This window comes from Tasmannia lanceolata, unplaced genomic scaffold (genome assembly GCF_043159265.1).
Source record: "Tasmannia lanceolata isolate RefF3 unplaced genomic scaffold, GAP_Taslan_0.1 ptg000020l, whole genome shotgun sequence".
Classification (NCBI taxonomy): Eukaryota; Viridiplantae; Streptophyta; class Magnoliopsida; order Canellales; family Winteraceae; genus Tasmannia; species Tasmannia lanceolata.
In genome coordinates, this window is record NW_027518697.1 from 587,173 (window position 1) to 707,351 (window position 120,179).

At 38.7% G+C, this 120,179-nt stretch overlaps 7 protein-coding genes and 2 pseudogenes across 25 annotated transcripts; 5 read left to right on the forward strand and 4 right to left on the reverse strand.

The window, feature by feature from the left end:
* Nucleotides 1–2,553: 2,553 nt before the first annotated feature.
* Nucleotides 2,554–15,867, reverse strand: LOC143854761 (uncharacterized). The gene is made up of 7 exons (XM_077364866.1): nt 14,667–15,867; nt 11,509–11,691; nt 11,066–11,411; nt 10,902–10,972; nt 6,418–7,831; nt 3,009–3,205; nt 2,554–2,916 (listed from the first exon to the last, which is right to left on the reverse strand). Exons 1-7 carry the CDS (start codon nt 15,765–15,767, stop codon nt 2,569–2,571), a joined length of 3,660 nt encoding a protein of 1,219 aa, XP_077220981.1. The 5' UTR covers nt 15,768–15,867; the 3' UTR covers nt 2,554–2,568.
* A 9,222-nt stretch (nt 15,868–25,089) lies between these two features.
* LOC143854163 (receptor-like serine/threonine-protein kinase SD1-8) lies at nt 25,090–33,132 on the forward strand. 3 transcript variants are annotated; one of them, XM_077363993.1, is made up of 8 exons: nt 25,090–25,303; nt 26,407–28,068; nt 29,733–29,876; nt 29,963–30,150; nt 31,161–31,371; nt 31,672–31,909; nt 32,009–32,156; nt 32,255–33,132. In XM_077363993.1, exons 2-8 carry the CDS (start codon nt 26,775–26,777, stop codon nt 32,564–32,566), a joined length of 2,535 nt encoding a protein of 844 aa, XP_077220108.1. In that variant the 5' UTR covers nt 25,090–25,303; nt 26,407–26,774; the 3' UTR covers nt 32,567–33,132. The 3 variants fall into 3 exon arrangements, with proteins under 3 accessions (XP_077220108.1, XP_077220107.1, XP_077220110.1); XM_077363992.1 differs by lacking the exon at nt 25,090–25,303 and having other exon boundaries at nt 26,219–28,068; XM_077363995.1 differs by lacking the exon at nt 25,090–25,303 and having other exon boundaries at nt 26,221–28,068; nt 29,736–29,876; nt 32,255–33,128.
* Nucleotides 33,133–41,525: 8,393 nt separating this feature from the next.
* LOC143854337 (receptor-like serine/threonine-protein kinase SD1-8) lies at nt 41,526–47,236 on the forward strand. Its single transcript, XM_077364226.1, has 7 exons — nt 41,526–42,982; nt 44,565–44,705; nt 44,789–44,976; nt 45,649–45,859; nt 46,212–46,449; nt 46,548–46,698; nt 46,793–47,236. Exons 1-7 carry the CDS (start codon nt 41,704–41,706, stop codon nt 47,099–47,101), a joined length of 2,517 nt encoding a protein of 838 aa, XP_077220341.1. The 5' UTR covers nt 41,526–41,703; the 3' UTR covers nt 47,102–47,236.
* A 2,753-nt stretch (nt 47,237–49,989) lies between these two features.
* On the reverse strand, nt 49,990–58,383 carry LOC143854763 (uncharacterized; annotated as a pseudogene).
* LOC143853720 (multiple organellar RNA editing factor 9, chloroplastic-like) lies at nt 55,332–82,300 on the forward strand. 14 transcript variants are annotated; one of them, XM_077363454.1, is made up of 11 exons: nt 55,332–55,414; nt 58,682–58,864; nt 58,950–59,053; nt 60,191–60,283; nt 62,237–62,294; nt 64,245–64,283; nt 80,724–80,821; nt 80,916–80,981; nt 81,081–81,248; nt 81,660–81,738; nt 82,010–82,300. In XM_077363454.1, exons 6-9 carry the CDS (start codon nt 64,252–64,254, stop codon nt 81,245–81,247), a joined length of 363 nt encoding a protein of 120 aa, XP_077219569.1. In that variant the 5' UTR covers nt 55,332–55,414; nt 58,682–58,864; nt 58,950–59,053; nt 60,191–60,283; nt 62,237–62,294; nt 64,245–64,251; the 3' UTR covers nt 81,248; nt 81,660–81,738; nt 82,010–82,300. The 14 variants fall into 14 exon arrangements, with proteins under 14 accessions (XP_077219569.1, XP_077219562.1, XP_077219567.1 ...); XM_077363447.1 differs by having other exon boundaries at nt 64,245–64,279; XM_077363452.1 differs by having other exon boundaries at nt 60,191–60,258; nt 64,245–64,279.
* Nucleotides 71,595–73,214, reverse strand: LOC143853719 (G-type lectin S-receptor-like serine/threonine-protein kinase At4g27290 pseudogene; annotated as a pseudogene).
* A 6,558-nt stretch (nt 82,301–88,858) lies between the features above and the next one.
* Nucleotides 88,859–90,302, forward strand: LOC143854504 (uncharacterized). The gene is made up of 2 exons (XM_077364504.1): nt 88,859–89,428; nt 90,029–90,302. Exons 1-2 carry the CDS (start codon nt 88,948–88,950, stop codon nt 90,076–90,078), a joined length of 531 nt encoding a protein of 176 aa, XP_077220619.1. The 5' UTR covers nt 88,859–88,947; the 3' UTR covers nt 90,079–90,302.
* A 2,018-nt stretch (nt 90,303–92,320) lies between these two features.
* LOC143854033 (large ribosomal subunit protein uL2-like) lies at nt 92,321–100,469 on the reverse strand. Its single transcript, XM_077363738.1, has 2 exons — nt 99,947–100,469; nt 92,321–92,862 (listed from the first exon to the last, which is right to left on the reverse strand). Exons 1-2 carry the CDS (start codon nt 100,384–100,386, stop codon nt 92,520–92,522), a joined length of 783 nt encoding a protein of 260 aa, XP_077219853.1. The 5' UTR covers nt 100,387–100,469; the 3' UTR covers nt 92,321–92,519.
* A 2,552-nt stretch (nt 100,470–103,021) lies between these two features.
* On the forward strand, nt 103,022–115,364 carry LOC143854735 (organelle RRM domain-containing protein 2, mitochondrial-like). 4 transcript variants are annotated; one of them, XM_077364843.1, is made up of 5 exons: nt 103,022–103,252; nt 108,616–108,684; nt 111,857–111,963; nt 114,530–114,639; nt 115,005–115,364. In XM_077364843.1, the coding sequence occupies exons 1-4, from the start codon at nt 103,114–103,116 to the stop codon at nt 114,626–114,628; spliced, it is 414 nt and encodes a 137-aa protein (XP_077220958.1). In that variant the 5' UTR covers nt 103,022–103,113; the 3' UTR covers nt 114,629–114,639; nt 115,005–115,364. The 4 variants fall into 4 exon arrangements, with proteins under 4 accessions (XP_077220958.1, XP_077220956.1, XP_077220955.1 ...); XM_077364841.1 differs by having other exon boundaries at nt 115,057–115,364; XM_077364840.1 differs by lacking the exon at nt 115,005–115,364 and adding an exon at nt 114,740–114,983.
* The last annotated feature ends 4,815 nt before the right edge of the window (nt 115,365–120,179 follow it).

A 120,179-nucleotide genomic window follows, 5' to 3' on the forward strand; every position in this document is an offset into this window, starting at 1 on the left:
ACCAAATTGATGTAGGACCGGGAAGTTAAATAGAAGAAACGGGAGAGAAATAGACGAAGGGGGGTAGAATTTGAAGAAGAAGAGAATAGAATGAGAAGAATAGAAGAAGAATAAGAAGAGAAGAGACGATATTAGAGGAGAATTAGAGGAGAAGAGAAGAATATGAGAAGAGGATAAGAAGAAGAAAACAATATGAGAAGAGGATAAGAAGAAGAAAACAGGGATGAAGAAGAAGAAACCTGTAGAGGGGAGAATCAATATTTATTCAATAATCATTCAAAGTTACAAAATAAGCCGTAAAGAGGTCTATATATAGGCAAATAAACAACCTAAAAGATAGAAACCTACTAAAATAAGAATTCTTAAAAATAACATGGAAAATAAAATCCTAGAAACTAATAACATGAAAATAAAAATACTAGAAACTAAATAATGCGGAAATAAATCTTAATATCTGCATCACTTGTCTCTTTGAATGAGTGGGTGGAGAAGAACACAAGTGCTGTTAGGATTTTTCTCGACCTCGTGTAGAGAAAAGGAAATATGAGAAAAAGGGTGAAAGTTTTTCTCTTGTGGTCTGTTTGGTTCCCTTCTTTTTAGAAAAATAGTAGGGAATATAATTCTACTAATTCGTTGAAGGGTGTTTGGTAGGGAATTTAGCAAAATTGGGGAGTTTGACCGCCGGGGATGTCAGGCGCTTGTCTGTGACGTGGAACCCTCAAAATTCGCCGGATGAATTTCTCTGAATCCAAGAAAAAATGAGAGAAATTCTTAGGCAAATTCTTTTTTCCCGTAATTGTCATAACTTTTTAATTTTCATTGTAGTTTTTTCGGTAATTGTCATATGTTATTACATCATATTGGTATTTTTTTTGTAATTTTTCTACTTTGCATCTATTTTTTCGTAATTTTTCATTTAAAACTTGGTGCTCGTGCTATTTTACTATTTTTTTCGTAATGATTACTATTTTTGCTATTTTATGTTTTTGCTAGCAACCTTTGCACCATGTGCCAATCTTTGCACAAAGGATGGGCCACAAGCCGAGAAGTGGCCTCGGAGAAGGTGGCAAGCAAATTCCTATACAAAAAAAAAAGGAAATATTATCAGCACTACTGTTTTTTGATGAGGGCACTCCTCACTTTATTAAAAGTACGGTATGGCCCACACCATAGGATGATCCAAACCTTCCATTAGATGGGCCATAGCCTAAATAGGTTATGCCCCAAAAATTATTTCCATAGGCTGATCCTAACCCTCCAATCTGAATGTTAGAGGGTTGATCCTAACCCTCTATAGATCGGAGGGTTAGAATCAACCTATGGAAATAATTTTGGGGCATAACCTATTTAGGCTATGGCCCATCTAATGGACGGTTTGGATCATCCTATGGTGCGGGCCATACCGTAATTTTAATAAAGTGAGGAGTGCCCTCATCAAAAAACAGTAATGCTGATAACATTTCCCCCAAAAAATCTTAAAAAATACGGCAACAAACCTCCTTCACATCTCCTAACGCAACCAAACAACGTCTGGGAGATTTGCTCTCAATCTCCCCGTTGATTGATTTCCTTTTGATTTGCTTTTAATCTCCCTTTGACTTTTTCTTCTCCAAATCCTCCCAACATCTACCAACATCCAAACAGAGCATTGGTGTTTTTCCACAGGTGTAGGAAGACAAGAAGGTGAGATTGTTTTCTCTCTCTTGTGGTTTCCTTCTTAGTATTGAAAGGGGTTTCCTTTCTTGTATTGAAAAAATGGGTACTTTGAGAGAGAAGGTTGTCCATGGAAGAGCAAAGAGGGTTACGGGCTTAAGGGATTGTGTTAATCCAGTTTGTGTAATCTTGTTATCTTTTCTCTAATAGTAAAACAAGTGATCTTATGCCATTGTGCCGGCCCACGTAAATTCTTGTATGTTTTCTTTGTGGGTTCGTCTCTTGTGATTATTATGGTTGATTCCATTTAGCCTTTGATTGAGTGTTTTTTTTCTTTTGAATGATTTTGATTGTGTTTTGTTGGATCGGATTTGTTGTCCGACAGGAATTTTCCACAACAATATCACCAATTGGGAGAACCAAGAAAATTGCAGTGGGGTGTTAGATTTTAAGTAACAAACGAAAGAAGAAAAATAAGTGCAACCCACAAATGACTATTGAAATATCAACCAACTAATATGAAACCAAAACATTAGTATATGAAACTAGAAAATTTTATACATGATGGAAATAGTAAGAGCGATTGACTACGCATTTGTAAATAATATTAAGAATATGAACATAACAAAAAAAAAAAAAAAAACCAAATCCCACAATTCATAAGCAGCTATGGAGTTACCTCTGTAAGAATATGAATTATGTGCTATTAGACCAACAAAAGAAGAAAATAACAGCCTGATCTCCTGAAAAGTAGATTCAAACCACCAACCAGGTCGCAGTGTTGTCCTTCATCCGCCAAATGACTGTCTGAATGCCATTCCAATCCAAAAGGTCCAACACCTTAAAGTCATTCTATGATTTGACAACTTCAGCCTCAATTGCATTAGCAATACTGGTCGGCCTGAGAACAACTCTTTAAAAGAATGATATTTCAGCATTTGGAGAAGCTCTTGGGAGAAGTAGCAGCTGTTGAGCACACCCCATTCGTGCTTCTAACAATTCCAACTGTTCCCCGTAGTAATCCACCGGTGATAGAGCAGAGTGTAGACGCAAATTCTCATGGATGATTATCATCTCCTTCAAAACCATTGAGTTCTTGAGAAGAAATTTCACCAACTCCATTTCATTCGTTTGAGCCGTAAAGCCTTTTATCTCGACCTTCTTTAGATGATGAGTTATACAATGGAAAGGCAATGACTGAGATTCCCAATAATTTCCTTCAATGAAATTAGACACGTCTGGAATGTCGGGGTGAATGTACAACTGCAAAGACGAGAACGTGAATCTGGAAGTAAACTGAACATCAATGGCATAGAGATGAAGGCAGTTTATATAAGAATCGGTGTTTTGCATACCCAGGTCAAGTATACAGGGTCACCAATATCTATGGAAAGAATCTCTAGGTTGGGGGAGCTCCTCAACAAGCAAGCTATACCCGGAAGCTCATGATTGCCCAACCACGCCCTGAGTTTTAAATGCTTCAGATTGTAGAGCGTGGTTGGCAAATTTTCTACTAGATTGCCATCTGTTGGAAGAACCTTCAGATGTGAAAGAACAAAGACATGATATCAAGCCAAAGAATTTAATCTGTTAAAATAAAACAGAACTTGCCTTTCCATCTTTGGAAGTCCTATTAGTTTTTGCCTTTCTGGTAATTAAGAATTCATCAACTAATTATCAATCAAGCATCAACAGTTAATTGTTAATGGCCCAACAAGTTGATGATAATATTTATTCAGGTAATTTTGTTTGAAAAAATATTGGTAGTTTTAATTCCCTCCTTTGTTGTTTGGTAAGCTAGGACTGAGCCTGAACCCCTTTTTTTTTTTTATAGGTAAGCTGGGAATGAACCCTAGGGACCGAGCCTGAACCTTAATGTTAAGCACAAAGCCTTCTCTGACTGAGTTACAGGCTCAATTCTTTTTTTTTGAAAAGGGCAACATAATATATATATAAAAAAAAAAACAGAACCGAGGTGGTCCTGAAGGAACAAAGATAATACAAAGATAGCAGTACAATAATTCAAGGAGGTAGATAGTCAAAGCACTCAAACGCGGCCCGAAAGACTCCTTTCTTGGCAAGGGTGTCTGCTTCCGCATTGGCTGATCTCCTGACATGGCGAAAAACTATTGAGGAGCCATTAGCTCTGTCCTCTATTTCCTCTAAGAGAGGCAAAAATCGCCAAGGGGGAGAAGCGTTACCCGAAAGCCAGCGAATAACATTTAAGGAATCCCCTTCGACGATAATTTTGTCGCACTCTAGACAAGGCATCGAGAGAAGCCCGCTATGAACGGCTCGGACCTCTGCCTCGTTTGAGTCTGCCACTCCGATAGGCCCCGAGTAGGCCCAGAGGACTTCCCCTTTGTGGTTTCTACATAACCCCCCTACTCCTGCCATTCCTGGATTGCCGATAGACGATCCGTCAAAGTTAAGTTTCAGGGACCCCGGAGGAGGAGGAATCCAGGAGGGGAGGATTTTCACTTTGGTAGCCGATTCCAAGCATATGATTGACCATCCTTCCCAGAGGTCGAAAGCTGAAACAAAACGAAACAGAGGAAGGCTTCGAGCCCAGGATATGACCGCAGCTATCAACTGAATATAAATCCAATAGGGAGATCTAGCCTTCCCTTCAAAGATACGAGCATTCCTCTCTTTCCACAAGAACCACCATGAGGCCAGGAGACACATCTTCCACAGCGTTCTGCCTTTCCTTTTCCAAGGAGTCCAGGCCCAACTCTGAATGAATTCAGCCATAGAGTTGGAGGGGACCCAACTGATTCCAAAACGAGAAAAAATAAGACCCCAAATATGGCGAGCAACCTTACAGTGTATGAAAAGGTGGTCAATGGATTCCCCAGCGGATAAACATAGAGGACAGTGATCTACCAACCACATTCCTCGTTTCCTCAAAAAATCCATAGTTTGAATGCGGCCCCAGCTAACCAACCACCCAAAGAAAGCAACTCTCGGAGGGCAAGATTGTCTCCAAACCGAGGAGGACACATGCTCCACTGAAGAAGGGATCAGATGGTTATAAAAAGATTTGACTGAAAATATCCCTGAAGGATTCCAAATCCAAATCCGACGATCTACGCCCGAAGACTTGATGAAGCAAGAATCCAATAAGGAGAGGAGGGCGCTGTAAGAGGTTTAACTCCCTAACAAAGAAGTCTCTGCGAAACTTAGGAGACCAAGCCACCTTCCCATGTTCCCTTACAAAACATTCTGATACCCAGGCCTCTTTCTGAGATGAAACGATGAATAAGTCAGGAAACATCACTTGAAGAGGATCGTCCGAACACCAAGGATCCTGCCAGAACCGAATCCGATCCCCCCTATATACTCTGAATCGGACGCCAGGAGCAAATAACGACTTCAACTTCAAGATGTCCCTCCAAGCCGTGAGACCTTTGAGTTTAAAATTATCAACAGAGTCCCAATGCCCATGATCTGAACCATACTTACTTCCAATGACCCGGACCCACAAAGAGGATTGTTCTTCGCCAAATCTCCACAGCCACTTGCCCATAAGGGCGCGGTTAAAACTCTGAACCCTCCTGATACCCAAATCTCCATTTTTAGTAGGCAAGCAGACCATACTCCATTTAATCAGGGAGACCCCCTTGGAAGACCCTGATCCGTCCCACAGGAAGCGTCTCTGAATTTGTTCGATGCGTTTAGCAACCGAGGCGGGACATTGAAAAAGAGATAGAAAATATATCGGCATATTGGATAGAACGGCCTTTATAAGCACCAATCTACCTCCTTTGGAAACCAACCGGCGCTTCCAGGTGGCCAAACGTCGCTCAATCCTTTGAATAATAGGAGCCCATAGGTTGTGTTTCGGTCGACCCGCACCAAGAGGAAGACCCAGATAGGTTGCTGGAAAGACATCTAAACCACACCCCATAATTCCGGCGAAAAAGGATGCATCGCTCTCAGAAACGTTGATCGCGAACAACCGAGATTTTGCGAAATTAGATCTTTGACCCGAAACCATCTCATAACAACGAAGCATAGCTTTAAGGTTAAGAATCTGGGATATGACCGGAGAACAGAACAGAAGAGTGTCATCCGCAAACTGAAGAAGCGATACTTCCACCTTACTCTCGCCAATAAGGAACCCTTGATATAGCCCCAACTCACTTCCTTTTTTCAGCAGTCTGCACAGTGATTCGGCCACAATCAGGAAAAGAAAAGGAGAGAGAGGATCGCCCTGCCGCAATCCTCTAGAAGATTTGAAGAATCCTTTTGCTGATCCGTTGATGAGGACAGAAAACCAGGCGGACGATAAGCAGTTCCGGATCCACCCTCTCCACCTACCCCCAAAGCCCATACGACCCATGAGAAAATCTAATGCTGCCCAATCCACTCGGTCATATGCCTTCTCCATGTCAAGCTTGCATAGAATGCCACCTTCCCCCTTCCTCCGATAATAGTCAATGGCTTCATTGGCTGTTAAAGAACAATCAAGAATTTGCCGGTTGCTTATAAAGGCACTTTGACAGACCGATATAATTGAAGGAAGAACCACTTTGATACGATCCGCCAGAACCTTTGCGAGGACTTTGTAAAGGCTGCCCACCAAGCTAATCGGGCGAAAATCCGAGCTTTTTGTTGCTCCTTCAATTTTTGGAATGAGGACGAGAAAAGTTGCACCTGTCCCTTTGTCAAGGATGGCTCCCTCAAAAAATTCTATGAAGAATCGAAGAATGTCCGATTTTACTGTTTCCCAGCAAGTTTGAAAGAAAGCCAAACAAAAACCATCGGGTCCAGGGGCTTTATCTTTTGCCAGAGAAAATAGTGCTGATCGGATTTCCACCTCAGAGAAAGGGATTTCCAATCCGGCTGAAGCTTCCAGGCTTAAGCTAGCAAAACAAATGTCTTGAGGAATTGGGCGTAACATCCCATCAGCTGAGTATAAAGATCTGTAGAATTCAATAATTTCTTCAATAATTCGCTCCTTGTTAGATACAATCTCCCCCTCCACTTCTAAGGATTCAATTCTGTTCCTTCTTCTGCGAGCACTAGCCATGGCATGGAAGAAGGCTGTGTTTTTATCTCCCTCCAACAACCACTTGACTCGAGATCTTTGGCGCCAAGAGATTTCTTTAAGCATCAACAACTCTTTATGCTCTTGAATTAATCTTCCTTGTTGCTCATAATCCTCCGCCGAGGCCAAACCACTCTCTGCCAATGTATTTATCTCCATCAATCTGTCCTCAAGAATCCTCTTCCTGCCTTGGTCCACTTCTTTCTGCTCCTTATCCCACTCTTTTAATTTTCCCTTAATGAAGCGTAATTTTTTGCCTATAACTACGTCCCCTGGACCTTCAAAGACGCTTTCAGACCACCATCGGACTAAGAGAGCCTCCATTTGGGGATTTTCCAGCCAAGCTAATTCAAATCTAAAGGGGGGCGGGCCCCAGAACTCCATTTTAGGAGACAAAAGGAGAGGGCAATGGTCGGAAACTGAATGGGGTAAAGCCTGCCGATAGACTTCGGAAAGAATTGCCAACCAGTCACCCGAGAGAAGAAATCGGTCAAGCCGACTCCGGTTCGAACCTCTGGCCCAGGTGAAAGAGGAGCCACCCAAAGGTAAATCTGCGAGCTCGTTGATTGCGATGAAATCAGCGAAAGATCTCATGCCCGCAGTGACTCGCTGACCCCCAAGTCGATCTCTTGATCCTAGAACTTCATTGAAATCCCCCCCGATACACCAAGGAGCGGAACATAGGCGTCGCGTCTGATTTAATTCTTCCCAAAAAAGACACTTCTCAGAGGATGACAAAGGACCATAGACGCCTGAGAAGAACCAGACTGAATTATCATTGCATTTTCGGAAAGCAACGGAGAGAGAGAAAACTCCACGCCAAACATCCGTGCTGTCCCACAAGACTGAATCCCAAGCCACCAAGATGCCCCCTGAAGCTCCTTTGGATGCTAAGAAAGCAAAATTCCAGTCAGTATTGAACCCCATGCTTCTCATATCTATGTTACGGATTTGCTCCATCTTTGTTTCCTGAAGACAAACAACCTCAGGGAAGGAATTAATTTGAATCGGATTTGCTCCATCTTCCCTTCTTGCTTCGGACGGGTAGCCACTCCTCCTCTTCAGATCGGTGAGGCCAATTTCTCTGCCCAACTGCCGGCTCAGAGCCAAACTTCTTCCAACCTCCTACAGAATCGTCCAAAAGGCCTGCTTCGGGGTTGATCCGCCGGACCCCAAGAGGGATCAAATTCGCCCCACTGGCCCATCTAGGGTGATCTCTCCCAACACCTCTCACCCCGACGGAGGTCATAATTGTCACGGAATCCTCCTCCACTCTGCAAAATGTGCCGACCACCGAGCCGTGAGAATCCACCGGATTCTGGATCGGAAACCCACGCGGAGACCGAGATGGAGGAAGACACCGAATCTGAAGGAGCTGAAGAAGAAGAGGTAGAGGATACAGATGAGAAGAAGATCCCTCTCCCTGCAAAATTATCCTTGTACGAGAATCTTTCTGTAGATGGCGACCAGATTTAATGTCGTGAGGTCCACCTGGCCGGGTGCATAGTTACTTGTATGCTGTGACTATCGCCCAGCATACGAACTATGTCCGTTTTACACACAAGGTGTCCAGGTGTTGAGATACTAATGGTGCGGTGGCACTAGAAGGCGGGTATAGCCCTCACGGCTCCTACTTATAGTATCTCTCCGAGAGTAACTTGTATTGAGTGATTCCTGAATGACCGTCGGCAATCCGTGGTGCAATCGGCTGAGATTGGTGATGATGAATGGGCTATATAAAGACCGAAAATGGAAGAGATTATATGGGTTTACGCTATGCCCCTTCGCAATATGGTTCGCATAGACGTTTCTTCAAACACCTGGTGGGCATCACTGCTGGAATGTCCCTGCAAACAATAGTTGGCAAGTCTCTTTGAGGCATTTCATCAAACATCAAGGAGGCGTAATTGCAAGAGTATTTCTGCAACTTTAAACTGCCTAGAACCGTGCCCTTCACGAATGGTCTCTGCAAATATGATGGGAGCAAGAGGAGTGTTCACTGCACCTTCACGAATGGTCTCTGTATGCTCATTTTCCTATCCAATAACCTGAGTGTGACCATTGGTATCTTGATTCAAAAATCAAACGAAGGCTTCTATCTTCCGGGGCAATCCGGACTAAGCCCACCCGGTGGGGTCTGGCAGGGTGAATCCGACAGCAAATCGGCAAATCCCAACTGGACGCTTATCAGTTTATAAACCTATCCTTCCTTTGCTGTTAAGTCCAAAAAAATTTTTTCCGGTATTCCTCAGCCTTATTTCACTCTAGTAGATGGTTACTGTCTATGGATTTAACATAAGCTGCCATTTCTGCAATCCAATCTTTTCGAGTCGTGTGATGATGCATTTCGAGTCGGACTGCTCAATACGAGTGTCCTAGGTTATTTTGTATAGAGAAGGAATTAGGTTAGAGATGCCAACTCAAATCGAAGCAGTTTCTGATATGGAGAAGACTTTAATAGGGGACCCATTTTTCAAAAGTTTCATCCCGTAAAAAAAGAAACGTACAAAACTTGAGAGAAAAGAAAGAGAGAGATTGTAGAGGCTTTTGTAGTTACAGGCTCAATTCTGGATTTGAGTTTTAATTCCTTCCATTTTCCAGACAACTCATTCAAATTATAGGGTAATTGGACTTGCGTTAAGTATGTGGCCCAATGCGCCTTGAACTTGAGAGACAATATTGGAAGAATACCCTTTCCACCTCCGTCTTACCTTCCATTTTGTCCCAAAATAAGCTCAAGTCGAAGTGAAGAGCACTATCCTCACCATTGATAGGATTCGTTATTCTGACCAGACCAGAGATCACGTAGATAATGGCATCATTACTATCTCTAAACACCCCTCTGATTCTGGCTTTGCTGGGTTGTTAAGGGAGCAACCATCGACGTTGGGCTTGAAGAAAATAGGTGTGAGACGGGTGCCTCCGAATCACTAACCTCTTCTCCATAAGATAAAAACCGTAGAGTAGCCCCAAAAGTATTAAAAATGATGTTCCTCATTCACAAACCGTTCCACCTGTTTCTATTATTGAGTCTATTTGGTTGCACAATTAATGAGATTTACTAGGTGTTTTGGTTGGTTTTAAGGTGTCACATCACCTACTAGTGGTGTTTAGTTGCATGTTTTGATTTAAACTATTGGGAGACTACTTCCTTGTCGCTGCCTTCTCTACTGGCATGGTTTCTATCCCGCACCAAAATATTTGAAAAAAGAAGAATTTTTGTGGATTTAACACTCTTCTTTTTTAACACTTTTAACACTCTATATTAGTAATAACACCCCCCTTTGTCTCCTTTTTAATGATGCTATGCACCAAGAAACAATTTCAGTCGACAATCATACACTACTTACTGCTAAGAGGAGACTAATTCACTGTTATTACAGATGTTGACTAAGTGAGTTATGATTCACCACTACTCTACAAAAAGGGTGCAACCAAACAGTGCTTGAGCGATTCTTTTCTGCCCTTTTAGCCAGGTCTTAAAAACACCAAGAAGAAGTATTGAAGCGCACACCCTAATTACCAAAAAAGAAAAGGAACACACCTGAGGCCCTGTTTGGATAGTACGAAAAACATTTCTGATGAATTTTTTTTATTTCCACAGTTTAGAGGAAAATAGTATGATTACAATTAATTTAGAGGGATATCTTCATAAATTGAAGGTCTCTCTAAGTAAATATTAAATTCAAGTTTTCTTTTTCAAAGTAAATGCAATAGTTGGAAATATTTTTCCTTTCAAAACCTTTCCAAAAAAGGGGGTGTGATTATTAGTTTTGGCATACACATCCCCATACGCCAAAAAAAGTCCCTCTAGTAGGACACATTTTAGGGTAATTTTGGCAAGGAAATGATATTGCCACACCCAGGGTCTTGATACTTTCCACCATTTCTGTAAATTGGGTGGCAAAACCTCTTTTTTGGTAAGTGTTCTTTCAATTTTTTTTAAAAACTAACGAAGAAATGCATGCAACGGTCGGCAACATTTTTCTCTACTTTTTCTTTTTATTATTAATTAACAATTTTTAAAGTCTAATATTAACTGTTCAATCCAATGAATTTTCTCCTTTTTTTAATAGAAAGAAATGTCAAAAATCTGAATTTGACTAAAGAGCATAGAAGTATAGAACAACTGTGCTTTTGCTTGTGGGCATAGAGAGAGAATTGTCTTGGCTCCTGAAAAGTAGATTCAAATCACCAGGTCGCAGTGTTGTCCTTCATCCACCACATGACTGTCTGAATCCCCTTCCAATTCAAAAATTCCAAGACCTAAAGCATCACAAAAGCTTCATGTCATTCTATGATTTTACAAAGTCTGGCACAATTGCATTACCAATACGTTGGGCCCAAGAACTCCTCTTCACAAGAATGATATTTCAGCACTTGGAGAAGCTCTTTGGAAAAGTAGCAGCCTTCGAGCACTCTCCATCTGTGCTTGTAATAATTTCAACTGTTCTTCGTAGTATTCCACCTGTGATAGAGCGAATTTTGGACGCAGTTTCTTATGGATAATAATCATTTCCTTCAAAACCATTGAGTTCTTGAGCAGAAATTTCACCAACTCTATTTCATTTGTTCGACCCGTAAAGCCTTTTATCTCAACCTTCTTCAGATGATGAGTTATACAATGGAAAGGCAATGCCTGAGATTCCCAATAATTTCCTCCAATGAAATTAAACACATTTGGAAATTCGGGGTAAATGTAAACCTGCAAAGACATTAGAGAATCTGAATCCGTATGGAAGCTGTACATCAATGGCATGAAGATAAAGGCAGTTGATATTAGCAGCGCTGTTTTTGCATACCCACTCCAAGATTACAGGATCACCAATATCTATGGAAAAAGTCTCTAGGTTGGGTGAGCTCCTCAACAAGCAAGCTATACCCGGAAGCTCGTGATTTCCCAACCACGCCTTGAGTTTTAAATGCTTCAGACTGTAAAGTGGAATTGGCAAATTTTCCAATAGATTGCCCTCTGTTGGAAGAACCTTCAGACGTGAAAGAACAAAGTCATGATATCAAGCCAAAGAATTTAATCTGTTAAAATAAAACAGAATTTGCCTATCCATCATCCGAAGTCCTATTAGTTTTTTGGTAATTCAGAATTCATCAGCAAATTATCAATCAAGCATCAACAGTTAATGGCCCGGCAAGTTGATGCTAACATTTATTAAGATAATTTTGCATGAAAAAATATTGCAAGTTTTAATTCCAATTCTTTGTTGTTTGGTAAGATGGGACTGAGCCTTCTCTGACTGAGATACAGGCCCAATTCTGGATTTGAGATATCATTACTCCCATTTTCTGAATAACTCACTCAACTTAAGAAAATTTGAATTTTGATGCATTTTATAATATGGTGAAGGTTACAAAATAACAGTATCGCGCACTTCTATGCTGACAGAGAACCAACTTGGCAGAAATGTATTGGGAATGAGTTGGATCAAGGATAACCCAGGCAGTAGCTAGGAAGCAGGAAGAATTATTCAATTCAGAGGAAATAGATGATGATCAAATTCAGTGTAAACCTACTGAGAAATGTACGTATAGCCGTATATATAGACGGAAGAGCATCAGTACTTATGGGTAGGGCTTTCATTGATGAAACAAAGATTGACTTAGCATATCCTACCTCTTCATGCCTTGCCTGACAATCTCGGTAAAGGATTTGAGTGAATCTTCAAATCAGGAAACCGTCTTTAATTGAGATGGTAAATTGTTTTTCCTTGTTCTTTTTTTCTTTGTAGACAATAAGAAAATTGAATAAATTAAAAGATAAAAAAAGGAGACTACAAGATAAAAAGGTTACAAAGAAGCATCCGCTAGCATTGAAAGTGGAAGAAGAAATGGAAAAGGCGAAGTTGCAGACACAGAATTTACAAATCAAAGGAAGAGATAGTGGTTGGAGAAGGGGAGGGTGTAGCTGTAGCGAGAGCAGCTTCATCAACCTTGGCTTACGAAAATTTTGTGTTCGTTGCTGAATCCAAAAGCTCTGGAAGAGGAAGAAAAAGAGGGTTGGAAGATTAAAGAAAGAATAAAAAAGAAGCAGCAGAAGCAACGATCCAAGCAGAGGATTAGACCCGACTGGACTTGTAGCACTTGTTCCCACACGAACTTAAGGTGGAGAAGATTCTGACAGAATTGCTTCCCTCAGGAAAACAAAACAACAATGAAAATAATGAGAAGGATCCAGATTCATCAGCTATACCCGAAGACTTCCATGATTCCATCCACTGCTATCCAAGACTCCTTAACATTGAGGAGAAAAGGCGTTGGTGGATCAAGGGGCGGTCCAATGTATTGCTGTATGAAATACTGTGATTGTGGATGATAAAGCTTCGAAGATGAGGAGCGTCTTCTTGAAACGATGTTTAATAGGGAAACAGAGAGGAAGTCTCTTGGGAGAGCATAGGAGACTCTAAGCATTTGGAGGGCTGTCTATAAAAAGGGTGGAGAATCTCTTTGCCTTGCAGATTCTCTCCTCAGAAGAAGAGGGTGATAAGTTCCAAAAGTTGCAGAGCTCAACCATTTCTCTGTTATTTTGGGGATTTCTGAAATGGTCGCCAAACTCGAAGGAAATTGGGTGAATGTCCTGGAGAGCTCCTTGAGATCAACCCCAACGCAGGTGGAAGTAGAACCTGGAATATGCTATAGGGTGAAAGTCTTGAAATCTACAGGTTACACTATCCCCAAATACATCTGCTTGGTGATGGATAATCAGAGATTTATGGTGGAAGTGGTAATCGAAGACCGATGAACAGATTTAATAGCTTGCAATCTTCGTCATCAGTTGAGAATGACTGAAGGAAGGCAGAGATCATGTACATTAGAGGTTTGAGCTTTCTACAGGAGATAATGGAGACCCGATATTCACCATTGAAGCTGATAAAAGAAGATCCGATGGTAAGGACAAGTAGACGCTGAGAGAGCCTTTGGTTTCCAATGCTACCTTTAGGACTGACGTGGCAAGTGGAAGCGAGGACTGATCAGGATTTCTAGTATACCGGCGGCCTAGAGATAGGCCCCAGCAGCCAGTCATCACCTCCATTTGGTTTCAGATGGATCAGGACTCCAGCGCACAGATCCATTGCAGATCCCACATCATACCGCCACATATAGTGCAGATCCAGCCCATTTCCACCCCGATTGAGGATCCAGGCGGGATCCACTTTTGTCAGCATAGCTCAATGTTTCATTCGTAGACTATTAGGCCAGCATAGACTGTCCAGAGTTTCAGAGATCGTTAAATTTTAGATACTTTTATTTTTATTTACTTCAGTAGTGTCATACCCAACTCCCTTGATATCCCAATTGCAAGCCTCCCAGAACCAAATGAAAAAGTCCATGATAGGTGTGATAAGAATTTCAAGATGGATGAATTTTAAGGATGGAAGGATGTTATGTTGACTGGCTCCTTCCAATAAACTGCATGTGTAATGGTGGATTGGGCAGTGTGGTTAGAGTAGTATCTTGTGGTTGAGTTGTTGTAGGGGTGCATAACCCACATCATGTAAATACTTGTTGTCAGTCGTAGTCTTCAGGAAGTATGGTGCAGTGCTAGAGTTTAGGAGGGAAGTCTCTGGTGAAAAAGAGTCTACAAAATGTGAGTTATGTATTTGTGTACAGAAATGTAATTTGATCTAATCAATGCCTTTGCATTTGGAGATCGGTTTCCCTCGAAGAAACTGTGTTGATTTCCTCTAATCATCTTCTGCTCACTCAGAATTCTTGAAATTCAAGAATTCTGTCAAGATAGCTTTCTTATTTGGCTCGTGATAGCAACCAAAGCCACCTGGATTCTCGCATTCCAATTAGTCGATCTAATTTCCAGGCACATAAGGGAAGGCCTATCCAAATGTGATAATAAACCCTTGATTTTTTTCTCAGATCACGATTATAATTCATCCAAAAACAGAAATCCAGAATAATTAAAATAAGAAAAAAGAAAAGAAAAAAGACATACCTGAAGACACCAACTAGATAGAGTTAGAACATTGGCGTGATTAAGATCATTTAGAAGATTGCTTAGATCGCGGCCCTGATTTTCAACAACATATCCCTGTTCAATATCAAGTTCCGCATCTGTCAAGCATGATAAGTTCTTCAGAGAGATGAAATCCCTCATCTCCCCAATAAACTTAAAGCACAAAAGACTCGGTGCATTTATCTCGGTCGAAGCAATCGATTCGCTTTGATTCAAGCAGCAATCCAATACCAAACACTTGAGTGGTCTATCAGTGGCATTAATGACTAACTTTTCAGGAACAAGACATAATTTCATATGCAAGTTTTCAAGGCGAGGGCAGTTAATGATCAAATCTTGAACAGAATTATGGGGTAATTTGACTTGTGTTAAGTATATAGTCTCGAGGGAGATAAAAATCTTGAAACGGGAAGGTCTGAAGTGGCAGAAATTCAGCTTCAAAAGCTTTAGCGATTTGAGGGTGCATGGAAAAGGAGGTAATTCGTAGGGTTTTTCATCAAACATATATCGATTGTTATCATTTCCGGAGAAATCAATGTCTAATTTTACAATTTTACTGAACATTGCGAAACGAATCCATTGATTGGATCGAGAAACGTACTTGAAATCTTGGTCAAAGCGAAATCCAACCCTAAGTTCTTGAATGTTTTGGGAGGAGTGAAGCAATAAAGATCGGTCTACCAATTCTACGAACTTTTTCATGGATTCTTGTAGAGAAGAGGGGGAGGCAGAGTCATACCATTCTGAATTGAAATCTCTGTGCAAGTGACCGAGAATGGGTTTGGGAGAAAAGACAGGTTGTTGAAAGACTAGAATAGGAACTCTGGTCCAAAGGTATCTCCATCTTGTTGATAAGAAGCTCGTCTTTATCGCATCTTTTGTATCAAGAAAAGAGAGGATATGGCAGAGAATGGGTTCTGGTAAATGGCTGATCCGATCGCACCACTCTTCTTTTCCTCCTGTAACAGGGTTTATTCCTTTTAATCTTGATTTTCTTCCACGCTTTCCTCCTGAAAGAGGGTTTACTTGTTTTAATCTTGATCTGCGCTCCTCTGTAACATTACCCTCCTCCTCTTCCATTTCTCCGAGGACCTTTAGAAAGAGAGAGAGAGAGAGAGAGAGAGGAGGAAAAGGGGCTGTCGCAACGCAATGAACCCAGCTGTATGGTCGTGCAATTGAATGATCCAGACCCTTCATATGGTAATGGTGGTCCCCTCGCCATGATTTTTTTTTTTAATGGGAAATGATATGTTCGCCCCTCCTAGTGTAAAAGAGTAATCAGAACACAGAACATAGTTCCAAAAATCCGCCCCCTCTAGTGTGAAAGAGTAGTCAGAAGACTCGGAACATAATTTCAAAAATCCCCCTCTCCTATGTTCATAGAATAAAGGTTTTTATTCCTCTCCCAAATCAATCGAAACTCATCTCCGAAAAAGTGTTTCAATTCATCCACGATGTATACATATCGGATTCATTCCATGCAAAATCTCCTAGTACAATTTTTGCTATAATTCAAAATTTCAAAAAATAATTTATTTGAGAGCAAAAGGCAAAAAGAAAAAAGAAAAATACAAGAAAAGGAAAATCCTCAACTGTGCTTCACAAAAGAATGCAAAACACTACTGTAAGCCAACCGAAACTCTTGTAACCCAAAAAGCTCTTCAATCTTCTCACCAACAAAACTGCACATTCAAGGCTCCCCTGATATTGGCATTTCCTACGAGATGCTCAAAGTCACTGTATCTTGAAGAGAGTTTTCAGCTTTAACACCAGCTTCCATTCATCTATAGACAAATCTTCCTGTGCATCACAATCAAGCCCAACAAGTTGACAAGTACAGAGCAGTAAACAACAATCGTGCATTTTCAAATTGTGGGAATATTCAAACGATTTTCTGTAAATGGAGAAAATAATTCGCAACTTTCATCATTCATTAAGGCAATTTTGGGTTTCCATTTTAGGCGAGTACCTTCTTTATTTCAAACCATAAAAAGTTGGGTTTCCATTTGTTGGGTTTTCATTTTAGGCAAGTACCTTCTTTATTTCAAACCAGAAAAAGTTGGGTTTCCATTTGTTGGAATGAACCCAACTAGGCTGAGGGAGAAGATGAGTTTGAAGAGAAGAAAATTGTTCTCTTGATGCCAAACACACAAAGAAAGTACTAAGTAGCCCAAGTTGTTATACTACTCAAGACCCTTCAAATTTCACTAAAATTTCTTACATATGAAGAAGATACATGACAAAAAATATAACCTACATTTCAAATCCGAGATCAACAAGACTTAATCAATCTTAGCTTCCCTAAGTACCACTAACACACTAACATAGGAAAAGTAAATGTATTACTTAATTCCAAAATAATGAAACTAAGTCCCTAAGCCATTAACTCCCACAAGGGAGATTTCCAATGTGGTCAAGTCATGTCAGAGTTGCAACTTGCAAGCTTCCAAAATAGTAAAGTTCCAGACCGTAGAAAATCCAAGAGCCAAGTAAATAGGTGGTCAATCTTAGAATTCCAACACCATTTTCGACCATTGAAGAAGACAAGGTCGAAAAAGGTGAAAGAGGTTACTCTCTAAGTAACCAAACAACATAAAATCCAGGCAAATCCTTAATAAACCCAATTCCTATATCCTCTCTGTTGACTATTTATTTCCAATACTCTACCTGCATTCAAACAGACCCTAGGGATGGAAAGATATCCTTTGGACATCTCTCACGATATTATCATTTAATACCCACGCTTAAATTGATTGTGGGGAGAATATTTCCTCTAAATGGGGCAAACCTTTGTATAGAGAGCCCTTTGGTAAGGCCACCTGCAACTTGATCGGTACTAGAAATAAAATGAATATTTAATATACCTTGGAGTTTTTATATGGTGCCTGACCGTCAAGTACCTTGCTAGCGGTACCACGCTTGATATTTGATCAAACTGCAGACCATTTTTCAGATTCTGTTGTTGGATCAAATATCAAGGGTAGTACTTTTGGCCCACAAGCGACTTCACGGTCGGGCACCATATAATTTCTCATATACCTTGATCAGCTCTTTCACTAGCAAAGTGATAGTCAACCTCTATGTGCTTTGTCCCAATGAAAACATATGAAAATTCGTAGATTCAGCTACCATTTTGATTGTTGGGTTTTCGACTCTATAAAAAATTGTGACATATAGATTAGGAGACTATCTACAAATAAAGTCCTTATTACAAAAGAAAAAAGAAAGACTTTAAAGTTAGAGTCCAGAGTGAGTTGTACAAGCAAGAAGATTGTCAATTGTCCAATCTCCTAATTATAGGAGTAGAAGAGATGGATTCAATCCAACTCTCAAGGATGGAAATATATCATTTGGATATCTCCTACTATATTAATACAAACCTATATATATATATATATATATATATATATATATATATATATATACACACACACATAGAGAGAGAGAGAGAGGAATACACTGTACTTTCCAGCTAAGAAAGCAAGGAAAATGAATCGAGTTGGAGGCATTTTTACTTTCCTTCTAGAAAAAAAATCACAATTTTGAGGTCAAACTTTTCTATTAGAAAATAAGATCGAATGACTTTTTTGGGATCTTTTTTACCGGGGACTAGGTAAAACCCCTCATTTCTCTCAACAGGTTCTTTTCTACGAAACCCAACTCCCTCCTCCTCCCCTAACTTTAAGACTTTCTTTTCCTTTGCTTGCATTTTTTCTACTGAGTAAATAAACGGATGTAAAATACCATATATGTTACACATGTAAAAGACATTAGGATATGTTTTTTTCTATGACATAGGGTATCCCCACCCCATTTAGGGAAGGACATTAGGATATGTTACGATCCTAAGTGGGGGCCTACTCAGGTATAACATTAAGTGGGACCATGGGACAGGTTTAAAGAGCCTATATATTATATATGTTACCATCCTAACTGAATCCTAGAAGATATTATACGCAATATGTTATATATATATATATATATATATATATGAGGAAAAGGATTGTACGCTTGAGTGTACCTAACCTTAGGTACGCTCGAGTGCCAAATCACATGGGTCCCACCTTTTTTTTGGTCATCTAAACTATTCATTTGCAAGGCCCCATCCTAGATAGGGTGCATACCAAAAGTCAGCTCCATAGGATCATCCTAACCCATCCATTTGTGTAGGTCAAAATGGACAGACACAGTTTGTCCACAAATCTGCCCATTTTACCCTCCAGTTTTGGAGGGGTTAGGATGATTCAATGGTGCTGATTTTTGGTACACACCCTATCTATGATGGGGCTTTGCAAATGAATGGTTTAGATGACCAAAAAAAATGTGGGACCCATGTGATTTGGCACTCGAGCGTACCTAAGGTTAGGTACACTCGAGCGCACAATCTTTTTTCTATATATATATATAGAGAGAGAGAGAGAGAGAGAGAGAGAGAGAGAGAAAACGGTTCCTACACATGTGTAGATAAGTTATCTACACACTAGCTTAAAATACAGTGGGGGTCACATTATTTGGGTGATCCAAACCATTCATTTTTAAGGCCCTCACATAGATAGGGTGTCCACAAAAAATCAGATCCATAGGATCATCCTAACCATTCGAACTGTGGAGGCAAAAAATGGACTAATTTGTGAAGGTTTAAAGACATCCATTTTACCTCCACAAATCGTAGGGTTGGGATGATCCTATGGATCTGATTTTTTGTAGACATCCTATCTATGTGAGAGCCTTTAAAATGGATGGCTTGGATCACCCAAACAATGTGGGCCCCACTGTATTTTAAGCTAGTGTGTAGAGAACTTCTACACATCTGTGTAGGAACCGTTTTCTCATATATATATATATATATATATATATATATATATATATATATAGAGAGAGAGAGAGAGAGAGAGAGAGAGAGAGAGAGAGAGAAAAGAGAAGGTACTCCTTGGAGTAGATAACGTATTTACTCCCTACCTTAAAATAACAGTTGGGGCCACATTATTTGGGTGATCCAAAGCATTCATTTGATGGGCCCTCACATAGATAGGGTGTACCCAAAAAATCAGCTCGATAGGATCATCCTAACCCTATGAACTATGGAGGTAAAAAATGGACAGATTTGTGCAGGCTTATACACGTCCATTTTTGCCTCTACAGTTCATAGGGTTACGATCCTATCGAGCTGATTTTTTGGGCACACCCTATCTATATGAGGGCTCATCAAATGAATGCTTTGGATCACCCAAACAATATGGCCCCAACTGTTATTTTAAGGTAGGGAGTAGATAAGTTATCTACTCCGGGGAGTACCTTCTCTTTTCTCATATATATATATATATATATATATATATATATATATATATATATAGAGGAAAGTGTTTATACTCGGTCCCCTAGATAAGCTTATCTACTCTTCCCTTTAAAAAAATACAGTGGGCCCACGCTGTTTGGATGATCCAAAGCATTCATTTGATAGGTCTTAACATAGATAGGGTGTGCCCAAAAAATCAGCACCAAAGGGTCATCCTAGCCCTTCGTTTTGTAGTGCCTTGTGGTGCCCAGAATGAACACATATAAACGTCCACGTTTATATGCGTCTATTTTGGACACGGTGTGCCCAACAAAACGAAGGGCTAGGATGACCCTTTGGTGCTGATTTTTTGGGCACACCCTATCTATGTTAAGACCTATCAAATGAATGCTTTGGATCATCCACAGCGTGGGCCCACTGTATTTTTTTAAAGGGAGGAGTAGATAAGCTTATCTAGGGGACCGAGTAGAAACACTTTCCTCATATATATATATAAAAGGCATTAGGATCCTAAAAGATCTTTACACGAAGATTTTCTTTGCCATGCGTGCACTCTGCCCTGTCATTGGAGTGAGTTGAGCTGTAAGATTTGTTACATTTGCTCCATTAGCACGTATTTGTCTATATGATATCAATGTGCTATCTAATTTGATATGGTTTCTCCTATAAAACGAGGACCCTTTCGCTATCTAGATCCCAAACCTTTTTTTGTCTTTGCTTGTCTCCTCTACAGTGACCAATAACCAAGCATGTCTTGTTATCAATGGTTAATCGCCATCAACATCATGGCGAAGGAGAAGCTTTGGAACGCCCCTTTGTTAGAGGCTATGGTGATGATTCAACTCGAGAGAAAGCCCTTAGTAATCGACTTTATGGAATGGGTGATATAGAAAATGAAAAGATGGGGATGTTGATGCTGGATTTCATTGTGGCTAGTGTTCTTAATTGGTAGTGCGTCACTGCAGCTCAATCAAATCAAAGGTAATGACAAATACTCCATCTATTTTTTTATTTTTGTGTGCGGGTGTGGATTATGTGTGGTTGAAATTTTAGGAAAGATTAATAAAGGTTGCAATTGTCATAGAATCTACTTATCTACTTCGGTTTGGATCTACCTGTGTCTAGGTCATGATCCCTTCAGATCCCTATCGGTCAAATCCTTTTTTTCGGAGTGCTTTTTGCATCCTATATTCTGAGTATGATCACTATCTATTTTGAATAGGACCATCCATGGGAGTACTCTAGGCCTTAATTATTTACGTTGTACATGGCTAGAACTTAGGTCAGGCGAGGGAAGAAAGAAGAAACTAAGAGACAAGTTATCATGAAATGAAGAAAGAGAGAATGAAATATTGTTCGTCGTTTTGAGTAGAGTTTTTAAATGCTATGAAAATACGCCTCGTGAATAGACATAAAAGAAAAGGAATATGAAGAGTATTTTCATACATTGGTGCCTTACAATTGGATCCAGGACACTCCATCAGATTTTGTGGCTAGTCTAGGTTACGATATGAAATAATTTTGGACCTTGGGATTTGGATATAATGAAGGGCACGGTTCGAATCCAACATTTTTGTCCAACTATCCACTAACATCTGGATCGTTTGCATCCTATAAAATAACAAAATTTTAAGGGAAATGATAAATGAGCCCCTTTTCTATGACCGCAAAGAGGCAGCTTTACATCACATGGGAAGGATTGAAGGGACCTGATTGCCATCACCAGGTTGTCCCAAGTAATGAAAAGGGGGCGCATTTATCATTTCCCTATTTTAAAGGCCAATATCTTATATATTTTACTTCTCAAAAAGGAAGTAAAAGCCAGTAACAAGGAATTATTTTTGTCCACTGTTTGTTCAATGTTATATTATCTGGGAATTTGTTTCTCCACCTCCTCAATCAAGATAGCCTTGCAACCAAAAATCACACCATCTTCTTGATTCCCTTAACCAATTCCTCAATCTTAAAAACCACCAAAAGACTCCTTGTTAACTAATTTATCCCTCAACGGATAATTTTTGTACCTTTTTTTTCTGGCAACTAATTTCTGTACCTTTGTTTTTTCATTTGAATTTGATAGACAGCAGCACAAAAACAATGGACGGAGCCATGTCCAAGCCCAACAATGACAAAATTGAGGAGAGACTTCATTCGAAAGAAGAAGTGGTAGATCAGTTCAACCGTGTACCAGAATGCCTTCTTTTTCAGATCAACTCCTCCTTGAACTTGAAAGAAGCAGTGCGGACGAGCATTTTTTTTTATGGGCAAGCTGGGGTTAGGTCGGACCCCTACCAGATATTAAGAAATAGAAAAATTACAATCTAGTGAAGATCGACCCCGAGGAGTCTTTTTTTACAGTATCAAAAAGGGGGAGGGGAGGAGAATCTAAAGAGATGTCGTCCCCTTTACATGGGCAGTTAGGCTTTGAGAGAAAGTCCGCAGCGCCATTTGATTCTCTCCAAGTATGGGAGATCTTCCAGGTTTTGAAGGAATGGAGAGCTTTGTGTATGTTTGCAAGAGTGGAGATGCGTTTCCAGGGGCATTAGAATTTTCCAATGACGACATTAACTGCCACCAAGGAGTCTGATTCAATTCAAAGAATTTCATGGTTCTTCTTGCTAGCTAGGATAATGCCGTGAAGTATGGCATCAAGTTCAAGATTATGAATTTCTCCAGTTTTAGACTTGAAAGAGAAAACACCAGTAATATTTCCAGCTGAGTCCCTAAGAATGCCGCCCAACGCTGCTTGGTCATCCATTAGCGAGGCATCTGTTTTAATTTTTATAACTCCTTGATCGGGCTTGATCCATTGGCAGAGTTTGGGTTCAGTTTTCACAGAGAAGAGAGGAAGGGCCAGGCGCTCTGCTGCTATTTCATTTCTTAGATTTGCCTTCTCATTCAATGACAGGTTTCGCACTCTATCTGTAATTGAGATAATGATTGTGTGAAGAACAGCTTGTTTACGCTTAAGAGTTTTCTCATGCAACCTGGCATTGCATTCAGCCCAAATGTGGTAAACGGCGGCTCCGAATGCAATCTTCATCGAGGTTGTGATGAGGCCTTTCCCTTTGAATTGATTGCGAAGCCATTCCTCTTCTTCAAGAAGGGATCTCTTTGGCCTACTTTTTGAGTTAAATCTCCAGACTACGGATTTCCAAACCCAAGCTGAGAATGAGCACCTGAAGAAGAGATGATCAATGCTCTCTCGACCAGAATTGCAAAGAACACAGTTTGTGTCCTGAGAGTTGCCCAGGAATAGAAGTCCGTCTCTAGCGCTTAATCGGTTTTTTAGAGCTTGCCAGGAAGTGAAAGCAAATCTTGGTATGTGTCGGAAAACCAAATGGTGTTGCTCCGTGGAGGACGGTGGTGTTTTGCCCGAATTGAGTTCTAGGCACTACGAGTAGTGAATGAACCATCGGAACAGGGCTTCGAGATGGGAAGGTTCTCTATGCTAGGCTTGTGGATAGCAGAGGATATCGAAGATGTTATCCCATTTTCCATCTGTTAGGAATTAACAACGCAGTAGAATAACGATGCAAAGATAAAACGAAAGATCACACACAGAACACACAGATTTACGTGGTTCACCCAACCAGTTTGGTATGGGCTACGTCCACGGCAGAGCGACAAGCCAACGATTCTACTATTCTGAAGAAAAGATTACAAACCCTCACACCTCTCTAGAGCGTCTCCTGATATCACATCCCTTTTATATGGCGTTCTAAGACGCGTTACAATAAAGAGAAAAAACCCTAATTCATGAAAGTACGAAACTACCCCCAATATAAAAATACCTTAAAAAATTCGGGTTGGGAGCTCCCGCCCCCCTGCAATCCCCCAGCCCGCTCAGTGGCGAGCGGGACCGCCACAGTCGGAGTAGAGTGTACAGTACTTTTCAGATTAGACTGAGATCAGGCTTCACCAATAAATAGTAGCCTTCTTATGGATAACATTCAGTATAGTCCCTTTTCAAGTTTGTTGGTTGACGGGAACATCTGGGTGCCAAGGGTGATTCCAGAAGTCGATTCCTTGGCCTTCTCCAATGGCGTAACAGATGTGCTTCTTCACATGGGAGCAAACTTGGAGGAGACTATGAAATCCCCAGGAGGGATTGCTTGGCATTTTCATTTGCCATATGTTTTTATCCTTGATGTATTTAAGCTTAATCAAGTTGCTCCATGAGGTGGGGCGATCAAGAAGGGTGAGCCAAAACTGCTTCATTTGGAGAGCAAGGTTTAGATCTCTGATGCCAATTCCACCATCGTCTTTTGGTCTACACAGAGTGTCCCACGAAATTAAATGATATGTCCTCTTCAAGCTGCTGCCTGCCCATAGAAAATCTCTGAAAATCAAGGATTGTGAATGGGATACAAAAGGCCGAAGACCAGTAAGGTAAGAGTTCAACACAGACTCGATGAGTTCAATCTTTCGAGAACGGGAGAGTTGTCTGTTAGTCCAATTAGCAATCCTTTGACGAATTTTGGTGACAAGAGGAGAGTAATCCCTCGTTGTTTGCCGGGTAGTTACGACTTACGAGTGGGTGCCCCATATATTTAATAGGGAGGGAGCCCCTTCAACGCCAACAATTTTGTTGATGATGAGCTTCCGGTGGAGGTCTATGCCAGTGTAGAAAAACTTCACAATTCCCGGGGTTGATGTGAGAACGAGCATATTATCAAATCAATGGAGAATTTGTGAACTTTCTCAACTCGCTCAAGTTGCTTTCTCTTACCTAAGTCACTACACGGAGCAAAGCCAAGATAAGGGTCTCGTTTGACAACATGGGAGCCATGGCTAGCTAGGGAGAATGCCAATATACCATTCAAAATTATTATTATTTTTTTAAAAAGGACTACCTAAGGAGATTTTACAGTGTGCGGCGTAAAATCCAGTATTTTTCAAGAAGTACAGTGGAGCCCAATTCATTGGATGACTCAGGCCGTTCATTTTTTGGGCCACAGTGAACGGCCAACTTGTAGCAGATTTTGTCTTATTCATTTAATTGTTGTGGGGTCCAGTACCATGATGTGGGCCCCATACCCACACACATAAATACCTATTCAGAATAGGAAAGTGGGTTTTCTTATTGAAAATGAAACAAAAAGATATAAAAAAGGGAATCCTGTAGCCGGAAAAAGACACAGGGAGAGAAGATGAATGAAAAGAAATGGGGGTTTTCTTTTGTGTTTAGGGTTTGATTTGGGATCAAGTCATCTTTGGGCATTCTTTTTGAAGATTAATCCTTGTGAGGATTTGGTTTCTCCGACTAGAAGATTGGAGTGTCGTATTTGTGCCAGAAAGGATCGTCCGATCACGCAAGGTACATCAAACCCATCTCGTTTATATTTGGATTTTTCTTTGTTTTTCAATCCAAAGAGATCATTCAGTTAATGTTTAAAATAACATTTTAGGTGAAAACTTGAGAAGTGAATTGCTAGCGTCCATCACAGAAGGCATTTTGCAGATGGTCTGTTGCATGTCAACCAGCCACACACTCACCTTTCAGCAGATTTTATCTTCATTTACGAGGTGGCTAGTCTGACTTGCAACCATCCACAAAATGCCTTTTGCATTGTATTACCCATTTTAATTAGTGGAGATTTTCATTGGAGGATAGATCTTTTGTCTTCTCTTTTGTGATTGCTCACTTGGTTTGATTTTTTTTTAATCCACATAAAATCTTTCTTCGAATTTTAGTGATTTTTCCCTGGGGAAAAATGCTACATTAATTAATTTGAGGTGCCTGCTCTCTCATGCAAAAGTGAGCCGCTAAAAGGCTTCTGGGGAGTGGGGAACGGCCCCTTAATTTTGGGTCCACGGATCAAGTTTTGGACTCACACTTAGTTCTTACAATTGAAGTAGCAAACCCCTTACTTAGACACTCAGAAACCTACCTCACCCCCTAGCTGGAATCGACAGAAAATTCTTTGCATTCTCAATAGAATTTGCCAATTACTTGGGGAAATGCCTTTTAATATATGAATGTTTCCAAAAAAAAAAAAAAAAACGAAAGAGAGAGCCAAAAAGTAACATATCGTATTAAATTGGACAATGTCAAAGAGGAGAATTTATATGCTGGGTGGCCGTGAAAACACGTGAAGTCTGAAAAAAGTAGGTACGGCTCACTTTTTTCGATGATCCGAACCGTTTATCTGTTTGGGCACCCAAAAATCATTTATGGAATCTTCTACAAATCGGAGGGTTAGGATCATCCTATCGAAATGATTTTTGGGGCACAACCTATTTACGTTGTGCCCAAACAGATAAACGATTTGGATCATCGAAAAAAGTGAGCCGTACCTACTTTTTTAGACTTCATGTGTTTTCACGGCCACCCATCATATGAATTCTCGTCAAAGAGATAGAGTCATCCTTTGAACTTTACGATCTGACATCATGGTGACCAAATGTTTGAAATTGCAGCATTGTAGGTTCGATCCAACTTGGCTTTGGAGAATACCCAAATATTCTAAGACCAATAGGAAATTTGTTCCGGAGGGGAATGCAAAAGTCCTTTGTAAAGAAAAAGTGGAAGTCTTGCCTTTGTCCATTGAAAAGTCTGAACCAAGAAGCGGCATACCCCCGCTACATTATTTTAGAAATCCGATCATGACAATTCGGACTCTATTTCCAAGCAAATCACACAAAAGTCAGGGTTGTGTTAATTACAACGTGTAGATAAATGGGAATGCAGGTGTAGGCATTTGCATTTGGCCTAAACTTCAAAACAATTTTCAGTGGTTTTAAAGGAAAGATACTCACCAAATGTTTGAGATAGGCCTCTGAGAAACATGAGAAATATCATTGTGATGCCCTCTTTTGTATTAGTCCTCACTCTGTTCTTTTCCCTATCAAAAATTTCCATGGCAAGCGACATCATTACACTAACCCAATCAATCAGAGATAATCAAACCCTGATTTCGGCGGGCGAAACCTTCGAATTAGGCTTCTTTAGCCCTGGTAACTCCAGGAACAGATACTTGGGAATATGGTATAAGAAAATTCCTGCACAAACAGTTGTATGGATTGCAAACAGAGAGAACCCAATTGCAGATTCCTCAGGTGTTTTCAAGGTTGGCTACCAGGGAAATCTAGTCATTCTGGACGAAGGAACACAGAGTGTATTCTGGTCGGCGAACCACACAACAACGGCGAATAATCCAGTGGTACAGCTCTTAGATACTGGAAATCTTGTTCTGAGAGAGGAAGGAGATGATAACACTGATAATTTCTTTTGGCAAAGCTTTGATTATCCATCTGACACATTGTTACCAGGTATGAAACTTGGATTTAATTTGAAAACCGGTCTAGATCGATTTCTAACCTCCTGGAAAAGTGCCAATGACCCTTCAATTGGAGATTATTCTTTTAGGATCAATCCTAATGGATCTCCACAACCATTTCTTATGTATCAATTGACGCCGCGAAATCGAGGTGGACCGTGGAATGGGATCCGATTCAGTGGCATTCCTGAAATGGACACTGATTACTTCTTCAAATTCAACTTTGTATCTAATGAGGATGAGATATATTACACCTATGAACTGATCAACAGCTCTCATGTTTCAATATTAATGGTGAATCAAACCGGGGAAATTCAACGTCGGACATGGGTCGATGGGAGTGCGGGACGCAGGTTTTGGAATATTATCTGGACAGTGCCGAATGACCTGTGCGACATTTATGCTGAATGCGGGCCTTACGGTTTTTGTAACAGAGATGGCTCTCCAAACTGTAACTGTGTGAAAGGATTCGAACCAAAGTCGCCTAATGACTGGTATTTGAGAGTTGGGAGTGGTGGGTGTGTGAGGAAAACGTCATTGGATTGCCAAAAGGGAGATGGGTTTTCAAGATTGGATCGAATGAAATTGCCTGACACTTCACTTTCCTTTGTAGACAAGGGCATGACACTGCAAGAATGTGAACGTGAGTGCTTGAAGAACTGTTCATGTGTGGCTTATGCTAATGCTGATATTCGTGGAGAAGGGAGTGGGTGTATAATTTGGGTGAATGATTTGATTGATCTTAGACAATATTCAGAGGGCGGGCAGGCTATTTATGTGCGACTGGCAGCTTCGGAACTAGGTATGTTTCATCACCAACTCGTTCGTTTCAGAAACTTGATTTGTTTTCTTCGTGTTTTAATGTTTTATAGTAGTTAAATTGGAGAAGTAGCTCTAGACATAAGATAACTCAGACCATTATGATTCGGTGAGTCAACTCAATTAAAATACTAGAATTGCAGCATAGTCGAGTCGACTCAACCGTAGAAGAAAAGAAAAAAGAGAATGCAAATGTGGGTGATTACGCTTGCTCGTTTGCAACCGTTGGATATATCCCTGACTACTTAGGCCATCAGTGGCCCACTCTATCAATGATTTGCTTTGGGACGATGATAAATTTGCACCCCCTGTAGGATAATTCGCACCCATTTAACGTGCAAAGTCTGCCACATAGCCTCCTTTAAAGGGGTGCCAATTATCCTACAGGGGGTGCAAATTTATCATCTCCCTTTTCTTTGAGTTAAAGAAAATACCTTAGACTTATTAATATTTCATTGACTTTTCCGTAGTTGACTTTTCCATGTTTGACTGTTTCATATGTGTTTGGTGTTTTCCTCGGAAAGGCTGTGGGTCGGACTGACAGGCTGCCATAAACAAACCAATCCAACCACAAGATTGGAGGGGTGTAAAAATAGAGAAATTATATGATGAAGGGCCGTATGGACACTTACTTATCATCCCACCCTTGATATTTGATCCAACAACAGCTCATTTTTTGAGATAATTTCTCGTCAAAATATATCGCTTCTAATCGGGGGATGTTTCCGCACAATGTCATTCCTCAACCCTCTATTTCTCAGACAATCGAATTATCATCCCAATTGTTTATCTTGCAAGCCATAGGATATGACTTAGATATCTCAACCTTTGAGGATACATTCAATATTTCAAAACACTAATATAGGCCAAAACACCGCCAAAGCAAATCCTAATCAACTCAGGGCAGCATGATCGAGTACTTGGTTAACACGGCAGAGTACTTGGTTAACATGGCTGTGTTAAAGTATAAAAAATTAAATAACGTCTTCTCCGACGGCTTAAGCTTTTGGAGTAATTGGTTGTTTCACATGGTATCAAAGCAATTGCCTCACGGCAGATCTGGGTTCAAAATCCAACAACTCATTAATATTAAAAATCCATGTGTATGACCAACGCCCAAAAAATAGGGGCCACACATGAGGGGGAGTTGAAGTATATATGATTAAATAACACCAACTCTAACAACTTAAGCTTTTGGAGTAACTAGTTGTTTCATATGGTATGAGAGCTAACCCAAGGTTCAAACCTCCTTGATATTAAAAAATCCACTTTTAATGGCCAAACCAATAAAAGTGGGGCCGCACATGCCACACGTAGGTCAACCCTAGAAAGAAGGGCTGCACGTGCCACGTGAGAGGGAGTGTTAGTATAAAAAATTAAATAATGCCTTCTCCAACGCCCTAAGCTTTTGGAGTAATTGGTTGTGAATGTTTCAGAGTCTGAATACTCGATTGATGTGATCATAACTTGGTAGAGTCAAAAGAGTTGTGATTAACTTTGCTTGACGGAATACAGATTCCCGAAGCTAAAAAGGAGTCGACTCTAAATGACAGAGGCACAAGCTGCCTGACATCTCTATTTGTCTTCTCCTTTTATTTTCCTGCTTTTAGTACAATCTTATTGATTCACATAAAGACGATTGTTTAGTAGGTGATAAGAAGAGGAAGGTGGCAATCATAGTCAGTGTAACCCTTGCTTCAGCAATGCTTCTTCTATTGGGGTGGATTGGCTATTGTGTATGGATGAGGAAGAAGAAGAAGAAGAATGGGAAGAATGCAGGAAAGAAAAGAGGTAATTAAAAGGGTGAACTTTGCACTCACTACGAACGTCCATTTTTCATGTTTATATTATGCTTTGACTCTTTTGTTCTAAAGCAGGTAATGGAGGGAGAAGCCAAGAAGTGCCACTGTTTGATGTACCATTAGGGGCAAAGGAAAAATCTGACGAAAGTAGGAAGGAAGATGTGGAGCTACCCTTTTTTGATTTGGTTACTGTAGCTAGTGCCACTAATAACTTCTCAGATACAAATAAGCTTGGACAGGGTGGGTTTGGTCCTGTTTATAAGGTAATTTCTCATCTTTTAACCATCTTTGTTGTTATTAGGAATTGTCTGGGCAATTTGGCAGAAAACCATTTCGAGGCTCACTGAGAACAGTGCAAAAGCAAGGTCTGCTGATGTATCACACAAAAACACACGGAAACAATTAGCTATTTTGAGCAAACAAACCCAAAATTGCATGTATGAGGTGCATTTGCAAAAACCTAGCGCAAAGAGCGGTCCATTGGAGGGTTAGAATAATTCTAAGGAGGGTTAGGACTAAGGGCACTTCAATTAAACCTTTTCAAATCAGAGGGTTCTGATTATTCTATGGAGATGATTTGTGGAACCCAGCCTGTTTAAGGGCCCAACAAATGAATGGTATGGATCATTGAATCAAGTGGGACCTGCTGTACGTTTAAAAAAAAAAACATTCAAGTAGATGTGAACACCATATAAAAACAACCTACCCAAAGAAAAAAAAACGATGTAAAAACTCACAAGAAGACATTAATAAACTTGACTATGGTGAGGACTTAGCCTGAACTAGACTTGAATGGGGGGATGACTTTAGGGACCAATGAATGGGGGCCTCTTTGGATGCTACACCAATCCTTATTTGCAAATCAGAATAGTTTATCAGGCTTCGGCCTATCTCAGTTGGAATATGCTTTGTGTTGCATCCATAAGATTCTGGGTTCAAGCTCCTTACCAAACAAATATATAGAATTGTTTAATTAATGCCTCTAATGGGAAATGAAGGCCAAAGATATAAAACTCTTATGACCATTAATGCAGATTATATGGATGAAAGACTATGCATATAATATAAGATTATAAGATTATATGCAAATATGCCATTTCAAAAAAAAAAAAAAAGATTATATGCAAATAAATTTTATGAGTGTCCGGCTAAAAAGTTCCACATGGTTAACATGAAATTAATGGTGTTACTAGATGGAAAAAAGTATGAAAGTTCAAAAATTCTTTGTATTATAAGTTTGATAACATCCTGAATTTTGAATGATTTTCTCCAGGGCAAACTACAAAATGGCCAAGAGATAGCTGTGAAGAGGCTTTCTAAGAATTCCGGACAGGGAGTAGACGAGTTCATGAATGAGGTTTTGTTGATTGCCAAACTTCAACACCGTAACCTTGTCAGGCTTTTGGGTTGTTGTTTTGAGGAAGAAGAAAAGATGTTGATCTACGAGTACATGCAAAATGGAGGATTGAACTCTATTCTTTTCGGTTTGTTTCCATCATTGCTTCATATACTCTCACCTCGATTGCATTCCATTCCATTCCATTCTTCTAATTTCTCCATTTGAAAGCGTATGTAACTGTTAGTCTAAGCTCATGATGTGACAATTCAAGCCATCCAATCAGGCCACTTGCGGGCCATAATTGAATGGTTTGAATCTTTCAGTTGTAACAATTTTTTAGGGTGCGGTCATACCAGCACAAAGGCACTACTAGTACCCATAATTTTATCTCACCATATCACTCATCACTATTAACTTTATATACTAAAATGGAAATATTCTCCAGATGAAACGAAAAGAGTATTATTGGATTGGCAAATGCGCTTTAGCATTGTAATAGGGATCTCTCGAGGTCTTCTGTATCTTCACCGAGACTCTAGATTCAGGATCATTCACAGGGATCTCAAAGCTAGTAACATTCTATTGGATAACAAGATGAACCCTAAAATTTCTGACTTCGGCACAGCAAGAATTTTTGGAGGAGATCAAATTGAAGGAAATACAAAGAGAGTGATTGGAACATAGTAAGTATTGATTAAGAAGTGATGATCGTCATTTAAAACATTGTCTCAATTTTCCATTCTCATCAACCTTCAATACTCATCATCAATGGCTAAATGCAGTGGATATATGTCTCCTGAGTACGCCATGGACGGGCTCTTTTCGGAGAAATCTGATGTCTATAGCTTCGGAGTGTTAGTATTAGAGATAGTAAGCGGCAGGAAAAACCGAGGCTTCTTTTACGCCGAGGACGATAACCTCTTAGGCCATGTAAGTGGCTAAAAAGAAAATCTTCCTTCTTTCATGTTCAACTCCCATATCTATTGTGTTGTTTTACTAACCTAGAATAAGAATTGGGTTTGTTTCAGACATGGAGACTGTGGAAAGAAGGCAATAGCTTGGAATTGATGGACCCATCCATGGGTGCTTCCTGTGTCATTTCTGAAGTCTTGAGATGTATACAGGTGGGACTATTGTGTGTGCAAGCACGTGCAGAAGACAGGCCAAAAATGTCGGCCGTGGGTTTGATGTTGAGTAGTGAAAATCCGACATTGCCCCAACCGAAGCAGCCCGGAATTTTTGCAGGCAGAAGTAGTCTCCCCATGGTCGATTCATCTTCGGCAATGCAAGACTCTTGTACAACAAATGAAATAACTGTTACAGTGCTAGAAGCCCGATAGAGGATTTGCATACAGGTTTATATCATGGTAAAGGAAATGAAAGAAAGATTTCTCAATTTGCAAACAAGTACCGTGGATCCACTTAACAAGATGATCTAAACTGTTCATTTGTTGAGCCACAACGTAAATAGGTTGTACCCCATAGATTATTTTCATAGGATGATAAACCTCCGATTTGTGGAAGGACTACCTATTATAGAAACATCTATAGATCGGAGGGTTAGGTTCATCCTTTGGAGACGATCTATGAGGTACATCCTATTTCCGTTATGGCCCCACAAATGGGCCCTGCTGTACTTTCTGAAAAAATTTAGGACGTCGTGTGCACTCACCATATAATTGCTTTGTGTTAAGTTGAACAAAGGTCACACAGAGGCCTAGAGATTCAGCTTGGCATTTGGGTGACGCAATTCTTTGTTCAGCAAAATTCCTTGTTATCATTGAACTCCCTCGAGACTCTTATTGGTAATTACAACATGTCTGTCGATATGACATTCTTGTCTCTATTTATGACATCCATGCCAAAATCACCAAAAAAGGTTAAATTTCTCTTCAAATTTCTTGGAAATAGTGCTCTCTCTTTCTCTCTCTACTCTCTTTCCCTCTACTTATTCCCCTACTCAACGAGTCTATGCCGTTCAACCAAACACCAATTACCACTATTTCTGAGGTAATTCCAGGCCAATCAGATGCCTGTCTCCTCCCCTGTTGCCTGCTTATTGCACTACTCTCCGTGTCTTTATTGTGCAACCAAACATATGTTTCTTTATTGGGATTTGCTAGGGTTCATCGCAGAAGGCACATAGCGATAGCCACATTACATAGGCTCACTTTTTGTCTTATTTGTTTAATTCACCCTGTGTGGCTGCTAGCTCATGCCACAGTCATTCCCTGTGATGCCTTCAGCGTTGGTCCCTAGCTAATAGCTTCTTTATTTAATCTTTGCACCAAGAACCTGGAAAACAACATTAGCAATAGCTATTGGTGATCAAGTATGTTACGCCTCTTTATCCGAGATCTGAAAAGAAACATGGTTAGGAAGAAGAAGAAGAGAAGGAATTCAGAGAGAAAAGGAAAAGAGAGGGAAAGAAATCAATTTTAAATTCTATTCCCCTTTTCAACTTTCTTCTGTCTTTTATAAAAGACTACATCAGTTTGTTATTCTGTTACACTGTTAGATCTTGTCAGATCCATTCACAACTAATCACCTTCACTAATACTATCACTAGTTATTAATTCTCTTTTAAGCTATGGTTTAACATAATCCGACATCCAAACCGGCCTACGTCTATCTCTAATTCCTGTGATAATCCCTTGATCATCTAGCCTTGTCTCTGCCTCTGAATGTTGTTTTTGATTAATTGTTGACTTATGATCCGCAATGCTATCATTGCTCACCTTTGGAAAACAAACCTTGTCCTCAAGGTTTCAAGTTGGGTATTCCTCTTGCAGATCACGTAGATTTTCCCACGAAGTATCTTCTAGAAGCAACCCAACCCATTGTACTAAAATCTGTGTAACTGGTTTATCATTTTGAAGTATTGTTCGCCGACCCAAAACTGTTAACGGTGAAATCAAAGGCTGATTGTCAATACTCTGTGGGGGCAAAGTACAGATAGCTTGTGGAGTAGGCCCATAATAAGGCTTCAGTAAAGAAACATGGAAAACAGGATGAATTCTGCTATGCTCTGGTAAGTTCAATTTAAACGCAACTTTTTCAATCTTGGAAGCAATCTCAAAAGGACCATAGAACCGTTTGCTGAGTTTTTGTGAAGATCGTTGTCCCAGTGATTGCTGCCGATAGGGTTGTAATTTTAATAGAAACCAACTGCCCACTGCAAATTGCCTATCAACACGCTTCTGATACGCAAAATTCTTCATTCTAGCCTGAGCCTGAAGTAAATTGGTTTTCAATCTTGCCAAAATGGTATCTCGTTGCTTAAGTTCCTCATCAACAGCCTCCACTGGTGATGTTCCAGGAATGCAAGAGAGTAATGTTGGAGGTTTCCGGGCATATACAGCTTCAAAGGGGGACACTTTAATAGTTGAGTGAAGGAAGTATTGTATGAATACTCCGCCCACAGCAAGTAAGAATGCTGTTGTTTTGGGTTATCCAAGGAAAAAGCTCTTAGATATTGTTCCACACAACGATTCAACACTTCGGATTGCCCGTCAGTTTGCGGATGATAAGCCAATGACAGTTGCAGAGAAGTGCCACTCCATTTCCAAAGTTCAGACCAAAACTTACTGATGAAGATGGGATCTCTATCTGAAATAATGGATTTCGGTATTCCATGTAGTTTAACTACAATCTCAGAGAACAATTTTGCCACCTTGACGGCATTATAGGAAGAAGGCAAAGCTCGAAAATGCGCATATTTAGAAAGGCGATTGATGACTACAAAAATAGTAGAGAAGCCATTTGACAGTGGAAGAGCAGTGATAAAATCCATAGTAACATCCTCCCAAATCTGATTCGGCATGGGTAATGGCTGTAAGAGACCCATGGGTGGGGTTGTGGCATATTTAGTCTATTGGCAGATAAGACATTGGCGAACAAAGTCCTTAACATCAGCTTTCAAAGTGACCCAATAGAAACTAGCAAAAATCCTCAATATGGTCCGTAAAACTCCTGGATGACCCCCCTGTAGCGTGCTGTGACATTCATGCATTATGATGTGCCTTAATGGGGAAGTAGAAGGAATGAATAAGCGAATATTATGATAAATCATGCCATTCTTCATTGAGAAATCCGAAGTAGCCTTCCCTAGAGCAATGTCCTTATGTATTTCTAGTAATTCGGGATCATTGCGATTCAGTAGTTGAAGCTGAATAGAGATATCCGAGATTGGAGTTGAAACAACTGAATTGATTTGAGAAAAGAATTGGATAGCAGAATCTGACACTGTGTCCTCAATTCTGGATAAGACATCCGCAGCTTGATTGTCCCTTCCATCCTTGTACATGATAGAGTAATTGTATCCAAGCAGCTTACACATATATTGTTATTGTTCTGGGGTTTGAACAACCTGAGCCATAAAAAATTTTAAGCTTCTGTGATCAGTGTAAATAACGAATCGTCTTCCAAGAAGGTATTGTAGCCATTTCTTCACAGCCTCTGTAATGGCATATGATTCTTTAACATAAGCGGAAGCAATCGCCATTGTTGGAGTCATTTTCTTGCTAAAATAGGCGATGGGATGATTTTCTTGCATCAACACAGCCCCAATAGCAAGGTTCGAAGCATCTGTTTCCAATACAAAATCTTTTGAAAAATCTGGTAATGCCAACACAGGTACTTGCGTCATGAGTGATTTTAATTGATCAAACGCAAGTTGAGCTTCAGGAGAGCACTGAAACGAATCCTTTTTTAATAGATTAGTAAGCGGAAATGCTACTGTAGCATAGTGCTTAACAAATCGTCTGTAGTAACCAGTGAGTCCAAGGAATCCCCTTAATTGCTTCAGTGTAGTAGGACGTGGCCAGTCTTGCATTGCTTGAATTTTGTCCAGATTCGGTTGTACCCCTTCTCCCAAAATAAATGACCCAAGTAGTCGATTTGAGCTTGACAAAATTGGCACTTCGATAACTTGGCATACAACTGGTTTGAATGTAAACAGTCAAGAACAGTAGTCAGGTGGGTAACATGATCTGCTATGGAGGAACTGTAAACAAGAATATCATCGAAGAAAACGATGACGAATTGCCGTAGAAAAGGCTTGAAGATCAAATTCATAGTGCTCTGAAACGTTGAAGGAGCATTGGTGAGGCCGAAGGGCATAACTAAAAATTCGTAATGTCCATCATTTGTGTGAAAAGCTGTTTTAGAACAATCCTCTGGTCTCATCCGAATCTGATGATAGCCTGATCTAAGGTCAAGTTTCGAAAATATAGTTGCACCATGTAACTCATCCAGCAGCTCATCGATTGTTGGAATGGGAAATCGATCCTTAATTGTAATTGAGTTCAGAGCTTGATAATCTATGCAAAAATGCCATGTACTATCTTTATTTTAACCAAAAGAACAGGAGACGAATAGGGACTATGACTTGGAACAATGATTCCAATCAGTAACATCTCCTGCACCATTCGTTCGATTTCATTTTTTAAAAAAATGGGGATATCGACAAGGTTTAACATTGACAGGTGAAGAACCAAGAAGAAGATGAATCTGATAGTCAATTTCTCGAGGAGGTGGTAATTCCGAAGGTTCTTGGAAAACACTGATGAAGTTGTGTAACAGAGTTTGAAAAGAAGAGGGTATGTTCGAGGGAAATTGAGTAGAATTTGTATCAACATAGCTAGACTCAGCTGAACTATTCTCAAGACAAACTAGATGAAAATAAGAAGCAATGGAATTTGTTTTGGTGAGGGTCTTCAAATGTGTAGCTTTGATCGGATGGGGATTAAGTTCTGGTTCTCCTACTAAGTGGACTGATTTACCATGCCCACTGAAATTTCATCGTAGAAAGCCTATAGTCCGTTAGGATAGGTCCTAAATTCGCTAACCACTGAACTCCTAAAACGATATCAGCACCTTTAATGGGAAGGATGAATAAGTCCACATAAAACTGATGAGATTACAAAAGAAGGTGGACATTGAGACACTTTTTGGTACAGAGCAAATACTCGCCATTTCCAATGAGTACCTTAAATGGTGATGTTGGAAGAAACATTTTCCTTTACAAAATTGTGAGTAGAACCACTATCGATCAAAACATGGAGGGAATGAGTTGAATTTACCCCTGTGATACGAATGGAGGTAGGATTTTGTTGGCCCACAAGAGCATGGAAACTAATTTCTGCTGAATTGTTCTCCGTCGTGGGCTCCAAAGTTTCGCCAGCCAGTATGTCATTTTCACTTTCCAAGAAAGAATCGTGGTCATCTTCAAGCATAGCCAAATGGTAGAGGCGTTTTCGACAATCATGGCCAGGTGTATATTTATCATCACAGAAATAACAGCGTCCCTTATCCCTTTTCAATTACATTTCTTCCTTGGATAATGATCTAGTTTTAATCGGAATCTGCCTAAGGGAAGCATCAGTGATGGTTTTGATTGGAGAAATCGTTGGGGTAGGCAATAGTCCCTGACCTCCCAGTGGTTTAACCCAATTCGATTTCCAAGATTTCTTAAGATCCTCATATTTTTGTTCATAAATTCTTGCTAAAGAAATCGCTTGCAGAAGAGAAGTAGGCCATAAAACTTGTAATTCTCGTTTGATATCAGGTTTCAGTCCCGTAATGAAAAAACTAGTAAGAAATGATTCGGAAAGTCCACTGACCTTATTCGATGCTTCTTCAAATCGAGATTCATAGTCCTCAACCGAAGAAGTTTGATGCAATTTGGTAGGGGTGGCCAACCGGTTCGGTTCTCGGTCCTTGGTTACTTTTTTTTCGGTTCTCGGTTCCCGGTTCCATGAACCGTAAGTACCGAACCGAACCGGACCGAACATAATCGGTTCGGTCAGGTCCGGTTCTCTGGTTCTAATGGCTAATTTACTAATTACTAATTATAATTTATAAAAACTTTTAATTAAAGTTATAATATAAGTTACTTTCTTATTATAAGAATAGTATTAACTATTACTTATTAATATTATAAGTAATTTATATTAATAAGTATATGTATAATATAAATATAAAAAATATATTTTATATATATATATATATATATATATATATATATATATATATTCAAAAGTTTGGTTCTTCGGTTCCAGAACCGAACCAAGAACATTAGACCCAGAACCGAACCGAATAAGTTCGGTTCTTCATCAGTGGAACCGAACCGGACCCAAAGTATTTTTAAACAGTTTGGTTCCGGTTCGGTTCTTCGGGTCTGGTTCGGTTCTGGCCACCCCTACAATTTGGCAAGCTCCCCTTTGGGATCTTCATAAAGAGAAGGGCCAAATCGTAAATGGATGGCATCTAAAAACCCTTTCCAAGAATGGATCAATTTGTTCGATTTCGCCCATTGAAACCAAGAAAGTGCAGATCCTTCAAGATCAAAGGCACTGATCATCAAACGTTGATCTTCCGGAGTACTATAGTAGTTGAAGAATTGCTCAACCTTAAATGTCCAACCGCGAGGATCTGTACCATCGAATTTGGGAACAACCATGCGTATAAATTTGGTGGCAGACTGAGGAATTGTGAGAATTCCTTCTTCTGAACCGCTGACAAAATGATCTTCACCATTAGTTCGTTGAAAAGAAGTAGGTTGGGGACGAATCTGCAAGTGCTTGATCATAGCAACAAGTTCGTCATGCTGTTGAGATTGCGTTTGACGCAATTCATTTAATTGTTGTTGATATTGTTTGAATTGTTCGTCAATCTTTGCTTGAGCCCTCGTGTTCTCAGGCATGGCAAAGAGAGAAATGAATCAATGAAAGCACCAATGTTACGCCTCTTTATCTGAGATCTGAAAAGAAACAGGGTTAGGAAGAAGAAGAAGAGAAGGAATTCAGAGAGAAAAGGAAAAGAGAGGGAAATAAATCAATTTCAAATTCTATTCCCCTTTTCAGCTTTCTTCTGTCTTTTCTAAAAGACTACATCAGTTTGTTATTCTGTTAGATCTTGTCAAATCCATTCACAACTAATCACCTTCACTAATACTATCACTAGTTACTAATTCTCTTTTAGGCTATGGTTTAACATAATCTAACATCCAAACGGGCCTACGTCTATCTCTAATTCCTGTGATAATCCCTTGATCATCTAGCCTTGTCTCTGCCTCTAAATGTTGTTTTTGATTAATTGTTAACTGATGATCCGCAATGCTATCAAAGCATCTTCCAATGAGTAATGATGACTTTCTAATTTTCTAAGAACAAGGGCGACGGAATACACTATTGTGGTATAAACCGAAAATGCAGATTCACCTACAACGTTACCATACCAGCTCTGGCTGAATATTTTATGTATTGTGTGGTAAAAACAAAATACTAGAAGAAGGAATTTATTAAGGAATGAAGGAACAATTACCAATGGAGGACAAAAATTAGGCAGAATTATCAACCGGACCCATGCTTTTCAGAAATTATCAACGAGGGACAAAAGAGGTCTTGCCAGTAAAAGTTGGACAAAAATGCCCTTTTCTTAAGCAACACGTTTTGCTTTTCCACTTTTCTCTCTTCTCTCTTCTTTCCCTCTTTTTTTTTTACTTTCCCATTTTCAACTTTGTTTTTTTACCCTACCAGTCATCTTCTTCATCATTTAGCCCCCATTGGAGGGGGGAAAGCTCAAAAACTTGAACCGTGAGTTCATTCCCATCTATCTATCTATATCTAGGTTTTGTTTTTCATTTGTTTTAGGGTTTTGCATTTCTCCTTCTCCCTTTTAATGGAGGATGAGGAAGATGAATCATAGGGTAGAAAGAAAAAAATGGTGAAAATGAACAAGTGAAAAAAGAAAGTAAGTAAAAACGTGTTCATAAGAAACTTGATATAGAAAGTAAAAACGTGTTCGTAAGGAACTTGATACATAAAGTAAAAACGTGTTCATAAGGGACTTGATAAGTCCATTCGGAATTTGGTAACCCCATTTTGGTACTGGATAACCCCAACCCCAGAGACTTGAAAACCCCCTTACAAAACTCCAGTACCCTCGGCCAATTTTAAGGGACTTGATAAGCCCATTCGTAAATTGGTAACCTCATTTTGATACTAGATAACCCCAATCCCAAATACTTGAAAACCCCCTTTCAAAACTCTAGTGCCTTCAGCCAATTTTCAGGGACTTGATAAATCCATTCGGAAATTGGGAACCCCATTTTTTATACTAGATAACCCCAATCCCGGTGAATTGAAAACCCCTTTCCAAAACTCCAATACCCTTGGCCAATTTTCAGGGACTTGATAACCCCATTCGAAAATTGACAACTCCATTTTTTATACTAGATAACCCCAATCCTAGAGACTTGAAAACCCCCTTCCGAAACTCTAGTACCCTCGGCCAATTTTCAAGCACTTGATAAGCCCATTCGAAAATTGGTAACCCTACGTTTGAGAGTTGCTAACCCCCTTCCAGAGAGTTGATAAACCCCTTATGCTACAAAACCCCCTGCCTATAGCAACTATTCTAATGGCATAATAATTTTGCTCATGATAGAAATAACAAAAGAAATGGATGTTGTTTTCATTAAATGTGTTTCATGTATTACATCCCAATTGTGTATTACAAAAAAAAAATTAAGTAAATCAAAAACTGTGTAGCCATCCATTCATGTATTGCATCAACTTTTTCTTACACAACAACTTGTCTTCCAAAAAGTGAGTGAAGCCATCCATGCATTATCTCCAGAACACATCCTAAAATACAAACCGCTTAAACCCTAAACAAGATAAATCAGAAACAGATGAATGAAAAATAGTGCAAAACTCTAACAAAAAAGAAAAAGAAAACCTAGATACAGAGAGATAGATGGTAAGAACTCAACATTCAAGTTTTTAAGATTTGCCAGCAACAATGGTGGCTGAACAAGAAGGAAGATGAGTAGCAATGTAAAAAATTAAAAAAAAATGTGATAATGGAAAAGTAAAAGAAGAGGGAAGAAGGAAAACAAGGTCAAAACGTGTTGTAAATATCAAAGGGCATTTTCTTCCAGCTTTTATTGACAAGACCTCTTTTGTCCCTCGTTTCTGAAAAGCATGGGTCATGTTGATAATTTCGCCTAATGTTTGTCCCCCATTGGTAATTGCTTCAGGAATGAATATAGTCATCCTTTGAACTTTATGTGAAGTCATTGGGGTCCAAATGTTGAAATTGGGCCTTGTAGGGTCGATCCAAATTCCAATATAGCTTTGGAGAAGACTAAAAGACTAAAAGACGAAAAGAAAAGTGAAAGTCTTCCCTTTCGTCCAGTTTTTTTTTTTTCTTTAATCATTTACCCATTGACGCCGACACGCTACATTGTTTTTTTGCATGACTACTTGTTCTAGAAACCCTATCTTGACTATCAGGAGTCTAGCTCCAATCAAATCACAAGACAAAAGTTAAGATTGTGTGAATTACACGACATGTAGACCAACGGGAATGCAAGTGTAGGCATTTCCATTTGGCCTTCGCTGCTACACAATTTCCATTGGCTTTAGAGGATTGATACTCCCCAACTATTCGAGTTATTCCTCCTAGAAACATGAGAAAGATCATTGAGAGGCCCACCTTTTTAATGTTCTTGACTCTATTGTTTTCCCTCTTAAAAGTTTCCATATCTAACGATATCATTACACTAACCCAATCAATCAGTGATAATCAAACCCTGATTTCAGCCGGCGAAACCTTCCAATTAGGATTCTTTAGCCCTGGTAGCCCCAGGAACAGATACTTGGGATTATGGTATAAGAAAGATTCTACACAAACAGTTGTATGGGTTGCAAACAGAGAGAACCCAATTGTGAACTCGTCTGCCGTTTTCAAGATTGGCGACCAGGGAAATCTAGTCATTCTCGACGGAACGGAGAGTGTTATCTGGTCAGCAAACCACACGACAGCGAACAATCCAGTGGTACAGCTTTTAGATACAGGAAATCTTGTTCTGAGAGAGGAAGGAGATGATAACCCTCAAAATTTCTTGTGGCAAAGCTTTGATTATCCTTCTGACACGTTGTTACCAGGTATGAAACTTGGATTAAATTTGAAAACCGGTCTGAATCGATTTCTAACCTCTTGGAAAAGTGTCAATGACCCTTCAGCTGGAGACTATTCTTTCAGGATCAATCCTAATGGATCTCCACAAGCAATTGTTTTGCATCAATCCATGCCGTTTGATCGAAGTGGGCCTTGGAATGGGATCCGATTCAGTGGAATTCCTGAAATGGACCCCAATTACTTCTTAAAATTCTTCTTTGTATCTAATGAGGATGAGATTTATTACTCCTACGGAATCACGGATTCTCATATTTCAATATTGCTGGTGAATCAAACCGGAGAAATTCAACGTCGTAATTGGATTGATGGGAGTAACGGGTTTTGGAATCTTCTCTGGAGATCGCCGTCCGACCGGTGCGACTTTTATGAGGTATGTGGGCCATACGGTTTTTGCAACACTGACAACTCTCCAATCTGCAACTGTGTGGATGGGTTCGAACCCAAATTATCTCAGGATTGGTATTTGAGAGTATGGACTGGTGGGTGTGTGAGGAAAACACCATTGGATTGCCCAAAGGGAGATGGGTTTTTAAGATTGGATCGAATGAAATTGCCTGACACATCACTTTCCTTTGTCGACATGAACATGACTCTGGACCAATGTAAAGATAAGTGTTTGAACAACTGTTCATGTGTGGCTTATGCTAATGCCGATATTCGTGGGGAAGGAACTGGGTGTATAATTTGGGTGAGCGATTTGATTGATATTAGGCAATTTTCAGAGAGCGGACAGGTTCTTTTTGTGCGATTGGCAGCTTCGGAACTAGGTATGTTCTATCAACAACTCCTCGTTGCATAAGCTTGATTTGTTTTCTTTATGTTTTAGGGGTTTGCTAACTGATCAGAAACAAAAATTTATATATGTTTTTATTGAAAAAGTCTATAAAAACATGTACAACCCATCTAGTGTCAGAATTAGACTTATTAAATTTGAGCCGGATAGATCCTTTCACTTTCTTCATGAAAATTTTCTAAATGATTCATTAGCCGACTCCAACTAGTTTGGGACAAAAGTCAAGTTTAATTGAGTCTTATAGAAAAAGTCTCAAAACATGTGCAAAAATCTTAAATCATGCGTATTCAATGCACCTTAACGAGTGCCCTTGTAAGCAAAACCCTATGTTTTAATAGCTAAATTGGGTAGTGGCTTTTGAGCTGCCCAAGGGATACGATAACTCAGTTCGGACAAGAATACGAAACTCAATTGGGGAATTGAGGAAGTGAGCAAAACCCTAGGCATACGATAACTCAGTTCATTGTGACTAAATGGGTCAACTCACTTCAAATGACCAGGATCAAATCATCACTGAGTCGAATCAAATGTTCGGTTGGTTGTGACCGTTTGTTTTATGCATATCTACTTGGGCCATCAGTGGGCCACTCATCCAGTGGTTTGTTTTGAATCAAAGAAGATTAATTCTTTAGACTTATTAATATTTCATTGAAATTTGCAGAATTAACATTTCCATGTTTGACTATTCATATGTTGGGTGTTTCCCTCATTCGGACTGACCTGGTCTAACCAAAGAATCCATCCAAGATTGGAGGGGCGTCAAAATGTATCGCCTAAAATTAAAACGACCCTGTCATTCATCTTTTAGCCCGTAATTTTCACAGGATTCGATTATCATTCGGCCCCACCAACGTGTTAAGCCATGGTTTTAAATTTCGGTTTCGTATTAAATTTTGGTGTTGGCCGAAACCGAAATTTCAGCCGAAATCCTGTAATAATAATAAAAAATTATTTAATTGTTTACCAAATTTCGGACGAAATTTTGGAATATTTTTATAACTTTTTTTTAAAAAAGAAAAAATCAATTTCTCAAAAATTTCGGCCAAAACCCAAAATTTCGGATTTTGCCAAATTTCGGTTTCAGTCTCAACCGAAATCCGAAATCCACCGAAATTTAAAACCATGTTCAAAACACGATCCCGACCGTTTATCTTGCAAGCGATAGGAGATGACTTACCCCAAAGATTTTCACTTTGATAGGAGAATCTCAACCTTTGAGGATGTATACGCTAGTGTTTTAAAACGTTAAGGTGGGCGAAAATGCGGCCAAAGAAAATCCTAATTGACTGAGTGGGACATGATTGACTCAGTTGACACAACTGAGTATTCGGTTGATGGTCATAGCTCAGTAGAGTCAAAAGAGGTTTTGACTGAATTTGCTGCCACCCAAATATTTATGGATTACTATTAGACTCTTAAGTGATATAGAGGCACAAGGTCCCTCGTATTGTTATTTTTAATCTCTTTTCTCCTAATCTTAGTGTATTGTTATTTTTAATCTCTTTTCTCCTAATCTTTGTACAGCGTGATTGATTCACGTCATGATGATTTTGTAGGAAGCGGTGATAAGAATAGGAAGGTGGCAATCATAGTGAGTGTAACCTTAGTTTCAGCAGTGCTTCTTTTATCCGGGTGGATTGGCTATTGTGTATGGAGGAAAAAGAAGAAGAATGAGAAGAACGCACAAATGAAAAGAGGTAAAAGGGAGACCTTTGAACTCACTACGGACGTGCATTCTTCATGTTGATATAATGTTTTGACGTTTTTAGTCTGAAAACAGGTGGTGGGGAGAGAAGCCAAGAAAGAGCATTATTTGATACCCAGGTTGGGGCCAAAGAAAAATCGGACCACAGCAGGAAGGAAGACGTGGAGCTACCTTTTTTTGATTTTGGTGAAGTAGCAAGGGCCACTGATAACTTCTTGGATGCAAATAAGATTGGAGAGGGAGGGTTTGGTCCTGTTTACAGGGTAATTTATTAACCCCTTTAATTGTTATTTGTGATTGACTCTGCAATTTTGCAGCCACTCTTTTTCAAGTGAGAGCTACCACCTCATATGAATTAAATTAATAATGTATATAAGGTGACTTCTCTCCTAGAAAAGAAAAGCCGATAATGAGTATCCCACAAAATTGCATGGGCATTCTCTCACATGCAACAGCCCAGCCATGAAATGCCTTTTGCCATGGTCCATAGCAAATTCCTATAAATATATTTATATAGGGATTTGCTAGCGCTATGGTTTGTTGCATGTGAGAGCAGCCACCAAGGCTCACTTTTCAGCAGATTTTGTTTTCATTCATGAGGTGGCCGCTCTCACATGCAACAAACCATCCGCGAAATGCCTTCTGCGATGGACGCTAGCAAATCCCATTTATATAATATATACTGATATAGTATACCATTATTACAAGTCACATATATGCCATGACCAGGACTGTTTATCCGATGCCTAACCCATAGCCGAAGAATAATGGCAATCTTAGCAATCCTGATCGATGGCCCACAAATGCCCAGTAAAATAGTTTCACGTGGTTAAAATGACAATCAATGGTGTTAAAGGAAAATCCAACTAAAAATTCAGCAATTCCTTGTATGATATGTTTGATAACATCCTGAATCTTGAAATGACATTCTCCAGGGGAAACTACCAAATGGCCAAGAAATAGCTGTGAAGAGGCTTTCTAAAAATTCTGGACAGGGCGTAGACGAGTTCATGAACGAAGTTTTATTGATTGCCAAACTTCAGCACCGGAACCTTGTCAGGCTTTTGGGTTGCTGTTTTGAGGAAGAAGAAAAGATGTTGATCTATGAGTACATGCAGAATAGAGGATTGGACTCGATTCTTTTCGGTTCGTTCCTATCATTGCTTCATATACTCACCTCAATTGAATTCCATTCCATTCCATTCTTATGATTTCTCCATTTGAATGTGTATGCAATTAATTAGGTCCCTCTGAGTCCCTTTCTTGTCGACTTGTTAGTCTAATGGCCTTAGTGTGAAAAATCTAAGGCTGAAAAGCTTGCTTACATGACAATTTAAACCATCTGATTACAATCGAATGTTTTAAATCTTTTAATTGTAAAAATATTTTAGGGTGCGATTATACCAGCACTAATGCACTAGAAGCCATATGTGTATCTCACTACATACCATTCTCATTACTATTAACTGTGGATACTAAAATGAAAAATTTTCTTCAGATGAAACGAAAAGACTATTATTGGATTGGCGAATGCGCTTTGGCATTGTTATGGGGATCGCTCGAGGTCTTCTCTATCTTCACCAAGACTCTAGATTCAAGATCATTCACAGGGATCTCAAAGCCAGCAACATTCTATTGGATAACAAGATGAACCCGAAAATTTCCGACTTCGGCACGGCAAGACTTTTTGGAGGAGATCAAATTGAAGGAAATACAAAGAGAGTGATCGGGACACAGTAAGTATTGATTAAGATACCATAATCTGCAACGCGAATTTTGTCTCAATTTTCCTTTTTCATCAACCTAAATACTCATCATCAATGGCTACTTGCAGTGGATATATGTCTCCTGAGTACGCCATGGATGGGCTCTTTTCAGAGAAATCCGATGTCTATAGCTTTGGAGTGTTAGTATTAGAGATAGTAAGCGGCAGGAAAAACCGAGGCTTTTTTTACGCCGAGGATGACAATAACCTCTTGGGGCATGTAAGTGGAGAAAAGAAGTTTCTTCTTTCATGTTCAACTCCCATATCTGTTGTGTTCTTTTACTTACCCAGAAAGAGAATTGGCTTTGTTGCAGACATGGAGACTGTGGAAAGAAGGCAATGGTTTGGAATTGATGGATCCATCGATGGGTCCTTCCCGTGCCATTTCTGAAGTCTTGAGATGTATTCAGGTGGGACTATTGTGTGTGCAAGCACGTGCAGAGGACAGGCCGACAATGTCGTCCGTGGTTTTGATGTTGAGTAGTGAAAATCCGACATTGCTGCAACCGAAGCAGCCCGGATTTGTTTCGGGCAAAAGTCTCACGATGATTGATTCTTCTTCGACAGGGCAAGACTCTGGTACCGGAAATGAGGTAACCGTTACCATGCTAGAAGCTAGATAGGGGATTTGTGTACAATTTTATATCATGGTGAAGGAAATGAAAGACATTTTTTCTCAATTTCTGGACAAGATCCAGGTGGAATAATTTTAATTACACTGGCATAGGAAGCATGAAGAATGAGTAGGAGGTTGATCACTGTTTACTACCATCACTGTTTACTACCGATTGAGTATACCTCCAAATCTATGAAGGGTGTTCTTTAAATCCTTGAAGAACGAGGTAAACCAGCACTTACTTGGAGGAAGCTAGAGAATTTTTATTTCATAAAAGAGAACTAGCCATCGCTTGCATAGGTAGGTATAGCCTTTTAACTTTCTTCTCTAAACAAGACTCCTTCTAAGCCATTGATTTGATCTAATGGCTGGTATTAAACCCCTAGTCTCCTACCCATACGCATATTGGACTCAACTACCCCACTCCTCTAAACTCTTAACAAGCATTGAACAACCATCGCACGATTCAACCAAAGTACCCAAGCATACTCGGATTGGCAAAGCTAGAAGCGCAAACGAGTCGGAATTGGTCACTCTCAATACTTATCAAATAAGCCTTCAAATCCATAACGAGAAATTTTACGAATCGACGTAGAGAGAGATAAAACCAGCACTCTCTTGGAGAAGTTTGGAAAATTTTATTTCAGAAAACAAATAGTCAAAGTCGTGCAAACATCCCTTGCACGTAGGTATTTTATAAAATTTGTAGTTTCCCATTCCTCTTCTAACTAAAACTGGACCTAAGCCCTAGATCCAATCCAACGGTTAGCATTAACTCCCTATACTATGAACAAATAGTTAATAAAAAGGAATACTCGAACTCAACAGTTAACACAGAAGTGTTGTTAGTGTTTTGCAACCGGGCTCAATACTCAAATCAGAAACCTGTGCAATAGGGTTTTCTTTAGATCCTTATCCCCTTATAACAAGGAGACGTGGATATGTCAGTCCCCTCTACCAAAGGAGAAATCACCTTATACCAAAGCCAAGCATCAGTCTTCGTAGAACTTCAAAGACCTTGAGACACTGATGCTTGGCCGTTTTGGCATTAGCTTGGGGAAGCTTCTTTTTTACACCTTTGTGTATATGCTTCTTCTTGAATTTAGCAAGGGATTCCTTTACCGTCAAGCACGATTGCCCCTCCATTTGAGAAACTTTGGGGTCCTCATCCATCAAAGTTTGAAGGGCATAACTTTAATTGTTATGGAGAACGACGAAGACATTGCCCCATCCCATAGGAGAGCAATCCCTGTCAAATTGCCAAGATCTCCCCAAAAATATGTGGCTAATATCAATATTTATAACATCAAATAGAATTTCATCTTTGTGAGCACCAATTTCAAATGGGACTCGACAACGTTTTGTTACCTTCTTTTAGTTAGCCTTTGAAATCCAACTAAGCTTGTAGGGAGTAGGGTGCTTCTCTGTCTTTAGCTTGAGCTTCTTTTCCATGTCCCAAGACGTGAAATTCTCCATGCCGCCTCCATCAATGATGAAGTTCAAACTCTTTCTTTGACCATGCACTTGCATCTAAAGAGTGTTCCGCTGCGTGAATTCTTGTTTTGATGTACACATAACACGTCACGTCATAAAAGATTTTCCGGGAGCACAAATATAAAGGATAAGATTTTCCTCCGTATTTTGCACATTTTCATCACACTACTCTTAATCATCCTCTTCATGCTCATCAGTAACGACTAAATTTGTAGTGTGTCCGCCTTGGGACATTGATTGTATTTATGACCCAATTGGTTGCAAATAATAAAGGATCTGTAGGGAATCAAACCGGGTAGAACTCACCCCTAAAAGCTAGCTGTTAGAGGGAGGGTGCCCATTCCCTTATTACACATCCACATCCATTTAACATGTCCGATGTGGAACCCCAACAATCTCCCCCTCCACGTGGAAGCAATGTGGACCATCTCACCCCTCCACGCGGCGGCAACGTGGGAACCATGAGATCTTCTCCGAGGGAATTCCACCGTCCTCGGAGGGACACCAGGGTTACCGAGATCTTCCCGGGAGTTACCACGCCCCAACTCTGATACCATTTGTAAGGAATCAAACCAGGTAGAACTCACCCCTAAAAGCTAGCTGTTAGAGGGAGGGTGCCCATTCCCTTATTACACATCCACATTCATTTAACATGTCCGATGTGGGACTATTGCTTTTGCGTGGAACCCCAACATTTGCGTGGAACCCCAACAGGATCAACCCCTTCAAATATAAATAATCAAGGAAAACACTTTTTTGAGAACGGGATCATGTATGGGAAGTAAAAAAAGGAGGTGATATGACTAACGATTCAAGAGGTATTTATTGCTTTATTGGGATTTGAGTTTCCTTCCTTTGTCTTTTAGTGGATGTGGTTGACGCTTGTTTTTTATTTGGGATTTTTGCCGATTAGTCGATACCTAGCAAAATAAACACCAAAACGTCCCTAAGATCATTGCAATCTATTCAACAAGTCCTGCTTCTAGAAAATTGTTGCCAAAAAGCCCCTAAAACAAACGATTGTTAGTTTTCTCCGTTACCATTTTTCAAGGATGTCCCAGCATTTATTTTGGTATGGAGGGACTAATTGGCAAAAATCCCTTTTTTCCACAAAACGGGATCCCGTTTTGCTAGCAGTGCTCAATAATTAAATAACGCCAACTTTAGAAGTAATTAGTTGTTTCACATGGTAGGCAGGCCCGGGGATCAAAACCCAATAAAAATTGGCCAAACCCAAAAGAGAGGCTTTTGGAGTAATTGGTTATTCAACCCGACTCATTCTACTTACTTCCAACCATGCTAGTAGATCTGGATAAAATTATTCTAACCGGATTTCATACACAAATCGAGAAATTTCTATTTCATTTCCCTTACCATTGTATAAACTTGTACACAAATCCTCTATCGACCTTCTAGCATTGTAACAGTTACCTCATTTGCCGTACCAGAGTGTTGCACTATCGAAGATGAGTTGATCGTGGTGAGGCTTTTGCCTGCAACAAATCCGGGCTGCTTTGGTTGGGGCAATGTCGGATTTCCACTACCCAACATCAAAATGACGGATGACATTGTGGGCCTGTCCTCAGCACGTGCTTGCACACACAACAGTCCCACCTGTATGCATCTCAAGACTTCAACAATGACACAGGAAGAACCCATGGATGGGTCCAAGATTTCCAAGCTTTTGCCTTCTTTCCATAGTCTCCATGTCTGAAACAAACCCAATTCTTTTTCTGGGTCAGTAAAACAACACAACAGAGATGAGAATTGAACATGAAAGAATAAGGACATTTTCTTTTCTCCACTTACATGCCCTAAGAGGTTATGGTCCTCCTCGTAAAAAAAGCCTCTGTTTCGCCTGCCGCTTACAATCTCTAATACTAACACTCCAAAGATATAGACATCGGATTTCTCCGAAAAGAGCCCATCCATGGCGTACTCAGGAGACATATATCCGCTGCAAGTAACCATTGATGAGGACTATTTATGGTTTTTTTAATGGAAAATTGAGAAAATATTTTTAAAGCAGATTATGATATCTTAATCAATACTTACTGTGTCCCGATTACTATGTTTGTTTTTCCTTCAATTTGGTCACCTCCAAAAATTCTTGCCGTGCCGAAGTCGGAAATTTTAGGGTTCATCCTGTTATCCAATAGAATGAGATCCCTGTGAATGATCCTGAATCTAGAGTCTTGGTGAAGATAGAGAAGACCTCGAGCGATTCCCATTATAATGTTTAAGCGCATTAGCCAATCCAATAGTACTCGTTTGGTTTCATCTGGAGAAAATTTTCCATTTTAGTACACAAAAGTTAATGGTGATGAGAATGATACAGTGAGATACACGTATAGGTTCTATTGCATTTGTGCCGGTATGATAGCTCCCTGGAAAATTATTACAATTGAAAGATTCAAACCATTTGATTGTGGACTGTAAGTGGCCTGATCGGATGGTTTGAATTGTCACATCACGTGCTTAGACTAACAGTTGCATATGCTTTCAAACTAAGAAATCAGAAGAGTGGAATGAAGTGGAATTCAATTAAGGAGAGTATATGAAGCAAGGATAGGAACGAACCGAAAAGAATTGAGTCCAATCCTCTATTCTGCATGTACTCGTAGATCAACATCTTTTCTTCTTCCTCGAAACAGCAACCCAAAAGCCTGACAAGGTTCCGATGCTGAAGTTTGGCGATCAATAAAACCTCATTCATGAACTCGTTTAGTCCTTGTCCAGAATTCTTAGAAAGCCTCTTCACAGCTATTTATTGGCCACTTGGTAGTTTGCCCTGGAGAAAATCATTAAAAATTCAGGATGTTATCAACGCTAGTAAAAACGCACTTGCATTGCACGTGCATCAACTAAGGTATTTTACAATAAAATTTAGGATAAGCATAGAAATTTTCTATTTTCCAACTAAATAACATAAGTTGTCAAGTAATGAAAATAAGGTGATAGAGATAGAGAATTGGCAATATCAAATAAGTTGATTCTAATACAAGCTATCTATTGAACCTGAACAATGGAGGAAAATTATATATTGCACTCCCAAACTACAGTAATGAATGTACTCGTTTTGTACACTTCTCTAATTGAAATAAGCCTAAGAAGGAACAAGAAGTCAACTGAGCCTTCCTTCATACTCAAAGATTGAACCGAACTTGCTCGAAAATACTTGACCACCTTTCTCGCTTACCCTCCAAAACAAATGTGTCTCTCTTCCATCCACCGCTGAAGTCGCTCTACAAAGACAGGATAGGCTGGTTCGCTTGAGGAGAATCTTTTCTATGATCAGACCCGAATCATATCGTGCATGAACAGGCTCCGTAAGATCCAGTGGACTTAGCATTCAGATAAGGTTTGATATCATGCAATCCAAACATGGCCTGTTGTCAACCTTATTGATTTTCCATAAACATAAATAATACTAATATGCTCCGTACCATTTTTCAAATAAAATAAAATTTTAACGGTCAATTGAGTACCAAAAGAGGAAAAATATGAAAACCATAACATAGAAATGTACGTGGTATTTTTTTATCAGAGGAATTAGACCTGAGCAGATCGGAGGGTCAGGATCAGCCTATGGAAAAGATTTTCAAGACACAGACTATTTTACTTCAAGGCCCAACAAATGAACGGTTTAGATCACCCAAACAATGGAAGCGCCACTGTTTTTGTTGAGCTACATGGGCCACAATGTACATAGGTTGTGCCCCAAAAATCATTTCCCTGGGATGATCCCAACGGTTCGGTCTGTAGAAATCTCCATCATATAATTCCGATTTATAGCTGCAGAAGTTCAGCGTGTCTTTTATTTTGAAATATAACTGAGAAATTTAGGATAAGATTTGGTTGTAGGCCTGTCAACGGAAATTGATGGTTCTGATGGGAGGATGTTTTGGATCGTAGGGCATAGATCTGGCAAACGGGCGAGCCGGGCCGGGATTGACCCGGCCCGTACGGGTACGGGTCAAACAGGCCAAGTCACAATGACCCGGAAAATTTTACGGGTTAGTAAGCTTGGACCCGCACCCGGCCTGTATGGGCCTGGTAGAGCCGGGGTCACCCGGATTTTAAACATATTTTGTAAGGTTGATGTTTTGTTTGTACAGGGATTCGCTAGCCACCTTCGCCAACCCATCATTTGCAATTGCATGCGATCATGTGATGTTAGCCCATTTATGTTTGTTGAGTTTTTGAGACATTTCTTTTATCCTTGACGTGGTGCAAACTGCAAAGATTGGCAGAAGTAAGATTTGTGCAAAGGTGGGTAGTAATAAATAATAGCTTGACAGATTTGTTAAGATTTTTTTTGTTTGTATAGGGATTTGCTAACCACCTTCGCCAACCCATCCTTTTCAATTGCATGCTATCATGTGTTGTTAGCCTATTTATGTTTGTTGACGTTTTGACACATTTGTCTTATTGGCAGAAGTACGATTTTTGCAAAGGTGGGTAGCAATAAATAATAGCAACATATAATAATGATGCGGGTACTAAGTTTTAAATGAAAAATTATGGCAACATGGCAGTAAAATAGAGAATGACAACAAAAAATACGGAAACAGGGTAGCAAAATATGACAATTACGGAAAAAGTGGAAGCAAAATAGAAAAATTACCAAAAAAAAGGAGACAGCTGGAGTTTTTTTTGTTTTTTTGACGCATGTGCGAGGGGCATATGAGAAGCGGAAATGACGAAAACCGAAGTAGTGAAAAAGGACATGCGTGGTAGTTTTACGGAAAGTAAGGGGGGACGCATACGGCAATAGAAAGAAAGAACGTGCCGAAAAATATAGGATTCTCGCTTTTAGTATAGTAGGGATTACCATACAAGAAAATTTTCAATTTTGTTGCTTTTTATTTTCATTGAATTTTTCATGTTCACAATTTTGAATTTTTTTAACCGCGCATTTGGAGGCCATTGATTAGGATTACTCAGATTCCAATCAGCAGTCCGGATCATGTCATATATTTTTCTCTTGTAGTTGTGTGTTGGTGGTAGTGTGAACTTATTGGGCTACAAATGTGCTAGCTTAGGGCCGGTTTGGACACTCCTAAAACTCACTTGCCTATAAACTTACTAGCATTCTTGCTCTTGGCGTGTAAAATAATGGGCCCCATCCCATCAAAACATGAGGTAAAATGGTGGGCCCTGCACTCTGGGCTTTGGTGGAGAATGTGGGACCCACACCATCAAAACATGAGGTAAAATGATGCCCCCTACCAGATGCATGAGTTTGAGTAGAGTTGGCGGGGTGAGTCCCGAATTGTAAAATGGTGGGCCCCACACTATGCATGAATTTAGCTAGAGATGGTGTGCCCACTCGTGTGTGTAAAATGGTGGGCCCCACCACGCATGGATTTGATTAGTTATGGTAGGCCCTACCATATCAAAACATGAGGGTAAATGGTATATGTGCCCCTTTTTTTTTTTTTTTACTTGGAACACCCCCATCTAGTGTAAACGAGTAGTCACAAATACACCAGAGGGGGGCTGTCCTTGGCAAAAAAAGGCAAATATATCACTTCCTAGCATGAGGTGTAAAACGGTGGGCCATAGCATGGGCGTAAAATGATGGACCTCACCTTACAGTACAAACGTGAAGATCAGTTGGATTGAGTAAGATCTCTTTTATGATGGACCTTCTTAGTCCGCACAAGTTCAAATTCAAGTTTGCAAGGGTACACCCATTGGATCCACCTCACCAAAGTACATTTAAAATTGGACTGAAAAAATGTAAAATATATAATAAATGCACTTTGATGAGGTGAATGTAATGCGGGCGCCTTTGCGTCCTATTTATTTTCTCCGGGATGTCCTTTGTCTAGCATTCCTCAAATAATAATTACAATAATCATATATATCGTATATCTATTACTTATATATAAAGCTGGATGTGGTACGCTGAGGGTGTGCCACTAGGCAGCCTGGCGTCTTTGATTTTGATGATATTCAGTTGCAGTCCTTCGCCCTCTCACGCCCTTATTAGTATAGTACTATCAGACCTAAAAAGCACTCTTTTCTCATTATTTATGATTGATGTTTCTACCCTTGTCCGGATATGCTCTTCTGCTAATGTCCTCTAAGCCGTTGTGCTGCCATGTGGCACCCCACTTCATCCGAAATTTAAAAACGCTTGGCTTTTCTGTTTTTTCTTATATATATATAAATTTAATTTAATTTTTCCACAATTCAAGACGTTTCATCCCATAAATTAAGGGATATCTTCAGATCGTTTCCATATCGTTTGGGATTATTTTCTAATATTAAATGAGGCGTTAAAATCTCTCTCAGATATAACGTTTGGAACACGTCGTTTCTAATATTGACCATATCATCCCAACCCTTCATATTGGCATTTGAATTTCCAACGTGTCATTGATAAGTCAATTGAAATTACTAAAAAAGTTTGGTATACTACAATATTACAATATTCAACGATTTCTCATCTACCACACGATACCTCTAATATAGAAAACTGACTTTTACCCATTTTTTCCCAGCTACGTTTCTCTTAACCCACTACGAGATTTTTTTCCAAGATTTTCTCTGTCTCTAGGATTTTTCCAAATTTTTGGGGAATTATCCCTTACCCAAGGTATATCTTCTACTATTCCATGGTTCTCTCTCTCTCTCTCTCTCTCTCTCTCTCTCTCTCTCTCTCTCTCTCTCTCTCTCTCTCTCTCTCTCTCTCTCTCTCTCTCTGTGTTTGACGTCACTACCACAAGCACCAATCTCTCTCTCTCTCTCTCTGTTTGACGTCACTACCACAAGCACCAATTTGGGAAACACGTTGGTGGGAAAGATAAGACACTAGGTTCCTTTTCTTCTTCTTTTTTTTTTTTTTTTTTGAAATGGCAATATTGAATAAGAAAAAACGGGAGCCCGAGATGAGCCACCCCAAGAATACAAAGAGAAAACAAAAGAAAGAGAGAAAAATACAAGAAAGCACAAAAAACCTCAAGGAGGAAGATAATCAAACCACTCAAGCAATTCAGCAGAAACCCCCCTCCGAGCAAGCAAATCCGCCTTCTCATTAGCCAACCTTCTGACATGATTAAAAACAATAGATGATCCCATGATTAAATCCTCTATTTCATCAAATACGGCCAGGAATCTCCAAGGAGGAGCCACCCCTTGCTTAAGCCACCGAATCACATTCAAAGAATCTCCTTCCACAATAGCTTTATCCAACATACCTCTGCTAATACTCTTAATACCATGATAAGCAGCCCTAACTTCGGCTTCCGATGCATCACAAAAACCAATTGGACCAGAAAATGCCCAAATCACGTCTCCACAATCATCACGGCAAACACCTCCCACCCCGGCCGGACCCGGATTACCAAAACTTGCACCATCAAAATTCACTTTAAACATATCATGAGGAGGGGGCTCCCATCTTTGCACTCTTTGAGGACTCCTCTCCCTACTAACACAAACCTCCCTCCACCCTTCCCAAAGGTCAAAAGCCGAAACAAACCGGAACAAAGGTAAACATCTTACCCAGGAGATGACCAACGTGATAATTTTCAAATAGAGCCAATGAGGAGATTTAGCCGTACCCTCAAAGACTCTAAAGTTTCTCTCTTTCCATATGATCCACCAAGTGGCAAGTAAACAAGAGTTCCACAAGGTTCTACCTTTCTCCCTCCAAGGAACGAAACTCCAATGATGAAGCAACATTGAAATATATTTTGGGAATATCCAAGAAATCCCAAACCTCATGAAAATGAATCGCCAAATGAGACGGGTGAAAGAACAATGCATGAATAGATGGTCCACAGACTCCCCATCCTCTAGGCATAAGGGACAATGATCAATAAGCCACATTCCACGGTCTCTCAGGAAGTTGATCGTTTGAATCTGCTCACGACAAACAGCCCATCAAAAGAAGCAAACTCTAGGTGGACAATGGAATCGCCAAACCTTTGCCGAATATGCAGGGTCAGTGAAGGGCATTAGGCTTTTGTAGAATGATTTGACGGAGAAAATCCCTGAAGGTTCCTCTGTCCATACTCTTTTATCCTCCCCATTTCTCTTAATGTAGCAACTCTTAAGAAGAACATGAAGATTAGAAGCTGGTTCAAGCTCCCAATCGAAGAGGTTTCTCCTAAATCCCGGATCCCACTCAATGACACCATTGATCCATTTAAAGCAATCACCAACAAAGGCCTGCTTATTAGATGCAACCCTATATAGTCTTGGGAATAGAGACATTAAAGACCCCTCCGCACACCACACATCACTCCAAAACTTAATCCTATCACCCCTATACACTCTATACTTGACTTTCAAATTAAAGGAGAGGGACATTTTTAAAATGTCTCTCCACACTGTCAGACCTTTCTTTTTAAACAGATCTTTTGATGCCCAGCTCCCCGAATCTCGGCCATACTTACTACTAATAACCATTACCCACCACCGAGAATGCTCATCACCAAATCTCCATAACCACTTGCCCAATAACGCATGATTAAACTCCCTCACTCTCCTAATACCCAAACCACCAAACTTGATAGGCACACAAACATCCTTCCATTTGACCAGGGCAATGCCTTTCTTGCCCTTATTCCCACCCCACAAGAATCTCCTTTGAATCTGTTCAATACGCAAAGCAACGAACACCGGGCATTTGAACAAAGACATGAAATAAATCGGGATGTTGGCCAATACTGCCTTAACCAACACTAGCCGACCTCCTCGAGAAACCAAATTCCTTTTCCATGTATCCAACCTTCTATCAATTCTCTCAACAATGGGTTCCCAAAAATCCTTATTCGGTCTCCCAACCCCCAATGGAAGACCCAAATAAGTGGAGGGAAGATAATCCAACTCACACCTAAGGATCTTGGCCAAGATCAAAGCCTCATCCGACGGAATATTAAGGGTAAACAACCTAGATTTGTGAAAATTAGATTTCTGACCAGATATAAGTTCATAACATCTCAAGATCGCTTTTAAATTTCGCACTTGGAAGATCTCCGGTGTACAAAATAGGAGAGTATCATCAGCAAATTGGAGATGAGTAACCTCCACATTGTCATCACCAACTGTGAATCCTTTGAATAATCCCATACCACTACCCTTAGCAAGCAACCTACTGAGGGTTTCAGCTACAATAACGAATAAGAAAGGGGATAGAGGATCCCCCTGCCTGAGCCCACGAGAGGACTTAAAAAAGCCTTTCGGAGATCCATTGATTAAAATTGAAAACCACGCGGAGGATACACAGACTTTCATCCAACTACACCATCTACAACCAAATCCCATTCGATCTAGAAGAAGATCTAAGCACACCCAATCAACCCTATCATAAGCTTTCTCCATATCCAATTTACACAATATGCCTCTCTTTCGAAGTCTACGATATGAATCAATGGCCTCATTCGCAATTAAAGAACAATCCAAAATCTGTCTTTTTTCAACAAAAGCACATTGGCAATCCGATATAATCACCGGAAGAACCACCTTCAAGCGCTCCGCTAAGACTTTAGCCAAAAATTTGTAGAGACAACCCACAAGACTTATAGGGCGATACTCCGTTAACCTAGAAGCTCCCTCCACCTTGGGTATAAGAGTGATGAACGTAGCCCCTGTTCCTTTATCCAGTTCCATACCCTGATGAAACTCATAAAAGAAACCCATTATATCACTTTTAACATACTCCCAGCATGATTGGAAAAAAGCAAGGCAAAACCCATCAGGTCCGGGAGCCTTATCTCTGCTCATAGAAAATACTCCTTTCTCGATCTCCTCCTCCTCAAACGGCTTTTCCAAATTCATCATTTGTGAAAAGCTCAATTGGTTGAACTCCAAATTCTCCGGAAGAGGTCTTCTTCTCCCACACCCATTATTGCAATTTCTACTAATTTCAAAGCCTTTTACGTTACCCTATTCATGAGTTTTTTTCTTTCTTTGGTATGTTTTTTCTGTATTTTTCATTCGTCCTTGGTGTTGATTTTATAAAAGTTTATTTTTTTCAATTTTCTAATCTTTTTCTTTCTACATGTCTCCAAAGATAGCCTACTCCTACAGCTGCCAGAGAAGATAAAGCCGAGTTATCTTTCTGTTTTCAATGCAGGGTCACTTCAAACCTGCTTCTAATCGGCTGACAATGGATCGGTTCATAGTAAAGAAGACATTCAACTGGAAAGTATTTGATTTTTTAACCTTTGATCAAAGTTTAATGTTGGTTTTATGCAAAATAAATCATTTAGGTATGTCCACAGATTCTACCAATTTGATGGTGAATAGAATACTTTATGTAAGTTTCTTTTTTATTTTGTGTGTTCTATTGTCTTTCATTGTGTTCTATTGACAGTGAATAATCATTGCATTTTTTTGGGTAGGCTGTTAAGGAGAAGAAAAGGAAAGATGTGATTGCACCGTTCAAGTTCCCACCAATGACGACCATTGCCTATTTCGTGGTGAGAAAATACTACATAAGTTTATGGTATCATTACAAGAAAGCTTAATTCTTCATATTGTAGGGGCCTTTGGTTGCCCCGGTGGGTAAACAAGAGAAAAAAAATCATTTTTTCCCTTTCTGTCTTCCTCCTCCTCCTTCTCGGTCTCTCATTGCGACCACTTTTTTCTTTGGGCTTTCATATGTGGAGTCCTCACTTGGAAAATATATTCTTTTTTTTTACGTTCTAATAATTTGAACTTCTATTTCTACTAGGGGTGGACATGGTTCGGTTCGGTTCGGTTTTGGGGCATACCCAGAACCAAACCATATATAATTGGTTCCCTAAAATTGGAACCAGAACCGAACCATATAAATTTGGAACCGAACCGAACCAGAACCATATATAATCGGTTCGGTTCGGTTCGGTTCTGGGTTTACCCAACCAAGCTACAAACAGCCAAACAGGCCCTATCAAACATGCCCTATCAAATTATATGTGAACATGTATATATGGACTACAAACAGGTATATACCATTCGTATCAAAGTTTTGAGCAATTCCTAATATACAATATCCAATGCATATCAAAGTTGGGATAACATTTATATATGTGGACTACAAATAGGCCCTATCAAATTATATATGAAGTTATGAACTACAAATCGGTAAAAGGGGGTGAGTTAAAATTTTAAAGGCAAAGGAAAACGTTACAGAGGGGTGAATTAAATGGGGGAGGACTGATTTTATCAAATCCCTAAGTAGTGTCGGTTCTCGGTTCGGTTCTCGGTTCCGGGATCCCAAACCCAGAACCGAACCGAATATCCACCGGTTCCAAATTTTTAGAACCGGAACCGAACCATATATAGCTGGAACCGAACCGAACCGAACCAAATGTGCCGGTTCGGTTCGGTTCCCCGGTTCGAACCGGAACCATGTCCACCCCTAATTTCTACTACAAGAGAAAAACTTCTTCTATATCTAATGAGTCTTTTAGGAAACAAAAAGGCATCTCAATAAATGCTCTCAATTGAAGTTTTTGATCTATACTTTTGGCTCCAAGTAGTAATCCTTTAACTATAATAGAGTGTTGTTGGTAGCTTTTTAAAAACCAGAGAAGGTGAATTGGGGTGTTCCATAATCACCCCTCTTTATGTGAACTTTTTTTTTGTTGTCTTTGAGCAGATAGAATTTCAGGTGGAGAGGTGAGGAGGAAAGTGGCTTCAACATTCTGTGGTCATATTTATCTATTAGTTACATCACCTACTTCGTGTATTGGTAGTTATTTCTAATTTATCATTTCTTAATCTTAATATTTAAGTACCTTTGTTGTTTTACATTTGAGAAAACGGTTTCTACACACATGTGTAGATAAGTTATCTACAAACTAGCTTAAAATACAGTGGGGGCCACATTATTTGGGTGATCCAAACCATTCATTTTTAAGGCCCTCTCATAGATAGGGTGTCCACAAAAAATCAGATCCATAGGATCATCCTAACCATTCGAACTTTGGAGGCAAAAAATGAACTAATTTGTGAAGGTTTAAAGACATCCATTTTACCCCCACAAATCGTAGGGTTGGGATGATCCTATGGATCTGATTTTTTGTAGACACCCTATCTATGTGAGGGCATTTAAAATGGATGGCTTGGATCACCCAAACAATGTGGGCCCCCACTGTATTTTAAGCTAGACACTCTCTATACATATGTGTAGGAACTGTTTTCTCTTTACATTTTATATATTTATTTATTTATCTATACCTGTTGTTCCTCATTGTTTTTATGTTTCTATGTTTCATAAGTTTCTAAACTACACTTTTCTAAGAATTTGAGCATGTAAATGTACTCATTAAACAGGGTCTATCAGCAATATTTAATTTTTGTGTTAAGATTCGTGGGTTACAAATATTAGTTTAATTTTTATGTTTTTTACACTTATGTTTCTTTTATGCATTTGTTTCATTGGTTGACACATCTTTTCCCAGTAGCCTTGAAAGTGATCTGATCTAGGGATGAAGCGTAACGTTGGTAGCATGGCTCTTAATATTAACTTCTAATGGAAATTGTTTTGTTTTTTAATTTTTTTCCTGGCATGGTGATGTTTATGGCCTTGTTTTGGGTGATTTAAAATGAGCTTGATCTTAAGGTTCTTATCAATTGATTGGCATGTCCCTGCTTTATAAATATTTCTTCTTCTTTTTTATTGCTTTATAAATATTTCTATTTGCATTACAAAAGAATTCATAACTTACGAGTTTAACTGGCTAAAAAAAACTCATGAGCTTAACTTACTATCCAACTTGCATAAAGCAATTTTAGTTTTTATTTTAAAACATTTTTTATGAATCTTTTTCTTAATCATTTACTTCATGCATTCTCTTTTTCGACAACGTTTTCTTACGAATCATTTACTTCTTTTGTGTTATTTTCTTTATGGCCCATTTTGGAGTTTTTTTACGAATCATTTTCTTAATCATTTACTCTTCATTTCATTTAATCTTATTTTCAAATGAGATAGTAAGACATCTTTGGCCATTATCTCTAAAACTTTTGAAGTTATTTAATATTTACATATAATCATATTTAACTTCAATGCTATTCTTGCATAAGATTTTAGATGTACTCATAGAGGCTCTAGGAGCCGCTTGGATACCCTTGAAATTTATTTGCATATACTTTATTGTAATTATTTGGATCAGGTTGTTTCTTTAGTTATATGATTCAAATTAATTGTGTGGCTCATTCATTCCTTTTTAAAGAATTGGATGGGATGGATATTTGTTAATAGTTGAATCGAAGGTAATTTTGCTACTAACTTGATTTTCCCTTAAAAAACTTCAATTGTTCCTCTCTCTACGTGTGTACGTAAATAGATTGAGCACCCAATTATTTCTTACATATTGTTTGGTTTATGCATTTTAATCTATTGAATGAGTTTGAGAGTGAAAATATTTGTGAGTCATATCTTCTCTTCTATTTGATTTCAGGGAAGTATGAAATTTCTTTTCTTTCTTTCTCTAAGTTTTCATCATATAGTGCAAACTTATGCTTTCATAGATTGAAAGAATATACTCCATTAATATTGCATATTCGTCATCTTACTCTCAGACCTACATAATGGGATTATCATTTAGCAGTTATGGTTTATCATTTAATTTCTCATTTGTTTTACACTATTTAAGAATAAGTACTTATTTCCCTCTTTATCGTTTTCTGTCAATGGCAGTTTAAACTCCCATCAACAAAAATGAGACTAGATGTTATACCCATTAGTGGATTTACAAGTAAGTGAAATTGGTAAATTATTTCTATCCACCTATTCAGAGGCATTTGTTTCAATTTGTAGCAGAAATATGATTGTTTGTTGTAATAGATTGTGGCATGTTTTCTCTTTTGCACAATTTTATAGTATAGAAAGTCATGAATACTATCAAGATATTTTATACTTTATTTACGCAAATAAGGATTGTGAATGCTTACCGAAATTTCAATGTCTGTCTTCTTTTTGAAGGGAGAACTAATATTTGAATCCCCCGTAAGCACAACATTGTTTATATTGGGTTTTTAAGGTTTTGGATTTGTTGAATCTAGGTTATTGGGTTTTAAATACTTACTTGCATGTTCATATTCATTTTTTGCCTTTTTAAGCTCGCCAATTTTCAGCTATGATGTGTGAGATGCTATGAACTGACTTGGTAGCAATTCAAACAAGATTAATCCATATGGGGTCAGATTTGTCAGTGTTTTTAAGGCACGTCCTCTTCCACTGGAACGCCCATGTTATTTCCTTAGTTTCTTTTGTGTGTTTATTTGTCTGTTGTATAAGTTTTTAAATTTTTATTTTTCCTCAAAATGTATGTTTCCTGACTGAAGGTTCATTCAAATTTTTGTCAAACATTTAACAAAGATTCCTAAGTTATTTAGAAGACATACCATCAGCACAAAAATTTGGATTTTTGAGTTTTTTCCTATACAGTGAAGGGGTTTGGGTTTTTGGCTGAACATTTATGGATGAAGCTTTTATACATGACTAAAGGTATGCATAATGAGCTTTTAACATTTATGGATGAACCTAAGGAGTGATCCAGATTAGAAACTACAAAAATAACACATTTATGCAAATGTGCTTTTAACATTTGTAAAACTTAAATCACATCTTTAAATATTATCAAGATATGCATAATGAGCTAAAGCTCTTCTTAATTTCTTTTTTTTTTCTTAAAAAAAGTTTTAAAAAGTTATTATCAAGGTAACACTCTAAGTCGTGGTGGTGCCACGTGTCAGCCCCTCCTCTATCCCGTTTTAATAAAAAAAAAAAAAAATTTGAATTTCTCTCCAAAACGAAAGCTCTAATCAAAACCATTGATATTTCAGAATTGAATTACCTTTTTTCTCAAGTGGGACTTTTCATTTCCATTTATTTACATATTTACTAAAAATGCTCATTTCCAATTAATTCTCCTCATAAGGCATTGAAAAATGCTATTTTAAACTCTAATTTCCATTTCGCACATGTGGCACCATTTGCATTTCCATTTACTCAAAAAGAAACCATTACGTTTAACATTCCATACCTTCCAAATCCATTTAACATTCAACACCCTCTATACCTCATGAATTCCTTTAATATCACCATAAAACGATTCATATGGATTCCTTGCACTTATGGCTTTCCAAATTCCAAATCCGTTTAACATTCCACACCTTCCAAACCGCATGATTTACTTTAATATCACCATAAACGATTCATATGGATTCCTTGAATATGTTTTGTTTCCAAAACGCTCTTACATTTCCCATATCCTCGCTGCTCTTATTCTTAAATTCCCCCATCTTCTCCTCCCCTTTTTGGCTGCTTCTTCTTCCTTTGCCCAAAGCCACGACCAAACCCTGATCACAAGTTATCTCTGGTGGTTTGTCTCGGTAAAAATACAACCTTCTTTTTCCATCTTTCTACTATTCTTAAGCTTTACTTCTTTGTTTAATCAGTTTTGTATGCTTTTTTCTACCTACTCTATAATACCTTATTTTATTAGATTCTAAATACTTAACAGTATGGTTTCTGTTTTCCTATATTTTTTATTTTTTAAATGAAGGCATGTGTAAAAAAAACTGTGTATGATTACTAACACCAACTTCTTTTTTCATTATTGATTCTTTCGCATTTTATTTAGATAAAGAACTGGATTATTGTTCAACAAATTTACAATGTATACACTCTTTATTGTTTGCAGGGAGAAAATGGAGGAAGCTTCCAACCAGAAGTTCTGTAGGTTTTAAATTTGATTAACAAATTCAGAGTGTTAGGATTCATTATGGTGAAGTTTAGAACACACATATATATAGAAAAACTCAAATATGACTGTTTGAGGGCATAGTCATAATTCTGTGAAAACCCCAACGGATATATTTTGTTCTCGACATAGTATTCTCAGAGTTCCGAGAAATTCTCGGAGTTCCGGGAAAACAAACAGAAGTTGAAAAATAGTCCCTTGACCATTTCTCGGAGTTCCGAGCTTGGAGTTCCGAGAAGCCTATTTCCAGCAGGTTTTCAAGTTTGATTTGCTGATTTGTTTTGAGCTTCAAGGACTTTCAATTCTATACATAGATGGGATTGTTATCGGGGTTCCAAAGTGTTGGAACACCACAAGGACAATCACTAAAATATTTTAGTCCATTTAGGGGTGTGTGATTTCTTTATTTATGCTTCTCAAAACCTAAACTATGATTGGCTCTTTACAAACTATTAAGACTTCAAAGATATGGTCTTCACTTGCATTGCTTCAAGTCTTCTTGCTTCTTGGATCTCCAATGACTTTAGCCTTCCGAATGGAGTCCAATGAGAGCTTCTTGGCCTCAATCCAAGCAACCTTGATATAAAACAATCATGATCTACAACTAAGACATTCAAACACATTAGTGATATAAAATCACTTGAGTTTGGAATCATCAAAAGAAGATGGGAATGCCAAGGTGGGAACCATTGGACTTACAATTTCCCCCTTTTTATGATGACAAGCACAAGGGATTTTCCAATGAAAGCAAACATATTTTTCTTTGGACTTACAATCTCCCCCTTTTTTATGATGACAAGCACAAGGGATTTTCCAATAAAAGCAAACATATTTTTCTTACTCTAGATTTTTCTCCCCCTTTATCATCAACAAAAAGATGGGTCAAAAAATCAAAGAGATAAAATTTTCAATTTTAAGCTCCTCCTTTTTCAAAAAAAAAAATCAAATATTGAACTCCCCCTAATTGGAATACTAATACAACACAAGATGGGAGTTTTAAAAACCATAATAGAATGATATTCAAATTTAAGTGCTAGCCCCTAATCTAAAAACAAATATGAATAGAATCATGTGGGGGTTCGGGAACCCAAGCTTTCTTGGTCCTACCACAATCCCTAATCTTAGATGCACATTGGAATTGATAGTGATCATAAATTTCACAATAATGGCATCTAACATGAGGGTTAGATAGACTAGTCTTATCATAAAACATATGCTTAGGTCCATGACTAGCTTTCTTCAAGATTATGTCAATGATTTTATCACCATTTGAAAATCCATGAAGACATAATCTTAATCTTTCATTTTCATTATGAAGATGGGTTTGATTCAAAATATCATTATTGCCATCTTCATAACATTTGGAAGAGCTTGCCACATTTTGAAATTTAACTAATTGGCTAGATTTCTCATCCAAACTACCCTTAAGGGTTTCAATCTCAAGTTTAAGATTTTCAATTTGTACTTGAGCTTGAGATTTGGAAGAAGATGATTCATTTTTTAACATATCAAGTTCATTTTCTAATTTGAAAATAGATTTCTTAAGAACTTTATTTTTTAAAATTTGGGAATGCAAAGTATTACACAATTCATCATAAGATATGTTTCCAATATCACTACTAAATGAACTATGAGAAGGGTTTGAATTTACCTCTTCCTCATGGGTGAGTGCCATGAAGCATAAATCATATTTATTTGTTTCCTTTTCACTTGAGCTCTTGCTTGAAGCGCTTGATGCATCCCAAGCGGCTACAAGACCTTTGTTCTTCTTCCAATCATTCTTCTTTCCTTTGTACTTTGAGGATGATGACTTGAGAAGTGGACACTCCGGTCTTTTGTGTCCCATCTTCTTACAATTGTAACATCTTATTCCACCATCTAAGTCACTTTCTTTGTCTTCTTTCTTCTTCTTTTTATCTTTCTTGTGCTTCTTTCTCCATAAGCTTTTGAATTTTCTTAATACTTCTTCATCACTCTCCGCTTCACTTGAGAAAGATGAGTTCGCCTTGGAGGCTTTGAGTGCTAGAGACCTACTATCTTTTTCTTTTGGCTTCTTCTCCTCTTGTCGGCTAGTGAGGAGCATCTCATGAGTAATAAGAGATCCTAAAAACTCCTCCATAGTGAGCTAGAGAGATCCTTTGATTCTTGTACGGCGGTAACCTTTGGATCCCAATGTGGAGGAAGTGACCTAAGCAACTTACCCACAAGCTCATCATTAGGATAAAATTTATCAAGATTAGCTAATTCATTTGTAATTTTAGAAAATCGGGTAAACATTTCAGAAATACTTTCATTTAAATTCATTCTAAACATTTCATATTTGCTCTTTAACAAGTTTACTTTGGAATCATTGACTTGATATGTTCCCTCATGGGTAATGGCAAGGGTATCACAAATAACCTTGGCGGAATAAAAAAGAGCTACCCTATTAAACTCCTCCGTACATAAGGCACAAAATAAAGAATTAATAGCTTTGTAATTCAAGTTTGCTTGCCTTTTCTCAACAACATTCCATTCTTCAAATGGCTTGGAAGGCAAAGTGTATCCATTGTTAACAATATGCCAAAGCTCCACATCTATCGAAAGAAGATAGATGCGCATCATTGTCTTTCAATGTCCATAGTTGGACCCATCAAAGAAAGGAGGTCTAGTTGTGGAATGACCTTCCGGAAGTCTGGTTCCAATCATGTTTTTCATTTCACAATTAGAAAAGTTGCCAACGATTTTACCCTTGTTAGATTTTGAAAAACCTTACCAAAGTTCAAAAAATCTCTTCTAAGAGCCAAGGCTCTGATACCAAGTGAAATTCCAATGATAGGCCCAAGTATTCTTATTGGCAACTTAGGAGGAGGGAGATTAGGTTTTTATAAAATCAAATTTTAACCTTTTGAAAACTTTTTATCCCAATTAATGATTAAGAGATCAAAACACAATTTAAGCAACTAAGTTAAATCTAAAGTACAAATTCAAATAAAAGAGCAAGAGACAAGGAGTGCACCCGAGATTTAAAGCGGTTCGGTCCTCAAACACGAGGCCTACTCCACTCCACCAACCAAACACGTTGATGGCTTTAGTATGTTGATCTTCTTAACCTTGGCGAAGACAGGTGCCAATTACAATGTCCAAATGCTTTAACCTTGGTGGCAATCCTCACCACGGAGAGAGGGCTTCGCTTCTTCGAACACTCGCCCAAATACAACGATTGTCAAGAAAGAAAGAACAAAAAAAATCCCTTCCAAAGGGTTACAATCTTGAAGAAGGTGTACAAATGAGAGCCTACGACCCAAATCCTAAATATAGAGAATGAGAGGCATAGATAAGCTTGATTCACTCTTAGGATGTTCCAATGGTGTTTTAGAGTGTTAGGATTCATTATGGTGAAGTTTAGAACGCGCGCGCGCGCACACACACACACACACACACACACACACACACACACACACACACACATATATATATATATATATATATATATATATATATATAGAGAGAGAGAGAGAGAGAGAAACCCAAATATGACCGTTTGAAGGCATAATCATAATTCTGTGAAAAATCCCAACGGATATAATTTGTTCTCGACATAGTGTTCTCGGAGTTCCGAGAATTTTCTCGGAGTTCCGGAAAAACAAACAGAAGTTGGAAAATAGTCCCTGAACCATTTCTCGGAGCTCCGAGAATTCTCTCGGAGTTTCGAGAAGCCTATTTCCAGCAGGTTTTCAAGTTTGATTTGCTTATTTGTTTTGGACTTCAAGGACTTCCAATTCTATACATAGATGGGATTGTTATGAGGGTTCCAAAGTGTTGGAACACCACAAGGATAATCACTAAAACATTTTAGTCCATTTAGGGGTGTGTGATTTCTTTATTTATGCTTCTCAAAACCTAGACTAGGATTGGATCTTTACAAACTAATAAGACTTCAAAGATATGGTCTTCACTTGCATTGCTTCAGGTCTTCTTGCTTCTTGGATCTTCAATGACTTTGGCCTTCCGAATATGGTCCAATGAGAGCTTCTTGGCCTCAATCCAAGCAACCTTGATATAAAACAATCATGATCTACAACTAAGACATTCAAACACATTAGTGATATAAAATCACTAGAGTTTGGAATCATCAAAAGAAAATGGGAATGCCAAGGTGGGAACCATTGGGCTTACAATCTCCCCCTTTTTTATGATGACAAGCACAAGGGATTTTCCAATAAAAGCAAACATATTTTTGTTTGGGCTTACACCCTACCATATCAAAACATGATGAGAAATGATATATTTGCCCCTTTTTTTACTTGGAAGTTGGAACACCCGCCCCCTCTAGTGTAAAATAGTAATCACAAATACACTAGAGGGGGTTGTCCAAGGTTTGCATATTTACGATATAAACACGACGATCAGTTGGATCTTTGATAGAGTTAAGATCTCCTTTATGACTGACCTCCTTAGTCTGCATGAGGTCAAATTCAGGTTCCATTGCAAGGGAGCCCTCATTGGATCGACCACATCAAAGTCCATTTTTTTAATGGTACCAGAGTGCGTTTAAATAGCACTGAAAAAATATGAAAGATATAATAAATCACTTTGATGAAGTGGATGTAATGCGGGCCGCCTTTGCATCTAATTTATGCCAGGGTGCCCTTCGTCTAGCATTCCTCAAAATAATAATAATAATAATAATAATAATAATAATAATAATAATAATAATAATAATAATAATAAGCTAGCGTCAATTGCAGAAGCCATTTCGCAAATGGTGTTGCATCTGACAGCAGCCACCTCGTGAATGAAGACAAAATCTGCTGAAAAGTGATCCTTTGTGGCTGCTGTCAGATGCAACAGACCATCTGCGAAATGCCTTCTATGATGGAGGCTAGCAAATCCAATAAGAAGAAGAAGAAGACTGCTGATACACAAATAAGATCTACAAATGCACCTCACACATGGAATTTTTGGATTGTTTACACTCAAAACGGCTAATTGTTTCCATGTGTATGTTTGTGATGCATTTGCGGATCTTCAGTCATGTAGACAGAAAGTTCTTGAAATTGAACTTCAATGGTTCAAGCTGGGGAAATCTTGAGTAGTTAGGAATAGGCTGTCTTTTAAGAAATGAGAGTGGAGCTACAATTTGGACTTTGTTAGGGCTCATAAGGATCGCAAATGCTAATGGGGAGGAGATTAGAGGGATATGTCAAGGAATAAGAATGGTGGACCAAGATCTTCTCGATAAGGTAATAGTGGTGGGAGATTCTTTGAACATGATAAAGTCGTTCAGGGGTAACAAAACCCACCTTGGAGATTTGCATGATGGATTTACTGAGATATTGGATAGAGTGGAGGGAACCGCCATCTCATTTGATTATGTAAGAAGATGGCTAATAACGAGGCTGATAGACTAACTAGACAGGGTGCTGCTAGAGTGGAGTTGGAAGTCTTCAATTTCCTTCCACCTTTATGAGGTTTAGTATAGTGGTGCTTTGATTTCTATTGTTGCTTGTATTGTTTGATTTTCTCGGTGGGTTTCCCAGTGTGTCTCTTCTTTTAAATTTATTTTTTACCATTCAAAAAATAGTAAATAATAATAAGGGAATGTCTAGGCAGTTTCTTGGATGCCATTTCACAGTCTCTCTTTTTCAAGAGAGAAGAGCCACCTCATAGGTGAATTTATTGTAACCCATGTATGTTCTAATATAAGCCCAATAAGATAATGGACCAGTGTAGTGGGCCTGCATGGGCTAGAGTCCATTAACCAATCATTAACCCTAGTGTATCTCTATATATAGGGGCTGGAGGTAACAAACTTGGTATTCCAAACTAGATACTTTGGGTGTAATGCTTCAAGCACTCTTTGCTTGACCTAATTACCTCTAACAATCTTGAGGCATTAGATAAAAAAAAACCTAAATTCGTTTTTGGTTTTTCGTTCTCATCTCTTGGAATAGTTTTTGAGGTCGTCTGCCTCCCTCCAAAAACGAGGACATCGTTTCTCTATCGTATGATTATCCCACATAGTGTGTGTGGTTGTGTCGGTTGGGAAGAGAGATTTACTTTCTCTGCCTCGCTCAACACGTCGACTCTTTCAACAAGAAAAGAAGAGGTAGGTTGAAAAGTATTTCAGGCACGCACCACAAAGAGGTACCTCAACCGAAATAGGCGAAAGACAAAAATATAAAGAAAGAGAGGAAAGAAATAGAAGAGAAAGCGACAAATAGCGGCTAGGAATGGTGGCAACTATTATCGACCAAAAATTGGACATTGGAAAAAAGTGTGCAACTATCAAATATGTGTTTTGAAAATGCAAATCCCTTTTCTTTCTTTTTTTGTGAAGGTGTTGACAGCAAAATAAGGAGATCGTGTAATTAGCACAAGATGATGAGAGGGGCACATTCAAGAAGATGAGGGGTTATTGAAGGCAACCAAAAAAGTCTTGAAAATTAGATGGGAAAAGAATGCAAGGAGATTGAACAAGAATGCTAAGGAATTATGCTAAGGATGCAAGGAGATTGAAACTAATGAAGCTGGTAAGGAAGGCAGTACTAGTGGTGTTAATTTGAGAAAGAGAATGTGGGAGCGATGGTGGTCGGGCGGACGGCTAAATCGGCGGTCCGCCGGAGAGAGCAGCTATTTGTCTTGTGGTCATTCCAAGATCGGTGACTTTGATACCATGTAAAATATTGAAGATTTCCACTAATCTTTGCTTATCTTACAATCAAGCCTAATGAGTGTTTATATAGAACACTCAAGAGGATTAACATAGAAACTAGTATCACAAGATTTATGGAAAGAGATTTGACAAGATATGAGAAGGTAATCTCAATACCTAATCTAGCCTGCCTGCATAATCTTCCCCAATTAATCCAAATCAAATCTTGGAAGATGTGATTTTAGTCTACCTAATCAAACCATAGTTGCCTAATCTAACCTATTTGTGAGATCTCACATATTCTAACAGGGTGGACCCGTGGGTCCAGGTCACTTTTTGCCAGGTCTAGACAAAACACTGAAAACAAACCAGCAGAGGTTGAGAAAGAGCCAGAGAACCAGGAAATTGAATCGGAGGATGATAAACCTCTTAGAACATTAGAGGTTAATGTGGTTCTTGAGATCTTTTATGTTTTCACTTTTCCTTAGATTTTGTCTCTGGGGATTGATCTTGCCTATGTTCTCATGGTTTGTATCTCTATTCTTGTGATAGGGATGGTATTTTGTAAGCTTGATTGTATATCTCTCACGTTTTAATAAACCAGTGGGGTCCCTGCCAAACACCAGCATACCTGTCGGGAAAAAAAACTAGTCAAATTTCTGCGACCACGAGTTAGAACATACCTAGTTCCGAAGCTGCCAATCGCACATAAAGAACCTGCCCACCCTCTGAATATTGTCTAAGATCAATCAAATCGTTGACCCAAATTATACACCCACTTCCTCGTCCACGAATATCAGAATTAGCATAAGCCACACATGAACAGTTTTTCAAGCACTCACGTTCACATTGTTCCAGACTCATGCTCTTGTCTACAAAGGAAAGTGATGTGTCAGGCAATTTCATTCGATCCAATCTTGAAAACCCATCTCCCTTTTGGCAATCCAATGGCGTTTTCCTCACACACCCACCACTCCCAACTCCCAAATACCAGTCCTTAGTCGAATTGGGTTCGAATCCTTTCAGAAAATTGCAGATTGGAGTGTTGTCACTGTCGCAAAACCCATAAGGCCCGCATTCAGCATAAATGTCGCACCGGTCCTTGGGCGTTTTCCAGAATAGATTCCAAAACCCGTTTCCATCAGTCCCATCTACCCATGCCCAACGTTGAACCTCTCCGGTTTGATTCACCAGTAATAATGAAATATGAGACTTGTTGATGAGTTGGGTGGTGTAATATATCTCATCCTCATTAGATACAAAGCTGAATTGGTAGATTTTATTGATGTTCAATTCAGGAATGCCACTGTATCGGATCCCATTCCAAGGCCCACCTCACTCGAATGGCGTGTTTCGGTACATAAGAAATGATTGTGGAGATCCATGAGGATCGATCCTAAAAGTATAGTCTCCAGCTGAAGGGTCGTTGGCATTTTTCCAAGAGGTTAGAAATCGATCCAGACCAGTTTTCAAATTTAATCCAACTTTCATACCTGGTAACATCTTATCAGATGGATAGTCAAAGCTTTGCCACAAGAAATTTTCGGGGTTGTCATCTCTTTCCTCTCACAGAACAAGATTTCCTGTATCCAAGAGCTGTACCACTGGATTATGGGCTTTCGTGTGGTTTGGCGACCAGATAACACTCTCGGTCCCATCGAGAATGACTAGACTTCCCGCGTCGCCAATCTTGAAAACACCAGAGGAATTCACAAGTCGGTTCTCTCTGTTTGCAACACATACAACTGTTCGTGTAGAAATTTTCTTATACCAAATTCCCAAGTATCTATTCCTGGAGTTACCAGGGCTAAAGAAGCCTAATTCGAAGGTTTCGTCAGCAGAAATCAGGGTTTGATTATCACTGATCGATTGGGTTAGAGCAATGGTATCACTTGCCATGGAAACTTTTGATAGGGAAAAGAATAGAGTGAAGAATAATACAAAAGTGGGCGACTCAATAATCTTCCTCATGTTTTTCAGTGGCCTATCTCTAACAGTTGGTGAGTATCTGCCCTTTAAAGCCATTGGAATGGAAATTGTGTTGCAGAGAAGGCCAAAAGCAAATGGCTTGACCCTCATTCCCATTGGTCTACATGGTGTAATACACACGACCCTGACTTTTCTTCTTGGTGATTTGCTTGGAAGTAGACCCGAATAGTCATGATAGGGTTTCTAGAAAGTGGTCTAGTAAGTAATGTAGCGGGTGTGTGATGGTATCTATTTCAGACTTTTCAATGGCCAATTTAGTTAAGGAACTAGACGAAAGACTACAATTCCACTTTCTTTTTCAAAGGAGTTTGCCTCCACCATTGGAACAAATTCCTTTCTGTTCTCACATCTTTTAGTCTTCTCCAGAACTAAGTTGGATCGACCCTAACAGGCTGCAATTTCAACACATTGACTCCAATGACTTCAGATCCTAAACTTAACACGATTTTTCTATCTCTTTGACTGTGTCCAATTTAAAAATGATCTGTCGCTATTTTGCTTCTACTCTTTTTATTTCTTATTGCCAAAAAGAAAACATTCACATTTTAAAGGGCATTTTCACATGGACAAATCTAAACACTAACATTTCCTTCATTGCCGATAGCTCAATGGATGCATTTTAAGAGCTCATCTCTGAGTTTTAGGTTGAGTTTCCATGTTTATGAGTCAATTCGCTAGTGATGACGTTGAAAAGGTTAGTTTGGTTAAGATCTTGTGCTTGTATTAGTTTTCACCAAAGCTATCTAAGGCTGTTTGGTGTAGAGATATCATCAAATTAGGATATTATCTGTGACCCAGTGTCAAATCGATGAAGGCTCTGTTTCGCACGAAATGGGTTTTGCGATTGAAAATAGATAGTAGTGATATCAATTTATGCAAGAGGTCCAAGGCCTCGGCTGAGAATTTTGGTGAGAAGCCCGTAGAGAACACGGTGCACAAACTAATTGGTCAGCATTGAGAAGCCCATAGAACACGTTCATAGGTCAGCATTGATCTCTTGTTGTCAAAGTTAGATATTTTTCTGAGATCCAAACCGTCCATTTAGTGGGACCCAACATAGTAGGCCTTGCCTCTATAAATCATGTCCCTGGGATCATCCTAACTGTTAATCCATGGAGATTCATATATATAGTGTTGTATTATAGATCTGAGGGTTAGGAACATAGAGAAATGATTTTTTTAGGGACGGCCTATTTACATTGAAGCTCCATTCTGTTGATGGTCCAAGACCGTAGATATTGATATCGATAGATGGAACTGCCATCTATTTGTTGAGAAGACAGATCGGCCGAAAAAACCATAACTATACTTAATAATGAAATACTGGGAAAAGCCCACATTCGGATGGTCGAACAAAGTGGCCAAGTGAATTTTCTAAAAAATTATGTGTTATATGATATATGAACATAGGTGAGATGGGGCCCAATGTATATTGCGTCTGTCGTAAGTGAGCATATATTTAGAAAAATACAATGAAGACCATCTAATGGACGGTTTGGATCATCCTATGGTATGGGCCATACCTTACTTTTTAATAAAGTGAGGAGTGCGATCATCAAAATATGGTAGTGCAGATAAGATTTCCCAATAATTTTCACCATTTCCAAAGCCATAAACCCTAAACCCAGATTATTTCACAAGAAACGTTAACGTTTCGTTTCTTCCCACATTATCTACTGCTCTCTCTCTCTTTCTCTCTCTGGAAATGGCAACAATCAACGCCTCTGTCGTCCCAAAAACCCTAATCTCATCAGAGAGACGATCTTACTGCCGGGATGCGATTACAACCACTGGCTTATCGTCATGGATTTCCCCAAAGATCCTGCCCCAACTAGAGAGCAGATGATCGATACCTATCTCAATACCCTTGCTACTGTTTTGGGCAGGTAAAAAATTGGATTTTTCTTCTTTCATTTATAAAAAAAATGCAATTTTTTTCTAGGCTAACTGCCACTTGATACGAGTCGAGTAATCTGTAAGCTGTTCTTTCTCTTTTCTTCCATTTTCTACTTTAGGCATATGTTTCTTTCTTTCCTTGATGAGTGTTTGGAAGTTTAAAGAGACGCCCAGATGGTATTTTTTTCCCTACATGCTCGATTACTCACAAGAGTGCGATTCTCTTTTATGCATTTCCACTATTACTGATGCTACTTGGGACTTAAATGATTGGAAACTTGTTTTGGGGAGTGTGTAAGGTTGCTAACAAGGGGATACTGTTATGCTGAGATGATTTTTTAAATATTTCTAGATGGATGCAGAACTTGAAGCCAATCGAAAGCAAAATAATATGCGAATTTTAAACAATACTTGAATTTTAAACAATACTTTTTACTATCCAGCTGTAAATTCTATTATGATACTCTGGGAGGTAAATCAAGATAGAAATCACACAACTATAATATGATTTGTTGCCTACTTGCAACTACATTCATCAACTTTCAAGTTCTATAAGGCTGAGCCTTGAGTGGCTTCAAGCCACAACAAAGTCTCAAATCACCAAAGGGGAAGAGTAACCTATGAGAATACATTAAACTTTAAGGCTTTACGCCACAGGAAAAAAAAAGTGATTTGAGTTTAATTAAGGCTTAAAATTTGAAGTTTCAATCACCAACCAATTCACCCATCACACACCCCCCCCCCCCCCCCCCCCTCTCTTGGTTGCCCTAGACCTAAGAATTCATTATTGAAAAAAGAAAAAGACCGAGATGGTCAGTACGAAGAAAAAGGAGCAGTCCCTACAAAAAATAAAAAGGCATAACAGCAAGAAAGACAGAAATACTGAGAAAAGCACTCAGGGCCGGAGGGAGTCGAACAATGCCAAGGCCTCCTTAGATACCCCCTCCCTTGCAAGTCTATCGGCCACACCGTTGGCAGATCTTCTGATATGTTGGAAGACAATAAGTGAAGACCCCACCCAATCTTGCATCTCATCAAAGAAGTGATCAAGACCCCACCCAATCTTGCATCTCATCAAAGAAGTGATCAAATCTCCATGGGTGATGATGGGAACCTTTAAACCATCGGATTACATTTAGAGAGACCCCTTCTACCCAACTTTATCCATGCATTCTTTGTCAATAAGCTTAAGACCTTGATGGACAGCACACACCTCAGCCTCCGAAGCGTCTACAATCCCTATAGGGCCCGCGAAAGCCCAAATCACCTCTCCTAACTTGTTCCTTAAGATTAGACCCGGCAAACGGGTAACCCGCGCGGGTACAGGTAAAAAATACCCGTGATTTTATGGGTAGGTTTTTCCTGTACCCAGACACAACTCGCGCGGGTTGGGTAAACCCGCGGGTAACCCAGTAAATTAATATTTTATTTTTAAAAAAAAAAACTTTTGCGGCAACGACGATTTCATTCATTTTGCGGCCTACGTTGTTGTTATTGTTGTAAGTTTACCAACCATTCTTTGCAAATTTCAGCACCCAATTAAAGTTAATTAGGTGGATCAATCCCAACCATTGAAATTTGGGTCCCACACACAGGGACATGTAAGTGCAATCAAGACTGTTGGCCACCCGCATAATCTTATTGCTTTGACTTGTTTTGTTGGTACCCATTCTTGATGGAATTTCGCCTGATCAACGGATCCGATCACGTCCATGTGGCACATTCATATCTACAAACCGAAGCCTAACGACAACAGTCTTTTACAAGAGTGCCTGTAGTAATAATATTGCTACGATATTTAATAACTAGTTTATCATTAGACAATACTAAATAACCAATAGCTATCAAACACGAAACAAAAATCAAATTCCATCTAATTGATGGTGCTTCCACAATCTTCATGGATCTCGAAGAAAAAATGAATCGATTTTTTACTGTTTAGTGTTTAGGCCTTTAGGGAATAAAAAGTTGAAAACCGAATGGCAGGTAACCTGCGGGCACCAGCGCCCGACCCATACCCACACGTTGGTCACGGGTACGAGCTGGGTGCGGGTATTTTTTTTCACAGGTAACGAGATTGGTACCCGTACCCGCAAATCTTGTTGCGGGCCGGGTGTACCCGCGGGTATGGGTCCCATTTGCCGGGTCTGCTTAAGTTACCATTAATCCCAGCGGGTCCAAGGTTCCCCAAGCTAGACCCATCAAAAGTTAGCTTCCAACAGCCAGAGGGAGGATTCCACTTCTGAACCAACTTAGGCTTTACCTCCACACTAAAGCAGACCTCCTTCCACCCCGACCATAGGTCAAAAGCAGATACAAATATTAAACATGGTAATGTCCTTACGCAAGATATTACCGGGGCAATCACTTTGAAATAAAGGAAGGACACGCTTTTCGCATGCCCTTTGAAGACTTTGGCATTTCTTTCTTTCCATAGCACCCATATAGTTGTTAAGAAAGATACATTCGATAATATCTTTCCTTTTTTCTTCCACGGAACCACCGACCATCCAAGAAAAAGGTCAATGTGCTTGACAAGAAAGACCCAAGTTATGCCAAATCTGCTCAAGATTTTACTCCAAACCTCCCTGGCAAATTCGCAATGCATTAATAAATGGTCCACAGACTCCCCTTGCCTCTATGCAAAGAGCGCAATGATCAATGATCATGATCGCCCTCTTGCGCAAAAATTCTACCTTCTAAATCCTTTCAAGAAGAGCGGCCCATCCAAAAACACTTACCTTGGGCAACGCCTGGATTGACCACACTAGCTACATTGCACGACACCATATACGACTCAAGGTGAAGGTAGTCAGATTTGACAAAGAAATCCCCAGATGAAATCCAAATTTAAACTCTTTTGTCCTCTCGAGTCTGCTTTATGCAGCCATCTTCTAGGGACTGCAGAAGTCTTCCTATGGAAGGGAGCTCTCTCTCGAAAAAATTCCTTTTGAACACTAGCTTCCACACCACTTTACTCACTTCTCTCCATGTATTCCTTCACGGAGGCCTCCTTAGACACAACTATAACAAACAAATCAGGGAAGATATCTTTGAGAGGTCAATTGGAGCAGCACTTATCAAACCAAAATTTTAGCATATCCCCTGAATAAGTTCTAAACCTTATACCTTCAGAGAACGAAGGCATGAACCGTATGATGTCTTTACCATTACCCTTCGGTACCCAAACCTGTCATCAGTCTCCCAATCATAGTTTTAAATTTCGACCGAAATTTCGGATTTCGGTGGGGACCGTAACCGAAATCCTAAATTTCTCGGATTTCAATGGGGAAATTTCGGATTTCGGCCTTTACCAAATTTCGGAATTTCGAGAATTTAGGTCCGAAATTTCAAGAAAATGTAATTTTTTTTTTAAAAAAAAAAAGAAGAAATGTTAAAATATTATTTCGGTCCAAAATTTCGGAATGAATTAAATAAAGCTTTTTTAATTATTACCAAATTTCGACCGAAATTCCAATTTCGAAATTTCAGGGGTCCAAAACCGGTACCGAAACAGAAATTTTAAACCATGCTCCCAATGACCTGAAGCTGCCCCATATTTACTCTCGATAACTTGAGACTAATCTAATTCTAACAAATTAGCCCAGTTTATGCTTGATGTGTTTTAGATCTTTGATTTGGGTAGGCATAACAAACAATAGATAAATTTGTTTGAAACCTATAGCTTATAATATTTGCATTCTCTGATTTCTATACGTTTCTAGATATAGTTATCTTTGACTTTCTTTTAAAACAAATGATGGAATTCACTCCATGGCAGCCAGTCATGAAAAGCAAGACTGTATGCAAACCTTGGAAGGATGCCGTCTTTGGTTTGTGAGTTAAGTCTTGCTCACCAAGACTGTTTTGAGGTGCCAGAGTTATCATGTTAGAAGAGTATCTCCCATTGCTATCTCTATATAATGCTGCACCCCACTTCCCCTCGCTCTCCTTTGCCTAATATGAACCTTGAGTCATCAAAGCCTTTCCGAATCAGCCTGGCCCCTGAAAAACGCTAGCGCAAGCGCCTTAGTAATAGTAGCCAGGCATTACGTTTAGGTTGCTTTTCAGCCTAGCTTCAAAAGTACTATCTTAATAAGGGCGGCATAGGGGCTAGCACGCTGCGGCTTCTTTTGAAGCCCCCTCTCACGACCTTTTGAGTATAGTATGCTTCAAAACCTTACGTGAGAGGGCCCTTACTAATAGGGGCCCCTCTCACGCCTGACTCATAGGGCACGCAACAGCATCACTTGACGTTGCCCCCCCATTAGTCAGTTCACTTGCTGCTTGTAGGTGAAACTCTCGTCGTAGTTTGGCGACCTGGGGCAGACACTATATAATACATAGGGAAACTTGGAATATTGGAGTTCTTGAATCAGACAAAGAAGTTAACAGGGAGATCACTTTCTTAGAAGTGTTGAGAATATCTTTCAACAGACTGCAGAATAAAGAAAAAGGAAATCAAAAGATGTTGACTAAAATCAGAGGAGCTTAAGTGTAATAGATTGCAGACACGAAGTTGCATGGGTGCAGGAACAGATTCAGAATCAAGTGGCGAGAAACAAAAACACGAGAAGCAGCATACGATGCATAAACAATAACAGAAAAAAAAATATGATATAGTCCCTTGCCTTGGCTACAATTCGTTTGATAAAAACATCACCAGCACAGTAACCATTTTCCCGCACTAAGTGTCACTTTGAGTCCAACTCACGGCAGCCTCATTGTTTATATATTGTACTGTTTTGTACAACTTGTTTTACAATCTAATGCATTATAATATAAACCATACCTGCAAGATCGGAGGAGCCTTGAAAATCACAATCTGTGTGACTCCAGGCTTTCAAAAACAATATGAACCTGTAATTTTTATAACAGGAAACACAAAATTCAACTTCAAGATCTTCAAAGAAAGCTTTAACGCATGAATAGAAGAAGCAACTACATAATTCTAGAACAGCTTAAATTCTGAAGCCTTGAAAATTACTATCTCTGCGACATCAGGCTTTCAATATGAAACCTGTAATTTCTATAACAGGAAACACAAAAATCAACTTCAATATCTTCAAGTTAAGCTTTAACCCATGAATAGAAGAAGCGCCTACGTAATTCTAGAACAGCTTAAATTCTGGCTTGCTCATTAGTCTTCTCATAACAATTTAGATTATCTGAAATTTGGCTAAAAGGGATGAAATCTTCTTTTAGCTTCTCTGCTACCCCACCCACACCCCACGCACCCACACACCACCGCCACACACACGCACACACACATTGAGAGTTGCATACATAGAAAGTGAAGCTATTGATCTTGGCTCCACCAAGAAAGACTTCAACAGTACGGACTCCAACTGGCAGTTTGAGAAGCAATGCTGGGATGAAGAGGTCTCCCTTATATTCACACGTGATTTGCTATTTGTAAGAGCAAAAGAACAATTCAACAATCAATAAAAGCAAAGGCACAATAAGCATCTACAAACCACATGTAATTTGCTTTCTGTAATAATGGAACAAAATGAACCAACCTTGTCAAAGTTGCCACCGTGCAAGAAGTAGAGAGCATAAAAAGTTGTGTAATATGCGATTGTGTAATTAAAAAACTTAGTCATAACTCCAACTGTGACACATATAAGAGAGTTTGAAATAGAAAAGAGTGGCATTCTATACAAATGGAAGCCTAAATTTAATCAGTAACATCATAAGAGTTGTCAAGAATAAAAAAAAAGTGAGGCTTTCATTCTTAATCATCATGCTCCAGAGTTGTGGCAACACACAACGACCCCCTAGCACGGTATTCAACTATGCAACCACAAAGAAAACAGTATCACTCAACTATATGTATAACTATGAGTCAGTTTCACTTCTCTGGTTTTCATCTCTCATGGTATTCCTTTTTGCAGTATGGAAGGAGCCAAGAAGAACATGTATGCATTTAGCACTACCACTTACACTGGGTTCCAATGCACAGTAGATGAAGAAACGTCAGAGAAATTCAAAGGTAAGTGACTGTATAGGCATTGGGTTCTCTTAAATATCCTAGCTTGCAATTTCCATTGGTTTCTAAGGATCTGAGTTATACTCATTTTTAACAGGATTGCCTGGAGTTCTTTGGGTTTTGCCAGATTGTTACATCGATGTGAAAAATAAGGATTATGGAGGTTTGTTATATTCCATATGTGCTGAGAAATTGTTTCTTTTATTTTTTTCCTCTTGGTTTATCAGATTGTACTCCCTATCCTTTTTTCGCATTCTTTCAGGAGATAAATACATAAATGGGGAGATAATTCCCTGTAAATATCCAACTTATCAACCAAAACAACGCAATAGTTCGAAATACGAGAGCAGAAGATATGAAAGACGAAGGGATGCCCCTCCACCGAAACCCAGACAAAAGGGGTCTGAGTCTGTGACAACCTCTGGATGAGGTGACCTGAGCTTATTTTCTATAATGTTTTAACTAGTATCTTCTACAATTCATTGCTGGTTAATCTGATTTGATTCTGTTAGAGGAGCTGTCATACATGATGGTTGAAACGATAATTAAGACATGCTCTATTGATGATGTGGTGGTTGAGTGAATCTTCTTGCTGGTCTTCAACATGGTTTTAAATTTCGGATTTCAGTTAGGTCTGAAACCGAAATTTCGGTTTCTGTGAGGGCTGAAACGTATACCGAAACCAAAATTTAAAACCATGTTCTTCAATGATGCTCGGTGTAGCTTCCTTTTTTATTAAAAAAAGTTGTGTATGAGTAACTTGTGTAAGATTGGTTTCTGCCACACAAGGAATTTATGATTAACCATTTATCTGTAGTTGCATTATGATATCTTTTTCCAGAAAATTTCAGCCTTTTTCCATATTTTCCAAGTGAAGTACCTCCTACAATGTTCTACGAACTTTTTGGCTACAATGCTTGGTAAGCTGGCTATGTTAATTTTTTAATTAGGTATATTTTTCCTTTTCTTTTAATTTCCTGCATTGTATTTAGTTTAAGCTCCTGAATTTGATCTGGTGACTAGGGGGATTTAGTGCGATTGGTACTGGTTTACTGTCTTCGCCATATAATTGTGCTTTAGATTTTCAGGTTTTTTTTAAAGTTCCTCGTCACCTGATATTTGCTGCTTTTGTCTTTTGCGTTGAATTATTTTGTACAACTCAGGTTGAAAGTGTTGATTTTTTTTGTGCAGGGCCGAAAGCAGGTTAGAATGTTGGGTGAAAGAGGTTATGATTCTAACTGGCCAAATAGTCAATTCACACATCCGTATTGACGAGAATGTGACCTTAAATTCAGTAAATTGTTTAGCATAGCATATGATGCTCTCATGCACAGTGTCATTGTATCCTAATTCTTTTTTCTCTGTTTGGTACTTATCTTGGTCATTTTTCATTCCAAATCGTAACTTGGTTCCAGATGTTCAGCCTTTTTGTTGTCACGACACATTGAACAGTTCCTTATTTCGGCTTCCATTTCGTTTAAACATTGAACTGTATGCCCCAATGTTTTTCGATGGTGCTTACCATTTTGGCACAAACATGGATCTAATTCCCTTGTAGTTTTAGTTACCAAATACAAGTGCATGTTAATTGAACCAGAGTGCTTGTTCTTGCAGCCACTTTGTTCAATCAATCAAACTATTTCATACCGCAGACATGAGCCCAGTATTATGAAAGACCTGAACTTAAAACTGCTTTGTGGTTTCTGTGGCTTATTTGTGGTTACGCCATTGTTTAAAGCAACTGTGCACCCTGTAGAAGTACCAAAGTTGTAGCTCTTGGAAGAGCTTGAGAAGGGAAAAGCTGATCTAGCTTTTAAAGTCTCTCTTAACTTTTACAATGTTTGCTGTTTATAGATATAACTTGTAGTTTTTTTAGCCTTCACTAATGTTGACACGTGATATTCTGAGTCGGTTCGAAGTTCAAACCCTTCAGCTCAATATGTTAATAAGAATTCATATCTCTAACTGTTAATTGTGTTAATATGCTCCTCAACGCCTCTGTTCGATGACCATTCAAAAAGGGAAAAATAACCTATGTTCCATGTGTTGGGACCCAGATAGGACTCACCCTTAAAAACTAACACTAGGAGAGGTGAAATCCTTATAATCCCTTCCACATCAAGTCACTTTTCCGATGTGGGATCTTTCCTTCTGCGTGGAACCACAACACTATGGAAGTTTGAGAACATTAAGACACTAATCTTGCTCTCAAAGTGGCCTCTAAGTTGCTTATTTTTAAACAGCTTTTGAGGAATGGTGTTTCTACTCAAACGATATTCTCCACATTTCTAACTTTGTTTTGTCACATGCAGCAGCCCATCCGTGAAATGCCTTCTGCACTGGACCCTAGCAAATCCCTATTAAAATTAACAAAGTTATCTTATCCATATGTGTATTCGGTTCAATAATTCCTACTTACCTTAAAGTTTTACATGCAAAAATATTTATTAAATTCTTCTCAATACAATGTAGGTGCGTGTCGACAAGTTCATTATCAGTTTAATGGTTTTTAATTTGCACGATTTTTTTTTACTTCCACATAAAATTTATAAATATTTTGGACCCTTTAAAAATCCGTAACTCATGATTCATACATCTTATGGCTGTGAAGTTGATTCATTGGCAAATTAAAAATAAAAAATTTTGATTTTTCAAATTATACCTATTATCAATCTTCTTAGGTCTCATTAAAGTTGATATATCTTTATTAATAAAAAAGTATAAAAATAATCTTTTAAAATTAAAATGTCATTAATTTCTAGATAAATTCAAAGAATTTTTGCCAATGTTTTATTAAGTTCATACTAGATACGGCCCACCATAGAGTACCAAAATATTTAACATTTGTTGCATGCATTTCGCTAGTAGATCGCATGTTGGCACAATAATCATAAATATTTGACTCAGGAATTTATCGAGAAGGGTTTGAGTTTGACTCGGGAAATTAATTTATTTTATTTTTATTTTTTAATTTCAGCTCTATGTTGTTAACTTACCAACTTCTCCAATAGCTCAAGCTGTTGGAGAAAGGCAGTATTTAATCTTTTATACTTTAACACTCCCCCTCACGTGTGGCCCCACTTTCTAGGGTTGGCCTACACGTGGCACATGTGGCCCCACTTTTGGGTTTAGCCATTGCATGTGGATTTTGCTATCAAGGAGGTTTGAACCCAGGCATTTGCTCTGATACCATGTTAACTTACCAACTTCTCCAATAGCTCAAGCTGTTGGAGAAAGGCAGTATTTAATCTTTTATACTTTAACATATGTCTGAAAAATCTGGTAAATAAAATGATTAAAAGATAGAAAAAACAAACTTAGGATAATAAATAATATTGTGAATATATAGCTATATTTTCATGAAATCTCATGATAAAGAATATAATCTGAAGATTTTTTTTTGTTATTGGTAGTAAAATCTGAAGATATTATGATGATTTTTCAAAATTTCAGAAAAATACCAGAATTATGTTGTTTTAACCAAGAATAGGAATATGATATATTCAGCCATTTTTTTACTTGGGTTGGGACAGCCCCCCTGTAGTGTAAAAGCACAGTCATAAGAGGGGCTGTCCCAAGTGAAAAGGTGTGAATATATGAGTTCGTATCTGAGATATTTGTGACTATGGTTGGCACAAGGTAAAATGAATAAATGTTAGACAGTGATTATATGGGCCCCACCACAAGCATATGTTTTGTATCTTTTCAACACAGTGCTCGCACTTTGCAAGTGGGTCCCTGCAAGTTGCACAAATCATGTGCGACTATTGTGCATGGGACCCATCATAGAAAAAATGTTATACATTTTCATGCATCTCGTGATCTTTTCTAATATAAAATAAAAGCATTTAACAAGTATAAAAATTAAATTAGAATGTGTCCAGACTCCAAAGATCAACGGTTCACTCGATTGTGTCACCGGTCTTCATCACGTGAATCTCTTAGCCTTACAACTTGTCGTGGGGCCTACCCATATTACTACATCGGCATGATCCAATTCCAGACCATTCATCTTCTAGTAGACTGAAATATTGATGCCATAGTAGACCAGATGTTCCAAACCGTACCTGGGTTCGGATCCTGCTTCCTCATAATGGGTCCAGACCCATTGTCTATTCGAGTGTCCTAGGTCCCATTTAGGTTTACAGTGAGGGCAGAGTAAAAAATGAAATCTTGTCTGTTACAAAAATGGTCATGAATAAACATAAGTGAAGTAAAATATGGAGGTGTTTTAATACATACATTGATATCCTTCTCTCGGATCTAGGATGCTTCATTTAACCATGGTTTGGTTAACTCTTCTAAGCTCCACACCCACACAGTTACCTTATGGGCCCACTCTCCAAACAGCTATAATAAGTACAATTACGACATCTAATATATATATATATATATATAAAGTATAAACAAGCAGTCGGAAGAGAAGAGAAGAAGACGGTGAGTAGGACATGGCCTAGAGCAGTGTAAGTAAAACATTCCAATCATTAGAGAAGGCAAGGCAAGAGAGAAAGCTGTCGCTACATTAAATTACATTAATTCTAAACCCCATTATCTTTCCTATCTATTTCAAATCCTATGTGAAAATAATTAAATAACCAATGGTTGGTGGAATGATTATCTGGAGGGGCCCACACATGACTGATCTAACAGAAATGCCCTTGCTTTCTGAATAACTTACAGGGAATGCCACCCACCCTTCCATGAAATTGGCCACGGTGACTTGTTTCAGCTGTAAAAATTAGAGATTTGCCTATAAATCCCTAATATAATATCCTATTTAGGTATAAGAAATTATGATTTAGCTAAAATGTTGGAAATTTAAGTACCCAGTTGGCCTCCTGAGAAGCTGTTCCTGGGATTGGCTATCCTCTCTGGATGAGTTCATCTCCAATTATCTAAAGTTTAAACCACAATTTTGTTCTAATAATATTTTATCTAAGGATAGAGATCGATAGTGAAAAGAAGAAAGCAAACTGATAGCAATCTATCCAAGGATAAAATAAAGCTAATGTTTAGGGAAATAAATTGTGAGTTTAGAGTTCCTGATGGTAATTTTTGCCCAAAAAAGAAAAGAAAACTCTGTGTCTAATAAATGTTGACCTTTGAAAATATTTTCCTTTGGAATGTTAAACCTTTTGAAAATCATGATTTTGGATGAATAATTGAGATGTGTTTGTAGGAAAAATCTCTAAAACTGCATTTGAATTGCCGGAATCAAGAATCAGAATCGATGTCGTATTCTGAATCTCCTGTAAACACAGAATGATGAAAAAAAGAAAATAAAAAAGTTAATTCAAAAGGCATACCGATAAAAAATTTATTCAGATCGGGATGGAATCAGAATACCAACTCTTTCGTCAGGAAATAGATATTTCATCCCTTTAATTCCGTCTCGTTTGTTTAACTGCCTCATGATTCCATTCATTTTTTGAACCAAATGTTGGAATGGAATAGGACGAAATCAGAAGAATAATAAGGAAAAATATAAACTGAGAATGACAAAAGCACCAGTAATGAGTATCTCATTAGAGTGATACTATGAGAAGCACCTGTGTTAGATCCTAGTAAGATCCACATGATCCCAAGCATTGACCTATGGTGGAGATTTTATTGCATGCTCAGCGAGACATTCGAACCGTTGGATTCAATGATTTGAATGCATGTTCCTAAATCTGATTTAAAGAACCATTTGAAGGGTGGTGGTCTCATTCTTAGGGCCATCCAATTAGTGTGAGCAATTTTGACGAATTGTCATCAGCATGCTAATGTAGTGTGAGTGGGCCCAATCTCTAGTGTCTTATTAGGAGAATTTCATATATAGCATCATTACCCTAATTTAAAACAAGGGATTTGCTAGCGTCCATCGTAAAAGGCATTTCGCAGATGGTATGTTGCATGTCAGAGCAGCCACCTCGTGAATGAAGACAAAATCTGCTGAGAAGTGAGCCTGTGTGGCTGTTTTGACATGCAACAGACCATATGCGAAATGCCTTTTATGATGGACGCTAGCAGATCCCTTAAAACAAAGAAAGATTAAGGTATATTTCAAAGAGGAAAAATATAAACCGAGAATGAGAAAAGCCTAAAAATAAAAAAAATAGGAAAAAAATACAGTTAGACCCCCTGTGGTTTCTGACACATTCAACTTAAACATCAGGGGTTAAGTTGAATGTGTCAGAAACCACAGGGGGTCTAACTGTATTTTTCCCTAAAAAAATAAAATGTCATTTGGGAAACCCAACCCAACCCGCAAAGCCCATTTCTCGATTTTCAGCCTTTTGTTTGCCCAAAAAATTGAGATTTTCCTGAGTCGAGAATGAGAAGCCTTGATCAGCATAACCTTAATTTACTCATATCCCATAAATGTAAACATGTGAAAAAACTATAAGTTTAATCATCATTATGACTAGTAAAATGTCATGAGTTTCTCTCTTTTTCCTTGTCTAGAAGTTGAATGGTTTATGTAAAAAAAAAAAGGTCCTGAAAAATTAGATCAAGCCCATCCCTGCCGTCCAAATAGATGTGCATGTGATCTCTCATTATTGCACTAGTTATGAAGTTAAAATCCCTGCTGGTCATGAAAGGTCATGCTTTCCATCCGATTTTACCCACCTATTGAATAAAATACGACAGTTAGAGGGCAGGTCTAGCTCAAATATTGAACAGTTGAACCGATAGAGGAATCTCCACCGTCAGATCAAGATCCTTCAGTCTATATAGCTCAATTAATAACCAAACAAATAATTCCAAATGATGAAATTTAGTATTCATAAAAGGGAACTGTTATCTGCACTACTGTATTTTGATAATGGCACTCATCACTATGTTTAACACTTCTCTTGTCTGGAGAAGTGAAGAGAGCTTTAATAGGCTGAGAGGTGGTTAAAACGTGTTAGATGGAGAAGGTAGTGCCATTATACAAAACAGTAGTAATGCGAATTGCAGTACTTTCATAAATTAATGAAGCGTACGATTGTGTTATTTAATGGCCAAGATTAGGGCAAAAAGGGAAGGAAGAAATATTTGAGGCCCTATTTGTCTTTTGTTGCGTCTCGAGACTTGGGAATTTCCTTCATTCTCGCTGGCAAACAAATGCCAACCTGACACGATTCCCCCTCTCTACCTCTCTACATTAAAACTCTTCAGTTCAGGCACCTGGATCCGGTAACTGACCTAAATTACAATTTTGCCCTTGCTTTATAACGAAACCAGAAAATAACATGGGAACCGTCGTTAAATGAATTTACCAAAATATCCTTTAACTTATAGTAATACAATTAGGCAGGCCCACCTCTGATTGATCAAACCATCTATTTGAGAGGCTAGTTTTGGACGAGGATGATTGCCGTGATTATTATTATTTTTAATCTATAATAGGGGTTATTAAATTTAACCCTTCAGATTTTTCAAAAGTGAGAACCCATTGCACAGTGGAGGCAGGCACCTTATATAATATTAAATGTCCCTAATGAAGCATTCAATATACAACAATTACTCGAAGCATATGCTTTTTATCGCACAAAAAATTCATTGAAAAATATGTGCTTTTTTATAATTAATTTTTTAAGGTATTTAACAACTACAGAGAAATTTGCATCTATAAGATATTTAACAGTCACAGAGAAATTTACATGCATAATAATATATTTGGGTAATTGATATTCACACTACCATGTTTTGATAATTGCACTAACTCACCTTGACTTTTATTATTAAACCAGCTTTTAAAGGTTATGAGAAAAGCTTCATAAGGCAATTTGCAATTATCAAAACATGCTAGTGCCAATATCAGCAGCTTATATTTATTTAATGCTTATATAAAAAATTGTAATTTATAAGGTGTTCAATACTTGGAGGAAACTTTATATTTATAAGGTGTTCATGAGTGACACCCATGGGACCTAATAGAACGAGGGGTATTTAATGTCATTTAATTTCAATAGTCTCATCTCCATAATCAAATTTTAAATTAGCCATTTTCCACCAAGAAAGGGTATTTCCGCAACTTCATCTAAGAAATCTCATCCTTTTATACCACCTTTCTACCCCCGGTTTTCTCATTCGAATGCCCCAAAAAATTCCTAAAACCCTCCATAAACCTCCCATTTTTCTCCTTTTACTCTACAGCCATGGCAAAATTCACCTTTCCCCCTCTACTGTCCCCTGTTTTTCTAGGGTTAGGGTTTCTTCTTTTCCTCCTCTCCACAATCCTTCCCATCGTAAAATCCCATTCCATCCACGATGTCCTTCAAAGCAATGGATTACCCCCAGGCCTTCTTCCCAAGGCCGTGAAATCTTTTACCCTGGACGAAAATGGAAGCTTAGAAGTCTTTCTCGAAGGCCCTTGTTTGACCAAATTCGAAAACAGAGTATTCTTTGAGAGCGTTATAAGGGGAAATCTGAGCTACGGCGAGCTTACAGGCCTTGTGGGTCTGACCCAAGAGGAGCTTTTCTTGTGGCTACCTGTCAAAGATATCATCGTTAATGATCCTTCTTCGGGGCTTATTCTTTTTGACATTGGCGTTGTTCATAAAGAATTTTCTCTCTCTTTGTTCGAAGATCCTCCGGATTGTAAGCCCGAAGGCGAATTGGGTTTGAGTCTCAAATCAGGTAAATGGATCTTGCTTTTGATCGATCCGAAAGAGTTTTGGATTTTTTGTTTAATTTTTGGGGTTTTTTTTATGGTTGTTAATTTTTGGGTTCGTCAAGATCCGATTTTTTCTGGGCTTGTTAGGGTTTCGGTTTGGTTTTATTGTCCGTTTCCGTTATTTTGATTTAATGAGTTGCAACCGATTTGGGTTCTCTGATAAAGAAAACTGTCTTTTATTTCTTATTTCGATTGGGTTCTTATTAGGGATGCATTTCTTTAGGGTTTTGTTTCTTCTGTTACTTTCTTTTAAAGACAAAATTGGTTTTCTTGGTTTTACTTCTTTTTTTTTTGTCTAAATTTGTATTGGGAATTTATTGATGACTGCAATGAATTTATGGACTTGGACATATAATCGACCTGGTTTTTTTTTTTCTGATTTCTATTTTGGGTTTTCTTGATTCATGTGCATATCTTAACTAATTACCTGTTTTGTCTTTCCCCAATTGAATTTGGCTTTCTTTTTTCTTTCTAATTTCCATGTGGGTTTCTTTTTGTGAGTTTAATTGCATTAATGGCTGTTTTGGGTCTTTTGTTTAACTGAGAATTTATGTGGATTGCAGGAGACTTCTCGTTGAAGCGTGGGGAGGAACAGGGACCTCAAGAGTCATGATTTACTTTCTTTTCTTTTCTTTGTTTTTTTTTTTTTTTGTTGTTGTTGTTGTGTTTTGTTTTTTTCTCTTTTGAAGATGCTTGGTCTGTAAATTGAAGCTTTGAATCAGGTAATCTAACTGATTAGGTAAAGGGTAGGCTATTGTCGAATTTTCTTTTCTTCTTTGAGAATCGTACATAAAGAGCTGCCCCCAGATCGTCTTTATCCATGCTTATGTTTGTTTATATCTTCTTTTGTGTGTTTGTTTATCTCTATCCCTTTTGTGTAGATTTCTTTTATCTCAGTTAGGAAGAGAATTATCCATGTTTGTGTCTATCTCTTCATTTAGGAGGTTGTTTATCACATTATCTCTTCTCGGGAGCACTAGTAGGATTTTAATGCCCAGTGGTTGAAGAAGAAGAAGGCCTTTTTAGATTTGACTACTGTTCTAACGAAGAGTATAATAGATCCACATAGGGAAAAAGAGAATCTCTTGTTTGGTTGGCTGGTTTTCTGTCACTCCTTGTCGTATTGCATTTATTGCAGATTGCTTAGCTAGCAATGTTTTGGAACTGGAAAAGGTCGGTTTGGTCCAACCCGGTCCAACTGGGGTGGTCCTGGGTTGACCCTTTATTTCCATTAAATTAGAAAAACTATATCAAAATAAAATTATTATATTATAAGAGGGGGATATTTGCTAGGGACTATTACAGAAGGGCCAAGGCATTTTGCGGATGGCCTGTTTCATATGAGAGCAGCCACAAACGAAAAGGACAAAATTTCAGCATGTGTGGTTGCTCTCACATGCAACATCCCATCTGCAAAATGACTTCTGCGACGGTCCCTAGCAAATGATATTCCATTTCCCTTCTAACGGCCCTTCAGAGCATTATAATTCAATGGTTTAATTTTTATTAGATCATGCCCTTATGATCATCCGATCAAGGAGCGTAGAAGTGACTTTTCATTTGTCTTTTCGTAATTAATTAGCTAACTTTGGCAAATGATATATTTTGGGAAATGTTATCAGCAGTATGGCCCGCACCATAGGATGATCAAACCGTCCATTAGATGGGCCACAGCCTAAATAGGCTGTGTCCCAAAAATCATTTCCATAGATTGATCCTAACCCTCCGATCTGAATGTTAGGGGGTTGATCCTAACCCTCTATAGATCACTGTTACGCTCCTAGTCCAGATATTTGTAGGAGTAGGCCAACATTATCATGGGGGTAAGAGATTTTGATGAAAAAACCCTGCAAAGAATTATATACATTATGAAAATTTGGAGGGTATTTTGGTAAAATAATTCGGATAGTAACTATCCAATGGATAACTATTGCAAGCCCATATACGATCCTCCGAAAATTTTGAGATCCACATTTGATGATTCAAAATAGGCCTATGGATCCTGTTGATGTGTTTAGATCATGTTGATTAACGTTCAGAGTCGAGAATCCATCAAACCGTCTGGATCCATTGACACCCCTAACCGGAGACAGGTGTATAGATTGTGTAGGGGGTACGAGTCTATATTACTGGTTCTGGGACGTCACATCCCCTTTTCATTTAGTACATTATCGTTTTGAATGAAAAAAAAAATTGTTACCTTCTGAAAAAAGGAAGCACAGGGTGATTAAGAGTGACTTTGACGATAAGAAGATGGTTAAGATTGAATCAGAAAACAAGCGTTCATCGCAGATAAAAGATGGAGGGGGAATTGTGGGCTTTTCCGCTATCAAAGGCAACCACATCTTCCACACCTCTCTTTAACCATGAACCCAGATCAAAGGCATGGCATCTAAAGCACACGCGGCTCCACCCCGACCCCATTCTTGTTTTGAATGAAAAAAATTGTTACCTTCTGAAAAAAGGAAGCTCAGGGTGATTTTGAAGATAAGACAATGGTTATCATGATTGTATCAGAAACAGGCGTTCTTCGCAGATAAAAGAAACGATGGAGGGGAATTGTGCTTTGCTTTTTAACGGTGGGTTTTTCCGCTATCAAAGGTAACGATATCTTCCACAACTCTCCTTAACCATGAACCCAGGTCAAAGCCATGACATCTAAAGCACACGGAGCGGCTACACCCCGGCCCCCATAGCCCACTGCCCTCCCACATGGAAAGCTGATCTAGCCCCCACTAGATGGGGGTGCCCCGTCAATCAATATCACAGACATGCTTGTCACCCCCGCTTTTTTTTTAATAATAATAACATGCTTGTCACTTTTAATAGTAAGATCATTCACTTCAGACTAAAAATATCGAAAAGAATCTGTACTAAAACGGAACTGACTCAAAGCAATAAAGTTCAACCATTACTAATCAGTAAACCTTACTCCTGAACTTAAAACAAAACTTCCACGAGTTCTAAGGATTTAATTGACAAGGAAAAGCATGGGATGTTCAGCCCAACCACAAATGATAGAACATAAGTGTTGAAACAAGACAGATGAACTCACTAGACTTTGTCCGCTTTGGCAGCTGTAGCCGCAGCCTGTCCTCGGAGACGACCAGTCCTCCTCGCAGCAATGAGACCCACCTTCTGGCCAGGGGGAGCATCACGGCGAACAGTGCTGGCATGTCCAATGTGCTGGTGGTTACCACCACCATGAGGATGCTCCACAGGGTTCATGGCAACACCACGGACCTTGGGCCAACAGTTCCTCTTCACTCTGTACTTGTGATATGCATTCCCTGCCTTGAGGAGGGGCTTCTCTGTCCTTCCCCCACCAGCAACCTGGCCGATCATGCCACGGCACCCACTTGGCACGATCTTCTTGGCTCCAGAAGGAAGCTTGATCCTGAAATGATGAATATATCAGATAGAATTGTTTTCGAAAACAAGTTCAATAGCATTAAAAAACAATAAAACAAGAAATAAATTCAAAATAAGAGCAATCGTCATGACCCCAACATTCTGTTAGAATTACAATCGTTAATTCAAAGGGGGCCGCATCTCCTGTTCTGAAAAACAAGTTCCTTAACATCATAACAAAAACAAATCACCGCTAGGAGTAACTGCTTGAAGCAACCATTATGAATGACCAAAACATTCTGTTCGACTTGCATGCTATCTTCAATTCAAAATGGACCCCAGCAATCAAGAAGAGTAATTATATTCTCTTTACTGTGTATAATTTATATGTAAATGGGCACACTCGAGCCATGGTGTTTGGTTTAAGCAGTTGCCGCACCTCCACTGGCTTACAAAATCCATGCTATTTCAATCCATGCCATTACTTTTGCACTCATAAACAATCGCCAATGATGCGCAATCAATCAATAAATTTACCAGTATTCTTTTGAATTGGCAAAACATACAACTGTACCCAGGCTTACTGACTCTCACACCATTAATATCAGACCTTTAATCCATCTGTACATGGGACCTTTGAAATATTTAATACTCCAACATGCAGAAGCCAACAATAAAATGCCAAATAGACAGAAACCCATAAGCATGCAAGTATTTTGTCGTATACTCATTCACGATACAGAGGATCAAGGTACTTCCATAATACTATGAAGTCTTATCTTGTACCATTCCTACTTCAACTAAAGAATGTTGCTTCCTAAGGGCATCTTTGGAGTGTGGATAACACCATATCGGTGCTTATTTTTACATAAGATCATTGTATGTTTCTTATTTGCAAATGGGGCATTAAGCCACTTCGGAAGTCATTAACTAAGAAAAATATATAAATATTTTATGAATTAATTGCATATAAGATTATACGCAAATAAAACTAACTTAATATGAGATTATACGCAAACAGAACTAATATTAGATTATATGCAAATAATCTATTGAAGTATCGACAGAGGCCCTACAAGTTTTTCTCCTAATTCATGGTTAAGGGAATATCATACGCCAAGGCCTAAAAACATTACAAATGCATCCATAGGCAAGAAATACGATTGACATCCTGAATTCTATAGAGAAAATTTTGGCAATCCACATTATTTATAAGAATGAGCTTTGAAGCAGATGAAAGGGACAATAGCACAGACCCAAGTGTAGTCATCTAATCAGAATCTTCTAAAGCTTCCACTTTGGAAGCCACCAACTAAGACAAATATATATATATATATATATATATATATATATATCTCTTAGTTGTAATAATTGTTTTGTTACGGAAAAAATTCCTGGTATGTACCGGTTTCGTTCGAAAACCGGAACATAACGACCAAAATTTCGTTTTGTTCCAGATTTCGTTTGATTTCAGGAATTTCGTTCGAAATTTCCATTTAGTTGTTTTTGTTCCCTTGTCTCTTCCTGGTTCTCTTCTCTTCTTATGTTCTCTTATTAGTATTTACATGTAAAGTCATTTATGTAAATGCATTTACTTAAGATTTACATGCAAATAACGGAATACCTCCCACTTGATATATTAAAAATAGTTTCAAGACCCAAATCTAAATGGATAAAAAGTCAACTCTCCAGTTCTAGGACAAATTTCGAAAAAAACGTGTCAGGTCAAAATCTTAACTTGCAAACGGTGTGATGCAAATATTAGGATTTATTTCCGCATTATTTAGTTTCTAGTATTTTTATTTCCATGTTATTAATTTTTAGGATTTTATTTTCCATGTTGTTTTTAGGAATTCTTATTTTAGTAGGTTTCTATCTTTTAGATTGTTTATTTGCCTATATATAGGCCTCTTTACAATTTATTTTGTAACTTGAAGATTAATAAAGATTGATTGGCTTCTTCCCCTAAAGGTTTTTTCTCCTCCCTTTAATTTCATCTCTTCTTTTTTCTCTTCGTCTATTCTCTTCTCTCCCTAAATTCGTCTCCTCTTCAGGTTATTTTCGTCTCTTCTTCCCCTATTCTTCTATTTCTCTCCCCTTTCGTCTATTTCTCTCCCCTTTTCTCAACTTTTCTTCACGGTCCTACATCAATTTGGTATCAAAGCAAAAGATCCAAGAGCTCTCCGACAAATCCATCGTTCGCAACCATTAATTTCCAAAGCCACTTGCAACCAAATCCATCTTCCGGTTGAAGACGATAATTTCTGATATTTCTGTAATTTCTGCTCTCCTTTCCAAACCCTTTTTTTAATATTAGTCCCTTATATCAGTCCTTTTGTTACCGATTCATACCCCATGTAAACCAGACCCATTCAAACCCCATATAACCCAGCCCCTTCTTTGACCTTTAAAACCAACATCCATCACACAAGGCTTAGTCCTAGTCTTCTTGAACACTTTAACCGCATCCTCCAACTTCTCCAACCGGCAGTACTCATTACCATCAAATTTGCTCTCAAATCGGTAATCATCGAGAGTAAATTTAGGAGCATCTGTGCAACAAGCATTTGGTCAAACAGTTAGTGGGCATCACTCAACTTGCAGTTCACAGAACTTCCAACAGTTTGTTACAGGTGGTCGAATTCTTCTTGAATTTCTGATCGAGGAGCGCCCAAAACAGACATAAAGCTTTGACAGAGAGGCCCATCAACCTCATCCATCTTCTCTAACATAACAGCCCACCATCTCCGGCAAGCTTTTTTTTGTCGTCTGCGGCCACCATGCATCGTAGCTCCGGCATATCCCCCGACCAACCTACATCTGTTCCGTTAGCAAGAAGGGAACTCAGGAAAGTTTCTTTCTTTTGAAAGTTTATCTGATAAAGGCAAACTTGCCTTATATACTTCTGAGTTTTCCACGACTCTTTCCGGCAATTTCACTCTGTGCCGTGCATAGAAGGAAACTCCAGAGGTTTCTTTCTTTGTACAGACACATCTTTATCTGGGGAGGTAAGTAACATAGATATAGAAAGTTCTAATTTTTACCTACAGCTACACGTGACCACAGTAAAAGTAAAAAAAGAAAGAAAGAAAGAAAGACCTTTTTCTTTTAGCTACTTGCTACTTGCCACTTCCTTTCATTTTTATTCAAAACCTTGATAAGGCAATAGATGATAATAGAAGGTGAGTCACGGCAGTTGCCTCGTGTAACCACAAAAAAAGAAACGAAAAGGAAATTCCACAGCTTACTTTTACCTTGGGCACCCCCACTCTTTACTCACCACCTAATTCACACCCCCTCTTTTTCCACTAGGCACCCCCCTCCCCCAATTAAAAAAAACAGGAAAGAGCAAAAGAAAAAGAAAATTCTTCTCTCTCATCTTTTTTCTACTTTGCCTCTCCTCATATTTTCTCTACTTTCTCTCTCTACCATCGCATCTTCTCTCTCCTCACCCGAGCTATTTCCGCTCAAAATTGGCCCTCGACCTCAACACGAAAGTCGTTCGTGACAATTTTTAGAGCGCATTCAGCCTATTTTCAGCAGCGGACAGCAGTCTTCAGCACAATTTCAGGAGCCATCTCAGCCGTTGATCGCACCCCTTCTTCCGGTAATCAGCTTTCACTCATCCGATTTCAGATCCGCGATAGACGTTGTGTTCCTTTTGACATGACACACAAATCAAATGGTTGATTTCAGTTTTTGACGCCGATCCCTATGGCTCCTCTAGCTGCTCCATATTTTGATAAATATGATCATCGATATTCTTCTACACCACAGGTTCCATATTTCTATGGTTATGATGAGTGCATCTATCCCTATGGAGATGCTGAGAATGCGTGTCTAGATTGGATCCATGCACTTAATGCATATCATAGGTACTATGGTTATGATCATCAAATAACAATTCGCAAAGACACGGATACAGTGTGCCGCGAAGCCAAGTCGAGATGGAATTTCTTCGTTAACGAGCGTCGTGAGTTTTGTAAGCCTCAATTTCGTCGATGGAAGGATGTTCGTTATGAGTTTACATATCACTATCGAAATCAACAAAGATTGATACGTGAAAAAGCCGCTAGACGAGAAGAAGCAATTCGCCATGAACGACAAGCCGCAGCACGTCGTGCACGACATGTTGAAATTGCAGCTGAAAACCGATATTTCGAGCGTCGCATGCGCGAGTCATATTTGCAGAGCCGCTTCACTACTTTATCCATCCCACCTAACATTGCTGCTATTCTTACAGAGCACGATGCTAGTATTGATGAGATCATCAACGTTGAGCCTTTGATTCCATCAGATTCAGATTCAGGCTCTGAGATGAACGATCCAGAATTAGAGACTCAGTTGATTGATGATATCGACATCGTTGCACATAATGCATCTGAGATTTCTGCCGCATCGATTGTCGAGCATCTAGAGAGAGATTTTGCCACTTCTACAGTCGAGACAGATATTTTGGCAAAGCCGCATAAGGTTGAGCCATTGACAGAGTCGACCAAGCACCACCATAAGTCAGAGGTGAGTGCCTTGCTTGACGAGCCATTACTTGAGACAGATGATCGATAATATATTACGGATGATTGCACTATCTTTGAGCCAGTTGAGCAGATTGTCGAGATTTGTGCTGACACAGAGGTACTTGTTATGCAGATTGATCGGGAGGATTGCTTGTCTGATATCACTATACCGGATACGATTCTAGCAGATGATTTTGTTGTTGATTCCATTGCGCCCGATGTGATACCAGTAGATGATGACCTTGTTGAGGCTAGTTATGGATTGGTACTGCCCATTGTCATTATGCTGATGCTGATTCCACCGATCCAGGAGGAGTACGTTGCAATCTTCCCAACTAGTTTACTTCTCCAGCGCAGATTCTGTTCGCAAGAGTCTATATGGGCCATTTCTTTCCTCTTCTTCCGCCGACCTTGCAGATGTTTCTCTCGATTGTCTCGAGCGTTAGACATAATGAGTGCTTCCGCCGAATTACGTGTTCTATTACTTGAGTGGATTGTTTACATCTTTGATCCAGGTGGACTAAAACTTGAGGGCAAGTTCTTTTTCAAGCAGGGGAGAATGATGCAAATATTATGATTTATTTCCGCATTATTTAGTTTCTAGTATTTTTATTTCCATGTTATTAGTTTGTTATTAGTTTCTAGGATTTTACTTTCCATGTTGTTTTTAGGAATTCTTATTTTAGTAGGTTTCTATCTTTTAGGTTGTTTATTTGCCTATATATAGGCATCTTTACAATTTATTTTGTAACTTGAAGATTAATAAAGATTGATTGGTTTCTCCCCCTAGAGGTTTCTTCTCCTCCCTCTAATTTCGTCTCTTCTTTTCTCTCTTCGTCTATTCTCTTCTCTCCCTAAATTCGTCTCATCTTCAGGTTATTTTCGTCTCTTCTTCCCCTATTCTTCTATTTCTCTCCCCTTTCGTCCATTTCTCTCCCCTTTTCTCAACTTTTCTTCACGACCTACATCACGGTGGGGTATTTTTCCAATTTTAAAATTTTATAAATTTTATCATATCCAAACATTATTAAATCCCAAAAGTCCGGTAAAAAATGTCATAATTAGGTCTCCAAAAATTCTTCATCTTGTCAGGCACTGGTCAACACGCTGGTAAACAGTCAACACAGGCATTTCAGCTGACTGATAGCGATTTTTCTTTAAGTAAATGTTCAATCTTTTACATATTTGGTTCATTTAATTGTTCATCATATTTTTCTGACAATTTCTGATATTTTTGAATTTTTAAATGTTTTTTACTATTTTTTCATACATAAAAAGTTTCTAACTAAACCGGGACGAAATGACCAGAATGATCGAAACATTTTGTCCAAGTGACCAAAATGAAATGGTCACCGTAACGAAATTTGAAAAATAATATACGCATCATTTGCATATAAGATTATATGCAAGCAGAACTATATGGATATAAGAATTTTTATTTTTATTTTAATGATGAGAGATTTTATTCATTGAGAAAAGGGGAGAAATCCCACGATCGAGTTGGTCAATACATGTGTATATATAACTACGAATCAAAAAAAAAACCTCGAGGGCGGAAGTCAAAGATCTCCAACCTATCTATGATGGCTCCCAGTCTAGCTAATCTAGTAGCGCCACTATTTACTGATGTCCTAACATGCTAAAAGACAACAAAAGATCCCTCTACTAGATCTTGAATCTCCTCCACGGATGGGGATGACTCACATCAAGCCAACGAATGACATTGAGGGAGTCTCTCTCCATGATTAGCTTACTCAGCTCTCTCGTATCAGTAATCCTTATAACATGGAGAACCACTTTCACCTCTACTTCATTTGAGTCTGCAAATCTAATTGGACACGAGACTGTCCGCCTGGTCGATCCACTCTCGTCTTAAGGATGCTACCTATACCTACTGGGGTCCAGGGTTGCCTAAGCTAGACCTATCAAAGTTTAGCTTCAAGTATCCAGTCCCAAGAAGGAACCCACTCTGCGGAAGGAGAATCAACAGGGACATCTAGTCCCATAAGCACCAGAGCAACTCTATTGGTCCTAACAAATACAACTGAGGTATGAAATAGAGATCGAAAACAATGACATCAGGGCCTCCCAGAAACCCAAATCCCCACATCAAAAAGCAATAAAAAAAACTGTAAATCACTGAAAATCATTACAAAAACCCCAAAGAGACAAAGAAACACACTAAATCCTACAAACACAAACTATCAAATAGCAAACGAAAAAGTTTTCTCCTAGTGAAACGAAGAAAATCACGAAACACAAGAACAATACATGATAAATCACACGCATGGAGAAAAGGAGAAAGCATACAGAAGCAGCAAATACAAATTCTTAGGCCCGGTTTTTACCTAGAGGGACTTTCAATTTATGATAATCTCTCTCTCTCTCTCTCTCTCTCTCTCTCTCTCTCTCTCTCTCTCTCTCTCTCTCTCTCTCTCTCTCTCTCCCCCCAAAATTAACCGTAGTCATATCATTTCCATCTAAATTTTGGAAAAATTGAAAAAAAAAAAAAAATTCCATCAGAAATGTTTTTCTTGCAATCCAAACAGGTATTTAGGTGGGGGAAGAAACAAAACTCAAGCACACACCCAAAAACCCTGTAAACCAGTATACCTTGTGGTGCCGTTATCGGGATTATGACTAATAACGATGGCATAATCCCCTGACGCTCTAGCAAAGACCCCGCGATCACCAACATGGTGCTCGACGTTACAGACAACAGCACCCTCAGGAATAGATCGGAGAGGGAGGACATTTCCCACCATGAGATTGGCCTTCTTACCGCAATACACGAACTGCCCGGTGTACATGCCCTCGGCGGCCACGAAGAGTTCCTTCTGGTGTTTGTAACGGAACGGATGGCGAAAGGTGACTCGGGCGAGTGGGGCGCCTCGACCCGGGTCGTGGATGATCTCGGTGATTACTCCCTTGAGGTAGCCGTTCCGCTCGCCAAAGTCGAGGCTGCGGAATCGGGCAGGGCCCTTGCGGTGGTGTGTGTGGGATTTGAATACAGATCCCGCACCCTTACGCTGGGCTCGGATCACACGCCCCATTACGGAAGCTAGGGTTAGGGTTTAAGGAAATGGAACAAGGATAACGAGGCGTGGAAAGAGCGATGGATACGAGAGGAAGAGAGGTTTTATATGGATGAAGATTTTGTTTGCCCTAGAAAAGGGAATCATTCGTCTAGAAAATGTCCCTCCCTCGTTTTTATTCTAATAACGTAATTGCCCCTTCTTAGTTCTTACTAAGACCATTTAATTTTTACTATTGGCCCACCCATCTATTATAATATAGAGCGCCACAAGGGCATAGTGGGTCCCACCTTTGATTGATCCAGACCGTTCACATGATATGTCTTGCTTTGGATCTCTAGTGGCCCATAATTCAAACTAATAAACCAATCCCATCAACCGCCACGTTTGGATACCTTATGTTTTTGTATTTGGATTTGGATTTGGATTTGAGTTTTGGATACAAAATACATCAATCATCCTCATGCACATGTTGTAAGACAGAGAGAGGAAGGGAGGGGCATCTGGCTGCTGCTGCAGCGAGGGTAAAGGTAATTGCCACAAATAATGTCTTGCATAACAGATTTGTAAATTAGATTTTTTTTTCCGTTGTTGTGGCTGATTTGGAAATCTAAGGAACATGTCAACATTAAAATTACAAATCCCATACAAAAAAACTTGTCTTTAGTTTACGGAAAAAGACTTAGTGGTAATATTTTAAAGCTGAACGTCGATGGTGCAGCTAGAGGCAATCCCGGTATTGCTGGAAGAGGGGGTATTATCAAAGATAATAACAACAGTGTCAGGTGTGCTTTCTCTCACTTTTATGGTGTAAATACTAACATGTTGGCTGAAGTGAGACCTACGAGTGATGGTCTTCGTTATTGTGTTGTTTTAGGTAGTAAAAAAATATTGGATTGAATATGATAGTCTTGTCCTTGTCAATATCATCAAAGGTAAAGACAAGTTCCCTTTACACATTTACTATATTCTGAAAGAGATAAGAGACATATTATCTACTATGGATTTTGTTATTACTCACATTTTCAAGGAAGGTAATCTTATTGTGAATAGCTTGGTCAATCATGCTTGTGACACCAAAACTAATGTAGTCTTTTAGGAACGGGCCACTCTCCCCAAAAATTCTAGAGGAGCCGTTAGATGCGACCAACTATGCACTCCTTAAATTCGCACTAAATAAATGTCGCTTGTTTTTATTACAGAGGTAAAATGTTTTTTTCTTCCTTTCTTTTTGTTTGTATCTTGGTAGGTTAGATGCAAGGTTCTATATCCTCCTCTTGTAACTATTTTCCCCTATTAATAAAATTTTAAGGTGCCGCACGGGTTCCTATATAAATTCCAAGTTAAAAAAAACCCTATAGAAATCACAAATATTAAATTGTCAGTTCTTAGTCTATTCGCAATGGTGGATTAACAGTCTTTTTTATAAGCTTACTAGTGGTTAAATCTAACCATTATAATATAGGAAAAACTAAGTTACCACCTTATCTCACTAACAAAAAAGGATGGCTCTACCTTTCGATGGGAAATGGATGTGGCATGTTAGAGTATATCAGATCTAGTGGGATTTGACGGTTGGATCGTCTAGTACTAAATCAAGCAACTATGATAGATTAGAATACCAGTCTAGATTAGGATAATGTTACTTGTCTCTAACTCTTGCTATCTTAATCTATTTCTATGTTGGGAAAGTTGCCTTATTTCCCACCACCGTGGTGTAGTGTGGTGGGAAGTCATAGGCAAAAATAGAAAGTATGTTCTTAGGCTTTTTTTAGAAAACCTAGATATAAAGGGCTTTCAGTTTTCTCTTAGGGGTGGCAATAAGAGTAGAGGCTTGGGGTGTGTTCGGCTACCTCCGGGGAGAGACAGAGACAGGAGAAAGAGAAAGAAGGAGACAAATAGGGAAGGGGAGAGATCTAGGTTCTTCTCTTGGGTGTGTTCTTGGTTTCCTCTCAGATTTATTCTCTTGGGTTTTTCTTGAGGTTCTCTCGGTGTATGGTCTTGGGTCGACAAGCAAGGAAAGGGTTGCAAGTATGTGGGTTTGGTTAATCAATTGTAATCCTCGTATATTGTTTTTTTCTCATAACGGAAGATAGTGTTTCTTGCCTGTGAAAGTAGGCTTGGCCGAACCACGTAAATTCTCGGTGTTCATCTCGTGGCTTGTTTTGTTGTTAAACATTCCCGTTTAATTTGTCACGATTGGATCCGATTTGCCCTTATTTGTCTTATGTAATTAATTAATGTTGGGGTTCCTTGCGAAAGCAAAGTTCCCATATCGGAAAAGTTAATGGATGTGGATGGGTTTATAAGGACTTAGGCACCCTCCCCTTAACGGCTAGCTTTTAAGGGTGAGTTCCACCATCTACCTAAGCCCGAACGAGTACCACCGAAATCTCCATTCATTTACATATTACTTACAAGTAAGAACACCTTGATAGAGATAGATTTGGTAAGGAGGGTGAGGTGACATGCTATTAGGTCATTTTTTGAGGAGATTAATCAAGACCATTGGGCTAATTGCCCTTGCGTAAAATGACGGTAGGATTAATCGGGAATGATGGTCCCTAAATGTTAATATGAGGGTATTCTAGTAATTTAATCCTAGGTCGGCAAAAACCCCCTGAGATCCCCTCCCTAGTATAAAATCCAGCAATTCTACTCCCTTGTTAGGTCGGTCGGAGAATAGATAAAAGTAGAAGGAGAGAGGCGGAAACGAAGAGTCAAAAGAAAGAAGAAGTAGAGGTGATGATGATGACAGCTAGAGCGGCGATCACGAATGGTACTAAGGCCAGACGCCTTTTCTCCACCTTCCCTTTCACTGCTCCGCCTCCTTCAGCCGCTCCTTCTCCTCCCGCCGAACCTTCCACCAATCTCTTCGTCTCTGGTATGTCTTCTCCTCCTCCTCTTTTTAACCCCCATTTCTCACTTCATTTCATTTTTGTTTTTTGATGTTCCCTTCTAATACTTTTTTTTTTTTTTTTTTTGATTCTGTTGTACATACATATTGTTTGCTTCGTAGCATTTCTATTCTCTCTATCATTAATAAATGTATCTTTGTTTTGATCTTCTTTGATCGTGCAATTCTATTTCAGTTTAATATCATTGATGTTTCTATTCTACTCAGGCCCTGTTTGTATTTCGGGATTTTTTTTGGAAAAGGAATTGCTATGGACCCCTCAGCTTGCTCACCCAAAAAAAGGATATTTTTATTTTTTTTTGGAAAAGTTTGGAAAGGAATTTATTTTTCTAAAAGTTCCTACCTTTTTACACACGAAAATAGACGACTTGAACCCACCCTAGTCAATTTTTGTGTGGAGAGACCTTCAATTTATGATGATATCCCTCTAAATTAATCATAGCCGTATATTTTCCTCTAAATTGTGGAAATACAAAATTTTCCCAATAAAAAATTTCTGTCAGAAATGTTTTTCTTGCAATCCAAACAGAGTCTTAAGGATTACAAGTAAGAATTACAAATGATGCAAAAAACATAAACCGCAAAATCTCGAAGATGATAAATCTACCCTCACAATGCTTTTCCATAAAAATAAAAGTGCAAAGGAATCTCATCTGTATCTTCTCCAGTAATAAACAACAATATGTCAAAATCGTCAGCATAACTGAGCATTATGACGATTTCTTTTGCCAACTTTTAACCAAACGTGGAGTGGTTGGTTATGCTCTGAGCTTTCTTACATTGCAATTTATCTCACTGCAATCTAGAAATGCCCTAATTGCGCGCAAATTGTAATGTTGGTGTACCCCTATCTGCACCATAAATCTTGCAGTAATGAATTTCTTTGTACTTCCTAAACCAAGCTGAGGAGCTTGTTTGGGTCCATAAAAAGCCTTTTCAAAGTCCGAATAATGATGTAGGACATCATTCAAAATAATAACAATAATAATAATAACGATGATATAGGATATCTTGGACGAGAGTTCATATGGCTCATGTGGATCTCTGTGAAGCAATGTTTTAAAACTCCCCAGCGTCATCATGGACTCCCCCGAGTAGACTCCCTTTTACCTTTGCCGTGTTCCGCGTTTTGCCCTACAGAGTCAATAAAAACTCCTTTGACTCTCCCGAATTATGACCGTGTGGTCCGTGTCAATTGAGTACTCAAGCGCGTCGTGCTGAGTAGACCAAGATTTTCTTCAAACGCGTTTTGATTTGCATCCGCATTTTGAAACACTGCTGTGAAGAAAAGGTGTTCTTTATGTCCATTTGGAATAGGTGCCATATCTTGGTAAGAATCACATTCACTACTGGGGCAATGGCTTTTCCATATTCTTACCATTCAACCATCAACCAGAGCCTTGATTATGTTCTGGCATTGCTATCATGAAAAGCGTTAATTTCTTCTGTAATTGCTTGGTGCCAATAAGCTCTGAAGACGCCTTAGAATAGGAGGAAGTAACCTGTTGGGAAGGACAGTTGTGAGAGAGGGCTCTGAAGAGGCCTTAGAATAGGAAGAAGAAACCTGATGGGAAGGACTGTTGCGAGAGAGGCAGTAGCCAGTAGGTGTTGAGAAATAACAAAGTAATGAGGTGGTTTATTTATCCTAATGGATGCACACTGTGGTAGGTAATAAAGCTACTTTGTTGATTGAGGGGGCTGTAATATATGAGAAAAGTGTAGCTACACATACGTGTAGCTAACTTAGCTACACTGATGCCTTAAAATACAGTGGGCCCCACATTGTTTCGGTGATGCAAACCATTCATTTGATGGGCACTCACATAGATATGGTGTGCCCAAAAAATCAGGTCCATAGGATCATCCCAACCCTACGATTTGTGGAGGGAAAAATGGACGTGTAAAAACCTTCACAAATCTGGCCATTTTTGCCTCCATAGTTTGAAGGGTTGGGATGGTCCAATGGGGGCACACCCTATCAATGTGAGGGCCTATCAAATGAATGGTTTGGATCACCCAAACAATGTGTTGATTTTAAGCTGTCAGTGTATCTAAGTTAGCTACACGTATGTGTAGCTACACTTTTCTCTCTCTCTCTCTCTCTCTCTCTCTCTATATATATATATATATATATATATATATATATATATATAAGCAAACATACGACTAGGAATATAGATCTGATGTGCTTGGAATATGCAAAAATTGTACAGAAATATGGAAATATGATCTTGTTCGATGTAAAAATGGCAATAAGGCAATAACATTTAGAAGTAAAGTGATTTCTGTCATTATGAGATCTATAACCATCTTAGAGAGACATACGGAGAGATTTACAACCTACTTTATAATAACCAACAAACGAAATAAGAATGAAAATTCAGGTAGTGGTAGATGGAATGCAATAAAATAAGTAGGTTTTCAACTCATATTTTAGGAAATTGCATAGAGGTGAGCAAAACACTAACATCCTCAGGTCTCAACTATGTCTCTATATACGTCATTTTCATTTTGCTTTGACATTGTGTTGAGATGTTTGATGGCACGGAGGATAATGAAAATTTCCTTTTGGTTTCATAGACACATATCATCCATCTTTTCTTTTGTCTTAGGCTCCTAGCTGTTCCTTCATTATGTGTCTATTTCCATCATTCTCTTGATCATCATTCCCTACAACCAGTTTCTCAACCATTTTGCTTCTGATGTCGTGATTCCCCTCCGACACCTATCAATAATAGATTGCTTTGTCATTTGGCTCCTAAGTCCTAAACAACTTGTGAAATCACCTGAGAAGCTTATGCTGTGTTTGGTTACCATCTTTTGGAGCCTTTTTTTTTTTTCAATCTTCCGCCTTTTGAAGTGAAAAAATAAAAAGAAGCGCATGTTTGGTAACATGGATTGCGCCTGATTTTTTTTCTTTTTTTTTTTTATTGATTTCAAGATGAAGGTTTTCGAAGCAACTTACATAGCTTCACGAATCATATTTTTGAGGTCTTTTTATCAGGGTCTAAGCAAAAAAACCCTTTCATCTCTCACATCGCCTCCCTCTTCAATGACTATCTTGTGCACACATCTCATCCTTCTTTGCTCATCCGATCTCTGACCCCTTCCTATGACCTTTGATGCCCTTCGACAACCTTTGACAAACTTCGGTGATGCCGAAAGCCATCTCTGACCTTGCCCTTCAAGGGTTTTCTTCCTCTTTCTTCTATTTTTAAGTCTTTGCTACTTTGATGCAATGTTTTCTCTTTCTCTCTGGTTTCTGTTCTTGATCGAAAACATATGTAGATTAGGGTTTCTTTCAGAGTCCTCTATTTAGATTTAAGATTCAGTGTTTCTTCGTCCTTGTTATGTAGATGAGTTTTCCCTTTTTCACATGGACGAATAGTACCGGTGAGCTAAGGTAACTTGGTTGCCAGTTGTTTTTTCTTTTTTTTTACAAGATTGTAAACAGTAGCAGTTTCTCTTTAGGTTTCTTTTTTCTCAATTTGGTTTCTTTTCCCACCATGGAATAGAGAACATGGAAAATGGGAGAATGGGAGAAGTGGAGAAGCCCTGTTTTTGCAGTTCACTCTCCTTCGTCTTTTGTACTCATTTTTTGTTTCAATTGTGTGCTCTATCCTTCTTGTTTTTGTTCTTGCTGTTTGGTTTTTATTTTCATTTTCAATTTTCTCTTAATGTCCAAGTATGTTTGAAATTCTATAGGATATCTGTTTCTGTACATTGTTTGCTTATATACCATCGTTGATGTACAAAAAATAGGTGTTTATGGCAGATGCTTTGCCTTTTCTCCTATTGCAGCTGGTCTATGTTTATTTGTTTAACAAAGAACAGATGATCTTTGGAGGTTGGTGGTATGTATAAACCCAGATGACAATAGTAGTTAATTGACCTTACATTAAAAGTTTCACCTGTATTTTATATAAACATCAGAGTAATTTCCCCTTTATGTCTGTCTTCTAACCATTCTTGCTTTTATGTTTTTCCTTCTTTTTTTTAGTATTGGTGAAGAATCTTAGATGGGCCCTTCTTTGGTGGCCTGGTTATTGTTCTTAGTCGGCATATTTAGCCATTTCAACTAACTACTTTGGTCATCCCATTTCTTTATATTATGTGAAACATAGGTTCTCAATGACGGGAAGTTTCACTGATAATCAAGAATGTACATAACCTATTATGAATGTTTGAATATTGGGGTTCTCTCACATCTACTGAGAAGGAAGTTCATCTGTTAAACAACTTGCTAACTGTGGCTTGGGACTTGGACCAACTGAAATTTTGAATTCTTAATATGGAGGCATCATGTTATATCAGGAAAGCCAAAACAGTTCATTTCAGATGATCCATACTCAAGTGTGTGGATGAGAACCATTTCTTTACCTATTGATCCATATTCAAGTGTATACAATTTTTTCTATTGAATGAGAACCATTTCTCCATTTGATACTTCTTTTTTGCTCATTTGGGAATTCAATGTAAGAATTCTGCTACTATGTTTCAAATTTGACTAGTGAAAGAGGTAAAAGGCTCCAAAAGAACAATTATATCTTCTATTACAAAACAGACTTGCAAAGTGTCAATTCATTGTTCCTTCTTGACAAGTGTGAAATAGGTGAAGTTCTAGTAGTTGAGGGTCTTATAATGTTGTTTTATTGGGATTACGTTTGGATCAAACTTCTAGATTTTGATGAATCACATCACGGGTTTAATTTCGAAGTCAGTCCCCTCTCTATGAGCTCATGTCCTCGTCGACAAGATCATTTGCCACCCACTCTCCAATACTTCTCCACCCTGAAATCTTCTTGTAACTTACCCTAGTCCCTTGAGACCAAGATCCATAGCTTCCTTTCTACTATATGATTATAGTCCCTCGAGACCAAGATCCAATTGGTCGATTGGGCTAGAAGTCACATATAACAAAATTAGAGCCTAACATGCATATATGATTATTTTTTATTCAAAAATATACTTTTCCCAAATTTCCAAACCATAAATCCATGCAAAATGAAAATGTATGTAATAATCATGATGCAAATGCCTCAAATCAACAATTGGTTGATTCATCTTCACCATAATTGAGGAAACACATAGAAAACAGAACCTTTAATGATTATGAATGCATATTTTCAGGTTGGTAGTTCTTTTTGTTCAGTTGTAATTAACTCTGATGAAAATATTTGTTTGTTAATATGATTCATTGTTTCCGTGATTCCAAATTGTGTATCATATATTCAATTTTACATGTTGTGGCTAAGTCATACCAACTTGGGAGAGATTCCATCTCGTATTTTCATGCTATTCCTTTTTTGTAATATTGGTTTTGATTGCAGGGCTTAACAAACGTACCACCACAGAGGGGCTTAGAGAAGCATTTAGCAAATTTGGCCAAGTTGTCCAAGGTAAGTTTTGACATAAAATATAGAAAAGTATAGAAAAAGGAATTGTGTTACATTCCCATTATACTTGCCTTTAATTTCCTTGACATTTCTAATGATACCTTGATCAATTGACTATTCATAGGATATAAAAGGGAATATCAATCCACTAAAAAAGGACTATCAAGGACAATCCTCAATAACATCCCTATGTATTAATTATTTTTAGTTAAAAAAAATCCCCATAACTCTCTCCTCAAGTTAGTTGCCTTGATGTCAGCCAGCCGTATGTTTTTGCTCTAATAGAGCCAACATGATTTTGCCTCTCAGCCTCCTAATTGGAGTTGAGATCTGACACATTGACTTGATCTTTCCTCTTGTCACCCATTCTCTTACCTACTGGTAATCTATGTCTCTGTTTGGTTCTCTAATGGAGTACTGGATTGGAAAGTAATAGGTATTGCTGCTTGGTTGGCATAAAACATCGTTGGATGTTGAATTGACACTTCAATTTTTTTAATGAATCGACACTACAATTTCACTGCCAAGTTTTTCAACTATGGCATTTGTCTAGCTGAATATGCTATGGCTTTGTACTCAGCCTTGGAGCTATCTTTCTTTTTTGAATGATGAAAAATTATAATAAAGAAAAGAAAACGTGAAAACCATGCAACCAAGATGGGTGATCCAACAAGCAGCAACCGAACTACAAATCAGATTACATCATACAAGAAAAATGAAGGAGGAGGGAGTCAAAATCTCCAAGCTAGTCCTGTCAATCCTTGATCGGGCAAGGTGCGTGCCTCGCTGTTGGCCGATCTCCATACATGCTGACAATGATTCGAGAACCTCTCAACTCGATCCTGAATCTATTGAATCATGTCCACCAACCTCCACGGATGAGAGCAGCTCCCATCCGTCCACCCAGTGACATAGAGAGAGTCCTTTCATGATTAGCCTGACCATGTCTACTTTCGGTGATCCGGATGCCATGTATCACCACCCTCACTTCTGCCTTGTTGGAGTCCTTGACCCCGATGGGGCTCGAAAAATCCCACATGGTGAAACTGTTCTCATATCTGAGAACTTCCCCCGCTCTAGAAGCTCCAACTTCCCTTGCCCCAGAAGGTCCTAGGTTACTAAAACTTTACCCATGCTGGTTCTGGAGGGGTCCATCTAGGGGAAAGAATCTCAACCCTTTGCTTGAGCAAATCTCCCTCCAACATTGTCTGAGATCTCTACTAGAGCTAGACTTGAAGCAAGGTAAGATCTTCATCAAAAAGATTGTAAGCTATATGGCTTTCATGTACATAAAATACGGTCCTTTGACAACGTTTTTGAAAATATGGGCACTCATCTCCTTCCAGAGAACCCAAATAGTGGCTACCAATGCTAATCTCCTAAGAATCCTCCCTTTCTTTGGCCAAGGTGCAGAAGGCCAGTTGCTCAGTAAATCGGTCAGTCGAAGAAGGATGCGACTCTAAACGGATTGCAATGAAGAAACAGATGGTTCACTGATTCAGCCTTAGAACCATCTAGCTGTGAACCCTATGTTTGTATCATCAAGCAACCCTACTTTGCTAATTACCTTTTCACATTACTAGCTTACCTCCAAAGTCCAAAACAATCTTACAATAAGTTGTAGGGGTACCTATCTATCGATGACCCCACCATAGCATTTGAGATGGTTGTGACATGTGAATGTCCATGAGTTGCCCAAAGAACCAATGTCAGGAGAAATCTTAGGATATCTCAGTAATGCAGTGTAACTACTTTAAGATGGGATGTTGTGGTGAATGCATGAACTGGCTCACCACACGTTGCACAGGCAAGGTCTGACCTTGTGATAGTGATGTAGATTAGTGTATTATACTTATTTGGATCTTTCAAAAATATGGTCGTCAGGAGTTACAAGAAGGCTTTACTTTGAGTTTCTCAGCTGGTTTTGAATGAACAACGAAGTTCACCAGTTTCTCTCACTAGATCCAATGCGTATTTTCTTTGTGAAATGAAAATGCCTTCCTTTGTTATGGCATCTTGGATGCTGAAGAAGTACGAGTGCACAAGGATCGTTGATGCTAATACCTTGCTTAAATGCCCTTTAAGTTTTTTAGTGGTTTATAACCATTGCTAGTACAATGTTGAACGTAGAAGAATATCGTCATCCCTTCTTTACAGCTTTTTACAATTATATCACCATCAGATAAGCTTGTGGTTTTGTTGGACAAACTCCTCAAGCATTTGGTGGTGAGAATTGGTAGGAACTATGAACATCTTGTTATTGAGCTGGTTGGAATGATCTAATTCTCTTTAACATTCATCTGGGATGGCTTCTTTGTACTAGCAACCTTGCTGGAATAACATGACGACAACTATTGATACAATCATAACATATTTTTCCATATATGGAGTTGCGCTCATTAAATGCATTTGATGGATTCATTTTGACTTTTGCCTATTCCTCCAATGTTTTTTCCCTTGCATTAGCCTCTTCCATGGCCATGACCTCCGTGACGCTTTGCTATTAGTAGCAAGGGCATGGCACTCGGCAGCATTTGGTGCGGGAACAATCACTAGTCGATGCGCTTTATTTTTTTAAAAGGAGATTATATGACAAGCCACTGAGGGTATTACCTCTTGACTTAACATCAAAATTAGGGGACAGACTTTTGATTGAATTGAAGGCAACTTATTAACCATTATCTCTTTGATATGAGCTGATGAGGAAGGTCCGTAGAGCCTAGGGCAGTTTATTAATTAGATAGAAGACAGAATGAGAGTTGTGGTAGAGGGTTGCTGTCATATCCCAAGAAGTACTGATGGAAGAGCCGATAAGTTAGCAAAGATAGGAGTTGGAAGGGTGGAATTGTATTTTGGGCAGATGCTGCTCAATTATGTAAATCTGTAATTTCCTATCTTTTTTCTTAATAAAGTTCTCTTTCCAAAAGAAAAAAGATATTTACAATAATATCAGTATTTAGTTGACTAATTATGAGTAAATATATACTTCTTTTTATGCTTTTTTTTTTTTCATTTCAAATGTAGAAGGAACATATTAAGGACAAAACTCCCGCTATGAATATCAATAATTCTTAACAACAGTTAGTTTTTGCTTTCGTTTCTTTTTTCTTTTTATAGTTCATATTAAAATCGCATTGGCAAAATATTAATTCTCAGATGGTACATGATTTTGCAGCTAGAGTCGTGACAGACAGGGATTCAGGGTATTCCAAAGGGTTTGGTTTTGTAAGGTATGCAACACTAGAAGAGGCAGCGGAAGGTATAAATGGCATGGATGGCAAGGTGAGCTAAGATTATCCTCATACTAATTTTCTGTAAACGATTTAATTTACTGGATATATGAGAAGCTACATAGCAGTGACAAACTATCCGGGAGTTTCTCTGCACGGGCATCTAAAGTTATTTACATATTTTGAGCTTTTTCTGGAAGATGATCGTCACTATGCTTTTTAGTATAACTAAGAATCTCCTCACTGGTCTGTAGACATGTTTTCTGTTCTGAAATTGGACCTTTTCATTTCCTGATTCATTTAGTAATTCGAATTGATCTAATCTGTAGACATGTTCTCCATTCTGATATTTGTTTACCTAGTATTTGCAATTAATAGATATGCTTTCTAATATTCAAAAATAAAAAATAAAAATTAGATATGCTTTCTTTCTCGGATTTTTCTTTTGAAGTGGGAGACGTAGATCTCCTGATGCTTCGTCTGGTTCCACAAAAGCTTGGCAGCCGTCGGAATTTGGTTTGGATTTGGCATGCTATTCCACGTTTGGTTGCCAAAACGCATTGGACTCCCATTGATTCCCTTGGATTTCTCTCATGTAATGATTGCTTGTCCCCTTATTCCAGAAGGAAAGAATTATGGTTGAACTTTCTTGGGAATGATGCTCTCTCTCTATATCTCTCTTCCCTATCTCTCCTCTCTCCATATATTGGTAACGACACCCCCTATTTTTTCTCCTACTCTCCCATTATTTGCCGCGCAACCAAACAATACTACACAATTTTCCCAGGTAATTCTAGGCAAATCAAAATTCATGTCTTTTCCCTTTGACTTCCTATTCCACTACTCTCCGAGCCAGTCCAAGCAACCAAACGTAGCATGAAGGACCCGAAATATAACGAAAAGTTAGCCAGGAAGGAACGTCCTACTCCAAGTGAAATTTCTCTAAGTCCTTTGAAAAAACAATGGATGCAGTCCAAGGAAATGCACGTTCCCCTTCTTAAACTCCCTCAGTTCAGTAAATTATTGGAAAAGGAGAGGGGCTCCTGTAGATGTCGGTGGGAGGAGGAAAAGATGGCGGCTATCAGGAAATTGGAGCAGGGGCAGGATGGCCCGATTGATGAGCTCAATGTTTCTCGAGACTCACTGGGGTTGGAAGTCAGTCAGCTAGTTCGGGAGCGTTTCTGTCCTGATGTGGATATCAAAGGCAAAGGAAAAATGGTGGAAGATAATTCAAGAAAATCGGAAGAATTTAACGATTTGCTGTCTGTTGGGGATGTGTTTGGGATTGGTTATGAAGAAGATTTGGGGGCCACAAAAGATATATTCCTGGCAATGGCTGCAAGGGATTTGGAAGAAAAAAAAGAGAAAGAGGCCGCAAGGAAGTCTGGGGAGGGGGATCTTGGTAAGTAACGGGTTCTCATCTGTGTTTCGTATATGCGTTTTAGTCTCTTTAGTTTACGATTCTGTTTTTGTATCCCTCTCTAGCAAGCCTTTCTCCATTTCTTACGGGTCTTCGAATTTCTAAGGTTCCAGGAGCAATGGCTGGTGTCGGGGAGACTATCTTAGGTGCTAAATTATAGGTGGTTTGCAATCTCCTGAGAAAGGTCGCATTTTGAAATCGATTGCTAGGTCGTGGAATTATAGGAAAATAGGGATATTTTCGGATGGAGGAGTAGTTTCTTTAGGATTTCTTAATTACCGGTATTAATTTCAGAATTACCTAGGAAATATTTGTATGATTTTGGTAGGAATAGAAGCAGCTGCATTAATGGGTTTGCATCCGGTTGGGCTATACTATAACCATTTAAGGCTGGAGAGGCCATGATCTTTCGCTTTGAATGGCTCTTTGTCTAGATCTTTTCGCTTCGCTAGATATACCCTTCGGAGGAGTATTTCAAAAGGGTTGTTGAAATTTTGGTATTCTGTGGTGGGGAGCTTACTGATTAAAGGCAGGCGTGGTGTAAGAGGACGGTGCCAGGGAAACTCTCTGGGTCGCACTTGCCTAGGGTGCAGGATCACTTGGTTTAAAATTGATGGAATGGATAGTCATTTATATCTGGTACAGTAGGTGTTTGAAAGGATATAACCAGAGGAATGAAGCATTGAGGCTGGTTTGGTCTTTGTAGTTGTTCTCAAGATCTCAGTCAGAAGATTGCAAAGCTTTAGAAATGGCCATTGTTTTTGAATCAGTACGGAGGGGATAGGTGAAACTATGGATCTATTGCAGTGGAAGCATCTCTGTATGACTGACGGAATTAGTTGGATCATGGTGCTGATGGAACTTTTTGGGATGGTGGAGTTTTGTAATGTATAAAGAAAATGTCAATCTATAGTAACTATAGGTAATAGTGGCCCTGTGGATACTTCTCTTTTGTTTGTTCTTATGGTCTAGGGTCCATCCTGACCTCTCATGCTATGTAAATGCAACTCATGCTATGTAAATGCAAGTTGGGACTCCTGGTCCCCAATGTAATTTTCATGGTATGAATACAATTGTCAATTAAAAAAAAAACAAGAAAAAAGATATGCTTTCTTTCTCTGTTTTGCCGTTCTTGTGTTGAAGTTTTTGGGTGATCTCATCGTCCTCCATTCTGACATATATTTGCTTTTGAATGCAGTATCTGGATGGTTGGGTTATTTTTGCAGAGTATGCAAGGCCCAGAGCGCCGGTGTCTTCTTACCAGACCACCAAGCCTCCTTCCTCGGGCTATCCTTGATTCAAGATGGGGTGAGTAGATAATTTTCAAGATGTTTAACTGTCTTTACAGGAGCATTTATGGGTCCTAGTTCTCTATTTTACTGCCGAGAGCTTTGATGATCATTGCCAGGCTGTTAATGTCTGTTGAAGATTTTACCCGCGAAGGGAAACTAAAACCGCATGGAATCCAATGGGTTTACCTGATGGATCGATATATGAAGTTATAATTTGCATTTAGAAATATGAACCGGGTTATTTTTGGTGTTATTATTGTTTGAAAGACGACGCCACTTTAAAATTTTCAATTCGTGTTGAGCTTGAGAAAAAGTTTTCTTTTATAACTCAATAATTATTAGAGATGTGCCTTATTATTATTGATGGTATATTTTTGTTAGAAATTTGAATCCTGGTGTACAAGATTATCTGCCAAACTTTTTCATCATTCAGATTGGGGCTGTTCATCAAGGGGATACAAGTCATTGGATAAGCTGTTCTTGGGGCTGGATAACCTACTGCTTGGTTAAGTTTATCTTCTAATCACTAATTTTGTTCTAGTAATATTTTTATTGAAGAAACAAATGATGAGAGAGAATGGTGGATGGCAAGTCTATCCAAGGATGAGGATAATGTGGAGCTTAGAATTGTAAGGTATTTTATAGTTATGAAGAAATGTACAACATAATGTATTTATTTGCTAGAGGGATTTAGTTGTATTGTGAGTGGAATTAGTTTAAAATAACCTTATTTTTGTCGTATCCAACGAGTCCCCGTAGACAATATCCAACCATTTACCATAACTATTGTAAACGATGCCATTCTTACAATATTTTTCTTAAGCAAAAAAAGAGAAAATTAAAAAGCATATTATACAAGAAAAATGATATTAAAATTACAGGGTGATGATATTTTCACCCCACCTGCACTACGCATTCGCCTCCCTTTTAACGTGATTGCCACTGTTCACTTTTATAATCTGCTATTATAAAAAGTGTGTGCAACAGAGAAAAGACGATAGGAATGAAATATTCCCTTTTCTCATATTCTTCTTCTTCTTCCTCCTCTCATTCTCCTTTCCCTGTTCTCTGCAACTGGTTCTGAACCTATCATCACATGGGTCCCACTTGATTACAAGTGGGGAGATTTAGTTTGGCCCACTTCGCTCCATTGAATACAACTGATCATTCTATTTATCCTTAATGAAATAACCCAACCATTTTATCATTTTTAATAATGATTTGATGGTCATCCTGACCCAATGTTATGTACTTACTCCTCACATTAGTCTTGATCGAATATGTTATATTTATGTCTCGAATTTTATGCCATGGGCTCAAAGGGCCGACTTTTTTTAGGGCTGCCCGGGTCCTATGGGAGCGACAACCATATGCCTAGCACAAGATATGCCTATTTTCATAAGGTAAAATCATTAGTTTTTATGCTTGGATGAAACTTTTTATATTTGGTTAGGTTTAGGGTATTAGGGTATTATAGAAGGTCTTGTTTGTAGGCATTGATATAAGGGTTGAGTTGGCTAAATTCTCAAAAAGAGAAACGCATCCCAAGGCATGTTTTAAGACAAAAATGCCCTTAAGTTGCTTTTTCCTACACCTTTTGGAGAAACGGATCCCAATACATTTCACAAACCCTATTCACCTTTTTCAGCTTCTTCCTCACGCCAAGTGTTGAAAGTCCATTGCCTTTGGTAAAACTCCATTGTAGAGCCTCCTTTTAGGATGAATTCAGCCCATATTTTTCAAAATGGACTATACAACACATACCATAGGTGATCTAAACCGCCCAATTGATGGGCCACAACGTAAATAAGTTGTGCCCCAAAAATCATTTCCATAGGATGATTCTAACCATCCGATCTAAAGAGGGACTTAGATTATGGAAACTTCTACTGATTGGACGGTTGGGATAATCTATGGAAATAATTTTTGGGGCAGACCCTATTTATGTTGTGGCCCATCAATTGGGCGGTTTGGATCATCCTATGGTGTGGGCTGTACAGTCCATTTTGAAAAATACAAGGTGAATTTATCACTGCCCTTCTGGAAATTGTGTTCAATTACATAAATACGCTTGGCTTTTGACTTGGTGGTAGGGAAGGCCTATTGTTTCTTCATGATAAAGAGTTTTTATATGGTGTAAACCCATATACTCCAGCATTTTTCAAAAAGTATTGTATGGGTCACACCATAGGATGATCTAAACCGTCCTTTAGATGGGCCACAATGCAAATAGGTTGTGCCTTCCATAGGGTGATCCTAGCCCTCCAATCCATAGAGGAAATTTGGATTATGGAAACCTCTGTAGATTGAAGGGCGAGGATCAACCTATGAAAAACATATTCAAAACTTCAAACAACATTTCATGTTCTATATTTTTGTTTGGATAAAAATTGTCCATCTTCTCGAGTTTCTTTCCACTTTCTCTTGATCCCTAACTCTAAGCACTAATTATGTACAATATAAGTAGGACTTACGACACTTTGATGGATGGTTCCACTCGACTCAAAATAGCTTGTGACTTGGACTCATAAACTAAGATCCGAAAAGCACTCCAAAAAGGATAATAGATCTAATGAAATACTACTAGAATGTATGAACCACTATTTAGACCATAGAACCACTATTTATACCTTGGAACGACTACATAGTGATAAATAGTGGTTCCGAGGTATAAATAGTGGTTCTCACTGTATAATTAGTGGTTCTGATGTTTAAATCACTATGTATACACTCATTCTCACTTTTTATAGTGCTTTTGACATTTATAGTGGTTTTGACTGTAATTAGTGCTTGAAAGGATTTAATTGTTGTTCCTTTCATCTAAATGTGGTTCTAAGTGTTTAAACCACTGTTTATAAATTCATGACAACTTTGAGACCCAATGAAATACTATTAGAATGTATGAACCAATATTTATACCTTCGAACCACTATTTATACCTTGGAACCACTACATAGTGGTAAATAGTGGTTCCTAGGTATAATTAGTGGTTCTGAGTGTTTAAAACCATATAAATACACTCATTCTCACTTTTTATATTAGTTTTGAGTGCATAATTTTTTCAATCTCACAATTTAAACTCCCAGAACAAGTATTAGGCCATCTAAACTATCAACCACCATAAGATCTGAGTGTTTAGACAAATATTTAACCAGTTGTTCATAAATTCATTGCAACTTTGACACTCAATGAAATACCAGTAGAATGTGTGAACGTTTATTTATACCGCAGAACCACTATTTATACCTCGGAACCACTATATAGTGGTAAATAGTGGTTCCTAGATATAATTAGTGGTTAAGAGTATTTAATCCCCTATTTATACACTGATTCTCACATTTTATATTGGTTTTGGCTGCATAACCTTTTATTCTCACTATTTATACTCTTGGAACTACTATATAGTGGTTCAGAGGTCTACATGGTGGTTAGGACAGTATAAATAGATTACCTAAGTGTTTAAATAGTGGTTCTGATCTTCTACATAGGGTCCTCATTGTATTTCCACATTCAGAACCATTATTCAAACCATTGGAACCACTACTTAGTGGTTTGAGAGGACTAAATACTGGTTCCCACGTATCAATAGTGGTTCCGAGAACAAAATATTGCTTCTACACATTCAAATAGTGGTTTTAATTGTATAGACATGAGTTTCATCCGGGCTTACTCTAAATAGAAACATAGAGGGCAATAGAGAGATGGAGAGATGATGACAATACACCATAGCATTGTAAAGAGGATGATGACAATAACAAATGCCTAATAAAACTATAACAAATTCCTAACAAATAAACAAAATGATGACAATACACCATAGCATTGACAGGAACATGTTAAACCTAAGAATATGTATGACAATGGACCTACCAGAGAACCTTAGGTTTCATAGCGAAAGAAAATAAAGAGATCCAATAAAATCTATGTTGTATTTGCCTTGAATTAGGAAAGGCATTTAACGTATTTTAATAGGTCTCTAACAATAAGCCTATACAGTGATTTTCTCCACATAGCAGTATCCTATTCATATAGGAAACCTCCTAATCGGTTCTGAGGAATTATCCAAAAATGAAATCGTACACTTGAGCCAAGCTATGATTTCGTTTTTGGATAATTCCTCAAAACCGATTAGGAGGTTTCCTATATGAATAGAATACTGCTATGTGGAGAAAACCACCGTATAGGCTCTTAATCTTAGAGACGTGTTAAAATACGTTAGATGCCTTTCCTAATTCAAAGCAAATACAACATTCTCCATCTTGGCTTGAATTTGGTTCAATCTAGATGTTCTCAAGGGGGTTTCACCAGTCTGCAATGGAATTTCAATGGAATTTTACAACAGGCAATGGAGTTTCAGCAGTTGGCTTGGGGAAGAAGAAGGTAAAAAGGTAGAAAGGGTAGGTGAAATGCATTGGGATCCATTTCTTACCTTCTTGGAGGGAAAAGCAACTCAAGGGCATTTTTGTCTTAAAAACATGCCTTCGGATGCGTTTCACCCCTTTTTGAGAATTTAGCCAACTCAATCCTTTTTTGAGATTTTCAGTTACAAATCACATTTTTTTGAGAATTTTTCCAATGTCCCCCATTGGCAATTTTTCCTTTTCATAAAAAGAAGTATCTTGATACACGGTCCTTTTGGTTGGACCAATATTGGTCCTTGCCAGATGCAAATTATTAAATTGCAAGCCTCGTGTTTGACCTTTATAGGGTATGTTGGAAGTGGGAGGAGACAAGCATTGGATTTGTCTAGAATTACCTCGGTGAATAGTGGTAAGTAGTGTTTGGTTGCGTGGCATAGGCTTGGAGAGTAGGGGAATAAGTAGTACTGTCATTACTACCATAGAGAGTGAAAACAGAGAGAAGCATCATTCTCAAGTTTTTTTTTACCAAAATTCTCCCTTTTTTATAGAAAGGTTTTGCTAACGATCGTTAAGGTGCATTGGGAACGAAATTTTCCAATCATTTTTCACATCGTTTGAGAATTTTACAAATGTTTAGTCATTTTTATCAAAACATGTGTAAAACTCCTTTCCAATGAGCCTTAACGAGTGCCCTTAGGACACTCATTTTCAAAACCCTTTGTGGAATTATGTTTGAAAATTATAAGGAGGGGACATGAACATCACCACAGCAGACATGCAATAATTATGTCATAAACATGCTAAGGAGTCTCATGGGTGTTCAATGCAATATTGGCAACCAAACGAGGAATCAGATTTTAAAATTTTATTAAGGAGTGAGTGGTTAGTCGATCCAACCCGTCTCCCCTTAGGAAATCGATTTTAATTAGCCACCCTAAAATGTGGGAAGTTACTTGGCTTGTACATAGTATAAATAGGCTCAAAGCTTACTACCATAAGTACGAGGGGAGGAGGGTTTGTTATCCAGGCTTCAGTGTCAAGGCAAAGCCACTGGCTCAACCCATATTAATCCACGTAGTACAAAAAGAACAAGTTAACCTCTTTTTTAATAAGCTCTAAATTTAAGTTTTATACAGTTCTAATGTGGTTGCTTATTATGAGGATAGCGACCAGAGTTTATTTAGATTTACTATCC

Coding starts and splice junctions, on each gene's coding strand:
- LOC143854735 (XM_077364843.1), top strand. CDS start 103,114: ATGATGATGACAGCTAGAGCGGCGATCACGAATGGTACTAAGGCCAGA. Junction 103,253..108,615: donor CACCAATCTCTTCGTCTCTG/GTATGTCTTCTC, acceptor TTTTGATTGCAG/GGCTTAACAAACGTACCACC. Junction 111,964..114,529: donor TAAATGGCATGGATGGCAAG/GTGAGCTAAGAT, acceptor TTTTGAATGCAG/TATCTGGATGGTTGGGTTAT.
- LOC143854761 (XM_077364866.1), bottom strand. CDS start 15,767: ATGGAAGAGGAGGAGGGTAATGTTACAGAGGAGCGCAGATCAAGATTA. Junction 11,692..14,666: donor TATCTAGTTGGTGTCTTCAG/GTATGTCTTTTT, acceptor TCACGTCTGAAG/GTTCTTCCAACAGAGGGCAA. Junction 3,206..6,417: donor TAAAGCCCCTGGACCCGATG/GTTTTTGTTTGG, acceptor ATGTCTTTGTTC/TTTCACATCTGAAGGTTCTT.
- LOC143854504 (XM_077364504.1), top strand. CDS start 88,948: ATGGCAAAATTCACCTTTCCCCCTCTACTGTCCCCTGTTTTTCTAGGG. Junction 89,429..90,028: donor GGGTTTGAGTCTCAAATCAG/GTAAATGGATCT, acceptor TGTGGATTGCAG/GAGACTTCTCGTTGAAGCGT.
- LOC143853720 (XM_077363444.1), top strand. CDS start 74,734: ATGGATTTCCCCAAAGATCCTGCCCCAACTAGAGAGCAGATGATCGAT. Junction 80,822..80,915: donor AACGTCAGAGAAATTCAAAG/GTAAGTGACTGT, acceptor CATTTTTAACAG/GATTGCCTGGAGTTCTTTGG. Junction 80,982..81,080: donor GAAAAATAAGGATTATGGAG/GTTTGTTATATT, acceptor GCATTCTTTCAG/GAGATAAATACATAAATGGG.
- LOC143854033 (XM_077363738.1), bottom strand. CDS start 100,386: ATGGGGCGTGTGATCCGAGCCCAGCGTAAGGGTGCGGGATCTGTATTC. Junction 92,863..99,946: donor CCCGATAACGGCACCACAAG/GTATACTGGTTT, acceptor TCATCATTTCAG/GATCAAGCTTCCTTCTGGAG.
- LOC143854337 (XM_077364226.1), top strand. CDS start 41,704: ATGAGAAAGATCATTGAGAGGCCCACCTTTTTAATGTTCTTGACTCTA. Junction 44,706..44,788: donor GAACGCACAAATGAAAAGAG/GTAAAAGGGAGA, acceptor GTCTGAAAACAG/GTGGTGGGGAGAGAAGCCAA. Junction 45,860..46,211: donor ATTGGACTCGATTCTTTTCG/GTTCGTTCCTAT, acceptor AATTTTCTTCAG/ATGAAACGAAAAGACTATTA.
- LOC143854163 (XM_077363993.1), top strand. CDS start 26,775: ATGAGAAATATCATTGTGATGCCCTCTTTTGTATTAGTCCTCACTCTG. Junction 28,069..29,732: donor ACTGGCAGCTTCGGAACTAG/GTATGTTTCATC, acceptor ACGATTGTTTAG/TAGGTGATAAGAAGAGGAAG. Junction 30,151..31,160: donor GGTTTGGTCCTGTTTATAAG/GTAATTTCTCAT, acceptor GATTTTCTCCAG/GGCAAACTACAAAATGGCCA.